The 121,896-nt window shown below is 38.0% G+C and overlaps 5 protein-coding genes across 12 annotated transcripts in view; 3 read left to right on the top strand and 2 right to left on the bottom strand.

The window, feature by feature from the left end:
* The first annotated feature begins 246 nt into the window (after nt 1–246).
* Nucleotides 247–16,538, top strand: svopa (SV2 related protein a). 2 transcript variants are annotated; one of them, XM_065250737.2, is made up of 16 exons: nt 247–496; nt 3,236–3,396; nt 6,051–6,136; nt 6,668–6,766; nt 6,879–6,950; nt 7,065–7,189; nt 7,334–7,397; nt 7,568–7,693; nt 7,790–7,918; nt 8,631–8,704; nt 9,693–9,769; nt 11,375–11,479; nt 11,608–11,719; nt 11,890–11,971; nt 13,298–13,387; nt 14,877–16,538. In XM_065250737.2, exons 1-16 carry the CDS (start codon nt 462–464, stop codon nt 15,087–15,089), a joined length of 1,650 nt encoding a protein of 549 aa, XP_065106809.2. In that variant the 5' UTR covers nt 247–461; the 3' UTR covers nt 15,090–16,538. The 2 variants fall into 2 exon arrangements, with proteins under 2 accessions (XP_065106809.2, XP_073670829.1); XM_073814728.1 differs by lacking the exon at nt 247–496 and adding an exon at nt 1,450–2,362.
* Nucleotides 16,539–17,754: 1,216 nt separating this feature from the next.
* Nucleotides 17,755–23,907, bottom strand: LOC135732560 (D-amino-acid oxidase-like). The gene is made up of 11 exons (XM_065250739.2): nt 23,732–23,907; nt 23,122–23,317; nt 21,568–21,682; nt 21,191–21,267; nt 21,016–21,081; nt 20,829–20,883; nt 20,647–20,751; nt 19,656–19,738; nt 19,215–19,332; nt 18,215–18,313; nt 17,755–18,096 (listed from the first exon to the last, which is right to left on the bottom strand). Exons 2-11 carry the CDS (start codon nt 23,313–23,315, stop codon nt 17,965–17,967), a joined length of 1,044 nt encoding a protein of 347 aa, XP_065106811.2. The 5' UTR covers nt 23,316–23,317; nt 23,732–23,907; the 3' UTR covers nt 17,755–17,964.
* A 621-nt stretch (nt 23,908–24,528) lies between these two features.
* On the bottom strand, nt 24,529–29,247 carry LOC135732556 (D-amino-acid oxidase-like). Its single transcript, XM_065250735.2, has 11 exons — nt 28,750–29,247; nt 28,356–28,551; nt 28,099–28,213; nt 27,799–27,875; nt 27,456–27,521; nt 27,266–27,320; nt 26,953–27,057; nt 26,805–26,884; nt 26,563–26,680; nt 24,963–25,061; nt 24,529–24,849 (listed from the first exon to the last, which is right to left on the bottom strand). The coding sequence occupies exons 2-11, from the start codon at nt 28,547–28,549 to the stop codon at nt 24,718–24,720; spliced, it is 1,041 nt and encodes a 346-aa protein (XP_065106807.2). The 5' UTR covers nt 28,550–28,551; nt 28,750–29,247; the 3' UTR covers nt 24,529–24,717.
* A 1,049-nt stretch (nt 29,248–30,296) lies between these two features.
* Nucleotides 30,297–79,347, top strand: ssh1a (slingshot protein phosphatase 1a). 5 transcript variants are annotated; one of them, XM_065250732.2, is made up of 15 exons: nt 30,297–30,631; nt 35,131–35,168; nt 60,596–60,696; nt 66,794–66,858; nt 70,151–70,272; nt 70,841–70,909; nt 71,146–71,211; nt 73,386–73,580; nt 73,884–73,977; nt 74,058–74,186; nt 74,430–74,476; nt 75,913–76,059; nt 76,138–76,338; nt 76,623–77,247; nt 77,386–79,347. In XM_065250732.2, exons 1-15 carry the CDS (start codon nt 30,551–30,553, stop codon nt 78,376–78,378), a joined length of 2,973 nt encoding a protein of 990 aa, XP_065106804.2. In that variant the 5' UTR covers nt 30,297–30,550; the 3' UTR covers nt 78,379–79,347. The 5 variants fall into 5 exon arrangements, with proteins under 5 accessions (XP_065106804.2, XP_065106802.2, XP_073670827.1 ...); XM_065250730.2 differs by having other exon boundaries at nt 77,380–79,346; XM_073814726.1 differs by lacking the exons at nt 30,297–30,631; nt 35,131–35,168 and adding an exon at nt 40,140–40,257 and having other exon boundaries at nt 77,380–79,344.
* A 20,517-nt stretch (nt 79,348–99,864) lies between these two features.
* Nucleotides 99,865–121,896, top strand: part of coro1ca (coronin, actin binding protein, 1Ca) — a 54,249-nt gene continuing 32,217 nt past the window's right edge. Inside the window, exon 1 of one of the 3 annotated variants that reach the window (XM_065250723.2) lies at nt 99,865–102,484. In XM_065250723.2, coding sequence (XP_065106795.2) covers nt 99,871–102,484 — 2,614 coding nt within the window. In that variant the 5' untranslated portion in view covers nt 99,865–99,870. Of the gene's footprint in view, nt 102,485–103,147; nt 103,288–105,987; nt 106,124–121,896 lie in introns of those variants that run through there. The other 2 variants (XM_065250725.2, XM_065250724.2) reach the window with 2 other exon arrangements.

The raw sequence follows: 121,896 nt of genomic DNA, 5'->3' as shown, positions 1-121,896 counted from the left end.
ATGACTTTAGGCAAAGTCACCTTAAAAATGTATTTAAAAAACAACAATAACTCTGTACTACTAATAATTATTTCAATAAAACTGTAGCATACGTAGCACATATTGTATTTATTGATTTTCATTACGTATGAATAAAATAAGTCAAAAACAGAAAATAGAAAAAGAGACAAAAAGATAAAGAAATGTCATGGTTCTATATCTTAAAAATCACCATATCCTATCACAATTCCCTCTCGACGTTTAAGTATTTCATGTGCGTTTCAGTCTTGCAGTGATCCATCACAACCGACCGACGCCACCACCGTCCAGACAGCATCAGAAATCATGGCAGCACAACACCGCCCCTATCTGAGCTAAACTCTCCGCTGTCCTTACGACCGTAGTGCTGAAATCTGCAAGACGCGACAGCAATGTAACGGCAATGAAACAAAGACACGGGGAGTCCGACCAACAGAGCGATAATGGACGATGATTTGTTTCAGTTAAGACAGCTCCCGTGAGTCTGCATTCATCCTTTTTATTTAGCCGAGCCATCGCGCAAACACTCGTCGCCTTTTCATTTATTGCTATAGTCTATCGATCCACAGACCCGTATATGGATTAAACTGTTTCTCAGACATTATGACATTGATATTAAGGCAATTTATGTTTAAAATGCCCGAGGGCTTTGTTTGAGGTAAAATAAAGAGATGCGCGTGCATGCTTTATGGATTGGGATAGATGCTGTGTTTGGTAAACAGTAACAGCTTCCGTGAAGACACTTACGTAGAGTAATGTTAAATAGAAATCAAATATTGTAATATTATAATACATTCACTAATTGTAAAGCATGGCAGATGACGCCATCTATTGAATAACACAGCTGTGTTTATTTTTCTACGTGTTTTATGTTTCTGAGATCAATCTTTTCCATTCATATATTGTTACATAACTCATCTGGTCATCACATATGGTAAATTCAGATGCGTGGCTTAGTTGGGACTGTTTAACCAGGGTTATTTGACCATATTTCACAGTGTTTATACTTTGTCCTTAGCTTTGGCATTGCTATTCAGACCCTATAGCTTTAAAGCTTTGGTTAACATAGGGTTAAAATATGAATGTTTAATTTTCCATGAACAGCAAAACATTTTGGTCTCGAGAACTGGAAATTCAGTTTATTTGTAGCATGCATGAGAGCAAGTCTCAAAAAATATAAAATCACAGTCTGACTGTCTTTATATTTTATTGTATTTTACATTTAGTAATGGATTGCATTAGCAATACAAATGGTTGTGCTTTCGATTCCCAGTAAACACAAATATTAAAATGTAAGTTGCTTTAGAAAAAAGCATCTGGCAAATGCGCATAATACTCAAGATGCTTATATAGAGGTCAATTATTGGATTCAAACCTGTAACCTTGGCATCACACTCACATTGCTGTGCTAAAAGCTCCGAGTTTTAAATAATAAAAAGCCCTGCTTATTTTATGTACAGCTGAAACTTGGCATCCGGCCCAATTGCCATCTGATGGCGTGCAGAAATCGTAATGGCAGTGCTCATGTCCTGTTGATATACTGTGGCGTGTGCATCTGGCGTAGGTCTTTTTCATGCTCAATAGAGAGACAACAGAGTATAAAGTGTTACAAACACCCTTCATTCCTGTGGTGTTTAACTACTTTTTGTCATTTTTACCAGTGGTGCTTTCCGAAGATCTGTGTTTGTGTTGTATGACTGCTCTAAGAGAAACATGCTTGAGTCATTTGTGAACTGAAGGAGGTCAACTAAAGCCCAATGTTTAATTACACTGCATGTCTGCACATGAAGGCTTTATCGCCCCCATAGTGATGCCATGAGCACGGTAATTACAGTAATTTATCCCATGGGATATCTATGTGCTCCTCTTATTTACTCCTCCCATCGTGAAATGCTATGTCGTCTTTAAGTGGTGGTTTTCATTCATTAAAAAATCCACGTCATTTAGTTGTCACATAAATTCTCTTGCAGGTTGTTGGGTGTGAGTCACAGTTTCGAACATAACTCTCCTGTCTCTTTGCAGATTGTATTAATTTGCAGGACAGCGTTTTCCCTCACACGGGTACTGTCTTTACAGAATGCCAGAACAGGGGGTGCACGGATAGGAAACGCTGTCATCACCTTGGCAACAGTCTCCTATGTGCATCACTCAGTCATGCACATTGCAGCTGTAGTCCTTGTACAGATGCATTGTTTTGTGATATTTCCCTGCTTTCTTGTTGCCCTCCCCTCTTTTAAATTGCAGATGCAGTGGTCAATATGAAGGGGGCTGTATTTTGTACTGATATCAATGGCATGATTGTTGTACAGTAATTTCCCAAATCAGGGGTATACATACTCTGAGGGTACTTGTACATACTTGATTTGTTAAACCTAAAAAACAGAAATTATACCATAAAATAATAATATTAGAGATAATAATCGATGAGCAGATTTAAAAAATTTGATCTTGTCTGTGAGAAAACAGCAAGTAATTCTTTTGTGATTTGTTTTGTACATAAAAGCATTCAACATAAGGTAAAGAAAATTTTGTGAAAACAGAACCTTGATATATGTAATATTATTTAATGAAATTAAAGTGAAACAAACCAATGATTGAAATCAAACTTTGATGCTCCTCCTAATCTCATTAATTTATGAGACTATGGGGTGGTTTCCCGGACAGGTTAAGATTTATGACTATGCTGGTGTGCATCTTGTAACAAACAATGGCAGTGATATATGATAAAATATGTCAGTACAAGGTGTTTTGAAATTAAAGTAGCTCAAACACACTATGATAAACCCTTTCCGGGAAACCGGCCACTTTGAGGCATTATTTATGGTGTAGTTTTCTTTCACGCCACTAGAGGGCGCATATGGTATTTAAAATATGTTGTCGAACAGACGTAGTAGTAATGAAGGAGGTCAAACAAACTTTTTGACCGTCGTATAAACTTTTGAGTATTGAGAACTGAGTAAAAAGGACACAGTAAATGGATTGGAATATCCAACTATATATTTTAAATTACGGACATTGTGTTTTTTGCCAATCTATTTAAGTACGCGTCAGAACTAAGCTCGTAAAATGTACAATTGTGTATCTACAAGACTTTATCTTGCATTTCACATAATTTTTTTTTAAATAACATAGTTTGTATTTCTTAAACATCTTCAGTTGCAGAGAATTTGAAAGAATCTGTATTAGAAGTTCATGTGAGATGTTGTTCCTTTGGCAGAGTGGTGAAATTTCGGCGTACAGGTGAAAGCACTCGTTCAGATGATGACTTTGGTGGCAGGGATGAGTTTCTGCACGTGGAGGGAGGGAGGTCGGATATGGAGTCAGTTTCCCTGGCTGATGTTGCTCCAGTTCCTCGAGAATTCGCTAATCCTACCGATGGTATGATTGAATGCAATTTTTATGTCTTATAGAAAATATCAGTTTCCTTTCTTTTATTAAAACACAGAAATGCTTTTATTTTGAGAAAATATTCAAATCATGGTGGGATAACGTGGATCAAATTCTTATAATACATTTTCAACAAAACCTCTAGACCTAAAGTCTCACGGGTATTTGATCATTCGAAAGGCCTTATCAGTCTAATATCACTGCGGGTTTGAGTCTTTTTTAATATGCATTTGAAAAAACATCAGTAGTCACACATAATCGTTATAAATATTCTTTATTACCATGAAAATACCTGTACATGTTTGAAGAACAGTGATATAAATACACTCACCTAAAGGATTATAAGGAACACCTGTTCAATTTCTCATTAATGCAATTTTCTAATCAACCAATCACATGGCAGTTGCTTCAAAGCATTTAGGGGTGTGGTCCCGGTCAAGACAATAGGCTTGTTTGAGATGAGCAAAATCTGCAAAGAATCGATCACCGGTGATCAGCGCGAGATGCATGCCGGTAAGAATTCTGTCCGAGGGCGGATGTGTCGGATTCTGCAGTCGAGCGCAGTTGCTCTCCACCGACTGCGTTGATGAAAAGCATGATGGAAAAAGACTTGCTGACGACACAGCTTAATGCTCATTGGCCCAGGAATGTCAGCGGATGACTTTTTAATTCTAAAAACTCAACTTCCTATAGTAGTTTTTTATTTTTTTCAGTTTGTTCTTGACTTATGACATTTATATTTTTAATGAATTCCTTTAAACTTTTGTATTGGTGTTGAATTATTTGTTCTGTGAGCTGTTTATATTTCACACAGAAACAAATTTGTATTACTTTACTAGACTTAGATTACATCCCAACATTTAGTAAGTAGCTTTTTCCAGTAATGAACAGTTCACCGTTGTTGATTCTCCTGATAAACATCTTAATGTAAATGCATTTGTTGGTATTTCAGTTGCATCTATTTAATCCGCGATCAAATACGCAAACGCGATCTCTTCCATTGCTGATGTTTGCGGTCCACAACACAGAGAGATTTAGGAAGTGTCCGGCTTGCCTGCACTTCTTTCACTCCTCCCCTCACTGCATCCGTCTGCTCTCATCTAAATTCCAGGCAAGGCAAGCTGCATCTCAAATAAGCCTATTCTCCTGAACTCCAAACTGAATGTCAGAATGGGAAAGAAAGGTGATTTAAGCAATTTTGAGTGAGGCATGGTTGTTGGTGCCAGACGGACCGCTGTGAGTATTTCACAATCTGCTCAGTTCCTGGGATTTTCATCCACAACGATTTCTAGGGTTTACAAAGAATGGTGTGAAAAGGGAAAAACATCCAGTATGCGGCAGTCCTGTGGGCGAAAATGCCTTGTTGATGCTAGAGGTCAGAGGAGAATGGACCGACTGTTTTAAGCTGATAGAAGGGCAACTTGGACTGAAATAACCACTCGTTACAACCGAGGTATGCAGCAAAGCATTTGTGAAGCCACAACACGCAAAACCTTGAGACGGATGGGCTACAACAGCAGAAGACCACACCGGGTACCACTCATCTCTGCACGAGCTTACCAAAATTGGACCGTTGAAGACTGGGAAAATGTTGCCTGGTCTGATGAGTCTCAATTTCTGTTGAGACATTCAGATGGCAGAGTCATAATTTGGTGTAAACAGAATGAGAACATGGATCCATCATGCCTTGTTACCACGGTGTAATGGTGTGGGGGATGTTTTCTTGGCACACTTTAGCCCCCTTTGTGCCAATTGGGCATTGTTTAAATGCCACGGCCTACCTGAGCATTGTTTCTGACCATGTCCATCCCTACCATGTACCCATCCTCTGATGGCTACTTCCAGCAGGATAGTGCACCATGTCACAAAGCTCGAATCATTTCAAATTGGTTTCTTGAACATGACAATGAGTTCACTGTACTTAAATGGCCCCCACAGTCACCAAATCTCAACCCAAAAGAGCATCTTTGGGATGTGGTGGAACGGGAGCTTCGTGCTCTGGATGTGCATCCCACAAATCTCCATCAACTGTAAGAAGCTATCCTATCAAAATGTGCCAACATTTCTAAAAATGCTTTCAGCACCTTGTTCAATCAATACCACGTAGAATTAAGGCAGTTCTGAAGGCAAAAGGGGGTCAAACACAGTATTAGTATGGTGTTCCTAATAATCCTTTAGGTGAGTGTATATGCTTAAGCCATTTCCTGGAGATGACTGTGTAATGGTTCTTCTTTTGCAGTGCATATTTAGTTTCTGCACGAGAGCGCCCTCTGGCTTTTGAGTGTAGCGACATTTTACCGTAATTCATTGAGAAGCATAGCAAGCATCTTCGGTGCACCCCTAATCTCAGCCAAACGTATCACCTATCCTAACAAGCCATACATCAACAGAAGCCTTATTTATTCAGCTTTCAGATGATGTATACATTTCAATTTCAAAAGAATTGACCCCTTTGACTCAAAGGGTGATTGTTATGTGCATAAAACTTTTGCATTTAATCAGAAAGAAACAGATTTTTTTTATCACCAGCTGCAACAGATCTTTTATTCCCTATGTATTAGTACAGTATAGTACATCTTTATTATTTGCATGATTATCTTTTTAAAATCGTACCATTTGTACTGTATTTGGCTGTTTTTCCACAGATACATTTATGGTTGAGGATGCAGTGGAAGCCATTGGCTTTGGGAAATTCCAGTTGAAGTTGTCCATCCTGACTGGACTTTCATGGGTAAAAACAAATAATGCTGAAGTTTAAAGCTCTGTGTGTTTTTGGAGTACTCTTAAAAAAAAATTAGGGCAAGTTCATACTTGACATGTTTGGTTTGTTTAAAACGATTTTTGGTGCGATTGCTCGGTTGGTGCGGTTATTTGAGGAAATGTGACTGGTGAAGGTTCGCTGATGAAATGCCAGTATGCATGCTAAGCAAACCAAGACTTAATACATTTTTATTTTTTGGTTTGGACCAAAATAACTAAAGGAACCGAACTACAAGTATGAACACGCCCTTATTTTCAACCCAGTGTTAGGTCAAAAAGGAACAAACCCAACCCACTAGGTCGTAATTTTACCTATGCTGGGTTGTTTTAACCCTAAATGCTGTTGTTTTAACCCATTGTGGTTTTAAATATACCAATTTTCTCTGTTCATTTCTTTTTGACCCAACACTGGGTTATAGTCTGTTTAGTCCGATACACTATGTTGTTTTTGAGTAATTCTGTGCTATAAGTGTCTCTACAATGTTGTGATGTCTGCGTGCAGATGGCAGATGCCATGGAGATGATGATTCTCAGTATACTTGCCCCTCAACTACACTGTGAGTGGGCACTGCCCAGCTTGGAGGTGGCACTGCTTACCTCGGTACTTCATACTACCATGATAGTCAATAATAACTCCTCCTCTTACTATTTGTGATGCAATAGGATGAAAGTTGGGTGGTATTTATTTTATTCTTTATATCTTTTTCATACAGGCAGTATTTATTGGAATGATGATCAGTTCTTCATTATGGGGAAACATATCTGATAAATACGGCAGAAAAACGGTAAGTATGATCAAAGCTGCATATATATTCACCAACCATATAGCCGCAGGTAAATTATTTACAATACCAGTGTGAAGCACAAGAAAATAATGAATTTGTGTGTGTGTATGGTAGGGTTTAAAGATGAGCGTATTCTGGACCCTGTTTTATGGCATTCTCAGTGCATTTGCCCCCATATATGGATGGATTTTGTTCCTCAGAGCTTTGGTGGGCTTCGGTATCGGAGGGGCTCCGCAATCGTAAGTGTGACAATGATCAAGATACTATAAACGCAACCAAAAACCTCTAAACTTTTTTCAAAATATAGGTAGTCTTTTGGGGATGGTTGGTAACTGTATTACTGTATATTAAGAAGCTTACAGAAACCTTTGGTCTCTACTTAGAGTTACATTGTATGCTGAGTTTCTCCCAATGCGGTCCAGGGCTACTTGCATTTTATTGATAGAGGTAACAAAATCTCACTATCTTATCCTATTCTATTTAGGTACAGACATTTTGATGGCACTGTATTAATTTTAGTTTTATTCATTCTAGATTTTAATATTAAATTATAGTTTTATTAATTTTAGCTTATCTTTTAGATAATAATAATGTAGCATGTTTATGCTCTCTTGTAGGTATTCTGGGCTCTGGGAACAGTATTTGAAGTTATGCTTGCCATTTTGGTGATGCCAACATTGGGCTGGCGCTGGCTGCTGGCCCTCTCCACAATTCCACTTTTCATTTTTGGTATTCTTTGCTTTGTAAGTATGAATTTGCAAACACTGCTTTGCTAGGGTTACCTATCAACAGAGCAAATCAGCATGTTTAGTCTGTTTAACAATATCTTCGTACAACAGTGGTTGCCAGAAAGCGCGCGATACGACGTCCTGACAGGAAATCAGGAGAAGGCTTTGAACACACTTAAACGTATCGCTGCAGAGAACAAGGTCCCAATGCCACTGGGAAAACTCATTGTGGCCAGACAGGTAAAGTAGTGCAAATATATAATTGTGTATATTGTTTAAAGGGACACTCCACTTTTTTTGAAAATATGCTCATTTTCCAGCTTCCCTAGAGTTAAACATTTGATTTTTACCATTTTGGAATCCATTCAGCTGATCTCCGGGAAATGATATTACGCAGCAGCCAAAAATAATCGCTTTGGTTACTTTGAATAGCAGGGGACTATTTTTAGTCGCTGCGTAATATCATTGCGTCTTCTGTAGTTATGTTACAGCAGTGAAGTCCTTGATTATTACGCCAGAATGAGAGTATAGTTCCTAGCCATATCTGCCTAGAAAGCCGTAACTTTTCATTTTCTGTCTGTCTTAGTACACGATGTAACTACAGAAGAGTCAAGTTTTAAATAGGAAAAATATCAAAGCTCTTTGGTTATTTTTGAGCGCGATGCCTATGGTCTAATCAGATTCAATGAATTATGCTATGCTAAGCTATGCTAAAAGTGCTAGCGCCAGACCCAAACAGATCGGCTGAATGGATTCCAAAATGGTAAAAATCTAATATTTAACTAGGGGAGCTGGAAAATGAGCCTTTTTTCAAAAAGTGGCCTGCATGTTTTATTCTGCATTTTGCGTCTTATGTACAAAACTTGTTATCCTCTTACTCTGTCCCTTATTTTAATTGTAAATAGTGTGATTAATATTTCTTCTCGGTCATTATTTTGTTTTCTGTATATAGGAGGACAGGGGGAAGATTCAGGATCTTTTTTCGCCACAATTCCGCTGGACCACTGTTCTGCTCTGGTTCATATGGTAAGAAGGTCCAATATATTACCGTGTCAGTGCACATTTGAATGTGACAGATCGAATGTCTGTTTACTTTCTTAAAATTGATATTTGTTCCTTAAAGGGATAGTTCGGCCAAAAACGATATTAAACCCATGATTTACTCACCTCCAAGCTGTCCGAGTTGCATATGTCCATCGTTTTTCAGACAAACACATTTTCAGATATTTTAGAAAATATTTTAGATCTTTCAGTTGATTAAATGTAATGTTACGGGGTCCACCCATAGTCCACGACCTTCAAGTCCAAAAAAAGTGCATCCATCCTTCACAAATTAAATCCAAACGGCTCCAGGATGATAAACAAAGTTCTTCTGAGGGTAATCCGTGCGGTGTTGTGTAGAAATATCCATATTTAAAATTTTATTAACGTAATTAATTACCTTCGGGTAGCGCCGCCATCTTAGTCTCATCCGCATTCAGGATGAGAGCTTACGCAGCGTATGGAGGTTTCTCTGTTGCTGCTCTGTGCCCCCGCCCTCCGAATTTGTCATACGTCACTAAGAAAAGTGCTTACACTACGCTAATACTCTCTCCTGAGTCTAAGATGGCGTCGCTACCAGAAGGTAGTTAATTGCGTTAATAAAATTTTAAATATGGATATTTCTACAACAACACCGCACGGATTACCCTCAGAAGACCTTTGTTTATTATCCTGGAGCCGTTTGGATTTAATTTGGGAAGGATGGACGCACTTGTTTTGGACTTGAAGGTCGTGGACCCCGTAACATTACATTTAATCAACTGAAAGATCTAAAATATTTTCTAAAATATCCGAAAATGTGTTTGTCTGAAAAACGATGGACAAATGCAACTTGGACAGCTTGGGGGTGAGTAAATCATGGGTTTAATATCATCACTATCCCTTTAATGCTTTGTTTTCCAGTGTTATATGACACAATTATCTGGTTGTGATGCTTACACTCATTTTTGCCACTTTTATGTTTTTGTTGTAGGTTCTCTAATGCATTCTCTTATTATGGTGTGGTTTTGCTGACCACTGAGCTTTTCCAGGAGGGCGGAGCATGTGGTCGTGAGTGACAGCGTCTATTTGTTAAAATAAAGATGGTGTCATGGAAGAGAACTTCATGCAGTAACATCATCACTCCTGACTACTCTCCCTTTCACTTAAACTTCCGTCAATATTACTGCACCCGAGGTCGAAGTGCTGCAAACTAACACCATACAATATAGTTCTCATTTTTTATCTGCTTTAAAAGTCTTTAAATAGGTAAAACATGGAAGTGTTTGGTGGCTTCTAAATGAATCCCTGTTTGGATTTTAAGGAATGAATGGGGCTAGGCTAAATGCTAACACATTCACAACTCGTTGTACAAAGATTAAGTGCACGCATTGAATAAAGATAGTTATATATAAATTTGTCTAAGTTGAGGTAAGAACATAGTAAAATATTGAAAACTGTGGTGTTTTCCTTTAATCAAATGCAGTCAAACATCACAGCATTCTATAAACTTCATATTGTATAGATACATAATGTTGCAGAAATAGTATGGTTGTGGCTAGAAGGGATACAGCAATGGCCAAAATCTCATTAAAGGGGACATATCATGAAAATCTGACTTTTTGTTTGACATCTGACATGTTTAAGTGCTATAATTCGGTCCCCAGTGCTTCTATTAACCTAGAAAATGTTAAAAAGATCAACCCAGTAACTTAGTTTTGGTAAACGTTTCTCTAGAAATTTGGCTCCCCCTGTGATGTCAGAAGGGGATAATACCACCCCTTAATCTGCACTATCCAACCACGACACTGCCATTTAGTGCAGAGATCAACTCATTTGCATTTTTAAGGACATACCCAAAACGACACATTTTTGCTCACCCCTACAAAGTGGCAATTTTAACATGTTATAATAAATTATCTATATTGTATTTTGGGCTAAAACTTCACATACGTTCTCTGGAGACACCAAAGATTTATTTAAAAAAGTCTTGAGAAATGTCCGCTTTAAATCTCGCGGCTCGCCAGATGAGCACTTTTTTTATCCTAATTTTAAAGGAATAGTCTACCCTTTTGCCATATTAAACTATTTTATTACCTCAACTTAGACGAATTAATACATATCTATCTTTTTTCAATGCGTGCACTGTACAGTGCGTCGTGAATGTGTTAGCATTTAGCCTAGCCCTATTCATTCCTATGGTACCAAACAGGGAAGCCACCAAACATTTCCGTGTTTTCCCTATTTAAAGACTGTTACATGAGGAGTTATTCCAGTAAGTATGGTGCCACAAAAGAAATTTTTTTTTTTGGTACCATAGGAATGAATGGGGCTAGGCTAAATGCTAACACATTCACAACGCGCTGTACAGTGCATGCCTTGAAAAAAGATATGTATTAATTCGTCTAGGTTGAGGTAATAACATAGTTTAATATGGCAAAAGGATAGACTATTCCTTTAACCCCAAACCTAACTCTAAACCCAACCTTTCATTGGATTTACACCATAGTCATATCCAATCAAGCCAGAACCTGTGTTTTTATCCTAATTCTACTCCAATCCTAGACCCAACATCTTGCGAAATATAGGTCGTAGCTTGTAATCCATCTTGCATGCTGTTTCTAGAATGGCTGAGGTTTTCTAAAGTATGTGAATTTGATTTGTGTCGCCCCCTAGAGTCGAACGGCAGTAGAATGGATCCAGGTTGTAGTTTGGAATGCAAATATCTAAATTCAGATGATTACAAAGATCTTCTCTGGACAACACTGGCTGAGTTTCCAGGTACACACTTGAACTGTAACTAACAATTTATTTGTAAAGTACATTAAAGGCAGGGGAAAAAAGAGGTGTGTAACGAACAAGTGTTTGTGAATTATGATAGATTTAACGTATCGATTGATGCTTTGCAGGTCTGCTTGTCACCCTGTGGGCTATTGATCGGTTGGGCAGGAGGAAGACTATGGCACTGTGTTTCTTCATCTTTTCCCTCTGCATTGTGCCACTCTACGGATGTGTGGGAAGGTCAGAAAGCATATTCAATTCAAATGTGTTTTGATAGGACACTGTGATGTGTGAATATCGTAAATATAATACCTGAAAGGTCAAACAATAATGCTTTTTTCAAACAAACTGTTTTCTAATATCTTTAAAGATGCATGATGTTTTATAGCTTTATTTTGCTTGGATTGCAGAACTGCTTTGACAGTACTCATATTCATTGCAAGAGCTTTTATTGCCGGAGGTTTCCAGGCTGCATACGTGTACACACCTGAGGTGAGAATTAACTTTTCTACCTTGAAACTAAGAGAAGTTGAACAGTTGTATAATTATAAAACAGCTATGCAGGCCCTGTGAGATAACAAAGGGAAACAGTGGCTAGGATGAACAAAAATAAAAAAAAGCAATTTTTAGAGAAATCAAGGCTCAGAGGAAAATAAATGTCCAATTTAAGGGATTTAGTATATAAAAAATGGGCACATTAGAGCAAGGTAAAGAAAAATATGCCAATATCAAAATAGACCTTTTAAGCAGATAAACTGTTAGGACGGTCTTGTAAAATCTGTGGTGGAAAGGGAATTTAACCTTGGGAACAATCCAGCTCTTGGCTCACTTCCACCCCGTAGCATCTATTTCGGCAACTCACCTGCAATAACACAGGTCAATGTCATCCTGCTTGTTTCTTTATAAACTCTGACTGGAGTTCATCTGAAGGGTAATAAAGTTAAATATTACACAGTGTCTACTGTACATGTCAGTGTCATTGAGGTTGTTTTTTGCCTACACTCTCTCAAAAAAAAAAAAAATTCACAATGCCATAATAGACCCATTTTTGGCTAAATGGTTCTTTAAGAAACCTTTAACATCCAAAGAACCTTTATTTAAAAAAAAAAAAAAGTTCTTTATAGTATAAAATGGTGTGAAAGAAATGGTTCTTCTAAGAAGAACGGTTATCTGAGGAACCAAAAATGGCATCGCTGTGAAAAGCCTTTGAAGCACCTTGATTAAGAGTGTAGTGACTTAAAGGGGACAGAGAATGAAAAACTATTTTTACCTTGTCTTTGTTGAATAATGGTAGTCTACCCACATTCACAAAAACACAAAAAGTGCTAGACATGCTAAACATCTCACTCTCATAGAAATTTCTCTTTTAGAAATGTCAGCCAGAAAACGGCCCAATCTGAAAAACTGATGCTTATGACATCACAAGCATCTCACTGCCCCTCCACTTTAAAATAATTGGCTACATTTTTTGAGTGGCAGCAAAGTCAGCCAATCAGTAATGAGATTGCAAGTTAAGCCAGTAGGGGGAGCCAAATAGGCGCAAAACCACTTGTTTAAAATCCCCCACCCTAATAGAGCTATCTGAGAGAGGTTTTTAGGAAGCTTCTAAGGCATTACAGACCCAAACAAAAACTTTTGTGTCTACATGTCACATCACAGAACAAGGATAAATACCCAGTTCAATCATTCTATGTCACCTTTAAGTGTCGGTTGACTGTGCTATATTTTATTAAACCACTCAAGAGGTTCAAAAATGGTTCAAAGTCCATGTGTGATAAGAATAGACATTGGTAAATGTGACGATTGTGTGTTCTTCAGGTGTATCCTACAGCCACGAGGGCACTGGGTTTAGGAACCAGCAGTGGAATGGCTCGTGTTGGAGCTCTCATCACTCCATTTGTTGCACAGGTGGGGACACATTAGAAAATACAAAAGAACAAATCACGCATCCAGATACACAATATGCAAGACCAGTATCTAGTATTTTTTGTTGAGTTTTTTTAGGCACATGAATAATAAATACAGACAAGGATTACAAAGGGATGCCACAGGGATGACATATTTTTGTGGACCATCCCAGGAAGTTAGCGGGACACTGGTTTCCTTGCTAAGAAGCACATTCATTTATCCCACAGACTTTTGAATTATCACAAAAAATAAGCTCTGTGTTTAACTCTTTCGCCGCCATTGACAAGATATCTCGTCAATCAAGAGAAAACGCTTCCCTGCCAATGACGAGTATTTCCGGCTTTCTGCAATACCGCAACTTTTTAAACCCGGAAGTATTGCCCTATGGCAAGCGGCTGCATGTCCGTGTCTGTTTTAAAGATCGCTCTGAATATGATCTCTATGAAAAGTCCGTCACAAAAATGGAATTATCTCTGCTTTTTGCTCAAAATTGGGTGTTTTTTGCAGAAACCTACCCATATTCAAGAGCTGATTAATAAAGAACCACTGAAGGTAGGATGAAAATTTTTTTTTCTTAAAGCAGAGGGTCTGTTCTTTCATTTGGTATATTGTATGTTTATATATTTAAAGAAGAACATTTGGTGACAAGATCGACAATTACTCCCGCTTCAGACTCACAGCCTGTAAGTTAACTGCTGTTAGCATTGCATTGTGACCGAATCTTTCAAACATGGTAAGGAGCGTCACATTTCCGGCTGACGTCGGAGGTATTCAGGCCAATCACAACGTACTGGATTAGCTGGACAAATCCATGAGTTTTGTACAAAATCTGTGCATTTCAAGAAGAAAGTGAAATCTAAAGCTACAAAAATGTACAGAATGTGGAAAATAATGTGTTATTTGAACCATAATCCACGTGAACACATTGTATTATACCAAATACACAAAATACTGTTGTTTTTTAGCAATGACATTGGTACACTTTAAACACAGGGCTTATTTTTGCAATAATCCAAAAGTCTATGGGAAAAATGTATGGGCTTTTTAGCAGGGGAACCAGTGTCCTGCCGACTTACAAAATTATGTCCCGAGGTCGAAGTGCTGCAAACTAAGTGCTCTTCCGCCATACAATATAGTTCTCATTTTTATCCGCTTTAAAAAAGGCCATGTTTTTTTTTGTTCCACCAAACTTATTTGTGCATGTAAGTCTTTAAATAGGGAAAACATGGAAGTGTTTGGTGGCTTCTAAATTCATCCCTGTTTGGATCCCAAGGAATGAATGGGGCTAGGCTAAATGCTAACACATTCACGATGCGCTGTACAAAGATTAAGTGCAAGCATTGAAAAAGATAGGTATGTAGAAATTTGTCTAAGATGAGTTAAGGACATAGTAAAAATATTGAAAAAGGGTGTTGTTTTCCTTTAAAGGGTACTGCACCAGTGACAGCTTTGGACCATTTTTGACCATTTTCTCTCTTTTTTCCACCAGGTGATGCTTGAATCATCCGTGTACTTGACTTTGTCGGTCTACTGTTGCTGCTGTTTGCTGGCTGCTGTTGCGTCCTGTGCCCTTCCTATAGAAACCACCGGCCGGGGCCTTCAGGAGTCCAGCCACAGGGAGTGGGGTCAGGAGATGATGGGACGGGCATCAGACCACAGCCCTGGTGGGATTCCACATTCCAGCTCTGGATCACAAGACTAAGGGACACAATTGGGTCTTGGATGGATATAGAGAATCTACTTTGTAAAAACATTGTGTGTCCTAAAAGACACACATGTTTTAATAAATTAGGAGTTGGTCTGCATTTAATTTTTTTAATAACTCGAATATAGACAGCTTGCTCTATTACAGGTGAGAGGTTTCTTTCAAAGACTCCTCATCCTCTGAGAAATGCAGGGGGATTTTCCATCACATAATACTGCATCATGCAACACTCCTAGGAGGTTCAAGAAGAAATGTTTTGAATTCTGGATCTGAAACAATGATGGCTATGGGGTCTGCAATATGCCATATTAAACATAAAATAATTTACTTTCATATGTGACGCAGTCTGTGAACACCCAGCTAAAGTTACTTTTTGTGATCTACTGTTTTCTACATAAAATCCTATCAAACTAAATAATGTAAAGAACATCCTGTGAAATATAACCTTGATATCTTTAATATTGACTGAGTAAGGCCATCATACATTTTGATAGTTTAACGTGGATTTCACAGACAGGGTCACAAAAGATCAAAGGTTTCTAATGGGCATTTTAAAGGAGAATAGACTTTAAAGATTTGAATCTACCTGAAATCTTCTAGATAAAAGAGCACAAGAACGAGAGTTTGTTTGTTGGTTACAATAGCAGTGAGTAGAAAGTGTAGAATTTTGAATTTATTGTTATTTATATATTTTTTTCATAATGTTGGCATGACAATTTTCACTAATTTATTGAAGCAAAAACTGGATGCTGCTACCAAAAACCAGCGCACAATGCACAAATTTATGGTTAATTTTGTAGTGCTTTTGTTGAAGAAACATTAGTATAACGGTATATAGGCTAGTTAGCCATTCATATCCTCGCTTTCACAGACAAGGCTTAGGGCTAGTCTTAGACCAAAACACATTTGAGCTGCCTCTACTGAAAAAATAACTTGCACCTACAGATACTAAAATATATTGGTGCCATTTGTAGGGCTATCTCAATACTCATACACACTATTAAAGGGACACACCACTTAAAAAAAGGCTTATTTTCCAGCTCCCATAGAGTTAAACATTTGATTCTTACCGTATTGGAATCCATTCAGCTGATCTCCGATCTGGCTGTACAACTTTTAGCATAGCTTAGCATAATCCATTGAATCTGATTAGACCATTAGCATCGCGCTCAAAAATGCAGGTTGACGCAATGATATTACGCAGCACCTGAAAATAGTCCCCTGCTATTGAAAGATACTAAGGGAACTATTTTTGGGCAGTGCATAATATCATTGGGCCTCCTGCAGCCATGTTACGTCAGCAAAGTCCTTGATTATTACGCCAGAATAAGAGTATAGTTCCTAGCCATATCTGCCTAGAATGTTGCAACTTTTAATTTTCCGTCGGTCTTAGTACACAATGTTACTACAGAAGAGTCAAGTTTTAAATAGGAAAAATATTGAAACTCTTTGGTTATTTTTTTAGCGAGATGCTAATGGTCTAATCAGATTCAATGGATTATGCTAAGCTATGCTAAAAGTGGTAGCGCCAAACCCGGAGATCAGCTGAATGAATTCCAAAATGGTAAAAATCAAATGTTTAACTCTAGGGGAGCTGGAAAATGAGCCTATTTTCAAAAAAGTGGAGTGTCCCTTTAACATCTTTAAGACATGTTTATAAAATATGCTTAAACGTCTTAATTTAACTAAGCCCTTGTCCCTGTATAAGCTAAACCTTGTCTGTGAAACCAGGCCATAGTTTCTTTGGCCTTTACTTGCATCATTCCCTTATAATCAGGCACATCAAAGGTTTCTAGAATATTTATAATCTTGAATGTATAGATTATATCGAAGACCAGCCAAGAGATTATAAAACAGTAAAGGTCATACAGGTTTAAAAACATTAAGGGGAAGTAAATAATTACAGAATTAGCATTTTAAAGTCTGTGTAAAGTCTGATATTAAATGTGTCTGCAGTTTGTGATACCACAGAAAAATGTAATATTAACCACCCAGACAAATGTAAATAATCAAAAGGCATCAAATAAAATAATAAAACTAAAACGGGCAGGATTCTTCTCTCAAACACTGGGGTGCGTCCCCTGTCTGTGCTGAAACCACGGCCATTTGCGCCCAAGCTTCCATGTCTTTTAACTTTATTCCCGCTACAACCTGAATGGATGCTCGGGATCGTGTTGGGGCGGGGCCATCACAAACTGATTATTTGGTTGCGTGTAAACATAGCTATTTATAATGTGTTTATAGAAACAATTCTCTAAAATGACTTTACATGGACTTTAAGTGAACTTTTTTAAATAAAAGCAAGATAACAATTAAACTAAGTTGCTTCCATCACAACAGGTCTGTGACAAGTCAAGAACACTTGCCAGTCTAGATTTGTCTAACACAAAACATTCAGCAAAAATATTTTTTTTCAACTTTACCACTCACTGCTATATTGGGTTATTTGTATTTTTGCCTATTCAACAGTCAAGTGGATTTGTTTCTGATAAGGATTGGCAGGCCAGGTTGTGAAGTATGCAGTTGTTTTTGTGTGTCCAGAGCGTCTTACGCCTGCCTTTGCGATTTAGTGCTGCATTTTCTGTCTATGTGCACAGATTTCCTGCCACTGCACCGGATGTACACGTGTATGATACAGTAACAATAAATTGTGAGTCAAAGCAAGAATGTGAAAATGTATTTATTAGAAATTTCAACTCTATTATGATGTAGCGTTTGTCTTGGTCCGTAGAAATCTCTGCATCCTTGTTTCGTGTAATACAAATTGAACATTAACGTCAAATTTCACAATTCACAGTTCAATAAATTGATGGTCTGTTTGAATCAGAGTAGCAATGACTATACGGTTAGGGAGAAAACTTTAAATGATCTATCAAAGACGTGATTTCGAGTGTGTAAGCAAGCCTTTCTGTTTCAAGATCTCTCCGAAGAGCCGAGCAGCTTCTTCAGCACATCCGCGATGGATGGTCACTCCGAAACCTCCATGACCGTAGTTATGGATGACCTGAGAGAAATAAAAACTATGTGGTGAGTGAACCGATCTGTTTGAGATGGGCCCAAATTTAAGTATCTTTAGTAAATAATGATATTTCATTAACAGACCAAAGTCATAGTGAGCTCACCTCAAATGAGTTTGGTGTGGATTGTATGGTTTCTCTTTCCAGTCTAACTTTGCTACGTGAGGGCCTAAGACCAGTCCAGTCTTCTACTATCCGTGCATGCTAAAGAGAAATAAAAGAAAATTAAGATACAGATGAAGCAAAATGTGGAAATCTGGAAAACAGCTTAACTAAAATAATAAAGATTTATTTGACACCTGTAGGCCTGGTTTCACAGACAAGGCTTAGGTAAAGGCAAAACTAGAGACCTATTAACCGATTCAAAATTTTACACATCCTTTGGTGTGTAAGAGTGTATTAGTACATGTTAATGGTATGCAAATGTACAAATCCCATAGTAAACGATGATGCGAGTTATCATCTCCAACTTAAATCTCTTTTCTTGGACTACAACAAACACACGGATTGTAGGCAACAGTTTAAATCCTTGGCAGGTTTAGGTATACTCTCAAACTGGCGTAATAATGCAAGGACTTTGCTGATGTAACATGGCGGCAGCAGGCGTAGTGATATTACGCAGTGCCTGAAAATAGTCCCCTTGGTTACTTTCAATAGCAGGGGACTATTTTCGGGCACTGCGTAATATCAGTACGCCTGCTGCCGCCATGTTACATCAGCAAAGTCCTTGATTATTACGCAAGTTTGAGAGTATAGTTCCTAGCCATATCTGCTTAGAAAATCACAACTTTTAATTTTCCGTCTGTCTTATTACACGATGTAACTACAGAAGAGTCAAGTTTTAAATAGGAAAAATATCAAAACTGTTTGGTTATTTTTAGTGCAATGCTAATGGTCTTATCAGATTCAATGGATTATGCTAAGCTATGCTAAAAGTGTTAGCGCCAAACCCGGAGATCAGCTGAATGGATTCCAAAACGGTAAGAATCAAATGTTTAACTCTAGGGGAGCTGAAAAATTTGCATATTTTCAAAAAAAGGGGAATGTCCCTTTAAGCCTTGTCTGTGAAACTGGGGGTTAGTAAAACAACTGATTTAGCTCCTACCTGTAGGCTGGGCTCAAATTTGCAGGCTGCTTCCCAAATGTCTTTATGATCGACAGAACTGTTCTGCTGATTCCAATTTCCTATTTGGAAAACTCCACCGACAGTGACTAAACGACTCCTGCAGACACACAAGATCAGATGTCATTTTTTCTTGCAGAGAAATGTGATTTTTTTGTACTTTTAGATACGCATCCTGTAGCTCAGTGGATACAGAATTGTGTTTGCAAAACAACATCATGGCTTTGATCCTCAGGGAACACACATATTGTACTGCTTAAAAACACAAAGTTGCTTTGTATAAAAGCATGTGCCGAATCAATAAATGTAGTGTAATGTAAATGTTTTTTGTAACCAGCACAAGACCAGTCGAAAAAAAGCCTTTGTTTATTTCTGATTGCCTATTTGCAAACATGTAAATGAGGTGAATATACTGGAACATACCCAGGTATAATGTATGGTGAATTATAGACACCTGCTGAGAAATCATGCGTGATGATCCAGTGTTTCAACCAGGGAGCATCTACCTGTTAGCATAGATAATACAGCACATGAGATTAAAATATTCAGACTAAGTAAATCCTTGTATGGATGCACCAAAGGAAAATTCTGAATACCGAACAATTTTATTACAATTTTTGCGAAATTTTCTCACCATTGCACAATTTTCATAATCCTTTTTACTATATATATTTCAAATTTTAAAACAATGATTTTTTTAACATTCCAGCAGTCATTATAGGGCCTTTTACACCTGGTCACTTCTCTGATCAGATAGCTATAGATAAGACTTGTTAATACTGTTCAATTTACATTTGACCACATGCCTTAAGAAAACTTGCAACGGCGGCAAGATCGACAGGAGATGACAGGAAAAAGCACTCAACAAAGCAGTCTAACAAAAAATAATCTTATTGTTAATAAACACAATAAACTATTTATTTCTCGTTTAATTTAATATCAGAGTGTTTGTCATTGTAGGACTTAACTGGTTTTAGGAAGTTTTTATTACATACTGCTGCCGCTCTTTGTCGTTCTATCATGAAGAGCTAAAGTCTCTCGTTCTTCGTGCTTGTGCATACAGCAGACAAATACCCAGGATCGACGTTGTGTTTCTCTCATACGCTGCATGGTGTTCAGGATGTCTTAATTTTAAATGATAAACGAAACTTGTAGTTCTGTATGTTTTCACATCTTCCTCATACACTTTAAAATGCTTTCACCAACATGTTTGCTGCATTTGTGCGTCTCTCACTTTGGCCTGGTTACTATTTTATCGCGTCATCAAAGACGTCATTGTTCTGTCAAATTTATTCAGCCTTTTCACTTGTTCAGGCAAACCATGAGTTTTTTGATATTTCGGCCAAATCATTTTGTTTGCTGAACATTCGGTGCATCCCTTATCCTCATTTAGCTTGTATCCATTAAACCTCACCTTTATGATTTGACCTCTGCCTGGCTTGAGCTCAGGATCAGGCTGCAGCTCTCCTGATCGGACACCGGAGCAATTGATGATGACATCAGCACCACTGTCTGCCAACTAGAGACGATTTAAAGGCAATTACAATTATTGAAATCATTTACAAAAGCTGTAATATAATTCAAAAATCACCAAACCTCTTTAAATGAACCAATCTTCCTATGATAAAACTTGACATTTCTTTGTCTTAACCTGTGGAAAACACAGACACGTGCCAAAGACCGTGTGCAAAGATACATAGTACCTATACAAAACCATAATACATGCATGAGTACTGTGTATCCCATTCTTATTTTTGCTGTTTGTGAAAAAAGAATCTTTCACCAGTCCATAAGCCAGGGTATGTATGTCTTTCCTTCAATTATAAGAGCCGTGTTGAACCAGCCATAGCTGGAAAAAGAAAAGGGAATGATGACACAACTTACATACGAACACTATGGTAACTGATCTATTTTACCATTTATTAAGTATTACATTCATTTTTAGATGTGTAATGTACCTATATCCAGGGAACATCTGTAGCTCACGTTCAGTCAGCTGACGAAAACCCAGCACCGTGTCTTTAAATGAAGGGTCCTGTTTTAAAGGAGAACAGTGATTGAACTTGTTTTCACATTTATTTCAAGTGAGCGGTTATTGCATCAGAAAGAAATGTGACCATGCGAAAACCCACCTAAAGTGATTTACTGTATTCTATATAAAATCATCCTTGATATCTTTAATATTTTTACTAAGTAGTAAGGTCATTTCAAAGATTGAAATTAACGTAAAATCAATGACTAAAAACTCTAACTCTGATGATCCTAATCTCATAATTAGATTAAGAGACTTTAGCCTAAATTTCACAGACAGGGTCACAAATGACAATGTTCTCACCGGTTTACGTTCAGTACACAGGTTGTATCCAGATTCAAGAAAGATTCCCATTTTAACTGATTCTGGAGAGCTGAGAAAGCTTAGCAGATAGTCGAACGTCTCTTTGTTCCATTTACTAAAAAAATAAAGACAATATCAATTTGATCTGTTTTTTATCACAGCATCGTAGTTCATTCTCTTTTTTTATTATAGCCTTTTATCTTTTATTATAGCCAATAGGATAAATTATCAATTTTAAACTGCATTGAAACTGTAAACTGTTGGGGTCCAAAAAAGTTTATTAAATTGAGAAAAATTCTGGAATGAATGCTTAATTTCGTCTTGACTAAACAAAAAAAGACATATACAACTTGGATAACATGGGGGTGAATAAATAATTGTTTATAAAAGTGGAATATTTCTTTAAAATGGCCTTGGTTTTCATCGTCACAAACATGTAACCAATCATATCAACACAGTTGACGCCTGGATCAGTAGTTCAAGTTATAGATAAAGGGGCGGTTTCCCGGACAGATATTAGACTAGTCCTAGACTTAAACACTTTTAAGAGCTCTCCAAACTGAAAACAACTTGCACTGACATATCTTAAAATACATCAGTAAGTTACCCTTTGTTTTACCTCAAAATGCACACAGGTAATGTTTTTAGTAAGGCATGTTTGTTAAAACTAGTTATATTTCCTAATTAAACTAAGACTTAGTCCTGGATTAAACTAATCCTTGTCCGGGAAACCGCCCCATTATGTCTGGATGCTGTGCATAGACTAGCTGGCACTGAATCGACTGCTGCTGTGCTGCTCACACATGCAGGGTGAGTGCTGTAACCTGTTAATTTCCACGCTTAAATATTAGTGCTGCAAACGTGCAGTTCACATATGCATTGTGTGAAACAGAACTTAGCAGTTATGTGGCTAAAACCATAGATATGTATAAAGGCTAGCTGTGTTAGGGCGGAGTCTCTAACGTCATCACCTGGCGGCCATCTTACCACAGGCAGCTCGCTCACTCGTAGCATTGAGTTTTAATAGTGCAGGTACTTTTAAATGACCATAACTTGCTCAATTTTCTACCCATTTTCAAACGGTTTGGTTTTGTTACAAACGTTATTAATGTGGCTATAATTCTGGATGCTTTAACATGTTTTATGAATTTTATTTTTAGTATAATGCAGTGTCATATGTACATGTTTGACGTTTATAACAAACCAAACCGTTTGAAAATCCGTAGAAAATTAAGCAAGTTATGGTCATTTAAAAGTACCTGCACCATTAAAACACAATGCTGCGAGTGAGCGAGCTGCCTGTGGTAAGATGGCCGCCAAATGCGGACGTTCCACTCAATTGGCCAGCAGCGCGGGCGAGACATCTAGCCTTTATACATATCTGTGGCTAAAACTGCAGAATGTTGCATCTATTTAGATATATATCTATGGTCCGAATTACAATTCTTGTGATAATTCTTGACTACAGGAAGACTCCACAATACCTACATGCACATCAAGCAGAAAGATTTCTTTGACATGATGATAAACAATTTGCATAAATTAAACCCTAACGTTTCTTGCACGTTCCCCTTGTCATAAAGATACGGCTGCCAGAGTCCAGCTGCCCCGTCGCTGGTGGTGAGTGGAGTGAAGACATCTGCATACACCTCAATGGTGAGGGGGGTGACCCTGTCATGGAAGTGTTGGTAGATGCTCTGAGCAGTGGACAGACCGATGACCCCCGCTCCAATGATGCACACCTTCATGTCTGCAGACAGTGCATATTGCTATCAATATTTTGTAAATAGAGCATACCATCACCAATGACCAGCTTGTTTTAAATTCTTTGAAAAAAACCTTGGAAGTGTAAAATTATTATTACTATACAAATCAGTTTTCTGTTGGTAGGATATTATTTACAATAAACCACCAATAAATCCTATTGAAATTATTTGTATAGGAGAGGACAGTATGGGAGATTGTATTTCAGCAGGGTGACAGTGCTGCCATATGTCTACAATAAATTACTCTTTCACCAATATACTTAAGTCATATGTCAATGAAATCCTCTAAATGAATACAATAACGTAACAGGCATTAGTTAATCTTATCTTCGTATTCGAGTTTTTATGACTTAATATTTAATGCATAATCATACTTCATAAAGCACAGCTTCACTCACCGATGTTTGCTTTTTGCTGCCTCAAAAATAAGCTGTAGACCGATGTTGTCCTTTAAACAGAAGTCCAATAAACTCTTGAGTTGTCTTCACTAATGGACCGCTTCAGTAAACCGATGACATGGGGAGGTTTGGTTTGCCGAAGCGGTCGCAAAAAGTTACAAATGAACTTTGCCCACATTACGTAACTCCAACTGTGTGTGTTTATTCAATAGGGGGCGCTATAGTGCGTGTTAGAGGCATGCAAGCCCCTGTTAGGATCTCTTTGATTTCTGTTTTTAAGCTAATAAAACAGTGTGTTTTAATGTAACTTTATACAAAATATTTATAAAAGCATCTATTGGCAAACAATGGTTTGATTACTCTGTTGAAAAAAATAACAGAACAGAAACTATTAAAACATTCTAATGGGCTTAATGGTTACAATGGGAATTGTATTGGTTTTAATGGAAACTATAAAGCTCTCTTCGCGTCTCTACTGGTAATCTGTTGGGTTTTATTGGTGGGATGTTATCTGGTGGATGGTAACCAATAACACACAATTAAATCCTACTGGAATAAGGCCCAAGACAGACTACATAAAGAGATATTTTAATGGTTAATGGTAAACAGCTATTGGTTCATAACAGTATTTGTCATGGAAACCATAAAAATTTGCATTTTTTTTTTTTTTAGTTGAGATGTTCAAGTATTATCTTATTGCCACAAAGCATTAAATAAACAAACCATGCTAGCATATGACTCTTTATTGTACATTGAAGAAATAAAGTATTGGCAATTCAGTAATGATTTGTCATCTTTCATTTACAAATTTACAAATGTTCTGTCCACAGAATAATAAAAATTAGGTGCAATAATTTAAACATAACACTAGTTTAGGGATACATTCATGGAATCTGTTATCACTTGGAATTATATGGCAATGATTATCAGATTGTCAGGAAGAAAGCTGTTTTTGTCTGAAGAGATTTTGCAGACGTCCAGATCTGTCAAAGGCGTGACCTAGGGTGTGTAAGCAAGCCTTTTTGTTCCAAGATCTCTCCGAACAGCCGAGCAGCTTCTTCAGCACATCCCCGATGGATGGTCATGCCGAAGCCACCGTGTCCGTAATTATGGATGACCTGTGATAAATGAAAACCACTTAGTGCATAATAGGTTTTCTGCTATTTATAGAGACCTCTATTTAGTGGAGGATAGCATCACATATTCAGTGTAATGATCATTATGAGCTCACCTCGAATGAGTTTGGTCTGGATTGTATGGTTTCTCTTTCCAGCCTAACTTTGCTACGTGCAGGCCTAAGACCAGTCCAGTCTTCTACTATCCGTGCATGCTAGAGAGAATGAAAAGACGATCTGATAAACTCAAATTTGCACTTATTTAACAATTCTCTGAAAATCTGCAAAACAAAAAGTTTTGGATCATTTCTTTGATAGCTTAAAGGGAACATTTCACAAGACTTTTTCTAGGTGTAAAATAAATCTTTGGTGTCCTCAGAGTACATATGTGAAGTTTTAGCTCAAAATACCATATATTTATTATAGCATGTGTAAATTGCTACTTTGTAGTTGTGAGCAAAATGTGCAGTTTTTGGGTGTGTCCCTTTAAAATGCAAATGAGCTGATCTCTGCACTAAATGGCAGTGCGGTGGTTGGAAAGTGCAGATTCAGGGCCGGTATTATCCCCTTCTGACATCACAAGGGGAGCCAGATTTCAATTACCTATTTTTTCACATGCTGGTGGAGAAGGGTTTAACTAAGTTACTGGGTTGATCTTTTTCACATTTTCTAGGTTGATAGAAGCACTGGGGACACAATTATAGCACTTAAAGGAATATTCCATTTTCTTAAAAGAAAACTCCAGATAATTTACTCACCACCATGTCATCCAAAATGTTGATGTCTTTCTTTGTTCAGTCGAGAAGAAATTACGTTTTTTGAGGAAAACATAGCAGGATTTTTCTCATTTTAATGGACTTTAATAGAGCCCAACATTTAATACTTAACTCAACACTTAACAGTTTTTTTCAACGGAGTTTCATAGGTCTATAAACGATCCCAAACGAGGCATAAGGGTCTTATCTAGCAAAACGATTGTCATTTTTGACAATAAAAACAAGAAATATACACTTTTAAAGCACAACTTCTCGTCTAAAATCCGGTCCAGCGCGACCTAACTGACACAAAGACATTAATTAGTATCAGTTGACATACAACAACGTAGGAACGGTCCTCGTTCTCAACACTTGTAAACACTGGGGCGGAGTTTCGCATTCGTCCTCTGTGACCTCTTGACGTCATGACGTATTGCGTGGGGTCACGTTGGCGCATCACGATCGGATTTAATGAAAAGTTGGGCTTTAAAAGTGTATATTTGTTATTTTTATTGTCAAAAATGACAATAGTTTTGCTAGATAAGACCCTTATGCCTCGTTTGGGATCATTTAGAGTCCTTTGAAACTCCGTTGAAAAAAACTGTTAAGTGTTGAGTTAAGAATTAAATGTTGGGCTCTATTAAAGTCCATTAAAATGAGAAAAATCCTGCAATGTTTTCCTCAAAAAACATAATTTCTTCTCGACTGAATTAAATGTTGGGCTCTATTAAAGTCCATTAAAATGAGAAAAATCCTGCTATGTTTTCCTCAAAAAACATAATTTCTTCTCGACTGAACAAAGAAAGACATCAACATTTTGGATTACATTTTGGTGGTGAGTAAATTATCTGGATTTTTTTTTTAAGAAAATTGACTAATCATTTAAACATGGAAAAAGTCTAATTTTCATGACATGTCCCCTTTTCATTGAAAGTCATCATGACACCGGTTAAGCTCCTACTTGTAAACTAGGTTCAAGCTTGCAGGCTGTTTCCCAAATTTCTTTATGATCGGCAGAACTGTTCATCCTATTCCAGTTTCCTACTTGGAAAACTCCACCAACAGTGACTAATCGACTCCTGCAGACACACACATATATGAAGTGAAGTTTGCAATAATTTCATTAGCAATATATTATGTTTGATTCTCAATGCATGTCCATATTTACAAACATTCATTGACTGTAAGCACAGGGAAGCTTACCCAGGTATGATGTACGGAGAAATACCACTAGATGAAAAATGATTTGTGTTTATCCAGTGTTTTAACCAGGGAGCGTCTACCTGTTATGTAGAGCACCTAAGATGAAACGGGATTTAATCTTAAATAGCTTTTATCCATTAAACCTTACCTTAATGATTTGACCTCTGGCTGGCTGGAGATCAGGATCAGGCTGCAGTTCTCCTGATCGGACACCGGAGCAATTGATGATGACATCAGCACCACTGTCTGCCAACTGGAGACAAACATGCATAAGATAGATAAGGAGTTAAGTTAAATTAGGATTGCTAGACATTACAGTACAGTAAGGGCCATATCTTGGCAAACATTGGCCACACATTATGATCAGAAATGACTACTCTTAGTTTTATGTGGCCTGATACTAAGACTAAATAATGGTTTTATATGTAAATATTGTTTTGAAAATGAAACAAAGTGCAAACCTCTCTAAATGAATCAATTTTTCTCTGATGAAATGTGACACTTCTTTGTTTCAACCTATAGAAAGCACCAAAAGTGAATATAAAAATATATTTGCTGTGTTAATCAATGTTAGACATAAAAAAGTTACCTATACAGTATGCAATTTCTTTACAGTTTTTAGTTACTGATTAGATAACAGTGATCTCTCACCAGTCCATAAGCCAGGGCAGGTATGTCTTTCCTTCAATCATGAGAGTAGTGTTAAACCACCCATAGCTGACAGGGATGTGCAGAAAATGACAGTGGATAATATGTTACTGTGGTCAATTGCATTTTAATGTGTTCAATTTCACGTTGAAACTAAAATCCTTAAACATCACTTAAAAATAAATGTCTGCGCTATATGCAAGGGTGAAAGGGATTAAAGGGGGTAAGGAAATAATACAAATGTGCAATCAAATGAAATTATTGAGCCTTTTATTATATATAAAAACTTCAATTATTATTGCAAATATTAATTAATTAATATAAAAAAAAAACTGATGATAAGAACCTGTATCCAGGGAACATCGCAAGTTCACGTTTGGTCAGCTCCCGATGGCCCAACACAATGTCCTTAAATGATGGGTGCTGTTTAGGAAGACAAAAGTGATTTAATTAATTTAGCTCATTTACAAAATATTAAGCATGATGATTTGGCATTTTTTCCTGGCCATGTCAAACATGCACTGGATGACACTACTTTACATATAGTCAACATGTGAAGTCTTTTGAACAAAACCCATTCTTGACAACTTTGATCAACTTTTTTGATCCACTTCAAATGTTGACAGTAAAATTAGGATGCTCTTACCGGTACAGTTTCAGTGCAGAGGTCATAACCAGACTGGAGAAAGATTCCCATTTTAACCGATTCGGGAGATCTGAGACAGCTTAGTATATAATCAAATGTCTCTTTGTTCCATTTACTGAGAAAAATTAAAGCAGAGCTGATCAAATAAGCATACATCACAGGATATATAATAAAATTTTGAGATATCTATATCTGATCATCTTTTATGTGTAAACTTCAGGATATCTGGAGAAACTCAAGAACATTTGGACATTTACGTTTCTTGCACGTTCCCCTTGTCATAGAGATACGGCTGCCAGAGTCCAGCTGCCCCGTCGCTGGTGGTGAGTGGAGTGAAGACATCTGCATACACCTCAATGGTGAGGGGGGTGACCCTGTCATGGAAGTGTTGGTAGATGCTCTGAGCAGTGGACAGACCGATGACCCCCGCTCCAATGATGCACACCTTCATGTCTGCAGAAAGTGTAATATGAAAATGTTGTGTCATGATCGTCATGTATATGGATAAACAAAGCTGACATTTATAATTGACAAGGTTAACAATGGTCTTCTTAGTGCCAGCTTTTCATATAGTTTGTAGGAGGTAATAACTTGCATACGGTAACAAGCTGGAAATAATCCATAGATTATTCAAAACAGAACTTCACTCACCAAAGTTTAATCCTTTTGTTTGTTCCAAAGAAAAGTATTTTAAGGTCTTCCTGGCTCACTCGTTTGTGGACTGCCTGAAGCAATGCAACGAAAGATCAATTTAAGCCTAAGCACTTACAAATTAACTTTCTCCACATTGTGCAACATCTATGACGTATTTAATTCAAGAGATGGCGCTATTCTCGCGTTGCCATTGCTGAAAGTTTGTCTGTTGGGTAAAGTCCATTTTGGGTCATGGGAATGTTAACGTGAATGAATACCTACCCATTTTTACTTACCCTTGCATTATTTAATTTACGCATAAGGAAAATTTAGAACTGGTGAATATCAAAAGCAAAGTTAACTTGTGGATGACACAAAGTGTAACAATTCATTATTGATGTAGAGATTATTTAATTCAGTTGAAGTGCTTTTTACAATTTTACACTGTAAACATATTAGTAAAGACAGTAGAGGCATAAGCAACAAAGAAGAATACATGATAGTACTTCAAATGTGCTTTTTATAAGCCGTACATTAGTGATGATGTAAAATATCGTTGTAATCGTGTTGTAATCGATATATTTATAGTAGTATTAAGCAAGTGTATAAAGTTTTTTTATAAGATATATATTAGCAGTATAAAACTGCACCACAATTTTGAGATTAAATCATAATTTGAATAATTGTAAATGGTATTAAAAATAGATAGATCACCTAATTTAAATTCAACATTATTTAGAGGCGTATAAGGCCTACTTGTTTTTGTTATATAAACACCAAGGTGTGTTAATTTACAAAATAAACATTTATAAAGGAAATACTTAAGTAATCTCTAATTTTGCTGCTCTTTCATCATCTCTTTATCCAAACATAAAACTGCAGGTTACTTATTTTACGTCAATGACGTCAAAACATTTACAATTTACCACCAAGCAATTTACCGCCCTATTGAAAAATCCAGTAAAGACCAGCATAAGCTGCCAAGCTGATTTTAGCTAGTTAAAGGTGGCAGCTGGTCTAAGCTGGTCCTCTTTAAGCAAGTCCAGCTATACCAGCTTAAAAAGTGACCAAAACACAGTTAGACCAGCTTGCTTCACCAGCAATACCAGCTAAAACCAAGCTGGGAGACCAGATAAAACCAGCTCACCAGTTTATGCTGGTCTTAGCTGGATTTTTCAGTAGGGTGCGAAATCGTACCTGCCAACTTAAACTACAAAGACATTTTTATAGACTTCAACAGCTACTTTTTGTTTATATTTGACCACAAAAATTGACAATTATGAGCCTGCCCGAATAAAAAAAATATAATATTTACTAAAACTGTGTGGCAAATAGTACATTGTAGCATACTTTGTTCATGTATACTATATTTACTAATATGATAAAGTTTAACATTATCTAGGAGCTTAAATACAGTTTACTATTGTAACATCTATACACTAGTATATGTGTGACACAACATGCAAAACAGTTGCTCTCCAATAACCTAACATGTAAAATATATGCTTCCATGAAAATTTGTTTTTCTCCACCACGCCACCAGGAGGTTTGACTGTGTCGTCATCCAAAGGCAGCAGATTCATACATGAGGTAGTGAGTGAGTTCACCAAAACACCACCACTATCATCATCCAGCTCATGTCAAAGCGGAATCACTACCACAATGTCCTGTTAACAGCGGTCCCGTCGAGCACTCGGAGTCGCCGCTTGGAAACAGCAATTACCGTTTGTCTGGTGTTGCTGGCGGAAAATCCGCTAGTGGGTTTACTGTAGCCAGTGACTGAATAGACCGGCTGTTGTACTGTGTGAGATTTTCACTCATGGCTCTGGTGACCCTGCAGCGCTCGCCCACTCCCAGCGCCGCGTCCACTTCCAGCACCGCCACCACCAACGCGGGCGAGGTAAGGTGAAATCCACGACAAAGAGATGAATGGCAAACATAACATTACAAATGTAAACACGTGACTCGTGTAGGCCCGATGCTAATGTAGGGCTAACTAGCGGGATGCCTTTGGGATTGATGGAGAAAAGCAAACGATGTAAACACAGCTAAACGCGACTTTATAAACTACTGCAGTGTAAACAAGCGGGGTGTTATTAATATATACACAATTAACAATGGGCTTACTACAGTAACCATAGTGTAACTGTAGTATTTGTAGTGAAACCATAGTAACCAAGAATTTACCATTGCCCCATTACATAAAGCAGGGCTTATATAATTATGATTTTTGTAAATAAAAATCAATCTGCCAAACTAAGCATTGGTACTACACTTTTACTATAATAAACCATGGTAAATGGTTGATCAACTACAGAGTTTGTTTGCAGTGTAAACTAGAGGAATGTCATTAATATCCTTAGAAATCAACCATGGTTTTACTACAGTAGTCGTAGTGTATTTGTAGCTTAACCATAGCAACCACGCATTAACCATTGTCTCACTATATTTGTAGTAAAACTATGGTAATACAAATAGTAATAAATCTACCAAATACATGGTTACTGTACTTTTACTATAATAAAATAATGGTAAATTTTTCTAAGTGTTGATCAACTACAGTAAGCTTGTTTGCGGTGTAAACAAGAGAAATGTTATAATATTCCTTGAAATTTACAATGGTTTACTAGAGACCACATTGTATTTGTAGTTTAACCATAGGAACCACAAATGTCATCTAGTATTCACATTTGTGGTTCCTATGGTTAAACTACAAATACAATGTGGTTACTGTATTAGTCATCTATTCAAGTATTTACAAAATATAGCCAGTTTTCTCCTAATGACTAAAAGTGCACTTCATGTTTTATTTTTTAATATTTTAAAGATAGGTTATCTAAACCCCGTTTTCATTGTACACTATATTCAGATGCAACTGTCAACAACTCCCAACAAGAGAAATATTTAACAGTGCCTTTCCTATGTAGTTCCTATTAGCTATTATACAGTAGTTGTTTCCACATTACTTCTGTAATTGTTGCATCTGCAAGCTGTCAATTTTGGACCTTTAGTAGCCCGTAATGAACGGCAGAGGTCTTTGTGTGAGAGTTAAAGGTTTGCGCCCCTAAGGCCTGCATTTATGCTTCACAGAAACTGAAATCTAAGCCATTATGTCCTGGCACAGCTAAGCTTCTCTCATGCAATGAAAGGCCTCCTGTTTTAACCATTTCAATAAGAGCGAGCCCTTTAAACCAGACTTACTCGGAGAGCATTACTGTTCATTGTTAGTGTCAGGTGGTCTTTCTGAAAATATGTCAGAGAAGGCTGCATTTTCACATTTCCTTTGGGGTTTAAATTGCATTTCATCCATGAAAGCAAAGCACTCCACCTTCATAATAGTTCCTCTGACATCATAGTTCTCATAGAAATACATTTAGCAGATTACAGCCAATAGGGGGCACTATTTGTGCACATTTGAATAGGACGGCACAGAGACATTATGGGATAGAGACAGAATTGTAATAGTAACTACAGTAGGGGAGAGCGGGGCACAACCTAACGCTTTTTGGTTTTGGCTCAATAATTTAAAAAATAAATGAGTTTGATTAATTATATTTTTACACAAGCAACACACACATCTCTGCTACAAATGAACATTTGAAGTTTGTTTCTAGTACTTACCATTCGTGGACAATTACACTAAACGTGACAGAAGTGCAAACGTTACAACTTACCCCATAGGTGGGGTTCATTGTAACAGGCAGGGGGTTAGTTGTAACACTTGTTAAAAATTAAGGTTGCAGGTAAATATTTCAATATTATTTTGTCTATTTTCTTGAAGTGGATATTGTTTATATATCTGTCTATAATAGACCGGTATCCACACTGTATTCATTCATCCAGACCTTTTCTAACAATAGTTCAATTATAAATGGATACAAATGTTTAAATATGTGAGAAAAAGCAGCACAATTATGACAAAACATTTTTTTATATGTGACTCAGTCTGTAAAAACCATACTAAAGTTTCAAAATTAAATTCTGAGATAATGAGCATCAAAGTCTGATTTTAGCCATTAATTTCATTATGATTTCAATCTTTGACGTGACCTAATTCAATCAATATTAAAGATATGAACAAAAATACATTTGACACACGATTTTTGATAAGACAGGCACATTTATTTTGTTGGCAGCCAGCAATCATTCGTGTGTAGCTTATTTAAAACAACAGCAAGAATTACACAAATGTTAGCTGTTTTCATTTTAAAAGTGCTGAGGGGTTAGTTGTAACACAGCGTTAGATTAACCCCGCTGGGTGAAAATATTTTGAAGCCCACCAAAAAAGTTGCTAAGAGCTGCAGACATATTTCAAAACGATGCTATGTTTTAGTCAACAAGACACTGATTAATATGACATAGCATTGGATTTGGTATCTTAAACACTCAACTTAGAAACTAAAAAAAAACATATAATGAAAAAATTTACTTACGTGCTTGTTCATTAATAACTCTCTGAAAAAACATTATACATTTCCAATAATTTGCAGGAGATCGTCTCTCGAAAAAATACCGGAAAAATAAAACACTCAACCTTGTGCAACAATGTAAACAGTCCGTGTTACAACTTACCACGGGTTAGTTTTTGCCCCGCACACCCCTACTGTGCAAAGTCTAGGCCACCATTTCACAATTAAATTTATGTAGGATATGGTATAGTGACCACCATATATAATTAATAATTTAAGCCTATTAGAAAATACAGGACATTTTTATTTAGTACTAAAAGTAAAATAACTAAAATTTTAAGTATTTAGGGTGAGCTCTCCTAAAACTTGAATAATAGCAGGCACCTGCAGGCTCTCTAAATAAAATGAAACCATAATTTCTACAGTAATTCTAATCTAATGATGACTTTAGTCTCCTAAAAAGTTCAAGATGCGCTTAGTGCCAATAGAGATCACACTTAATCCTGACTTTTGCCTAAAATGTAATTTTGTTCTAAAAAAATTTGTGTTTTACACTTCTGTGCACACATTTCGTCTATTTTCTGCTAATATCTTAACTCTTTCCTTGCCAGCATTTTTTTTTAAAGTTGCCAGCCAGCGCCAGCATGATTTTCAGAAAAGTTTAATGCCTTCCAGAAATTTTTCTTCTTAAAATGTATAAACATACAATATATCAAATGAAAGAACATACCCTATGCTTTTAAACAAAATAAACGTTTCATCCTACCTTCATTAGTTCTCTTTTATCACCTTTCAAATATGGATAGGTTTCTTCAAAAACACCAAATTTTGAGCAAAAAGCTAAGATCATTAAATTTTTGTGAAGGACTTTTGATAGAGATCAGATTTAGAGCGATCCTCAAAACTTACACGGACATACAGCTGTTTGCCCTAGGGCAATACTTTTGGGTTTTATATCTACCTGGTGGATAATTGCCGAAATCCTGAAATACTCGTCATTGGTAGGGAAGTGTTTTCTCGTAATTGACGAGTTACCGTCAACGGCGGGGAAAGAGTTAATAAATAGTAAAGATATAGGTGGTCATTAAAACTTTGCTTACCAAACAAAGCCGGTGGTGCAAAGTTGTATGTTGACTTCTTCACCATTATTGATTTCGACTAATTTTCTCCATGTTTTATGTCACATTCTGTTCATGCACTAAGAAGAATGTTATACATCCCAAAAAGATTCACACCCTCAGAACTTATGTTTCTTATTAAAAACCTTATTGTGTCCACACCTTATTTTCCTGAAAAGCCAACCCCGCATATAAAGTCTAATAAGTCCCACTTTTGCACATAGAGACATATTTAGTTACATGATAGAAACCCTGGCACGACCAATTCTTAATTCAGACACGGTTTCTCCCCCTTCAGGCATCCTTCACATCTGACCGCAGCGCACTCGCCTTCCTCTATTCAGTGTTACACATCACTATCTGGAACCTAGTAACCAAGACTGTCGTATTCCCATACAACAAGGAACTATTTTAAAAACACTTTTTGTTACGATGAAACCTTATCTTCAAAAGAGCTCCTGCGTCTTTACATCGTACTGTTAGAAGAGATCATTTCTTTTTTGTCATACAACACTTCTGTGAATGGTAAAATTGGAACATTTAGGACGTACCAATCTTGTACAATGCGTAAAGGGTGCAAATTTGGAGCAGATTGTATTAGCCAAGAGATCTTGCTAAGATCAAGAGGAAAGTAATGTATCGCACTTAAATCGAATGAGGTTGTGAAAGTTTTGAGACCTGAGGATTTTCTGGCGTCGGAGCTGTTTATTTCAGATTCCAAACGTCTGTTTGCTAAACGTGTAGGAAAACTTAAAATGTTGTGTAGATGGACGTTTACAATGGTGCAACCATATTTTATTTTAGATATGTCTCAGTGCTCTTTGTGGTGTAGACAACTAACCTCTGTTTGTCTTTGATTTTTGTTTTTCCAGGACTTTGGAAGTGACGATGAGCGACGGCTAAATCAGAGGTAATTTCAGACTGTATATTGTATATATTTTTCTCGGTTCAAGTGCGTGTGTAAGAAATGGAAACAGTGAATGGACGTTTATGTCTCTTCACAAGCATCAATCTGTCAGAAGGAGATGATAAAGAGGTTGCCAGTTGTATGATAGGTGGAGTTCTCATCGCACCCTGCAGTTAAGATGCATTTGAGAGACGGTTCAGCTGTAACACATATAATCAAGGTTATCTGAGCCCGGGCGTCACAGCAGATCTATCACCAAAGTGGGTTTTATTACATTTGTACATACTCATTGACAAATATACGCTAGTTGCTAAGTGAAGTCAAGTGGGTTTAATGTGAAGAAAACATCTTGGTGCCGTTCCACTATCAGGCACTTGTGTGTTATTTGTAATAAATACCTGTCTGTCAGTTATCTTGTGCTTTGGAATTTAACTTGAACCGAAGACGTTGTATTTATATAGGCTCTGTATCATCAGCTTGCTTGCAATATGATTTAAAGCCAACATGTCATAACTCAAAACATTGTTATGCATCACGATATCACATTTAAATTTGTTATCGAAACCACGTGTGAAAAGCATTTACATTGCTTTTGTCCAAAAGGACATCCCATAGATTCTCAATCTATATATGAAGAGTCTGGTTCCAAAACGCGATTAACGCAATAATAAAAAAAGAGTTACCACCAAAATCAGTATTGTATTAGGTCAGTATTAAAAAGTAAATTCTTAATTTTACGCAAAATCCGATATCCGTCGCGTGTTTCTTTCATATTTTCTCCCTTTTTTCCCAAAACATGATAAATGCCAGTCCTCCCTCTCTGCTGAATGCAATAAATCCGCTCAACAAATCCTAGCGCACCATTCCACGCACTGTAAACAACAATGAGGGCGCTTTGAATACACACAGAATCCTAGTTTTCCTCATTTACTTTGTACTTCGTGATCAACAAACAAACAAAAAAAGATTACTTTTAATGGCATTGATAAACCTGTGGTGGTTTTCTGTGGAGAAACGTAAGCCAGCAAAATCAAATAATTTACGTGAGAGGAACTCGGGTGAAGGAAAAATGCCGGCTGTTGCTTGTTCTCCCGACAGCATCAAGCTTCTAGCCTGACTACGTCAGACTTTGTACTTCCGCTAAATGTCATTATGCTTCTGTACTCAGTCTGAGATACCTCCCATTCAAACCGTTTTCCTCCGGCCTCGAGACGGCCGTCCAATCAACGAACAGAGGGCAGGCTGAGAGCTGTGACGTAGACGCTAAGCAGCAGTGCCAAATGTACCTTTGTAGTTTATAGTGGACATGGAGGCACAGAAAGCTATTCGCTTTGCTGTGAAGAACCGGCACTTGCCAACTTAAGCCCGAACAAGAGTGTTTGTTAAACATTTTGAATGGAGATTATGTTGTTGCCCCACTCCCGACAGGTTTTGGGAAAAGTTTAATCCAGGGTTTCCCGCAGCACTTTTCAGTTCGGGCGGCCCACCTAAGCTGGGATGCCCTACCACCTTAACTAGGTCGTCCAAAAGAAAAATTCCACCAAATGCCACATGGCCGAAATGAGAGGAAGACATGGTCCGTCACTGTCTGAAGGATAACTAGCCTGTTGATAAAACATTTAATTCATTAATAATGTAGTATGTGTTCATTTTCTGTCATAGTTTCTTCAAAATTTAGTTTTATTTGAGTGTTTTAAATAAAAATATTTTATCATGACACATACGCCCCGCCCCCTTTGATTGCCACGCCCCCGGCCCGCCCACCTGCACAACCCTACGACCTTAACTAACAAATTTTCTGCGGGAAACCCTGTTATTTATCAACTATTATCGATCGTCAGCGAGAAACTGTGTGCAGCACAGCTTGGCGTGCACAATGATCGAGAAATCATGGAAGGGAATTTCATTGTTCACAGTTAATGGTGGAGGACGCGTGGGCAAACATTCTTTGGTGACGTTCCTGATTACTTGCAGATAAATTCAAATAAGACTGAAACGGTGATCTTTGCTCCTGAAAATAAGATCCCACAGATCAAACAGCACCTTGGCTCACTGGGCCCCTCTGTCAAATCCAGCCTCGGAAACCTGGGGGTTGTGTTTGACCAGGCCATGTCCTTTGAGCCACACTCAAAACAGCTAGTAAGAAACTGCTTTTATCATCTTAGAAACATTTCTAAAATTCGCAAAATGTTGTCAAAGAAAGATTTGGAAACGATAATTCACACTTTTATATCTACAAGACTCGACTATTGCAATTCTGTTTTTACCTGTCTAAACAAATCTGCTCTAATCAAACTGCAAATTGTTCAAAATTCTGCTGCTAGACTTTTAACAGGTGCCCCTCGAAGGTCTCAAATTACCCCAGTCTTGTCATATTCCTCTTGTCGCAACCTTCTTAGACTCCTCTGTATTCAGGAGAGAGTATTAGCGTAGTGTACGCACTTTTCTTAGTGACGTATGACAAATTCGGAGGGTGGGGGCACAGAGCAGCAGCAGAGTAGCCTCCGTAGGCTGCGTAAGCTCTCATCCTGAATGCGGACGCGACTAAGATGGCGGCGCTACCGGAAGGTAGTTATTTTAGTTTATAAAGTTTTAAATATGGATATTTCTACAACAACACCGCATGGATTACCCTCAGAAGACCTTTGTTTATCATCCTGGAGCCGTTTGGATTTATTTTGTGAAGGATGGACGCACTTGAAGGTCGTGGACCCCGTAACATTACATTTAATCAACTGAAAGATCTAAAACATTTTCTAAAATATCCGAAAATGTGTTTGTCTGAAAAACAATGGACATATGCAACTCGGACAGCTTGGGCGTGAGTAAATCATGGGTTTAATATCATTTTTGGCCGAACTATCCCTTTAATGTTTTTTATCAGTGTATAACACTAGTCAACTAAATTAATATAACATGGCAAAATATATTTATATATTGATTCAATAGATTTATAGCATTTAAAAAAATGTTACATTTTGCAGAAATTTTTTTTTGAAAGTCAATTTTTTTATGTTATTATAACCCAAAGTTGCTATGTGAAAGGTTGAAACAGAAAATAGTGGTTTTCATCTTGTCACTTTCTTTTACCAAAACACGTTTTTACCAAAATTAGTCCAAATGGATTTATTGCGTTTTGGAACCAAACTCTTCATATTATTCTAAATTAGGACTTGCATCCTTTGGGAACAGACTAATGTCCCAGTCTTTTCAGACTCACAATCTAGGTCATCAATATGGGTAGAAGTTTTAATGAGACAAGTTGTTCGACTTGCTGATGTAGCTTTTGAGTATATTGTGATGAAGCCCCTCCATCTTTATATCACTGCTGCTATCTAAGTAAGGTCAAGAAGGGTCAAATAACTACCAAAAAACCGACCAGGAAAGTCAGGGGGCTTGTGAAGGAAGAGGATGTATGCATAGAAAGATTACTCATCCTTATAGGTCACATGACATCCTCAAAGGTCACATTGCTTGGGAAATAGCTGTTGTGTTAGTTGTAATCTTAACGTAAGTTAAAAGGAGGTTTCTTTTCTTTTTTTCTATATTCTACAGTAAATTACAGTAAAGTGAATATTGCTTTTTTTAATTGCTTTTGACAAAGTTTTTGTATGAATTGCTTGCAGTATTAATACTGAAATAGATCCCTCAGTTATGGTATAATGTGTACCGTGTTAAAAATTGGAAGGAAATAGATGGTGTTTTAATTTAGTTTAAAAAAATCTAAAAAAGGAGCTACTGTACCGTTACCGATTGTGACTAATGTCAGTCTATATCTAAATGTGGTCATCCGAAAAGCGAATTGAATAGTTGTTCTCTCAGCACACTTAAAGTGCATTAAAGATTCAGTCCCTCTCTTTTTGTCACTTTGCCTGTCCTCTGATCTGGACAGAATGCAGCGCTTTACTGTTTCTGTAAAAACAGGATATGAGAAAAAAAGTCTGGGATTTCAGCTTTAGCGATTGCCAACACAATGGAGGCTGTGTCTGATTTTCGAATCTTCCTGTGACTCACAGATAAAACCTCTATTCCCTGAGCACCACTTTGCTCAACAAAGTTTCCTTTAAATTAGAAATTAAAAAAACATACTGTGACCTGGAAATATATATTTGGACGCTTGAGACATACTTAAACGTGTTCAATGAACTTACATTTTATTTGAACGAGAGTGCATTTATTAAGTAATGAAAAAAAAAGCATATAGTATTCAGAATTAGAAAGAAACTATTTTGATACCTTTTTTGCCTATAGTGATCAGAAATTGTCCCAAGTTGTCACCGAGGCAGTATCCTTAAAAAGGTCCTACCATTTACAGATTATGTATACATTTAATGCCTAACTTGCAGTATTTAAGTGTGACTTAATGGCAAAATATTTGGGGGGCCACGGCATCTGTCATGCTACATTAATAGCATTTCCAGTTTAATTTATACAGTATATGTAACCTTTATTCTTAATCCCTGTACATTATACGTCTGTCCAGATTATTGCAAGCAAGCAGAAAGATTGTGTGTTGTGGGAACAGGATGTCCTAGAGGCTCATGTAAGACAAATCCACCTTTAATGAGGAAAAACAAGGTTTAGGATAAGGTCACTAGTGAAACTGATGTATGAAGCTGAACAAAAATAACATAAAAAGGAAACATCAGCGAAACAGATCATTGTCATCATGCACAAAAGAATTACATTGCGAATGCAGCAAGTCATTTTGCAGGAGGTCACTTCAAATTCAGGTACAGCTAGTTTGTTTACATAAGAGCTCCTTATATGAGAATTTCAGGTTAAAATGATCTTGTTCTGCACGTACTTGACATATCAATGATGGGCAAGTGATGTACTGTAGTTTGTTTATTGACACGTTAAGACCTGCACTCCCGCATGAGATCATTGAATACACCCTATGTTACACAATGTATCGCTAGTTGGAAAGAGTTTAGATTCCTTTTCGCTTACCTAAGGCCCACCTGTCTTATATTCTGTTGAAATGCAGTGAAAATATGAAGATGTGTCATGGCAGTTGACACGTGCTGTTTCACATAGGGATTCTTTTGGAGCAGCTGATGGATGCAGTTTCACATGAAAATGTATAATGGTAACGTAAATACTGTATGTTTTGTTTGTGCTACCATTGTGTGCAAAACTGGTATCGTTAAATTTGAAACTTTCTTATAATAATAATTAAAGTTTGTATCATTAAAGCAAGGTTATTAGGAAAAGTTCACTCGGATATGAAATTCTCTTTTTACTTACTACTTATGCCTTTTTCAATGTATATGATTTTTTTCCTTTCTTCATTTAAACACAATTTTATATTCTAAAATTATAAGAAGCAGATGCTTTATTCAAAGCAACTTGCAGTCAGTTCAAATTTTATCTGCATAGGGCTTTACACTAGAGGTGTGAATCTTAGTTCCTCGATTCGATTGCGATTATTATGTCCATGATTCAATTCGATTCAATATCACGATGCATCCTGTTTTTAGAATTACTGCATATTGCTACATTTATATCAATGAATGCAAGAAGTCAGATAACACTGTCTTTATTGTATAAATATAATTTTTTTAGAGCTACAGAATTGATTTTCTCTATGTCTTGGGTTTGATTAACATTATGACACAGACTTAAGTAGGTTATTTAAATTTTTTTGATTTTCATTATCAAAAATTATCATTACCGCAACATGATATTACATTAAATATTTGCATTTATAAACTAATGTTTCGGTAATGAGAACTAAAAAGTTGTCTAGGTACTATGACAAAAAAAATGTAAACTTTTATCTGGAGAGAAAAAATAAGAACTGCTTACCTGGTAGCCATCTTGAGTGTCACAATTATGTCCCTTAACCCAACATTTTTTTTTTAAATGTTAGTTCCTTGAGGACTTAAAGGAATAGTCTACTCATTTTCAATATTAAAATTTGTTATAACCTTAACTAAGAAGAGTTGATACATCCCTTTATCATCTTAGTGCGTGCACGTAAGCGCTGGAGCGCGCTGCTACACTTCGATAGCATTTAGCTTAGCCCCATTCATTCAATGGTACCACTCAGAGATAAAGTTAGAAGTGACCAAACACATCAACGTTTTTCCTATTTAAGACGAGTAGCTATACGAGCAAGTTTGGTGGTACAAAATAAAACGTAGCGCTTTTCTAAGCGGATTTAAAAGAGGAACTATATTGTATGGCGGAACAGCACTTTTTGGAGTTATGAGAGGGAGAAGGGGAGCGGATTTTTCAGGCAAGTTGAAGTACTCCCAAAAGTGCTATTACGCCATACAATATAGTTCCTCTTTTAAATCCGCTTAGAAAAGCGCTACGTTGACCTAGTAACATTGCCGTTACATTCACGGAAAGCATTCCGTGCAAATAAGAGGCAGAAACAATGCCGTAAGGGGCGTGCCGTATTAAGGAAGTGTGTGTCATCGCAACAAGAAGTTATGGTTCAGCTCTTTCACGATGAGAAATGTCGGCAAACTGGACTGAAGCAGAGATCAGGGAGCTTGTCACTATCTGCTCTGAAGCTGAGATCATTCACCAGCATGACAGAAAAGCGCACTCATTATGATCTTTCATAACCTATAATGCGCATGCGCCGTTTCTCGAAAGAGAAATCACAGATAATTAGTAAACTTCAGACGCTGTGGAATAAGCCTACCAAATGCAGGACTTTAAATTCTTTAAATTCGTCACGATCTTTACGGTATGTGTGTACATTCACACACAGATTCCAGAAAATCATTGGCAGTGTGGATGAACCAAAAATCGGACAAATCCCGTACAGATTTTCCGTGCTTTTTCCATAATCTCTGTGTGAAAAGGGCTTATGTGTGATCCCTCAACTTGGGATTCAAACTCATGACTTTTGTTCTGATAACACAATGCTCTTCCAATTGAGCGAGAAGAACTTACTGATACTGTATGTTTACTCGTATGAAGAATTTTCACTTCAAAAATCAAAGCTGCGTCTTAACTCTATGTAAATACAACCCTTCATGCTTTCCTCTTATCTTAGACAGAACTCCTCTTATACATTTATCTGTAACCCTAATCTTGTATTTAGGAACGCTGAACCGTCCTGAAGTCTTTCCCTGTGAAATCAAACATGTGGCCCAGCAGTGAGCCAGCTGGTGATTTCACCAAACAGATATAGTGGCAGGAGCAGCCAAGCACAGCGATCTGTGTTTATGTTTGGCTGTTCTTCTCTTACATATCAGGTTCGAGTGCTGGTATGCGTTTGTGTATGTGAATGGCTCTGATGTGTGGAAAACACTGAAGTTAAAATATTGCATAGTTCGGGAAAAACATGACTTTTACTGCATGACATAGTGCTCCAATTTTAAATATACACTTTTAAACCACAACTTTTTGTCTAGGTCCGGTCCAGCGTGACCTAACGTAAATGCGTAGTGACGTAGGGAGGTCACGTGTTACATATATAAAACGCACATTTGCGGACCATTTTAAACAATAAACTGCCACAAAGACATTAATTAGTATCAGTTGACATACAACAACGTAGGAACGGTCCTCTTTCTCCACACTTGTAAACTATAGTTTTGCATACATCATGCGTGACCTTTCGGTGTGATTACGTTATACACAAGGTCATGCTGGCGCGTCATATGGCTAGCGTAAAATGAAAAGTTCTGGTTTAAAAGTACATAGTTATTTTTTGGCGAAAACGACAATCGTTTGGCTAGATAAGACCCTTATGCTTCCGTTGGGAGGCCTTTAAAGCTGCATTGAAACTGCATTAAAACTGTAAACTGTTGAGGTCCAATAAAGTCCATATATATGAAGAAAAATCATGGAATTTCCTCAAAAAACTTAATTTCTTCTTGACTGATCATGGAAAGACAAACATCTTAGACATGTTTCGCGTTCGTCCTCTGTGACCTCTTGACGTCATGACGTATTGCGTGAGGTCACGCTGACGTATCACGACCGGATCTACATGACGAGAAGTTATGGTTTAAAAGTGGATATTTGTTATTTTTATTGTCAAAAATGACAATCGTTTTGCAAGATAAGACTCTTATGTCTCGTTTGGGATCGTTTAGAGTCCTTTGAAACTCCGTTGAAAAAAAACTTTTAAGTGTTGAGTTAAGTATTAAATGTTGGGCTCTATTAAAGTCCATTAAAATTAGAAAAATCCTGCAATGTTTTCCTCAAAAAACATAATTTCTTCTGGACTGAACAAAGAAAGACATCAACATTTTGGATGACATGGTGGTGAGTAAATTATCTGGATTTTTCTTTTAAGAAAATGGACTAATCCTTTAATGCACAAAGATGTGTAAATCCTTTCTAAGAGTGTACTTGAGCATTCACATTGCACATGCATGCAACGGGCGTGCTCGCATCACAGAAGTAGAGCTAAAGCACTGCCGTGATCGATTTAGCGTCAAGTCTATCTGACATCCATAAATATCTATGATTTGAACTACTGATGTTTGTGATGTAGGAAACCGCAGTTGACTTCAGAAAACTCAAATTTTATGCAAAAACAATACTGTGCAATTGTGTTGAATGATGAAGTTGTGCATGGTTGTCTTAAAGCATAGGCATATAAACAACAATTAAAACTTGATTTCACCACAGGGGCACTTAACTAGTGATGTAGTGTGGTTATCAGGGTTTTTTTTACTAAAACATGATAGTTAAAATAATGCTGAATAGAAGATGAATTGCCTAATAAAGTCTGTCAGCCAGAAACTACTGCAGGAGGATTTGACCTACCTGCTTGAGCAAGCAGTCAACCTATTGTACATGGCAGATTCAATTCAATGACATGACATTTTAATAGCCGTTTCCTTCACCACGGTCCCATAGTATGATATTTTACTTCAATCACCCTACTTTACTTTTAAACAAACTTGCGTGTTTTCTGTAGTATGACACGGATTACATGGAAACAAATTGTTTGAGGACTGATGCCAGTTCATGCTCCAGTTGATATGATTAATAGGGAGGCGGAGCAAATACAGGCATATGGCCAATAGATTGGAGAATTCTGATGTCATATGCAATCCATCATTTTCATAATGACACCTGGGAAAAGATTATTACCTTGTCCTCCCCTTTCTTTCAGCCCTTATTTTTTCTGGAGCGCCCTGTGCAGATAAAATGTCAATGTTACATTACATCTGCTCCAAGAGAAGAAGCTTTAATCTTTTTGCGCCCATGTGTGCAGAAAAGCAACTGTGGCAAGTGTGTTTATTAGCGCAGTCTCAGCAAAGTAGAGTAGTAATCCAGACAAGGCACCTTACGATGCACACCTGATCTGCTTAAAGGCGTCCTGATAGTGTTGCCATAGTTCTGCCGAATCACATGGGACATCTGTGACTAAACACGTCAAAGCTGGAGCAAGTGAGGCTAATCGTTCTCTAGTCTAGAATATATCGGTGTGGCTATTATAAACTCACACACCTGCAGTTAGCAGTGTATAGCACGAGCTGTATTCAGGTCAGAGATAGGGTGTGCTTACCTGCCACTGGGAATTGTCCACAAATGTTCACTTACATTGAACTAGCAGTTCCAACTTAAAGGGGCCATGTCACAAGACTTTTTTTAGATGTCAAATAAATCTTTGGTGTCCCCAGAGCACATATGTGAAGTTTTAGCTCAAAATACCATATAGATAATTTATTATAGCATGTTAAAATTGGCAATTTGTAGGTGTATGTAAAAATGTGGCGTTTTGGGTGTGTCCTTTAACATGCAAATGAGCTGATGAAATTCAAACACTGATCACAATGATGGTGGTTTGTTGCAATCGAAACTCAAATGTGCTGTGAATTATTTTCTCTCTCTCTTTTTCTCTGCACTAAATGGCAGTGCTGTGGTTGGATAGTGCAGATTAAGGGGTGGTATTATTATAGTAAGAGCTCCTTATGACATCATAAGGAGAGCCAAATTTCAACAACCTATTTTTTCATGCGCTTGTAGAGAATGGTTTACCAAAACTAAATTACTGGGTTGATCTTTTTTACATTTTTTAGGTTGATAGAAGCACTGGGGACCCAATCATAGCACTTAAACATGGAAACAGTCAGATTTTCATGCCATGGGCGCTTTAAACACAAACTGAATAGTAGTCAGTGTTGCATTTGCATTAATGCATTTGGCAGACACTTTTATCCAAAGCAACTTACAGTGCATTCAAATATAGATTTCATTATGTGTGTTATCTGGGGTTCTCTGTTGATTTACAGTGTGTGCCCCTAAATTTTCTGGTTGCGCCCCTAAAATTTTCAGTTGGGGGCCACTGTGCTCCTAGTGGAAAAAGTTAGTCTGGAGCCCTCGGAAGACGCGCTCATCTTTTGACGCAAGGGCTCATGGGATGCAGGAAACTTGTGGATATGTGCTTTATAAAATTATTTAAGTCCTATATAAGCGAGAAGTTGAGCTTTTCGGACATTCTGGTTAGGGCTGGGGCGGTTTGGATTTTTTCTTACCGCGGTCGGTAATCAACAAATTCCCGCGGTTTTGCGGTTTATTGGCAAGACAACCAGTTAAATAACATGCATGATTTATTTATCTTCAATACAAAACATGTGCAAATTACTTAAGGAACATGTAAAGTGAATATTATTTCCTTCCACATTTCTTCAATTTCAACATTCAACAACATGAACAATTAATATTATCAGTTAAAAAAAAATGTTAACGCATTGCACGTGTCTAAACGTGCCTACAGACATTTCGCCACTTTTCTATTCCTTAATTTATGAATGGCATGTAAATGACGCAAATTATTGCTGCCCTGACGGTCTGGTAAAGTAACCATTTGTATGAGAAATCATTTGTACTGCATATGTATCCGTGCCTGAGTATACCTTTGAAGCTGCACGGAGACGCGTGTGTGTGCGCAAGATGACGCGGTCCGTCTCTGTCTTGCGCGCGCCCGGGCAGTCCGCGTCTGTCTCGCGCGCGCCCGGGCAGTCCGCGTCTGTCTCGCGCGCGCCCGGGCAGTCCGCGTCTGTCTCGCGCGCGCCCGGGAAGTCCGCGTCTGTCCTACCATAAACATCTGTCTTTTTTCCACAAACGGAGAAAGAAGACGCAAAAGCAAAACTTTTTGAAATGTGTCCTGCTTTAGAAATGGCCACTGTGGTAGGCTAGATGAAAAAGAGACAATCTAACCTCTTTGGATATCAATCCTCGGACTGATCGCGTGCTCTATGTTGCGTGACAATTTAATCATGTATGAAACCTGATTCTGTTGTTGATCTGTTGCGGCTGAATGACAAATTAATATTAAAAATCATATCAGGTTAATGTTCAGTTAACAAGCTGCGGTTGTTAACAAGCTGCGTGTATAACTTCCCCACACATACACACAAGTGCAAGCCAATGTTTCAAGTGTATTTTTTTTTTTTTTTTGCGGTTATGACGGTAAGGAGCTCAGACCCGCGGCATGGGTCACATGACCGCGGTATGGCGGTAATTCGGTTACCGCCCCAGGCCTAATTCTGGTATGCATCGCCTAATAGATTCCTATTGGGCGTGCATCTCCTTTTCACTCTTTACTTTTTTAAAGTTTTTTGTAATAATCAAAAGCATGCCACAGATGCTATCAATAGAGCTCAACCCTATATTGAACTCGGGACATTCCTTTGAAACCTAGCAGCATTTTGTTTGTTTGTGGACGAATCAGCGACTGAGTTGTTTCAAAAAGTGACAAATTTTAGACGTCCATCTTGATCCTTCCTTCCTTCCTAAATATCTTCCCCCTGTTATTGTATATGTCCTGCTCTGGCTATTTCTGTTTCTTGCTGAGCGAAGAAAGACTACGCTTCCCAGTCAGCCTGCAGTATTGACAGGCAGATAGTCAAGCAGAGACATTCGGCCTGACCAGAGAGATAGCCTGCACTTATTGTAATGCAGTCTACTTGGAGCACACATACAAACAGGGAGGGGGGAACTCATCCTCTACCTCATTTCCTAATCTGATTTCCAAGAGTCTTCACTGAAGTAGCAGGTGCAGAGCCAACGCTGTCCATGCTTATCCCATGTGAGGATTCTGGGACAGATCATTATGGGGCGTGAGTGACAGGCATTGAATAGCCCCCACTAAGAAGATCAACTTTTTTTAGTTTTTCCCTCGTAGCTGGGAACACAACAAATACGCTTCTTATTGTCATCGTTAGGAACAAGAACAAGCTCCTTATTTAACTGCTGGGCACATGCTCTCCAGTACACAGAGATCCTTCCTTTTCCTTTGTTTTCTACTTGTTTTTCCCCCAATCTCTCCGCGTCCCTCTATCATCTCATAAAGCTTTTCCAGTTAGACACCAGGATCTATGTAGCCTGCCGGATTTTTGGCACTGTTGGAGTTGTTGGGAGTGATCTTATTTCAGAGAGATCACAGATACACACAGACTCAGCCATTCTTAGAACTGCAAGTAGTAGGGAACAGGTTTTTCTTCCTCTCTATTTACTGACAAAGCACACGAGAGAGCGAGCGAGAGAGAGAGAGAGAGAGAGAGAGAGGGAGTGCTTCAGTGCGTGTGGTGATTTAGCCACAGGAAAGCACAGCAGGAACTTGCTCACACTCGAGATACAGACTGCAGACACGCTCCTTCTCTCACATGCGTGCTGTTATCCGTCTTTCGTCATTGACTGGAGATCTGACCGTTGCCTGCCGCTGCGGATCCAGCCGAGGAAGAACCACTGCAGCCGGCAAGGATGCATCTGGTCGTGGACTCCTGTCAGGACGTTGTGCTGAAGATGCTGCCGTACTTTGTGGATAATGCATTCGTCACACAGAGCCAGATTTGTCACATGTGAGTGAATCAGATTGCAGTGCTTTGATTTATTGTGATGCAAGTTAATTTTAGCCGTAATGCGCATGGTTACGTTTGACACTGTTTTTAGCTGACTGTTTAGTATAGGGAGTTTTCATGCTGACAGTGTAATTGTATACTTTGTTTGTCTTTGGTATGAAAAATTGCCCCTTTCAGATGAGTGTCGATCCAGGACTGGGGTTCAAAAGTCTGAGATCACACTTAAAATATGAGATTCAACAATTATCCTGAAAGTTAGGCTTTTTTAAAAAAAATTGATCATGTAAACTGTGCATGTTTAGGGTTCTGCAGGTTTCTAAGTCACTAATCATGTAAGTAAGTAGGCAAATGTATGACATAAACTGTTAACCATTTTATACAAAAAGACAGATGAACTTGCTTGAAATTCATATCATGTCAGGTGGGAAGAACATCAAAAATGAGTTTGCGCAAACTTGTAAAATCCATGCCAGCTGAAATGCGTGCTGTTATTTAAGCAAAAGAAAGACATATCAATTACTACAATATTCGTTTTTAACATGTGCATTTTATATGTTATATTTTTAGTATTTCACTTGTGTTAATAAAATAAATAATAAATAAAAGCATTCATTTTTGACCCCACTTAACTGTAGTATACTGGTTTGTTTGTTCTTTATATTGGTTATAGTCTATACATTCACTTTGACCCATCAAATCTGTCTCGGCCACGTCGGACAACCTGAAAGTTTATTTGCCCTTATGTAATAGAGATTGTGTGTGTTACCTGAGAGGTAGATGTTTGCATATCTGAAAGAAAGGCATGTGGTTGTCTAATTATGTGAGTTGTATTTGCCCTGGTTTCTGTTGGAGGCACAGACTGCCTGTGTTATATAAGATACAGATGGTCATTTCCCAAATATTGTCTACTGTATGTTGGTCAGAATAACTCAAGTTGATAGTCATATAGAGTTATTAGGCTGGTCGTGTATTAAACACAACAGTGTGTGATACTGTATTGTAGTTTTGGATTATGTATTTGAGAGAGTTGAGATCCCTTAAAAGGATAGTTCACCCAAAAATGAAAATTCTGTCATCATTTACTCACCCTATTTAAAAAAAAGTAACTGTATGAGTTTCTTTTAGTTGGTTGAACACAAAAAATGTACTTTGATAAATAATTGTAAGCAGTTGAGGGTGCACATTTATGCCGCGTTTTAGGCAACCTGTAACCCGTAAATCACGACTTCAAAACCACGACGTACGACTCTGAACTGGGAGTACATGGACCTAGTACGAGTTCACGGGTGTAAAGTCACGAGTTTGACTGCCGTTGCAGTGCACTTTCACGTGTAGAAGGTTGGAAAAACATGGGTTACAGGCTGCCTGGAACGCGTACTCCCAGTTGAAAGTCGTAAGTCGTGGTTTTGAAGTCGTGATTCACACACAGGCTCAAAAACCTGCCTGGAACGCAGCATTACTTCCATAGTATTTGTTTTGTTGTTGGTGTGTGGTTTATAACAACATAGTTTATCAAAATATCTTCTTTTGTGTTCAACTGAAGAAAAAACTCATACAGGTCAGGGCTCCAGACTAACTTTTTTCACTAGGAGCACAGTGAAACTGAAAATGTTAGGGGCGCAACCAAAAAATTTAGGGGCACATCCCGAAATCAACATGCTAATCAAATAATGACATTTCTACAAATTTTCACTGTATTACTAATAAATACTTTGATGATAAATGCAGAAAGTACAATGTGCTGTTTTAAATTCAGTGTCACATCACAAAAAAAGGTCAAATTTACTGGATGTAAAATTCAGTGGCACACTCCCAAATTTTGGTGGCAGTCTGGAGCCCTGCAGGTATAGGACAACATGATGGTGAGTAAATGATTTGAAGTTTGGGGTGAACTATCCTAGTAAAATTCTTCTTATTCTTATATGTAGGGCTTATTAAGGACTTCATTGTGTTTTTAGTATTTTATCAGTAATTTTTAGTGTAAAATAAAATATGTTTGTTTGTGTCTCTCACCTCAGACAATGTTTTATATTTCGGTTTTTACTGAGCTTATCAAAATGCATCATGGCATGCCTTTTTTAAAATATAAATTTGGCTAAAATAAAATGCTGCAGGGATGACATATTTTTGTAGGCCAACTCGGTTAACCAATAAGCTTCGTGTTTAACAAAAGTTTATGACACAACTTGATAAACACAACTTTTATGTGTTTGCTAGAAAAAAGAAGCTACACCATGGTCACTCGTATTCAACGTCATCACCACCAAGTTTCTGACAATTCTTTCAAACTTAAAAACATTATTTGTTTTTGAGATCTTTATGCGTGATGATGTTTAAAGTGCACCTATTTCATTGCTTAAAAACAATGTTATTTTGTGTATATAATTCAAGGGGCTCTATTTTAACGATCTGAAACGCAAGTGCGAAGCGCAACGCGCAAGTGAGTTTGTGGGCGGATCTTGGGCGCTGTTGCTATTTTCCCGGCGTGAGAAATAACTCTTGCGCCAGGCGCAAATCAATAAGGGGTTGGTCTGAAGTAGGTTCATTATTCATAGGTGTGGTTTGGGCGTAACGTCAAATAAACCAATCAGAACGCTAGCCAACATTCCCTTTAAACGCAAGGGCGCAAGTTCCATGGCGGGTTGCTATTATTATGACGGATTTACCAGGCGCACGCCAGGAGCGGTTCACAGCCGAGGAGACCGACGTCCTTGTACGGGGGAATCCCACGCTTGCCAGCATAAATCGGGCACGCCGTGTAACGGGAGGTGGATCTGCCTCAGGACTTGACGCCAGCAGAGGACATCGCTGCGTCCACCCTCACCGCTGAAAGGGTTTGGGGGCTTTGAAATCGGACCCAAGAAACGCAAGCAAGGTCCAACCCCAAAGTACACTTACAAATCAAGTTCATATACATTAAAGAGGCCCTTCCACATAAAACCGTTTTTACTTGTATTTTTTGATATGTGTTAGGTTCATATGTGTTTGTGTTGTGTCGTGAATGTGAAAATTAACTTCCACCTCCTCTGTCAGCTCTAGCCACTGAAAAGAAATAAGCGGAGAAATCAGGTCAGTTTAAAAAGCTTATCAGTGTGACGTGGAACTGATCGAGGTCATTAATATTCATGAGCTCTTCAACTTGAGACCGCGCCCACATATTACGTGTAGTTGAGTTAGTTTTCATAACAAGTTACTGCAAGGATGGCTAAACGTCAACCGTACCGTATTCCGTATTCGGGCCATTGTTTATGTTGAGAGACTTCATTCATATTAAACGAGGGAATCATAACAGTTGCTACATGTTTGGATGTTCAGAAGAACGCTGGATTTGAAGAGAGACTGCAATTAAAAAGCAATGCTCCTCTATCAATATTGGATCCGGACGTAATGGTGGCGCAGCTTATGTGAGTAAAACGCTTTAGTACTATGTGTCACTGTGGTGGCCAGTGTTTTCTCTTCCGAGGGACGCGAATTCATGCTGCACACTCTTTGAAAGGGTTTATGATAAAAGACACGCGTGTTTGTGTGAGTAAAACACTTTAGTACTATGTGTTAGGGATGGGCATGATTAATCGACGATCGATAATTGATCGTTAAGAATTTAGTCGATGACGTTAATTTGTTATTGATTAATCAAATACTTTTTTTATCTAATGCAGGTTGCGTTGCCTAGCGTAGCGTGTGTCTTGAAGCAATTAAATGAATTTCACTGTGTGGCAGCAATTCAACATTTTACCACCAGGGTGCAATATTTGACACCATACTCCGTTATCTGTGACCTTCCGTGTTTTGATTTCAAAAAAATAATCATGAAGAGGTCATGATTTTTGGAACAAATGAGGTCTCTGTTTAAGAATGTGACTCGCAGCTGCAGGTTCCGCTGCTTTAGAGCACCGCATATTCAAGCGCATATATGTTCCGTTTACACTCTAAAAAAACAAACGGTGCTATATAGCACCAAAACAATTGCTTTGGATCGTAACGATAGAAGAACCATTTTAGTGCCATATAGCACCGGTGAAGAACCAGTGAAGAACCAGTGAAGCACCAGTGAAGCACCAGTGTAGAACCATATAGGGGCCATATAGCACCACATATGGTTCTACATAGCACTATATGGTTCTACACAGGTGCTTCACTGGTGCTTCACTGGTGCTTCACTGGTTCTTCACCGGTGCTATATGGCCCCTATATGGTTCTACACAGGTGCTTCACTGGTGCTTCACTGGTGCTTCACTGGTTCTTCACCGGTGCTATATGGCACTAAAAATGGTTCTTCTATCGTTACGATCCAAAGCAACTGTTTTGGTGCTATATAGCACCGTTTGTTTTTTAGAGTGCTAGGCCTGTCACGATAACAAATTTTGCTAGGCGATAAATTGCCTCGGAATTTATCGCGATAGGCGATAACATTGATGCTCCGGGACCATTATAATAATGCAGATACACCTTTTCAAAGATCTATAAACTTTTATTTCTAAACAATAAGTAATACTGGAACTGGAAGACATTTTAAATATCCACAAGAAATGAACAAAATAACAGGATGATTGCGTTTTAGGTGCATATGCATGTTTGTCGTGTTGCCACTTTTAGTGCTACGTTATTACCACAAATGCGACATAACGGCTCGTTCAGGTTTAGTGGTTCGTTCAGGTTTAGTGGTTCACCTCGGTCATTAGGTTTAAATCCAAAGTACTCCCACACTGCAGCTGTAGCGTTTGGTTTTGAAACTTGGCTGTTTACACTTGGTATCAAGATGTGTTTTTGATCAGATCACAAGTGGACGAGAGAGACATATCACATTTACACCTGGTATTTAAATCCGTCTCTTTTGTCCACTTTCGACCGCTTCTGTGCTGAATACTGTGAGGGGACGGTCCGTGAGACGGTGGGCGAGTCTCTCCGCTGTCATTTGAACGCCAGCGGGAGTAATTATGAGTTTATATGGACGCAAACTAATATTATGTCGGAGTCCGCTGCTTGTTTAGCAAGTATACATGCTGCACAGTGTTTTGTACGTTTATATGTTAGAGCTTTCTCTGAATTTTCAGCGCAATTGATGAAATAAGATCGCGCAACTTTCACACGCTTGCAAAATGAAACTGCGGAGATCACCCGCTTTAGTTTATCAATGAAAGGCTAAAATAGCACTGTTCACCTTGTGTCAGAAAAGACGTAAAACATTGTAATCCGATCGATAAAAACGCATGTTAATGACAAGTGTAAACAGCCTCTAGTAAATCCATCTTTTTCTCCAACTCTCGTCTTAACTAGTGTTTTCTCCTGCTACACTTCTCACGCGGCGCTCATCCTCCTCAGTACTCCTACTGTGATAGGCTACGCCAGGAGTCCCCCCTCCCCACACAGATCATGCGACTGACAAATGACTGACGAGGGTTCACTCCTTGTCACTCGTTGCACGGAGCGGTCATCCAGTCTCTTTGGTAGAGAGAGAGAGAGACAAGGAAAACAAACAAGCATGCAAATGTGAATTATCGCGGCCTAAAAAAATGATCGAGCTCATTTTATTTACCGTGCGATTAATCGATTTATCGTTTATCGCGACAGGCCTAAAATGTAGTTTAACTATCTGCCACAAGTTGATCTTGTAATAAAGGTCTCATGGAGGAAAACACGCTGTATTTTTGTATTCAACATTTTTGAATGATAAAAATTCAAATAATTATTTTTTATTATAAAAATATTAATGATTAATCGATAGTCGATCGTTAATTCTCCCGACAATCGACTAAAAAAATTTAATCGAATGCCCATCCCTACTATGTGTCACTGTGGCGGCCGGTGTTTTCTCTTCCGAGGGACGCGAATTCATGCTGCACACTCTTTGAAAGGGTTTATAATAAAAGACACGCGTGTTTGTGTGAGTAAAACACTTTAGTACTATGTGTCACTGTGGTGGCCGGTGTTTTCTCTTCCGAGGGACGCGAATTCATGCTGCACACTCTTTGAAAGGGTTTATAATAAAAGACACGCGTGTTTGTGTGAGTAAAACACTTTAGTACTATGTGTCACTGTGGTGGCCGGTGTTTTCTCTTCCGAGGGACGCGAATTCATGCTGCACACTCTTTGAAAGGGTTTATAATAAAAGACACGCGTGTTTGTGTGAGTAAAACACTTTAGTACTATGTGTCACTGTGGTGGCCGGTGTTTTCTCTTCCGAGGGACGCGAATTCATGCTGCACACTCTTTGAAAGGGTTTATGATAAAAGACACGCGTGTTTGTGGGAGTAAAACACTTTAGTACTATGTGTCACTGTGGTGGCCGGTGTTTTCTCTTCCGAGGGACGCGAATTCATGCTGCACACTCTTTGAAAGGGTTTATGATAAAAGACACGCGTGTTTGTGGGAGTAAAACACTTTAGTACTATGTGTCACTGTGGTGGCCGGTGTTTTCTCTTCCGAGGGACGCGAATTCATGCTGCACACTCTTTGAAAGGGTTTATGATAAAAGACACGCGTGTTTGTGGGAGTAAAACACTTTAGTACTATGTGTCACTGTGGCGGCCGGTGTTTTCTCTTCCGAGGGACGCGAATTCATGCTGCACACTCTTTGAAAGGGTTTATGATAAAAGACACTCGTGTTTGTGTGAGTTATTAAATGTGATAAAAAAAACACATGTGTGTGTTTGTGCATTCGTTACACACGCGTCGAAGGGTTTATGTAAAAGGGTTTGTGTGTGTGTGTGTGCTGCTACACGCATAACGAAAGGGTTTACGATAAAAGACACGTGTACGTTTGTGTTTGTGTGTGTGTGTTTTTGTGCGTGGGTTTACGATAAAAGACAGGCGTGTGTGTGTCAAAAGGGTTTATGATAAAATATGCGTGTGTAAGAAAGACACTGTGTCTTAAGACACTCACTTAACATTAAACTGATTACACATTAGATTAAATTGAAAGTTAGTTTGAACGAAAAACTGTTATCCAATCATAGCAGTGGGCGTTTACTTCCAAGTCGTCAATGCAGCCCGCCCATTAAAACGGATCACTTCTCTAACCAGCCTCAAAATCAGGGTACAAAATAGCCTATTACTTATTGCTTTTGATGTTTTTGGATGTAAAAACCATGCAAACGTCATGAGTAGACCTCAGACAACAGTCTAAAACAATAAAAACGCCAGAGGAAGGGCACCTTTAAGGTTTCTTATGAAAACATTTTAATTATTATTTACATAAAATAAACGTAATACAGCCACACAACAAAGTTATGAAAATATTTTAATCGTTATTTGCATGAGAATAAATAAAAACTATCACCACAATGCTCACCACTATGATTCCCCTTATCTCGTGTATTAATATTTTTAAGTGTAACAATTTATGATTTGCAAAAATAACTGTTGCATCTGTGTAGATTAGATAAGCAAAGTGTATGCGCGTTGTGCACGCTATACATTATGGTCAAGCATGCGCCCTTAAAATAGCATAATGAACCACGCGCAACGCGCCACTGACTTTAGACTAGTTTTTTTTGGTTAGTAGCGCAATTGTTTTTTGAAACTGCAAAATAGCATAAGAGATGGTTTGCGCCGCAACACGCCTCCTTTTTGCGCTGAACCGCCCAGGGAGCGCAAGTTCATTCTCTAGTTTGCTGACGTGCATCTGTGGAGGGAAAAACCCCGCTGTGCGCCGGCGCAAAATACGAATGATACATGCGTCACTGACAAAGTCAATTGCGCTGGGTGCAAGATAGGGCCCAAGGTGTTTGCGTGGTTTATGGTTAAAAAATCTAATCTGTACGTTGTGATAGGTCTGAATACCTCTGATGTCAGCTGGAAATGTGACGCTCCGTACCATGTTTGAAAGATTTGTGCACAATGCAGTGCTAACAGGAGTTAACTTACAGGCTGTGAGTCTTGAATCGGTAGGAATTATGATAATTTTGGTCTTTACTACACTCTATAAATATATATTTCATAAAATACCTTTTGCAAATCGTTAACATGTGCTAATACACACATACACATACAATTACCCAATAGGCAGACATTTTATCCAAAGTGCCTTGCATTCAATGCATTCTAGCTATGTATGTGTGTTTCCGGGGAATCAAACACATGACCCTTGCATTGTTAACACAATGCTCTACCAAATGAGCTAGAGAAATGCTTTGTGCATGCGCTAAGTACCCAAGTTAAAGTTTCAATGGTGTTAAACTGCATGAGGACGCCAGGCCTGTGCTAAAAACATTTTTTTGTGATATTTAAAAACTTTGCATTCGTGTTAAAGTTACATTTAAATCTTTCATTGGAGGCCCGTTCAGGTCACATCTGGTATTGCGCATCCATTTAAAGGGATAGGTCACCCAAAAATGAAAATTTACTGATCCTAATGTTGTTTTAGACCTATATGAATTTCTTTTTTCTAATGAACACAAAATAAGTTATTTTGATAAATGATGGTAATACACAGCTGGTGGAAACCATTGATTTTCATAGTAGGATAAACAAATCCGTTAGTATTCAATGGGAATCATCAACTCTGCGCTTACCTTATTTTATCAAAATATTTTCATCATCATTATCACAATACTTCAATATGTTTTTTTTTTTTGGAAGTCAATGGTTTTCATCAGCTGTGTGCTTATCATCATTTATTAAAATTTCATCTTTTGTGTATATCAGAAAAAGAAATTCATATAGACCATTTTGCAAGACATAAACAACACTGGTCCAGAAACACTTCCTGTTTCAGTTTGTAACTGTTTTTTTATTTCACATATAAAAAACATCTTAAAGATGTCTGTTTTACTTTTTTATTTAGTTCTATATGTTCGGTGGGTCGCATTTTATCCCAACATTTATGTAGTGTTAAACAACTGAAACAGGAAGTGCGTCTGGACCAGTGTTGTTTACGTCTTGCAAATTGGTCTATAGGTCTAAAACAACATTAGAGTGAGAGTAAATTATGACAGATTTTTCATTTTTGTATGAACTGTCCCTTTAAGGGCTGAATTTATAACACAAAGATGTTTTATAGCATTTTCTCCTCACAATTTTCATAATTGCACCCTTTGCGATGAGTAAGTCCCGTTTGTGCATTGTCATTTTCAGCTGTCTGTTTCACTTTTGTGACTCAATCCATCAAGTTACAGTGCTGAGCTGCCTTCAGCCTTCGCATAAATCGCTCAGAGGGGCGGACAGAGGGAAAAAACTGCAGGGAGGGGAAAAACAAAAGAGAAAAGGATGGAAACAAAAGGCTCTGTGATCCGCTGACACCCTTGAGGACTTCGGAGGGAGGGTGAGAAAGTTAAAGAGGGGATGAGAGAATGGAAGGTGAAGGAAGTAGGAGAAAAGAAATGGGGGAGGGGGTGCTGGGGCACAAAGCAAGTTTTGTTGTTGCTTGTTTGTCATGTGATGGGCTGCATCGTTCGTCTGGATGCTAAGACACTGGAAGTCCAGTCAGGAAAATAAAGTGCTGAGTCAGGGGTCACGGCCAGTACAGGGTGAAAAAAAAATGTGACCACAAAATGTTTTGGCTGCCTAACTCACAATGATTTAAAGATGACGTTCCAAAATAGACACAAAAAAAATCTGTATAAAAGGAATTTTCGTTTTAAAGATATAGCAAACCCAAAATAAATTTCAGTTTGATTTTAATCTTTGACATGACCTTTCTCAGTCAATATTAAAGATAAGAAGGTTATATTTTCATTATATGGGAACATTTTATGTAGAAAACAATAAATCACATAAGATTTGTATTCTCTGGGACTCACCTTAGAGTTTCTTTTTTCTTTCACTATCTCATTTTTCTTTGTTTTTAGTATGCATACCATACATGCACATCCAAGGGCAGGTGGAGGTCATGCATTCATATACACAAACACTCAGGATTCATTCAGCTGTCAACCTTTAACAACATCACTTACAGTATGATAAGGTCAAGAGTTTTTTTCATGACAGCTCAGTGTGATGCTTTTGTGCTGTTTGTTCGGTTTTTCCAACATCTTGTTTCAGGTAGACTTACTTGTGCCACAGTGCATTTGAATAATAGTGTGCCTCAGGCGGTTCACATTTCAATGAGCGTGTTTAATAACATGTCAGGCTAATTGTTGCCCCACCTAGGATCACATACCTACAGCACCTGTCGTGAGCTTATGGGTCAGTGTTGGTGAGGTGGGTTGTACAACATGCAAATTACAACCTCAGAGGTATAAAAATGTCTGCAGTCAAAATCATTCAGAAGCAAGGCCGGAGGTTAGCAGTGATGTTAAATCCATTTCTACATGTAGGTCATGATATGATAATAGTTAGTATATTTCACTTTTAAAAAAATCCTGATAATTTACTCACCCCCATGTCATTCAAGATGTTTATGTCTTTCTTTGTTTAGTTTTTTTTTTTTAGGAAAAAATTCTATGATTTTTCTCCATATAATAGATTTTATTGGACCTCAACAGTTTACAGTTTCAACACAGTTTAAAATTACAGTTTAATTGCAGCTTCAACGGGATCTCTGAAGCACTTTAAAGTGCTTTTAAAGTACACCTATTTCATTGGTATAAAACAACATTATTTTGTGTATTTTGGTATAATACAATGTGTTTGCGTGGTTTATGGTTATTATTTTTGTAGCTCCATATATATATATATATATATATTTAAAATTGTGAATCGGACCATAGTTGCTCTTTAAATCACAACTTCTCGTCTTGCAGTAGCCGTGTGACGTGCCAGTGCGACCTTACGTATTAACCTTACGTATTAAGCCCGATTTATAGTCGTACGTAAGTTCCACGCCGTAGCTACGCCGCAGGCTATCTCTAGCCTGTGCGTAGCTCTGCGTAGCCTGCCGTGCACCTCGCAAAATTTTTAACAGCGCGTCAGTTCTACGCGGACCACAGGCACTGTGATTGGTCCACCAGAACCCCTCTTGTCAGGTAAAAAAAAGCTGCGTCATAGGTATTTCCATTTGCGATGGTGAAAACAAAGAATGGCCAAGTTGAGGAGTGATTTAACTCAAACTGCAACAAAAGTCACTGTTTATTTACTTCCATCATTGCTGGTCTTCTCCAATCATACACAACTAGTTGCTGTTTCTTCTTCGTTTGTGGGTTAACTTGCCAAGCTTCTTCTGATTTGACGGTCGCGCTGCTACTGTGGATACACTCGTGGATACTGCCTACCAGCGGTCTGCGCGGGTGTTTACACATCGACGCGGACAACGACGCAAAAGTATAAATGAAAACCGACGCGGATCCTATGTGGTCTCGGCTACGCCGTAGGACCTACGCACAACTATAACGAGTCCTTTACGCAATCACGTCCAAAGGTCACACGTTACATATGTAAAGCGCACACTTGCAGACCATTTTAAACAATAAACTGACACAAACACATCAATTAGTATCATTCCACATACAACAACGTTGGAACGGTCCTCTTTCTCCACACTTGTAAACTATAGTTTTGCATACATCATGCGTGACCTTTCGGTGTGATTACGTTATACACAAGGTCATGCTGGCGCGTCATATGGCTAGCGTAAAATGAAAAGTTCTGGTTTAAAAGTACATAGTTATTTTTTGGCGAAAACGACAATCGTTTGGCTAGATAAGACCCTTATGCTTCCGTTGGGAGGCCTTTAAAGCTGCATTGAAACTGCATTAAAACTGTAAACTGTTGAGGTCCAATAAAGTCCATTTATATGAAGAAAAATCATGGAATTTCCTCAAAAAACTTAATTTCTTCTTGACTGATCATGGAAAGACAAACATCTTAGATGTCGTGGGGGTAGAGCCCTGCAAGCCCGTTAGGGCCCGACGGGGCCCGACAGGCTAAGCCCATTTGGGCCGGGCTCGGGCTGTTTTTTTGTTTTTTACAGACCGGGTTCGGGTCGGGCTTATTTTGGCGTCTCTCCTCATTGTGTGTGTGTGTTTGCGTGTGTAGCAGAGACAGCGCGCATCTGATAGCGCGGATCCGAGAGAGAGAACACGCATCAAAGAGCAAGCATGTCAGAGAGAGCTTAAAAGTATTGATATGGGTTTCGGATCAGGTCGGGTTCGGGCTGAAAAAAATGCAGGCATTGTCGGGCTGGGGTCGGGTTGGGCTTGAACACTACAGCCCAACCCAGGTCCGGGTTAGGGCTGGAGTTTTTGGCCCGTGCAGGGCTCTACGTGGGGGTGAGGGGATGATCATAATTTTTTATGAATAGAGTAGAGTAGAGTATTCCTTTAATAATGTAGTGTAGTGTTTATTTATACTTAGTGCTGATAATAAAACAGATTTAGGGTTTGATGGATTAATCAGAAACCGCACACAGGAGACTAATCTTCAGAAACAGGCAAGAATTTGTGGATGTAAACCTATACTGTATATTGCTCTTTCTTAAAAGCCAAATCGACTTTTTCAGTATATAGGTGATAAGAGTTTTTATTTTTTGCATTTACCGAATGACTAAATCTACTCCTGAATAGCTCAGTGGTACCGCATTGCATTAGCAGGCAGGGCAAAATGTCATGTGTTCGAACCCGAATAAAATGTATACCTGAAATCCTCTGTAAGTTGCTTTGGATAAAAGTGTCCGCCAAATGCATAAATATAAATGTAAATCAATCTTCTCATTGTTTCTCACATTTTCCTTTTCTCTGCCCTTTGTGTCTTTTCATGTCACAGTCTAAGCGAGAGTTTCTTCATGGTGAAAGGGGCAGCTCTGTTTCTGCAGCAGGGTAGTTGTCCGCAAGGTCCGAGAGGTCAACCGCATCACAAACATGCAGGTAAGTCCACGCCTAAAAAGGGTTTCAAAATCCATCTTTTCACATCACACCCAGTGATGGTTTAGGAATCTGATGCTATAACGTCCTGATTTAACAAAAAAAAAAAGTCATTTACTAAACCTCATGTCTTTTTGGGGAATGCAAAACGTGTAACACATTCATATTATGGCTACATACCTTATAGTTTCGGTGAGATTTAACCTTAGTGAATTTATGGTTCCCATAGTACATTTTATAAGGGTTACTGCCTGGACTGCTGAGAGAGGCATTCATAAATTTGCAGTAGATGCTGTGGAGCCGATGGACAGACCTCAATGCTTGATAAGCACTTAGAACGTGTGTGCGTGAGGATTAGCTAGATTAGCAGTTTAGCTTAGCACATTGGTACTGTGAGAACAGTCCTGTTCACTGGAGACATTGAGTTTAGAGTAAAGTCCTCTGTTTAATACAATATGTTTTTTGATGCTGTAGGCCACTTATGTTGCCACTTAAAGGTCCATCGTGTAACTTTTAAAAGGATCAATTGACAGAAATGCAATATAATATACATAACTATATGATCAGTGGTATATAAAGACCTTACAAAATGAACTGTATTGTTTTTATTACCTTATAATGAGCCGTTTTTATCTACATACTCCGCGGGTCCCCTTACCTGAAAGTCGCCATTCGGCACGCCATGTTTCTACAGTAGCCTTTATTTGGACAAACTGTTCTATAGAGCATGTTTTGTCACTGATGTCTCAGACAATTACATTTTTGTCCTGTGGCGATACTGTAGCTTCTCTATGCATTTTGAAAGAGAGGGGTAAGCTGTGGACCGAGCCGTTGGTTGCAATTCACAATTTCATCGCTAAATGCCGCTAAAAATCTACACACTGGACCTTTAACAGTGGTCTACATGGCCTGAAGCCGAAGTTATACTAGGGCCGCCCGTGTACGCGCGCCGCCGTCTGCATTAAGTTATTTTCGCGTGAACCGTCCCCGTGCTGCCGAGACGGGACACTACGCTACAAACAATTACACAAACAATTTCCAAGAACAGAAAGCTGTGGAGCATTTTTGTCATCATAATATTTGATTCTGTTCTTTGTTTTCTGGTTGCTTGTTCTAAACTTTGCTTGCAGTGGTGGATTTGCTACTTAGATACTTGGAAAGCTATGCGGACGCTTGCGTATGCGAGCCAGACGTGGACACGGAAAAAAGGGAAACCCCGGCCCTTGATTGTGAAGGCAACTGTACAAATCAAGCATGCCGCACAAGCCCTGAAAAGTGAAGCCAAAACGTCTCGTTAGACCCCTAGTGACTGGTCCTAGTATAGGTCATAAACCCCGCCCCCATGTTATTCAATGGGAATTGAGACCAATTAAACAATTTAATTACACTTCAAATATTTTTTTCCGAAGCTAGTTTCTGTCATTTACTGTAGTTTTTATCACGCTGATGTAAATTCAAGTGTTTGTTTTAAAAATAAGTTTGTTTTAGTTAGTTATTTAATGCTATAAAAACGGTGGTGTGACGTCATGATTGACAGCTGTGATATGCGCATTCTGCAAGGGCAGGGCCTTGATTTCACGCATTTTTTCTTTCTTTCTCTCTCCTCTCTATCTCAGCACAAAATGTCATGGGTTCAAGACCTGGGAACACACATACTGATAAAAAAATACATTTGTAATGCACTGTAGATCACTTTAAAATATAGCCCAGCTATGTGACAACTAGCCCCGTTGTTCATGTGCCATAAAAGCATCAGAATCAGAGAGTGTAACTGATTTTCTGCCTTTAATCCAATGCATTTACTCAACCTCCAAAGCAAAGATGCAAACACATACATGAGATTTCAAATGTCTTAGTTGCCATTTGTCCAACAACTTCTATAAAGTGCGACACGCTAATTTTGTAGGACATGTTTACTGTTAAACAGAGAGTGAACATTGCTTTGGGTATTTTATGACCGAAACTATCACCGTGCAGACACAACAAGCCCTTCAGGTATATGGATTCATGATCTCTCGTCACGCCTTCAGACAGTTTGTTGTCTGATAGATAGCAGGGTTTTTTTGCATGTTGTTGTTGTGGTTATAAACTATTCAAATCATCTGATGTTTTCACGCATCTGTTTTGTCAGTCGGTTATTATTATGCTGTCATCTGGTTTATGGTTGGGATATAGGGTTACATTTTTGACGTGCCCGGTTTGAACGCATTGGCAGCAGTAATCGAAAGCGAGTTAGCGCAGGTTTGACGAGTAACTTTGTTTTTTACATCGAGTCTGGCCAGAGGGCATATAGGGTTTTAACCTCACTGGATTCTTGTAAGTAAAAAGTTAAAATAAGACCTAGACTGCCCATCAGTCACAAGGAAGTAGACAAAGGCTAAACAGGGACTTCTGCAAACCACAGTGTGTGTCAGAGGATATCTGTCTGGAGGATCTTGAATTAGATTTAAACAATTATTGGAATAAATAATTGCGTCACAGCCATAAAAGTTGGAGAAGTCAGCTGTCTCAATTGAGAAACAGCTGATGACTTTCTCAGAATAGATGTTATAGGGTTCATCTACATCAGTGTAACAGTCTAGGAACAAACTGTTCTCAAAATGTTTCTTTTTTTTATTATTTCATTAAACAGTCTTACAATGTTGACGTCAATTCATTAAGAAAATCCTCTGTGCTCATTCTGAAAACAAATTAACCTCTTAAATACGGTATCTGCTCTCTGTGCTGATGTTTTTATATGTCCTCGATTTTCGTGATATATACATTCTGGTTATTTTTTATTAGTTTGACATCATCAGTCACCTCATGTGACTCATTTGCATCCTCATGCCGCCAGAAAGACTAAAAGTCTGTCTGTGTTGATAAATTAAACACCCTCCAAACTCCAACAGCCAGATGCATCAAAAGAAAAATGTGTAAATGAGTTTGCAATATCTTTGCATCAAAGTTTAAAATATAAACAGTTCTGTGGAGTAGATATGACACTATATAAAATACTATAAGAGCCAGATTTACTAAACATGGCAAATTAGCCTAAGATCATAATTCTAAAAAAGTGCTAGTGGGAGTGGATATTTCTGCTGGTGATTTACTGACAAGGTGTACATTAAAGAGTAACTAAACCCAAAACCAACTTTTTTAAGTTAATGATCTGTAAGATTGGGGCTTTAGTAGTGCTGTTCATTGATTTTAGTAAGTTTTTTGACATTTGGATATAAAGTGTTTCAATACTACAATATATGGTGTAAAAACGTCTGAGTGCTGCCCTCTTCAGGTGGAACGGTTGCTACTGCAGTTGAATTTTCCTATTGGATGTTGGGTCCAAAAAATGACTCGTGACGTAAGCAGGTTCAAGATCACCACGCCCTTTTCATTTCCAACATTTCAACATTTCATTTCCATTACACCATATGCAATTTAAGACATGCTTTTTAGGTGTTAAATTATGGTGCAAATACCAGTAAATTGACGAACACAAACCTTAAGGTTGACGTATAGTTCCATTTTTACATGTACATGAAGGTCAACTTTTTGTAAACGTGCATAGACGCGAATGACATCGGGTGCTTCTTCACTCTCAACGCTCCTTCAAAAGCGCGAGCTGCGGCAAAAACCGCAAGGCGCTCGGCGCGCATAAACAGCGTGCAAACGCTCCATGCCCATAGAATATCATTCAAAAAAGGCGCCTGCAACTGCCATAAACTCTTTTGGTGTGATCAGCCCCTTATAGTGATCATAATATAATAGTTTCTCAGACTCTTTAATAGAATACATCCAGAAAATACAGGAAATATGTATATAGTATTTAAAACTGTATAAAATGTAAACTTATGTGTCAAGTTTTTAGGGTAAACTCCCCTTCCACTTGATCAATTGCAGGATCTCTTAAACCTAAATAAAACTAAATCCTAATTTCTAATTTTAAAGACATTTGTCTTTTTAACTCATTCTGCTCAAGATGTGTTTAGTGCAAAGAGAGGTCACACTAAACACTGACGATGCTTAAAGAAGACATTTAGTCCTGAAAATTAAAATTTATATTTTTTGTACATATTTCCTGCATTTTCTGCATCTTAATAAAATAGACTAAAAATAAATATGGATGACATTAAAACTTCTAAAACAACAAGTCTGGTGGGGGTGGCCTAAGATTTTTGCACAGTACTGTTTGTCCATGCTTTTTCAGAAAGTTTTTTGACTATCTGTCCCAATGGCGGCCGGTGACTTCTTTTTCGAGGGTGCACGATGCGAAGCTCGTAAAAACATGTATTTAGCCGGTCATGTGTGTGGCTTTTCATGTCAAAATATGTGCCTGCTGCAGACGCATTTATGATAAAAGAGACGTTCAGGTTTGCCAGATACTTGCTTAATCTCATGTGTAACCAGAGTTTAGTGTTAAGTGAGTGTCTTTTTCCAATAAGCCACTCTTAAAGGGGACATTTCACAATACTTTTTAAGATGTCAAGTAAATCTTTGGTGTCCCCGATATATCTGCACTAAATGGTAGTGCTGTGGTTGGATAATGCAGATTAAGGACAGTATTATCCCCTTCTGACATCACAAGGGGAGCCAAATTTCAATGACCTATTTTTTCACATGCTTGCGAAGAATGGTTTACCCAAACCAAGTTACTGGGTTGATCTTTTTCACTTTTTTTAGGTTGATAGAAGCACTGGGGACCCAATTGTAGCACTTAAACATGGAAAAAGTCAGATTTTTATGATATGTCCCCTTTAATGTTATGATGTTTTTTGCAAAGTTTTTACATTTGTGTAGTGATAAGGAATGATAATAATAATATTTATTCTTATCTCTTCTCATTACCTCAGCATAATGTAAAATTGCGTACATAAATTATGCTCTGAAAGTTTTCATAGTACACATAAAGTCTTAATTTTGTAAAAGAAAAATGTATTTCTCATGACTACACCTGTTTGAATTATGTTTGTGTTTAAGAGTATTTCCTTGTACATTGCATTACTATTCCAGTCATAGGGAGTGACTTACAATGACAAAACCCCATGACGATAAATTATAAATGCCAAAACAAGATTGTAGAAAAACGAATAATTTACAATAATTGCATAAGTAATTTTTTCATATATCTGCTTGTTGTCTTCATCGCAAACAAATTTTTACTATTTGCATTATGTAAATTCATCTCATTGAGATACACTAGAAGACCACAAGGCACGTTTTGGTATATAAAGAAAACAACTCTCTTTTTATATACTGTATGTCGCAAATGCAAATCAATAAGCAAACTATAAAAGAGACATCATCTGTTTTGATAAAAGTGTACGTCGGGCTATGAGGTTGATTTCCGTGTGTCGGCTTTTGTTTATAACCTCCTTGTGTACTTGACTTCCCACATGAGTTACATCAGAGCTTCATGGGTTCTGCCAAAATGTACAAGAACAAGAGGGGGTTTGTTTGTGTACGAACGCAACATCAAAGGTCAAGGAGGTTCGTTTGTCCGTGTGAAGATGAATGAAATTAAAATCATATGTTTACTAGACTCAAACAGGAGGGGCTAGAATAAGAAAACCGACAGGTTGTTAGATTTATAATTATTGAGCATTATTTGCACAAAAGGTGAAAAATTTTTTCCAGCCAAAAGTACGAACACATTAACTAGCTGTTTTTTCCTCAGTGTAGTAATGTGTGTAGTAACTATAGTAACTAGTAAACTCGTTTATAGGAATGTTTTAGACATGTATGTGCACACAAAAACACTTTCTACCTTTTATTTCTGACAGCACATTCCCTTCACATTACATCTGTGTGTGTTGGACACTTTGTACTTTGTAGAATTGTAAAATCAACAGAACTATAAGAACATTAATAAAATCCACATTGCTCTTTTCACACCCAACATGTAAAGACTAATTCGTAATGCTGAGATTTTTGGCATGCCTGCTCTTGATAAACCCGAGATCTCATCTCAGCAGGTCATTCATTCATTCCTGAGCATAGCTGTGTTATGTCATCTTTGGTAGAGTGATTTAATTTTATAGTTGTTATTAGACAAAAGGTTTAGGATTGTCAGCGTGAATAGTATTGTGTTGACACTGATTTGTCGGATTGCTTTTCTTAACAGGTGACTTACCTCAGCATCTGCAGGTGATGATCAACATTCTTCGCTCAGAGGATCGTATCAAACTGGTGAGAACACACACACACAAACAATGTATTGGCTGATTCATGTACCTTTTATAAGTGCCGAACCCTGTGACTTGTGAGCAATTTAGCCAAACTATATTATAGTATGGAAGTGTTGCCAAACCTCTATGCACACACACACACACACACACACACACACACACACACACACACACACACACACACACACACACACACACACAGTAACTCTTAGGCAGTGAGTCAGCCTGAATGCATTTTATTGTCCACAGGTTGCCCAAAGACCTGTTTTCATTCATTGTGTTTATTAAACCCTAAAACTCATTTATATGTGTTACTAGCTGTTTCTGAGAGTTTCCTTGGTGAAATATAAACCAATAGCAGTGCCATTCAAATACAATGTGTTGATTATTGTGCATTTGGAACACAAATTAAGATATTTTTGATATATTCGCATAAGAAACGAGTGAAGGAAATGCCAAATTTCAAATAAAAATCCCTTAATTCACAAAAAGTTTTTACGTTCGCCTGAGGTGGTTTTTGTCTTATGTGAAAAAGAGTTAATGCAAATAATAGGAGATGGAAACGCATTTGCCGAATAAATTCTGAAGTAGCGTGACTGACCGTCAAGCTGTATCAGTTTACATTGTTGTCTTTACCATATACTGTATGGGGCTTGACATCATCGCTTCAGTTACAAGCTGCACTGCTAGTAAAATTTATAACTTGTACATATAGCTTTGTTTATAACAATCGTAACTAAATGCAGTCCTGTCTCTATTTTCTAAGCATGCCCTGTTCGGTCCCTCCAGAAAAACGCAGTTATGCGATCTCACGATTCAATGCATAATCAGCCAAAGTCCGCATATTTATGCGGGGGCCGCATTTTTTAAATATGCCGCACTTTCGCCACATAAATTGCTGATTTTTGCTCGCAAAATATGCAAGGCTTGAATGATTTCATAATTCGTGAAAAAAATTCATAATTTCGTAGCAAAAAGTCATATATATCTTGAAAAAAAGTTGAAAAATGTTGCATTTACTTGACACATGCGCAGCCATGTCCCCTGTTGTCATGGGAATGTTAGGAAGTGATGTAATTACGTGACGAGAACATCAATGAAAAGCTGCAGACAGTTTTTGCAAGTTAACGCAGTTTTTGCAAGTTCCCACAATTTCTTTGCATAAAATTGCATAAATATCCCAAATATTCCATAGCATCTTTTTAAGAAAACGTGCCGCAAGATCAAGGATTTTTGCCCGCAACCATCACAAAAAAACTAAGCGTTTTTCTGAAAGGACTGCTTGTTTTATTTACTGTTGGTGGTTACCAATACCACCGTCATTCACTCTTAATAAATTGATGGAAACGAACCTAATTCACATTTGTTTGTTTTTCATTTTTTGCGAATTTTGAAAAGATTCACTTCACGTTTTAATGGAAACCCCACTATTGTTAAAATAGTTCATGTGACATTTTCCATGTGAAGTTTCAATCCTTATTATAAAGAGACGAGAATAATTTGGTGCTCATGAAGTCATCTCATATTCATGAAAGCAGCTAACGCATGTGTTTTAATTGGCAGCCATAGATGTATACATGCCAACATGCATAAATGCCTCATTGATGGCTCCCATCTGTGGAGGGATCAAATGAGACATCTGTATATATGTCTATGGCCGACGCACAACTCTGGTATTTAACGCATGCATGTGCTACTATTGCGAATAAGTGTCGGACCCTGACTTTATGAGCACTAAAAGTGTTCCCGTCGCTTCATAAAATGAAGATTGAGTAACTGTAGACTTATTGACTATTTTAACAATGTCTTTACTACCTTTTGGAGCCTTTCTGAGCATCTATGTATACATATATCTATGGCTGACACACTACGCTGGTGTTTGATGCCGCTTTCACATAGGATGCAGTGTGTGCTGCGCTCGCCGCTGTGTTCAGCGCAGGCTAGCGATTTGTGCTCTGATGGCCAGACCAAAGTAGGCGGGGTTTTCAGTAAATTACTACAGTGTTTATATTTGCGTTAAATAGTCGATGAGGAATACTCAGACTGATGTTGCCCGTATCCATTTCACGTAACTTTAAGCTGCCTACCTACAACAAGCTACTTGACTTAAAACACACCTGACATGACAACTTGAATTGCTACGTGTTTCCATGCAAGGGTTTTCCTTCCGATGTCTCTGTAGGAGTATAAACTTGTATTATAAAGCTCCGGGAATTCTGAGTATAAGCTTTTTATCAATTTTGCTTGTTTGGATGCCCCGTTTCTATTGGCTGCGTGGGTAATCGTCACAGAGCGCAGCGCAAAAGTTACATTATGTTAAACTTTGACCACGGCGTTCATGCAAGCTGCGCTCCGCTGGATTTGCGCTTTGCTCGACGCAACAAAAAACCGCCCTCGCGTGGTGCAAGCCATTGAAATGAATGGGTATCATAGCGCAGCGCACACCGTGTCCTATGTGAAAGCCGCATTATGCGTGTGCTACGTTCCTGAATACGTGTCGGAGACTGACTTTATGAGCACCAAAAGTTTTCTCTTCGCTTCATGAAATGAAGATTGAGCCATTGTAGTCACGTGGACTATTTTAACAATGTCTTTACTACATTTCTGAGCATCTATGTATACATATATCTACAGTATGGCTAACGCACTTCACTGGTGTTTATGCGGTTGCTGCTTTCCTGAATACGTGTCGGAAACTGACTTTATGAACAGCAAAAGTTTTCTATTCGCTTCATGAAATGAAGATTGAGCCACTGTAGTCACATGGACTATTTTAACAATGTCTTTACTACCTTTTGGAGCATCTATGTATACATATATCTATGGCTGACGCACTACGCTGGTGTTTGACGCATGTGTGTGCTGCTTTCCTGAATATGTGTCGGAGACTGACACCAAAAGTTTTCTCTTCGCTTCATGAAATGAAGATTGAGCTACTGCAGTCACATATATGATTTTACAATGTTTTTACTATCTTTCTGAGCATCTATGTATACATATATCTATGCACGCACTACGCTGGTGTTTAACGCATGTGTGTGCTGCTTTCCTGAATATGAGACTTTCTGAAAACTGAAAATATGTTCAACGCTTCATGAAATATAGATTGAGCCACTGTAGTCACATGGACTATTTTAACAATGTCTTTACTGCCTTTCTGAGCAACTTTCACAAGTTGTGAGTTGCATCTTACAGGTGTGGAATAAGTAATTAATAACAAAATTTTCATTCTGGAGTAAACTTATAGTGATTTTTTTATTTTATTTACATGGTTGTTCATTTGTAATCCACAGGCGGTACGGTTAGAGAGCGCATGGTTAGATCGTGTGCGGTACATGGTGGTGGTCTATACAAATGGTCGGCAGGACACAGAAGAACACATACTGCTGGGCATGGACTTCAGCAACAAAGACAGGTGACATAAAAGTCAAATGCCATTTGATATCAGCAAGGATATTTAAATGTAAAAAGATGTGTCACTGTCAAAAAAATTGTATGTTACAGTTTCAAAATGACAATACAGAGAACACAGCAAAGTTCTCTGTATTGTCATCTTGAAACTGTAACACAACAAATTTTGACAATGACACTTTAACTTCTCTTATTCAAAAATAGGCAAATATGTTTGCTGTAGGCTAATCCAGTAACTATAAAGCTACATATGAAAGAATAACAATTTTGACTTCATTGAAAGAACAATTTCCTCCTTGCTTATGGAAGCGTTCTCTCTCTCTCTCTCTGTGATCTCTCTCTCCACCGTCCTCTCTCCGTATTTGCACCGACAATTATCACACATAAGGATATTTTAATGTAAGAGATTGAGGATTCACATTTTATATTTGTCTATCAATGTTTTTCTGAGGTGAAATCATTGCGAATTTCAGAGAAAAGCATATGGACAAGTAACTATTCTCACCTTCTTACTTCTGACGTCGTCTTTGTAATTTTTAACTGTACATTTGTTTGTTTTTTGTCATTCACAGTAAGAACTGCTCTATAGGGATGGTGCTGCCCCTGTGGAGTGATACCAAGATTCATTTAGATGGCGATGGGTGAGTGCTGCCCCCTCTGGACACTAAGAGAAAATGCAGGCTGTTGGTCATTTGACCCCTCAACATTTGGTGCACAGATCTATGTTTATGTAAATTATAAACAAATCTTTACAACACAGGCATTGACAAAAATCTAAAGTATTCCTTTTATTTAAATTGTTACATATAGAGGCTTTAGTGTTACTTAATTGATGAAGTATGATGGCCTTGATTAACCTCTTGTGTTATATCTCCAGGGGCTTCAGTGTGACTACAGCAGGACGTATGCACATCTTCAAGCCTGTGTCAGTCCAGGCCATGTGGTGAGTAATTAATCCAATAACTAATTGTTAGTTTAGTTGCAGATCTTAACATTCTTTGTGTTTGCATATAGGTTTGGATTTTATTTCACGTATTTGCTAGAAAGCCTCAGATTATAATATCAGCAGATAAGTCAGCTATTTTTAGCATATTATTTCTTAGTGTATAAAATATATTGTAAAAGGCTGGATGAATTCACATAGCTGTTTGTGAGGTAGACATCTGTTTTGTTTTTGGGGGGGGGGTTACATTAGGGTGGTCCTAAAAAACCCACCCCCTAAATGTGTAAGGATATCAATAAAAACACACTCTGCAAAATTTTTTATTGTTCCTACAATATCTAGAGGTTGCTCGAAGCCTTTGAATATTTCCAAAATCACATATTTTGGCAAAAACTGTACCATTTAATAACATACAATACAACACACATAAAACTTGGAGGGTAACTTTGTTCCAGTTATTTCAGTCTCTTCTGATCTGAGTAACCATAAAGCGGACTTGCTTCGTGTTGCTTCAGCCATTGTCTCAGTGTATATTGTCTATTGTGCTTCATTCACATTGAAGCTTTCTTGCTTTGAAAGACATTTAGTGTAGGACAAATAAAAGTTTTAATTGCAAGGAGCATGCTCAAATAAGTCCATTGATGCCATAAGTATATATTTTTAAACAACTATACATGCTAGCACATAATATGCGAATATGTTACATTTCAAAGGTCTTGAGCAACCTCTAAATATGAATTATTGAAAAACTTTGCCCAATTTTTGATTTATTTATTCAAACATATTGGTGGGGTGAGAGCATGAACTTTTAAAAGCTGAAAAATACATGTTCACAGGTGCTTTAGGAGTTTGGTGTCTATTAAAAAATTGTGCTCCACACTGCCATCTGGTGACTGTTAGAAAATACTATGGCAGTGCCTGATCATAAGTGTAAAGTTTTATTTGTGGCTCCGTCTATAAAATCCAGGCTGAAGGCTTAAAATATAATTATGACCTTACTTAAAGTGATCAATCTTAGATTTTCACAGAATCTTCTTTATATTATGTTGGATGATTTTATGTAGAAAACTGTAAATCACAAAAAATGACACGCAAGGTCACAATTGTCACATAAGCATTCAAAGTATGAAAATGATAATAATATATACAATTATTTTAAATGATAAACATATTCTATACATGTTTATATACAGTATGTGAAGCAGATATACCATTATGGCAGTGGTTCTCAAACTTTTTTAGCATGCAGCCCCCCTTGTGTACGGCACATTGCTTCGCGCCCCCCCCCCCCCCCCCAAAGAAAATTTGTGACAAAAAACTGTTCTAAAACTCAACTTTTAATTAAACAAAACATATTAAATGATACAAAGTATTGCTGTTGGTTGGTAGCCTTATTTTTGTAGGTTTAATTGCACAGAAAATGTCAAAACTGGGGCCCCCCTGGCACCATCTGCGGCCCCCCTGGGGGCCCCGGACCCCAGTTTGAGAATGACTGCATTATGGTATATCAATGGTTTGTCTAAAAATGCATGGTGCCACTTTTTTTAAATCCTGGGTTTTATGCTTGTGGAGAACTAATTCAGCTGACTAATAAAGTATAATACACTGTCTAAGACAGTACCATTTTAATAACTAAAATTAATCGACCAAACTATTCGTACCTATTTTACGAGGTGGCTAATTCATATGAATTCATACGACCAAATTGTATGTTTTTGTGTGATTTGCTTTCAGCTCTGTGACGTTAGAGGCGGATCACACAAATAGCGTTTATTGCAGTGCTATTTTCTATGGGCAGTGAGTGTTATGCGTGCCGTTTATCCGCACCGAACGCGTTTTGGCCTCCTCCCGCGCCACCCGTTTTTAGAGCAAACGTCCTGTTTTGAAAGTTTCTACTTATATGAGAGCAAAAGAGCGTTCATGCTTCAATATTTAATACATGCGTTCAAAGTGTAGTAATCATACGTTTTTTGTTGTAATCACTTTGTCTGACTTTTTGTGAATTAGCCAACTCGTAAAATACATACAGTACAAATTCCCATGAGATCAGGTTGGTGACATCTGTTGATTAGGGGTTCTTATTGTTTATTAAATAGATTTTTCTCTGAATTAGCTACATGATAACACATGATCTGCAATAACCATAGCTCACATTTCCCTTGCATTTCCTTCAGGTCAGCATTACAGATCCTACACAAAGTGTGCGAGGTATCACGCAGGTATAACTATTTTCCCGGTGGCATGGCCCTCACGTGGATGGGTTACTATGAGAGCTGTATCAGCTCCGATCAAAGCTGCATCAACGAATGGAACGCCATGCAGGACCTGGAAACATTACGACCGGATTCTCCCGCAGCCTTCGTAGACAAGTAAGTGCAAACCAGGAATAAAGGCCGGCGCTTTTTGGCACCGCTCAATCCCGGCAGACGATTCGAATTAACATTTGTTTTTGGAAGTGCCTTATTCTTGCATTTCTCTTTTGCGACCGACCGAGACCGCAAGCAACAACCGGACGTGTTTGTTACGGGTTGTCATGGTGTAATCTCATAGACGTTTGATCTGTGTGATACATAAGATCGTATGCAGGAAGTGAGGTGGTGCGCTAATAAGACCTTCTTTGATGCTTTTTATTGAACTTCTACACTAAATGGTGTTTACTTTCTGTTTTGCAGGCCAACAGAGAGAGAAAGAACCGAATGTCTAATCAAAACCAAACTCAGGAGCATCATGATGTGCCAGGACCTGGAAAACGTCACGTCCAAAGAGGTCAGCAGGAAATCGAGTTGATGCATGCTCTATAATAACTTTACGCAGATGACAAAGTATGACTTATGGGTCTTTCTCAGATTCGCATCGTGCTGGAGCAACAAATGAACCGTAATCTGAAGGAGTACAAAGAGTTCATAGACAACGAGATGCTGCTTATCCTCGGCCAGATGGACAAAGCCACTGTCATCTTTGACCATCTTTATCTGGTTAGTGCTGCATAAATCTGGCCTGTCCACTTTCATCTATTTTCCTTTTTAGACGTTGATGTTTGCCAGTCGTACTAGAATGTGCATGTCAGTTTGAAAGTTTGGGATTTGTCATGGTAGCAACATGAAAGCCTTTGAGGCCAGGAGACGTTCCTCATAGTTTACTTGGTTTTTATATTAAAGTTTATTTCTAAATATTAAGCATTTTAGTTTAACCACTTATTTTCCGCCGTCTTTTTTTAGGGCTCTGAATGGAACGCGTCAAACCTAGAGGAACTTCAGGAAACTGGGTGAGTTTTATACGGGTGTGCCTCATATATCTTGAAAAGTGAAGCTCTTTGATCGCCCCCTGGTGGCTGGCTGCAGTACAAGTCAGAAACCCCGCCCTCTCCATGCAATCAAACGTGACTCGGGTCAAAATAAAAAAATTAATTACACTTCCCAAAAAATTTTCCGAAATATGTTTTTCATCCTTTTAGGTAGTTGTTATCAAGCTGATATATGTTCAATTGTTAATTTTTGTAATAAGTTTCTTTTCAGCTAGGTATTTGATGTTAAAGAAACGGGGTGTGTCGTTATGATTGACATTTATGATTGACAGCTTCTCTGAGCGGACTCTCTGAGCTAACTAACTATTCATTTTCGTTTTTTGTGTTATTTCACATCGACCGAATGTGTATATAATAACTTTGCAACTAAGCAAGCCAGTCAAATGAGAAGTTTAAGGGGCGTAGTTGAATTAGGCGTGCTAACGGTTGGGCGTAAGTTTAAAGGGGACAGAGAATGAAAAACCATTTTTACCTTGTCTTTGTTGAATAATGGTAGTCTACCCGCATTCACAAACGTACAAAAACTGCTAAACATGCTAAACATCTCAGTCTCATAGAAATTCCTCTTTTAGAAATGTCAGCCAGAAAACGGCCCAATCTGAAAAACTGATGCTTATGACATCACGGGCATCTCACTGCCCCTCCACTTTAAAATAATTGGCTACATTTTTTGAGTGGCAGCAAAGTCAGCCAATCAGTAATGAGATTGCAAGTTAAGCCAGTAGGGGGAGCCAAATAGGTGCAAAACCACTTGTTTAAAATCCCCCACCCTAATAGAGCTATCTGAGAGAGGTTTTTAGGAAGCTTCTAAAGCATTACAGACCCCCCAAAAATTTTTTGTCTACATGTCACATCACAGAACAAGGATAAATACCCCGTTCAATCATTCTATGTCACCTTTAATAACGCGGCTTCATCTTCGGGCTCCACAGACGATTCCTTCTAGGCTAGCGGCTTTAAGTCAAGACCCATTTACACAAGACACAATGCACAGACATGCATTTGGTTTGATCATTTGTTAATAAAATCTCATATATGTTATTAATTTATATTTGTAAGACTGTTCCAGTCAAGGCCGTGTTGTTAGTTTCAGGCTGTTATTATCTTGGAATAACAAATTTCAGAATGTCGCCTCTGGCCAATCAGAATTAAGGATTCCATAGATAGATAGATGATAGATGGATGGATAGAATGGATATGTAGGTAGTTAAGTAGATAGATACTGTAGATAGATAGATATATACGTTTGGTGCAAAGGTGTTTCTTTAAAGGGAAGAAACAGCTCCAGTGGGTTTATTTTTGTCTCTGCTGACGGAAATAAGAATAAACCTGCATGCTTTTGGTTTTCCATTGTTGTCCGTGTGTAACGTTTTGGGATCTGTTCATTGCTATTTTAGGGTGGGCTACATCCTGAACGTTACGAGGGAAATAGACAATTTCTTCCCGGGAACTTTCTGCTACCACAATGTCCGAGTGTACGACGATGAGGCTACTGATTTACTGGCACACTGGAACGAAACGTACAACTTCATTGTCAAAGCAAAGTAAGATTTGTGATTCATTTGTTTATGAATGAATTGTGAGATATTACACTTCATGCCATTTTTCTCTCTGCCCTGCAGAAGAAATCGGTCCAAATGTTTGGTTCACTGTAAAATGGGTGTAAGCCGGTCTGCCTCCACAGTTATAGCCTATGCCATGAAAGAATACGGCTGGTCTTTGGAGAAGGCCTATAACTTTGTCAAGGAGAAACGTAGTATCGCCCGCCCCAATGCCAGCTTCATGAGACAGCTGGCGGAGTATGAGGGCATACTGGATGCCAGGTATGACAGACGTTTCAGTATAATGTATAGATATATCTACAGTACTGTATGTGTTATTTCTTAAAGGCTGTATACACTGGGTTCTCACAGGTCCTTGAAAGTTTGTGAATCTGGGGGAAAAAATTAAAAGTTTAGTATTTTATTCATTTTTCACCATACACCTCAGAATTTAGTGGTTTAAAATAATATATTGTCCCCCAGACATGATTTTTGGCCACTTATTTATAAATATGAATACAATCACTGTTTTATGACTATATTCTGTTTCTTCGTTTTCCTTTAAGTAAGCAACGTCATAACCGCCTATGGCATCCTGATTCTGAATGTGATCACCCTGACTGCCAGCAGCTCGCGGGCCCTTGTTGTTTAAATGCAGAGACTGTCACCAACAACCCCACAACTCCTGGGGTGACGATATGCTGTGAGCCTGCGGCCCACTCCTCTCCTATCAGCCTGGATCTGGACCCCGGCCACCCACAAAACTTCCATTACTACTTCCGCCGTCTGTCCGACTCCGCCCTCGACAGTGAACCATCCACGCCCCTTCAGGCGCCACCTTTGGTGGATGTAGGTCGCCTCTACATTGAGGTTGCAGATGTGGAGCAAGACGCGCTTCTCGATGAAAGTCTTCCAATACCCCACATCGCCGGTCCCGGGGAAGGTACGGCCGCTCAGACTTGTTCTCGAGGGGCGGAGCCCCTGGAGGAACTACGTCTGCGGTTGGAGTTCAGCACGGTGGAGGAGGAGGATGAGGAGGAGGCTCAGAAAGAGCAAGAAGAGATGGAGGCGTTAGCAGAAGGAGCAAAGATAGTAGAAAATGAGGAGGGGGTCGATCTGGCGAGCCTGAATCATCTGTGCAATGAGAATTCCAACAACAACAATCACATCAGAACGCAACACCATCTCGCTGTGAGTGCACAATTTTTTCCCTTAAAGGGATAGTCGACCAAAATTAAAAACGTAAGACGAGGGGAATGTATATTCTGCTATTATTTGACTCAACATGCATTAATGTGTCTTTTTATTTATTTTTATGTTAAGCTGCAGGCTAAGGAAAGACTTGGTCCTGGCTCACTGATCATTTCCAAGCCCACCCAGAGTGCTCTGTTAGAGGCTAACAGACGAGGCCTCACCCCTTTACCCCTTCACAGCGTGCCCAGTATCTCCATTCAGATACCAGCCTGTGCCAACTCTGTATGTGGCCAGCATGCATCCAATCCGTGCCTTGATGCCAATGCAATTCCTTTGAGGCATAATAACGAGCCAGAAAGCAAATCCATCGATGATCCCAACCAGGATAATGGGACACCACAGCAGGAGAACAAGGCAGATGGAGATTTAAAGCAAAAAGGGATTGGTATACAGGGTTTACCTGGGAATGAGAGAGACATTAAAAGTTCAGATGTCACTTGCTCACCACAGCAACTAGAAACTCTAACGCAATTGCAAAGATCCGGGCTTGTTCGCCGCCGCACGGAACGCTTGGAAAAACTCTCCGGACTTTTCCAAGAGCGTGCACGTGCGAACGAGCATCGTTGTGCTGAGGATGCAACAAACAATTCGATTGACTCGTGTCGGACACGGACAGATTTTTCTACTGAAGCTGCGGTCCCACTGACCAACGAGACCTTGCTGGCCGCTCTAGGTTCAGGCGGACTGACGCCTGTCTCGTCCCCGCACGGTTCCACTCTCACTCGTAGCTCCAGTAGCGACAGCCTCCGCAGCGTCCGCGGAAAACCGGGACTCGTGCGCCAGCGCGCACAAGAAATCGAGGCTCGATTGCGTCTGGCGGGACTTACCGTACCGTCTCACCTCAAACGTTCCAACTCTCTCGCCAAACTGGGTAGCCTCACGTTTTCCTCTGAGGATTTGTGTTCGGCTTGCTCCGATGCAGAAACCCTTCTCATGCTCTCGCTGTCTCCGGAACCCGAGCGATCCATAAGCCCAGACTGGGCCAGGCCCTGGCAGTCTTCCGCTCCCTCAACATCCACCAACATGGGTAGCACCTACCAAGCAAAAGCCGGGGAGTCTGGGAGCTGACGTCAAAAATGGGATATTTTAAAAGTAACACGATTTTTGGTTTAGTTATGCAACCATTGGGGAGATATTTATACATTTCAGTCACTTTTGTGAAGTTTTTAAAGTGAGAAAACCGGTTGAGCATTCCTTTGAATTAGTTATAAGTTATCCCAAATTTTCCTTGCATGGACTCCAAATGTTGCACTTTGCCGCACTCTCACCAGTCCTGTTGTTTTGAAAGCAAAACAAGCCATCCAATTCCAAAGGCTGTTACAGAAAGAGTCAAAATAGACCATTGTGTAATGTTTCCATCAGTCCGCCTATTTACCCTGCTACAAATCACTTATCTCTGACCCCGAATGAGTCACGAATTCCTTCAGACATGGTCACAAATGTAAAAAGCTTTTTTAAAGCCGTTCTCCCTACTGAGCTTACACTTCCTGACTGTACGGTAAAAGGAAAAGAAGTCTTGTTTAGGAAATTTCTTTGCGTGCTGACAGACATGAATGTGCACGAGAAACCTCAGTTCTTCCACATACTTCTCTTTTATCATATGCAGAACACTGATCATTTATACACAAATCTTCAAATCAATACCTCATTACAGTACAGTAATGTTTGTAGGCCAGGGACTCGGGACAAGATATTGATGCAGGCCCATGCAGATAGCAAAACATGGCGACTGGTGACTTTAGTGTTCACAGTGCATTGTGTGTGTGAAGGGTCACTAGGATCACCAAGTGGAGATTTGTTTTTAAAATCTTCATCTTATTCTCGATGAGGGTGTTATGAAAGACAATCATTCAGAAGTGAAGGGAAGTCGAGTACCTCATTTCACTAAAACGCTTGTAGATGCAGTTGTTGTTTCTCTGAAGAATGCAACTGTGTAAAATTTATTTAGGATTGCTTGTTTCCAGTATTTTTATAGAGCAGTGGGATTTATCGGAAATCATGCATTGCAAAAAATGATTTTCAAGAAAAAAAATTCTTAGTATTTTTGTCTTGTTTTCAGTAAAAATTTCAAAAAATTCTTAAATTAAGATGCAAAACGACCCAAGAAAATAAGTCTAGTTTTTAGACCAAAAATATCAAATTTAATTGATTTTGTGCATAAAACAAGCAAATAAATCTGCCAATGGGGTAAGCAAAAAAAAAATCTTGAAAATTTTTCTTAAACCCTAAATTCAAGAAAAAATTTCTTACCCGATTGGCAGATTTTTTTTGCTTGTTTTATGCACAAAATCAATTAAATTTGATATTTTTGATCTAAAAACTAGACTTATTTTCTTGGGTCATTTTGCTCATCAAGAAAAAGCATGTAATTTAAGAATTTTTTTGATATTTTTACTGAAAACAAGACAAAAATACTAAGAATTTATTTTCTTGAAAAACATTTTTTGCAGTGTGGGGTCACACTGCAAAAAATTACTTTCTTACTTAGTATTTTTGTCTTGTTTTCGGTAGAAATATCAAAAAATTCTTAAATTAAGATGTATTTGCTTGATGATCAAAACGACCCAAGAAAATAAGTCTAGTTTTTAGACAAAAAAATATAAAATTTAAGTAAATTTGTGCTTAAAACAAGCAAAAATATCTTCCAATACGGTGAGAAACTTTTGCTTGAATTTAACGTTTAAGAGAAAAGAAAACTTATTTCAAGATTTTTTTTCTCGCCACATTTGCAGATGTTTTTGCTTTTTATTTTTTTTGTCTAAAACTAGACTTATATTCTTTCTCATTTTCTCATTTCTATTTTCTCATTTTGCCCATCATCATCTTGATTTAATTTTTTTTTTAGATATTTCTACTGAAAACAAGACAAAAATACTAAGCAAGAAAGTCCTTTTTTGCAGTGCACTTACCTAAATTACTTCAATGTACCTAAATATACAGTACTGTCAGTGTGCATATACTGATTTAACACGGGTTGGGTCAAAAAGGGATGACCCCAGCCCCTTGTGTTGTAATTTAACCTATGCTGGGTTGTTTTAACCCATTACTGGGTCAAATATAAACATTTTCTGGGCTAATTTAAACCAAAAGGATGGCCTTGACCCTTTTTGACCCAATGCTGGGTTGAAAATAACCCTGAATTTTTTTAGACTGTATGAAATTGAGACCACCTTGTTTTTAGTATCATAAGAGATAGAGGAACTTTATCTTTCCAATTGCAGTTACTTGTACAGGTAAAGAGAGACTTTTGTTTTTAAGTCATGACGTAAGGAAAACTGTTTTTCGGGTCCAAGCCTCCACTCATTTCAATACAGGATATTATTTAAAAAGCCGTTTATGATCACTATTAATTCATATCACACATTTAAAGGCGGGATGCACGATCTTAAACAATCATGCCCCTACCCCAATAGAATCTGAACCTTCTTTTCATAGATCCCCCCACATATGCAACAATGTCGGGTAGGAGACATTTCCCCTTACAGCTGATAGGCTACAAGTGTGTTTTGTTACTTGGCCCGACTCTCTTTTCCAAAGCGTTTCTCAAACATCGTGCACCCCGCCTTTAATCGAACATTTGATAAACTCACAGTGTACACTGCAGTCTCCAGGCTCACAGACTCACGACAGCGATATATTAATCATTTGTAAAAACTCCAAAAGCGTTGGGTAAAGAAGGGACGAATTTAACCTATGCTGCTTTGTTTTAACCCATTGTTGGGTCAAATGCAAAAAAAATGTGGGTTGATTAAACCCAACGGCTTGGTTAGTCTATTTTTGACCCAGTGCTAAAGTTTTTAGCTGTACTTTTAGCAGTAGTTACAGTCGGTCTTCCATAATAATATATTATGTACGCTGAAAAGAAAGTATCCAAATCTTTACACTCTAAAAAAGCCTGGGTTAAAAAGTTACAAGCCCAGCTTTTGGGTTAAATTAAATGTGAAAATCTTTATATTTGACCCAACAATGGGTTAACCCCTAAAATTCCAGGGTACTGTGGAAGGGACTTAATAATATAAAAAACTTAAGTTAATCAAATACAACAACTCAAAAAGCTAAACATGTCACTTATCTTTGGAAAGCTGAAATTCTTGTGATTTTAAGATACAATCAACACAGCAGGTACAATTTGTGTAATTTTTAGGAATTTTTTTGCCTTTTTCAGAAATTCTAGGATAAAAACAACCCAGATTTTTGGGTTGAAACCGGTTAATTTACGACCAAAAGGCCTGGGCTTGTCCCTTTTTGACCCAACACTGGTTTGAAAAAAACACAGCTGTTCTTAAAATGTACAGAAATAGAAAATGACACTGTAATGCTGAACTGAGATCAGACATGATCAGACTCACAGACGATTTTCGCTAGACATGTCTATCACATTTCACAACAAAATAAGAAAGTTCCCCTTTTGCATTTAAAAGTCTTTTGCAATACCCATTAATTCGATTTGCATTTTTGTTGTATAGTAAATTTCTACTGTATTATAGTACAAATGCTGTACTTTAATGAGCAATGGTTTATATTTAAATCAGCATAAACTGAAAATTTGCAAATGTCCCAATGCAAATAATACAAATGGTCCAGACAACAGGGTTTATTTACTGTACTTCAAGCAAAATATAATTGCTAGTATCTTTTGACTTTTAGGACCCCACTGTATGTGTCTGAAGACACCTGCCATACCTCCTAATAACTAATGTAATCACAAGAGCTTTGAAAACAAACACACACCCCCTTAATGCATTAAATCAAATGTTATCTGTGTTTTTACATTCTGGTGTAAAAACATCACCTGGCTACCTACCTACATAAGTTGCATTGGAATACTTGAGGCGAGGTTTATTGCGCAGTATAGTATCTTTTTATTATTTTATTTTTTTTACTGATTTTGTACGCTTATCTATGCTATCATGTTTGAGGAACTGAAATGTGGATGTGGCTACACCATAACTGTGAACTATTTATGAAAATGAAACCTTTCTGAGTGTTAGTGTGTGTGCGCTTTAATGTTAAACACATGAGCAGGCTCATAATACACATCTTCACCTCTACACACAGCAATACACTGTATGTAAATACTTTACTGTATGTCGGTCATATAACAGGGTTGCTGATGTTCATGGTACTTAATAGTCAGTTCTTAACCTAAAACATTTCTCCGCACAAGGCTGCCTGCGAGTTTGCATGGATGATTTTGGATTGAATGCTGTTATTTTAAAGACATTTTCCCTATGGGGCTAAAACTGATATGAAACCCAATGAATTGTAAAATATACTGCTACTATGTCCTTCTTGGAAGGAAATGCACACGGTGACAAAGGTTTTGCATCGGATGCAATGTTTAAATCGGAGATTAGAGATGAAATGTTGGTTGCCTGCATTGTCTTATATCATCAACATCAAGTGCCTTACGCAGAATCGCTACAGGCATTGTTCTGTGCTGATTTCCACTTGATACATGGGCACATTACATAGCTGGCAGCATTTTTTGTATTGTTTGATTAGCACATATACATACTGTAGATCAGGGTAAGCAACGTCAGTTCTGGATGTCCTGCAGATTTGAGCTCCAACCCTAATAAAACCTGACCTACCTGTAGTTTTTTGGAGACCGAAGTTGCCTATCCTTGCTGTAGATCATTGGTGTTTGGCATATTTGCTTTGCCTTTTAAAGCACTACAAACTCGAAGAGATGTTGGATTTGCCATGACTGTTTAGGTTTTCCTTTCCAAAGGAGTAAAGAAGGATTTTATGCTATTCAAGTATATATTGATGACCAAAGTTGTGTGTTAATGATCAATATTACATACCATGTGCTGTTTCTTTACGTACAGCCGTAGATTCAAGTTTTGTCAGCTATTTACCCGGGAGATATTTTCATGATGTCACACTGGATGTTTGTTGTAAATCATCCATCGATAGACTTGTCGAGTTGTAATAGAGCCTCATTTTGGTGAATAAGCAATGCTGTTTAACTGCAGTGATCACAAAGCAGTGGTCCCTCTCTCTCCATCTTTTGTCACCTTTGTAATCGCTTTTAAAAGTATGCAGTATAATTTGTTCGATGTACTGCAGATTTGCTGTAGTTTCAATGCATATTGCACTTTGTACATTCTGTTGAAATGATGTACTGTATGTGTTTATTATGAAAATAAACTTTTACATATGAATTTAGTGTTTTTTGGTATTTTATATGATGAAATACTTTCAATTGTTGCTTACCAGATTCTTAGAAACCACAATTAAACAACCGGTAAAAAATAGTATATGCATCGTTTGAAAAAAAAAATGGTTAAGCAACAGTACCTAGCTGCAAGGTTCCCACGGGTCCTTGAAATCCTTAAAAGTTTGTGAATCTGGGGGAAAAAATTCAAGGCCCTGGGAAGTTTTGACAATATGCATAAATAGATACATTTTAGATCTATTTTATGCAATAAGTTTTCTGGAAAAAAAACATTATTCCCTGTGTAGTGTAGGATAATATCATAAAAATTCTAGAATTTTTAAGCCCACGTGCTAAACTGTTCACTTTAAATGCTTGTATCTTCTGTATGCGAATACTGATTTATACCAAAATGCTTTTTTGCATAGTTGTTTGACACATGAAAACGTCTCGGGTTACGTATGTAACTGTTGTTCCCTGAGAAGGGAACGAGACGCTGTGTCTCCCTTGCCATACTTCCTGCGTCCCTGTAATGCCGTCTTTGGCAATATTTCAGATAGCGATATACTTTCTGGCTCCCGCGTCACCCTGTCTTTGTCGTTAAGCCTCACCATTGGTTGAATTTGATATACACATTCAGACGCACTTACCCCTGGAGGCGTATCCAAAGTGTCACCGCAGTGACGCAGCGCAAGTTCCCTCGAAAGGGAACTGTAACAATGTATCTTAAAAGGTAATACTATGTAATCTTGCTCTCACTTGAAATGTGTCCACATTTAGTCCTTGAATTTGAGGGTATTGGACCTGGAAAGTCCTTGAATTTGAAGTTAACTAAGTGTGGGAACCCTGCTAGCGGTCACTTGGGCAGCAGTGCCCTTTAAAGGTCATAATATGTACCATTTAGGCACAGATATGTAAACATTTGGTACAAATATGTATCTTTGATGTACTAATATGAACTCATTGGGTGCAAATGTGTACTTTTTGAAGCCCCAGTGATAGGGACCATTTTTTTCTGACAGTGTGCCGTGATTGAGTAACTGGGTTATGCCATCAGAGGTCGCCATCTGTGCAGTCTGCTGTTAGCTTATGCAACTGGCTGCGTGACATCACAGACATGACTGCAAGATTTGATGCTGTAGACAACTTGATAAATGAGCATTTAACACAAGGCATGCAGTGGATTTTTACTAAAGAGTTAATTTCCTTATTAATTCATGTTTGGGGCAGTTGACTCCGTGGATAGGGACAGGCTTATTTTAATTTTTTGCTCTAGCAAGCAATAGTAATTACAATTTGTCAAGTTATACTGTACATTACACCTATTTGGAACTAAAACACATGGATGTTATTGATGATCTTAATACCAAAGCACTAAACCAACTGGCATATTAAAATCAAATCATGCCAGAGTTTGTTTCAGAATATTTTTCATCAGAGAGCATCCAAAAATGTGACCCAGTCTGTGAAATCTAATGAAGTTTTATAATCTAATGAGATAGATTGGGAGAATAAAAATTGTATTTCCTTCATATATTTTTACATTAAGAGTGTGGTGGCTTAATACCTTTAGAGGTAACTTTAGCTGTAATCTGACACGTAAGATTATTAAAGGGACATTTCACAAGACTTTTTAAAGATGTAAAATAAGTCCTTAGTGTCCCCAAAGTACATATGTAAAGTTTTAGCTCTAAATACCATATAGATAATTTAATATAACATGTTAAAATTACCATTTTGTAGGTGTGAGCAAAAATTTGCCATTTTTGGGTGTGTCCTTTTAAATGCAAATGACGTGATCTCTGCACTAAATGGCAGTGTTGTGGTTTGATAGTGCAGATTAAGGGGTGATGTTATCCCCTTCTGACATCATAAGGGGAGCCACATTTCAATAACCTATTTTTTCACTTGCTTGCAGAGAATGGTTTACCAAAACTAAGTTACTGGGTTGATCTTTTTCACATTTTCTAGGTTGATAGAGGCACTGGGGACCAAATTATAGCACTTAAACATGAAAAAAGTCAGATTTTTGTGCTAAGATCTATAACATGAATATGTCTCACACCCTCTTAAGATAAACGGTGACCTTGGGTTTTCTCGACAGCAGCCTGTGATTCTTCTTTCGTCTGTCCTGTTTTCTTTCATTAAACTGCAGAATGTTGCCTGTTGAACTGTGCGCTGAAGTCATTTCTCCTGTATTATTATCTGAGAGAGAATGAGAGCATCCTGTTATGATGGTTTCCATGACAGCCATGCACAAAACAGAGAGATTTGAATGGCTTTGTTCACTTGCTTTTGCAGTCTCTTATTGGGCAAACTGCACTCAGTATTTGTTCGGGAGAATCTTAATACCTTCAGAAAACTTTCACAAAACTTAGGCATTGAGGAGTTTGTGTTTAAAGAGCACCTATTTCATAGCTTAAAAATGATGTTATTTTGAGTATTTGATATAATACAATGTGCTTGCGTGGTTTATGGTTTAAAAAACACATTATTTTCCGCATACCGTACATTTTTGTAGCTCCAGATTTCACTTTCTACCTGAAACGCACGGATTTGAAAAGCTCTGTGTCCCTGATTGGCCAGCTAATCTGTACGTTGATTGGCCTGAATACCTTTGACGTCAGCCAGAAATGTGACGCTCCTTACCATGTTTGAAAGATTTGGTTGCTAACAGGAGTTAACTTACAGGCTGTAAGTCCAAAGCGGGAGGAATTATGATAATGTCGGTCTTGTCTACATCACCAATCCCAGGAAGTAAACTGTTGCCTACAATCCGTGTGTTTGTTGTAGTCCAAGAAAGGACTCATTGTTAACCTTAGGGTTTGTACCTTTTGCATAATGTTAACATGTAGGCCTACTAATACACACTTACACAACAAAGGAAATTTTAAAACTTGAATCGGACAATAGGTCCTCTTTAATAGGGTTAGGGACAGGGATGGTAGCCTACCCTTTGAAGTCCCAATGACATCAAAACTGACAATTTTTTTTTAATATGTAATATTGCAGTGTTCACTATAAACAATGTATCCATGTCGGTCAATGTTATTTTTTTTTATTCATGTTCCCTCATAAACTTTAATCAAAATCTGAAAATGTACTTCTGCCCTCTTGTGGCAAACATTCTCTGATGACGTTAGCTAGACGGTTTGGGCGGAAGCATCCGTTAACTCCGCCCCTCCAACTCCGTCTGACATTTCATTTCTGCATGAAATGCCTACGTTTCTATATCCAATCAAATCACAGTGGAAAACACAAGCCATGCCCACTATTTTCCAACTGTGATATTCCGTTTCACTCGGAAATACTTCACAACATAAAGTCGTTTAATACTTCTAGTTCATGGAGACTTTAAAGAGGCCTTACCATTGAGGTACAGACATGTATACATTTAGTACCATTATGTACCTTTGAGGTACTTATATAAGCTCTTTAAGTACAAATGTTTACTTTTTGATAGGGACCGTCCCCTTGACAGCTTTTGTAACTTTTTCTGAGAGTGTACACTGTCAGAAAAAAAGTACAAAACTTTACCTTTTTTGTCGCTGGGGTGGTACCCCATGGTACCGTTTTGTACCCTTTACAGGTATATAAACATAATACATTGCTGTACCTTTTGAGGTACATTACTGTTCCTTAAGGATCTATTGTGTACCTTTTAAAGGTACAGTTAACTGTTTTGTACCCCTGATCTTTTTCCTTACCCCCCAAAATTCGTAACTATGCCAACATCTTATTTTATTACTATTTCAAATTGTAAAGGTTTTCATTGTTGCTTCTACTTTTATGGAAAGCAGAATGCCCCAGGAGAAATTTCACTTTTACTTTGTTTCATTACACCCTTGATGGAATGTGTTTTGGTTTTGATCAAAGCAGGCGCAATTTGTTTACTCATAACAAGTCCAAGAATGATTTCAATGAAATACTATGTTGACAGGCTATAAAGATTGTGTTATAGTTTATAAACTGTACTGATAGAGCCCCAATAAGCCACATTGTCAGAAAAAATGGTCTCTAGCTGTCACTGGGGTGGTACCGTTTCAAAAAGTGCACATTTGCACATAAAGAATTTATGTTAGTACCTCAAAGGTACATATTGGTTAGGGTGAACATACGTGCCATTATTCCCGGACGCATCCCGTCCAGGATTTTGGTGCGTCTTCCGGAAGTCGTATTTGTTGACCGCATATGCCATTCAGTTAAAAACATAAGATATACAATCGTAGTTTCATTCTTACCTTAAAATGTAACAGTTGCTTTTCTGTAATAATAATAATAATCCTCTATGACGTATGCGGTCGAAAAATACGACTTCCGGAAGACGAACACAAAATCCTGGATGGGATGCATCCGGGAAGAATGGCACGTATGTTCACCCTAATATTGGTACCGAATATATACATATCTGTATCTAAATTGTACATATTAAGACCTTTTAAAGGGTACTACTAACCTATTCTGACAGTGTGTAGTTGTGGACTTACTGTAAAGAAGAGTTTGGTAATGTCCTGTCTTTGTTCTTGTTTTGTAAAACAATGTGTAGGCATTAAGCCTGTGTCAGATCTAATATTGAAGCAAACAGTTTATCTGAGAATTAAAATTTTGTCTTTATTTTACCAACATGAAACACAAAAGGAGCTTTTTATAGCAAAATGTCTGCGCATTTTATTTACACACTGCAAAAAAAATGATTTTCAAGAAAAAAATTCTTGATGAGCAAAACGACCCAAGAAAATAAGTCTAGTTTTAAGACCAAAAATATCAAATTTAAGTGATTTTGTGCATAAAACAAGCAAAAAAATCTGCCAATGGGGTAAGCAATTTTTTCTTTAATTTAGTGTTTAAGAAAAATTTTCAAGATTTTTTTGCTTACCCCATTGGCACTTAAATTTCATATTTTTGGTTGAAAAACTAGACTTACTTTTTTTATTTGCTCATCAAGAAAAAGCATCTTAATTTAAGAATTTTTAAATATTTTTACTAAAAACATAAAAAAACATAAAAAACACAAAAATACTAATATTTTTTTTTTCTTGAAAATCATTTTTTGCAGTGCACTGCAAACAATGACTTTCTTACTTAGTATTTTTGTCTTGTTTTCAGTACAAATATCTGAAAATTCTTAAATCAAGATGAATTTTCTAGATGAGCAAAATTACCAAAGAAAATAAGTCTAGTTTTTAGATACAAAATATAAAATATAAGTGAATTTGTGCTTAAAACAAGCAAAAATATCTGTTAATGGGATGAGAATATTTTCTTGAATTAAGCTTTTAAGAAAAACTTAACTTCTTTTTTGGCAGATATTTTTGCTTGTTTTAAGCACAAATTCACTTAAATTTGATATATTTTGTCTAAAAACAAGACTTAATTTCTTAGGTCATTTTGCTCATCAAGAAAATCTTAATTTAAGAATTTTTAGATATTTGTACTGAAAACAAGATAAAAATGCTTGCAGTGTAGGATACAATGACAGTAGGCAGGGAATGATTAACCATATAACTGCTAAATTTCAACCTGTTCCTAACCCAAATATATAAAATCCCTTTAAAAGAAATAGCTTGTGAGTTCATTGCATATGGTAGAAAGTCATTTAGATTTGATGAAGGTAAGTGACTTTATATAATTTGTTGTAGTGTTCTTGTTGCTCAGTTAACATATTTCATTAGAAGTGCTAAAGGCTGTACATTTGATTCCCAGGGATCACACATACAAGTTAATTAAAATGTATGTATATGCTTAATGCATAAATGTAATTTACACTATCCCCTTTAATATCTAGCTCCTAAACATGATGGTTGATGTGATGAGAGGACTAACTTACTGCATGAGGCAAATGTGACTGTGACATCACACGAAAAGTAATAAAAGCCCATTTGCCAGCAGAAGTCGTCCAAAACATCCATCTATCCAACAAAGAGTGGTCTTGTCCCTGGAGTTACGGGTGCAGTCGTAGGAGTATCGGTAAGTAAACACTTCAGATGTAACCTTTTAATGAGTTGCCTTCCATTGAGTGAGGCCAATACGATTGCTCGGCTTTGATTTGAACACTTGATTGAGAAAATAAACTTGCTGAGACAGATGAGACACGTTTCACAGTGTTGTCTGTTCATGTTCGATTCTGTATACGTGGGAGAGGCGGTGAGCCACAAGGAAATCAAGTGACTTGCCTTAAGTGTCTGGATGACGGATGCAACACAATGAGGCAGTTGTGAATAGTTTGGATGGGATGGATTTAGACTGGAAGTTAAATGAGAGAAGTTTGATAAATGAATATTGCTGTTAGACAATATGCTCTCCTTGACAAGGACTGTGTGACATACCAACAATCTTGGAAAAGTTATTATATGAAATCTGTGGCTTTAACATCCCCAACAAATATGTGCCTAAAGTTGTCAGTTTGTCTATTCTTCGTCCTGGGACAGAACCGAAAACATGTTGAATTCTGTCATATGACGTGGATGCCGGCAGCTCTGTGTGCAAGTTCGCGTAAATGTGTTTGCAATCTGTCATGAAGTAGAGAGTGAACAGGAAGCATATTTTGACTGTAGAGACTCATCCATTGTGTATTTATCTTCTGCACCAGTGTTGGGCAGTAACTAGTTGGATGATTCTCACGAAAACTTGGTTTTAAAAATGTCAAGCATGAAAATGTAAAAATTGCTTAAATTTACTTTTTGTCCCACCAGAGATTGAAAAACAAAGTCTGGAGTAAATGGGAACATTAATTTAAACACTTTTACTTTTCATTTAACACTTTTTGTAACATAATTAAAAAAAAATTGTCCTAAAAAATCTCATTACCGCAACAGTCAGAAAACATCAACACTGACATATTTTCAAAATGACATGACAAACCTGAAAGAACATATTTTGGAGATTCTGCACATGCATTTAAAATCAAAGTATTATGCTTCTATTAATTAAATTAACATTTAATAAGCATCTGTTGCGGTAATGATAATCAAAATGTCGTGTAAGCATTCTGACAAGACAATATTTCAAATTAACTGTAAAAAAATGATCTTGCCTGGTAGCCATCTTGAAGTAACTGGTCCATGTGCTTGGTCACTCAAAATCAAACTTTATTAAAATTCTGTATGTGTGCTTAAACTGTTCTCAAAAAGTGTTGCGGAGGATGAGAACATCACACTGTAAAAAGAATACTGTGAAAAATACAGTAACTTGCTGGCAGCAATTAGCTAGTAAGTTGCTGTATTTCATTTCACAGTATTCTTACTGTAAATGTAACTGCAGTAAAATTAAAATTACTGTGAACTCTTTTACAGTAATAATCACAGTACTGTATTTCATAACTACTACTGTAATAGGGATTACTGCATTTATTTTGTGTACTGTAAAATGAAGACACTGTTTGTCACAAAAATGCCATTTATTTTCTCACTTTAAATTACAAAAATTCATAAATTAAAAATAGCATAGCATACATTTTTTTCAACATGTTAAATTTTTTCTGTGAACATCTCAAAACTATTTTGAACACATACATTTTTTTTAATATGTTAACATTTTTCTGTGAATATTTCATTTAATTTCAACACTTCATACAAAAACACTTATCTGAACACACAAAACAATCAATATGTATTAAAATGTTTCTGGTAAATTACAAATGCATAAAAATTAAATGATTTACATTTACAGCAGGATTTCAAACCTGAATATTGTTTTTCTCCAAGACGTTTTTTTTTTCAGAACTATTATTCTTTTAAAACTGGACCTGAACTAGTTGACTTCCTGGGCTGGACTCTACCCTGTAGTGAAAGAAATTTACTATTAATGTAAAAGTTTATAAGCAAGACAGATGGGTTGATGACATATACATAAAAGTTTACTTCACAGTGTTTTAAAGGTGCGGTGTGTAATTTCAAGAAGGATCTCTTGACAGAAATGCAAAATAATATACAAAACTTAATTATCAGGGGTGTATAAAGACCTTTCATAATGAACCGTTATGTGTTTATTGCCTTAGAATGAGACGTTTTAACTACATACACAGAGGGTCCCCTTACATGGAAGCCGCCATTTTGTGCAGCCATGTTTCTACAGAAGCCCTTAATGGACAAACTTTTTTACTAAGTTGTCTCCAACTATGACATGTTTGTCCGGTGGCAGCTACCGTAGCTTCTCTATGTGTTTCAAAAGCAAGAGGTGAGCAGTGGACTGAGCAGTTGGTTGCAATTCACAACTTCACCACTAGATGCCGCTAAAATTTACACACTGCACCTTTAAATAAACAATTTTTATTTTTTTATATGCTCTGTTGGTGGTTTGTGGAGTAAAATCTAATATTTATTATTTAATAACTGTCTACATTAAAGGCGGAGTGCATAATGTTTGAAAAACGCTTTGGAAAAGGAGACGGGCCGACTACCAAAACACACTTAAAGCCAATCAGCAGTAAGGAGCGTGTCTACTAACCGACATCCTTGCTGGGTTGCGTATGTGTGAGGCGGGTCTTTTAAAAGAAGGTCCAGATTCTATTGGGGTAGGGGCGTGTTTGTTTAGGTGATTTCAAATATCAACAATGGCTTTCAAACATTGTGCACTCCGCCTTTAATACTATTATAAAATTATACATAAATATCCCACATTTCTGCCACAATACCATGTTTACAGTTAGTGATACAACAGTGAAATTTATGGTAAATATTTGTTGATTTGTGAATGGAAAAGTATTGTTTCACTCGACGCGCCAAACACATATTTTGAAATGACGAACCACACACATGACGGGCTACATACATGTTGTGACAAACTTTGCATCGTGCGCCTTCGAAAAAAGAAGTCACCGGCCGCCACTGCATTAGACTAGCTGTGCTGCTTTTCTACCATTTGCATGGTGAGTTAAATTAAACGTTTGATGTTTAACAATAGCACAACAGTTGATAAACAAAAATAAACACTTTAAAAAGTATTTTACTTATCGGGTAGTTGGTTAAAGAATGAGTACTCAAATATTTGTTCCCATTCCTAGTCAAAACTATATAAAAAACAAATAAGTGCTTACCTCTGGATAAATTCCAATGTAGTGGCTGCATCATACATGGCTAGAGCAGAAGTGAAATCACAACGGTCACTCAATTGGAGGAGAACTCTGCCCTCGATGGAAAGCATCCATTTTTTGCCCCCAGAATGGACTCTCCTAAAAAATATTAAATAAAAGTTGCCATTGCACAGTATTCAATCTGATATGGTTTACTATTTTACATAAGCAAAATTTATTGAAAACACTAGCCCTACATAACTACCTATTAGATCAATAACCACTAGAGATTTTTGGAATGTATGTGCAAGATGACATAAAACTTTGTTCACACCACACAGTGACTCGATACAAATATGCTTTATAGATGAAGTAACCCTTAAAATTGACATCTATTGTGTATGTCGAGTGCTGGGATCTTACCGAGCATGATGAGCCTTGGAGTGCTTGGCAGGGAAATCTGGGCCTCAGCATCTGTTTAGGTGGAAGTTTCCTGTAACACAAAATAAACAAACAAATAAAAACGATTAGAAATCACAAGTACAATATTCATAAGAGAAAAAGTGTGTCAATACTGTACAAAAATAACTTGCATCAACCAAGAGAAAAACAGCTTCTTCCTGTTGCATGGTTTCTGTGCACTTTAACATGTTTGATATATTAATATATATATAAATCATAGAATAAACAACATTGCTTGCATTTGAAAATCATCATGCATGCCAGTTCATGTAACTTATGTACCTGGAACGATGGTCGATGGCTCTTGTCTGCAGTCTGAAAGGAAAAAAAAGAGGTGAATAAAAGAACGAGTAAGATCTCGAAATATCTTAATACAGTGCGAGAATATTATAATAGTATAATATATATACACAATTTCAAACTATTTTGAATTCAGCAATGCTAACGTTAGGTACTCTTTAATCAAATAAAAGACGTTATAAATGTAATGTCGCCAGATAAGACAAATATTTATACAATATGCTCCCCAAAGTCGGGTATAACACCTCAAAATTAGGCTATTAATAATCTAACGTTATAGTTTCTGCAGTTTGACCTCCAATGAAGTTCAGAAAAATCGTGAAATTATGAAAAATGTGTGTTACTGTGTTTTCTTTCGAATCGGCCCGCTTAACTTTATGTCCGTTTCCTCAGGCAGCAACGTAAGCGAGCAAGAGAAAAAAACGAGAGATTTAAACGAATATCGCGCCAATAAATACAAAAATACACACTTTTAAATTAATTTTGGTTCACAATGCTAACGCTATAACTAAATTAAAGACGTTATAAATGTAATTTTGCCGGATAAGTCTTACCTCATATCTCCTCAGCTGCGTTTTCTTTCAGCTCGAGAGACTGGTTTCAGCCTGCGGAGGTCGTCGCACTCGCATATGCAGGGTCCATACGTCATCAACCCTGGGTTATTTAAGTTAACTGACAATTAGATTCGCAAGTCATAAGCATATTAAACAATTTACTATTAACTTAGAATAACAGTCAACTTTATAATTGTTAATATTCTGAAACAAGACAGTTTTGATGACGTATGCAGCCGAGAAATGCGACCTCCGGAGGCTGCAGCCTTCGCATTGAGACACGGCCAATTACTATTATTATTAAATTATTATCCTTCTCTAAACTAATGACGTTATAAAATGTTGCCAGACTAGAAAATATATCGAAATCATGCAGAAATATATATTTGTGGTAATAAAATTGCAAAATGCACACACGAGACGGGTTTACTAGGAAGTGTGCCGCTCATTACTCCTCTCTCTCAGTGCACTCTTAAAGTTGAACAAACAGGTGACTTTACAAGAGTAAACTTTGGAATTAAATTAGCAAATTTACCTTTCTGAAGTAAAAATTCTGATGAAAGTGTGGAATTTCGTAGCTTTCCTTGGCTGAAGAAAAAAATCCTCTAGAAATTGCTGTATTGTGATTCACAGAAAAAATATTTTTACTGTAGAATTTACCCGCCGTTGAAAAAAGACCATGATGCTTTGCAGATCTACAGCAACTTGCTGTATACAAGTTCTACAGTAAGCATTTGCTCATTTTACAGTAATAATGCTGTGAAAACTACAGAAATTTGTTACAGTGCAGGCATGGACACATCATTTTCCTAATTTTTCTTCATTATTATTATACATGAATATTCAGTAAATATTTTTTCTGTCATCTAAAGTAGTCTAGCAAAACATCAATTTATTTTTTTTTCTAAATATTTTTGTGTACAACATACATACAAATTACAACATAACGCATGTTCAAACACAGCCGGACACATTGCGGTAATGAGAATTTCAGCCCAAAATGAGATGAAATTGACAAATTATAAATTCTTATGTTGAAATCACACATTGTGCAAGGTAGAACACAGTATTGTGTTAATTCTGATGCTTTTTAATATTACTATATTACACATTTTATAGCTAAAATCATTAGTGCCGTGGTGTTTCAATGGTTTCGTGAGAATCACCCAGTTACTAGTAACTAGAATAGACAAACTTACAAGCTTTAGGCAAAGTTGGGGACATTTTTGTCCATTAAATCCAAGATTGTTGGTGTGCATGTCACACAGTCATTGTCAAAACAAAAATGATGTAATTACCTTTTTTGGAGGTGTAATGGAAAGTAATGTAACTAATTACTGTTGGCTGGGTGTAATAAGTAAATTAATAATATTACTTATGAATGGACCTCAGTGCATCTCAAGAGTTAATATTAGTACCTCTGTACATATTAGTATCAAATGTAAACATATCTGTGCCTAAATTGTATATATTAGGACCTTTTTAAAACTGTAAAATGCTTTTTGTGCTTAACCCTGATATGCTGTATTTGCCCTCCTTGACTTCGCTTACTAGAAGCCATATTATTCAATATAAAATGGCCATGAATAACCTATAATGTTGTAATGCTGACATGGAAATAAAAAAATAAAGCATGTTATGGATCAAACTGTTGTCAGGCAGAAATGAGGTATTAAAGACAGATGAGGAGAGGCATCCAATATTTTTGGGCAGAGCAAAAGGGGAAACAGAGAGGAAGTATAGATTTCATCAGCCTGCTTTCATGAGCCCATGGCGTGACAAAGGGCAGGATTACAAGCAATGTTCCCATTTTCGTCAGCATCACTGTCAGCAGCAAAAAACTTTTAGATCCTTTAAAACTCTAAAAGAAAACATTGTTACGAACAATTAAAGGAAAAAACTTTCATGTGTGTTTTTGAATTTGGGATATTGATCAGTCTTGTTAGCTGTCACACACATGAGTAATATAGTTGATGGCAAAACATTTCTCTTAAAGTTTCTTTTACCGCAGAGCACGCCTACAAAATCTTGTGATTCTAATTCCTTGTTTTCTTGCTGACGTTACCGTTCATGTAATAGGCGAGCATGAACAATCAATGGCTGCTCAGAGAGGCTGTAGTCACAAGACAGAGGAATAAAAACACACTTTCCACCAGAGCCAAATACATTACTGCTGTATTATTCATTCTAAGATATTAGTTTTGCATTAATAATGCACCACTAAGAAAGAAAAACAGAAATGAGATCTTTTTCACATCTCATTTACTTCATTAATCCCAAAATGAAAAAAGGTCAATAGTAACCCACATTTTAGTCACTCTCAAGCAATAATGGGTTTTGACGCCAATCCAACGTTGGGTTTTGAGGTCAGACTGATGTTGGGTTTTGACCTCAGATGGATGTTGGGTTTTGACCTCAGAGAGATGTTGGCTTTTGACCTCAGACAGACTTTGGGATTTGACGCCAAATGGGCATTGGGTTTTGACATCAGATGTACATTTGGTTTTGACGTGAGAAGGACGTTGGGTTTTGACGTCAGACGGACGTTGGGTTTTGACGTTAGACAGACATTGGGTTTGACGTCAATCCAACATTGGGTTTTGACATCAATCTGGCATTGGATTTTGATGTCAGACGGATGTTGGGTTTTGTCTTCAGACAAACGTTGGGTTTTGACGTCAGACGGACGTTGGGTTTTGACGTCAGACGGACGTTGGGTTTTGACGTCAGACGGACGTTGGGTTTTCATGTCAGACGGACGTTGGGTTTTCACGTCAGACGGACGTTGGGTTTTCACATCAGACGGACGTTGGGGTTTTGAAGTCAGACGGACGTTGGGGTTTGGCGTCAGACGGACGTTGGGTTTTGACGTCAGAAGGAGGCTGGGTTTTGATATCAATCTGACATTGGGTTTTGACTAGGGATGTCCCGATCCGATCACGTGATCGGAAATCGGCCCCGATCACGTGGTTTCAGACTCGATCGGAATCGGACGTTACCTCCCGATCATGACTCGGATACATATGCAGGGTTTAAAATCCATTAAGTTCTCGCGCTGCTCCGCGCCAGTGTACGCGCTGCGCTGCCCTTACGAAAATTAACCATGGTTTTACTACAGTTAAAACCAAAAAACCATGGTTACTGTAGTAAAACCATAGTAACTACAAAATAACCATGGTTTTGACAATCATGGTTTTCAAAAACCATAGTTAAACCATAGTTAATGTAGTAAAACCATGGTTTTGCTGATAGTAATCAATACACCAAAAAACCATGGTTACTACACTTTTACCACAATAAAACCATGGTTAATTTTCGTAAGGGTGGTGCGTGTGAACTGAAGAGAATAGGCTTGTTCGACTTCATCCGGCTGCCGGTTCTTGTGGTGCTGCATGACGTCAAAGTTCCGCGAGAACGATTTAAAAGCAAACTCCTCCGTATGATTTCGCGGATCACTCTCGCGGTAGTTTGACGTCACCCGGCTGTCGATTGTTGCGGCGCCGCATGAAGTCGAACAAGCCTATTGATGTGCTTTCATTCATAGGCTTCACACTCGTGCGTGCAAGGAACCCACGACAAAACCGCGTTTTTACCGCTCATTTAAACGACGCGTTGATCGTTATTGTCAACATGTGCTCAGACGCAGTTCCGCGTCTCACTCAGAACCTCAAGAACGCGCATTCGCGCAGGATCATTTGACATTACTGTAGAGATGAGAGAGAGAGAGAGAGAGAGAGAGAGAGAGAGAGAGAGAGGGAGAGAAAGAGAGGTAAGAATGGTGCCCATGTCGAAAAAACTTAATAGAAGTCTAGAAACAAAGTATTAAAGTATGTAGCCATGTCACTCATCTCATTACAAAATGTTAACTTAAAGGCAGGATAGGCAGGAATTATCTAAAAAAAACTTTTTTACAAATTTGTTTAAACTGTCTTTATATACCAATACATAAGTAAAATGTAATTACTCTGAAAAAGAGAGTATAAAAATCGAGTGTCTGTAAAGCTCTCACCACAGCTCATTTTTCCATTCACTCCACCCCCTCCCTTCCGGGTTTCTTCTAAAGCCACGCCCCCAAAACACATGAACGCGCTACGCTGACCGGCTCTGCTGGGAGCGCAGTGCATGTAGTAACATCATGTCACAATCACATGTAATAATACACCTAACTTTATCACTATGAATATAAATAAATACGATGGCTTTTAGTACTCACTATTAAGCCAGTGTTTTGCATGGAAGAGTTTCCGTGATGAAAGCAGTGTTGACTCTTATGAGGACTACACTCCGGAGACAATACCACTACCGCATCCTCGACTCGAGGAAAAGCCACGCGATATTTACTCTCGTTTGATTGCTTCGTTTATTCGTTTGTTTGCCTTTGCTGACTGCAAATGCAAGTTCTTTGAGTTCTGAATGCTCTTTCTCTGCCATACTTTCGCTCTTCCTAGAGTGCCTCGTGCACGTTCAAATCAATCGGGTGTGCGCATGTGTGGGCAGATTCCATAGCAACAGGGGTGGTGCCATGGTCGCATGAGAGAGTGATAGTCACGCAAGCCAATCATTTGTTTCGTCCCGAATGGAAAAATGAGTTGTGTTTAAAACGGTCGTGAGAGGTCTAAAGACACTCGAGTTTTATACTCTCTTTTTCAGAGTACTTACATTTTAATTATGTATTGGTATATAAAGACAGTTTAAACAAATTTGTAAAAAAGTTTTTTAGATAATTCCTGCCTATCCTGCCTTTAACTAGATAACTGGATACAACTGATTGTATAGTTTAATAAAATAATGTATTTTGATTATACAAATGAATCACAACCTAACTATAGGTATTTTATAACTAACTGCTGACCAGCTTAGGGAATCTATGGCTAATTTATAAGACATATTGCTGAATCAGTATGTTGTTTTTCTTGTTAATTGAGTCTTTTTGGGTAGTCTATCTTATGCCTAGAATGAGTCACGGAGGTTAAGTCTTATAACTTCATTCAAAGTTTGATCAATTGTGCATAATGACATGTGCACCAAATGCATATAGGGTGTCAGACTCATAGATTTGCATTATTTAAAGTTCAGGTTTTAAAGTTTGGGTCAACATGTGGCACAGCTTTAAAACTGAAACTTATAAAATCCTATCAGAGATACAAAATGTCATTGAAACACACCCAGTGGCTTTGCTGTCATCAGGATTAAACATGTTACCCCTCGAACCCTCCCTCCAAACAGAGCCTTCCCACAAAACAAACCCCAATTTAACCCCTGAACATATATAGTATATATTCATTATTTTTTAACATATCTGTAGTTATGCGCTGGCACAGAGTTAGACTCTTTTGACTCCACACAGAAACAGCAATGCGTGCGGCATGACATAAGGAACATCCTGGACTGGTTCTGTTTTTTCGCTCTTCTTTATTCTTTTTTTTTATGTATTATAGAAGTATCGGATCGGGACTCGGTATCGGCAGATACTCAAAATCAAATGACTTGGACTCGGACTCGAGGGCAAAAAAACCTGATCGGGACATCCCTAGTTTTGACGTCAATTTGACATTAGGTTTTGACGTCAATTTAACGTTGGGTTTTGACGTCAGAGAGACGTTGGGTTTTTACGTCAGGATGACATTGGGTTTTGACGTCAAAACCCAACATCAATCAGACGTCAAATCCCATCATCCGTCTAATCCCAGGATATCTGCCAGTCTGCCAGCCCACCCTTCTATACCCCGCAAGAACTGGCCTTGTATATAAAACTAAATCAAAATGAAATGAAACTATCAAATCTATGAATATTTCACCTACAAGCCTCTTTGGAGTTAAAAAGTCCTTTTTGCAGCTAAAACGTCATGCAACTACAGAAATGAACTTGTGCCAACTGACAAAAGTGGAAACAGAAATATAAAAAAGACAGTTAGCGAAAGTAAGTCAAATCTAAACAATGCACTGGGGAGTGAAGGATATTTGAGATAAACACTGGCACAACCTTCATGCCAGAGCAATGGCATCATCAACATCTTGTGCTCCACCACAATACACTGCCAATAACACCTTTTCTTTTTCCATAGAATGCAATGGGACAAAACCAGGGAAAGGAGGGGGAGCCAGGGCAGGACAACAGCACGGCAGGACCAGAGGAAAAGGGACCAAACCCAGACCCTGGGGGAGCAACGGAGGAAGGAAATCCAACCATTGAGACTCGTAATGTCGTGGCAGAGAAAGCAGCCAGTGGAAGCTTGGATGGAGGCCCAGGCAGGGAGTCAACATCACCTACGCTGGAGCCGGGTTTGGAATCTCATGATAAGGTGTGCGCTCCCACGGATGGGGGGTTGGTGGAGGGAGGCGATGGAGAAAAAGAGGGAGGTAGAAAGAGTTGTGAGCAAGGCAGGGCCGAACCACTGGCTCCACAGCAGATGAATGAAATCAGGCGGTCGGAAAGCACGCAAGCCATATGGGAGGCCAGATCTAGTGAACCTGTTTACGAGAGAGAGGATATGGAAAAAGGAGAAGTTGGCGAACTAGTAGACTCGGAGTATATGCTAAAAGACCATCTACAACAAAATCAGCATCAGGGGAACCTTAGTTGTTACCCTGCTGGCAAAGACGAAAGTGAATGGCCTCATGAAGAAGAAAACGGGAGTGAAAAGGAAACACGTGAATCAGACGTAAAGGACAAAATGGAATCTGTCTATGGAATTGAAAACAAGCTTGTGTGCCAAGAAGGAAACGGAAAACTAGAAGCTGGAGCTACAGATCTCCTAAATATAAATACAAGCAGGATTGTGAAAGGTGCCCATGATTTTGGTTTAACAAATACAGGGCCTGCTGATGTGACCTCTGAGGTTCTGGAGCAGGAGAACCATTCAAAACCACTGGAGGCTGATGGACAGATGGAAGGTGAAGATCATAACACAGGTACATCACCTGCCAAAACAAAAGTTCACTTATTTGTTTCCATAACAAACAATGAAAATGTTACGTTAAAGAACAGCCCAGATGAATCACACAACAAAAGGCCGATAAATGTGCCCAGAACATCAAACCCGGGGATGAACTCGCCAACTGAGACTTCAGAGGACATTAATGAGGCAATTCAGCAAGTCAAAAAAGAAATTGAGAACCCATCAGAGGATCCAGATAAGGATGTAGTGGAAAACCCAAACACTAAACGCTCCCCAATGAACGCTGAAATCCAGGGATGTACAATGAAAAGTGTCTGCGGAGGTAAAGTAAATGTTGCAGGGTTTGGGCCAGCGGATGATGTCATTGATACTGTGAGCCAAAAGGAGTTCAGCTCCTTAGAAGTGGCATCCAAATCCCCCCTGGGTCAAACTGAGAGCCATCAGCAAATAACTGCAGGCGAACTTGCACAGGATGAGCAACAGATAGGAAGACAATTTAATGTGTCAGACTTGGAGAGCTTTGAGACAAAGGAACGTTCACTGGAGAGATCACCTGCTGGAGGTCAAAAAAATAAAGATGGCATAAGGGAGGCTGAAGAAATAAAAAATCTGGAGCGTGCTTCAAAGGGCCTGCTTTTTTCCCATGCAATAAAAAATGAGATTAAAGATCTTTCTCTGCATGGAACAGAATCGGAGGAGGGTTATTTTGTGACATCTAACGTAAGTACGCCGACTGAAAACAAACCCGTTCAACACAGCTATGAAGATGAGAGATGTGCTACATCCTTTGAAGACATTACAGATTCTCACCCCCCTTCTGATTCCGACGTTCAAGTTTCTCCAAAAGACGAAATTGAGGATTCCCCTCTTTCACAGAAGGCCAAAGTATACAAAGAGGAGAGTCTAGAAGGTCCAAAGCTAGATATACTAACCCTGCCTTTGACATTAAATGATGCTACACATAATCGTACCTCTTCGCGTAATGCAGTGGTTGATGCTACTGACCAGCAAGAATTAAACCTCAACAAAAGCTCAAATAATGTAATGTCATCATGGATAGACAAAGACGGACAGTCGAATCCAAATATCAAAAAACATAAGGAAACATCTGCAACCGGTTCCTCTGAGCTTGTAGCTGGTCCTGAGACAGATCCAGATCACAAAGACAGGCCAAAGATCACACCACCTCTTCCAAGTATGGACAAGAAGACTAAACTTGCTATGTCTGGTTCCCCTCAACATTACAAAAAAGATTTTACAAAGACTTTAACAAATGAGGCAACCCATTCCACAGTAAGCCCGACAGATGAATCCGATCAAGTCCACGATGGATGTGCTACAGGACACGCATTATCAGGCAGCGCAACGAACACATCTGCCGCACAAGACGTGCAACATTCCTCCATCATGTGCAACCTAATAAGTACGCAAGATAATGTGCAGCGCAAGCACACTTTGCATGTGCTCGCCTCCAATACGGAGGAGAAACCTTCAAGTCTGCTTGACGATAAGCATGTGACTCAAAGCAACCCAAACGCAGATGCTGCTTCCACAGTTATGGAGTTAACACAAGGTGTCCACAAAAGCAGACATGTTTCTGATATGATAAAGGAAACCATTGAGTTGCAGAAGAAGATGAAGGAGTGGACCAAGCCTACAGAGACCCGGGTCGACCTGACCTTGGATCCAACACAGTCTGTGAAAGTAGCACAGATGAAAGCAGCATTTGATTCACCAAAAAAATCACCCGACAAAGTGCCAGAGAGGAAAGCTTCAGTGAAAAAAGGTAAGACAGTTGGTCTGAAAAGGAAAGTGCTTTTGCAATGCAAAACGTTTTTAAAGGGTGGAAACCTTAAGGGTTTCTTTCAATGCTTGACTGAGAGTGCTTGATAATAAATGAAACTGTAGTGAATATCTGTCACATTTTTAAATTAATCAATATGATGTATAAGATTTTTATAACATTGCATGTATTTCTCCTCATGAAATGGATTATTTTGGCATAATGGTGCCATCTTGTGGCAGTGCATTTATATCAGCATGCCATTAAAGTGAGACATACATTAAATAAGAGTAGGAAAATATCTAAAAACTTCAATTTTTTTACATAACTCATTCCATCAGTTTGCATATTCTTTATTATGTTTACAGCTCACTGTTTTTTTTTTCGTTGGTAAACTATCAACTTACTAATCAATATAATCAAATTTATATTTAAAATTTATGTTTAACTGATTTTAATGTATTTATGACGTCAGCAAAAATAAACCGGTTCTGCCTGTAAATGCAGTCACGTCGTCCACACAACTTCATACCTGTTTACTCGTCGAATAGGCGGGGTAACCAATCTTTTGTTCCGTGATTGGTCATCTTTGACGCCACTCGTTCTATATTCATCCAATCGTGTTTTGGCAAGGCGGGGAAAGATAAAGTAGGGCGTGGCTTCCGGCGCCTCTCAGACAAGTTGCGTGAGGTAGAGTCACAGGGAACCTTCGCGCGATCAGGGACTGCGACTGGGAAATTACAGCCGACTATATCACAAACATACAGTCGGACAGGGATATATATTTTTCATCGACAGCTGAGAAGGTAAGGATGAGAAAATACTTCATCTCGTGCAATGTTTGTAACGTGAGGCGAAGATTTGAGTTGGTATGCGTAAGTGCAACTTTGCTGGATTTGAAAATCTGCCCATGCGAATGGATAATGGCAGCGTGGATCAGGCCGGATCTTCAATGCTCAAAACTGTGGATTTCTTAAACAAATGCGGCATTTGAGTCATGCTTTATATCGTGTTTGGAATTTTAATGCATTTATCTAATGCACTGAAAGCTATTCAATTCTTCTTGAACGCCGCTGATGTTTTAAAACAAAAGTTGATCTTGTTTTGTTTGAATGGTGAACTCTTTATCATTTTAAATCTTTCCTGAACATTTGACATACGGGAATATCGTGACTTAATATCTGATCATGTCAATTGTTTTAGATTGATTAATTTTTTAAGTTTAACGAAGGTTTTTACATGTAGGAATTTTTGTTAGTAGATACGTTAAGGTGGAGATATTTGGTGGACACTAAACAAGGAAAGCTAAATTTTAACCACTTTTATTTACCAACCCAGTCATTGTGAACACACGCCACACATGTTGCCTATGAATTTATTGCTTGGTTTGCTCGCGCGAGTTGTAGAGCTGTCAGTTCAAAAACTGCTGCACTGGTTTGACCCGTGGAGCAAAATAAAAGTTATTTATTTTGTTAGGATTTAATAAAAGGAACTTTAAACAATATCCAGTCGAACTGTATGATCATCAGAAACTAAACACGCAGTCATGTTTCAAACGTAGATGTAAGATAAGCTTGCACGACACGTTTAGTAATTTGCTCCAACTTCCTGTAGGTGTGGATTATCCAAACATATCCAAGATTGTGTAACTGTATTTGAATCGATTATGATTTCTGTCTAGAGGGCTTTTTCGTGAGAAGTATTTTATTTTTATTTTTTTGCAATTTCGTTTCACTCCCCATGAAATGTTCAGCTTTTAGTATAATTTACTATTAATAATTTATCCTTAAGGTTGTCTGTAAATTAGTGTGCTCTTAAACATTCACAATTCACATTAAGAAGATTTAAGCATTTAAAACTTACAATCGCTAACTTCCTCCAATATGGATCAATGATATTTATGACGTCATTCTGTACTCGTCAAATTCCAAGAAGTGAACGAACTAAACGCTACGGGCTATTTTAAGCGGGAGGGGGGCACTCAGTATGTCCCACCCTAACTTTATGTTTTGGTGGAAATTACGTCAATTCATTAAACTTAGCTACACATTTCAAGTGTTTTTTATGTCAGGTGGGCTTTTAATATTGTAATGTTTGCTCTAAATAGTGTAGGTAACGGGTTTAAATGCAATAAGGGGCTATCAATTTTCTTTAAAATTGTCTTATTCAGGAAGAGCATGTGTAATGCATTGAAAAATGTAGTCAATTACTTTACTTGTAGGAGTTTTTAATGTTTAAGGTGCTTGAATGAATAGTATTTCTCCTTTGTTCACAGAAGAAATAAAGTCAAACAGGTTTGGAGTGAAGTGAGGTTGAGATAAATGACACATTTTTAATTTTTTAGTGAACTACCTTCAACCTCGTGTTGCTCCAGGCGGCTGCCCTGTAATTACTTCACTGTCAGTCACTTAGCTTAAAAAAATGACTGAATGGTAGTTTTCACATTCAATTTACAGTTTTGCTTCAGATCTACCCTGAAAGAATTGTAGTTTCATTTCCTATGTTTTTTAGGTCTTGTGTTTGGGCTGTGTTTTGAACACCCGGTTAGTGTTAGTGAATATTAGGTATTTAGTGTGCAGGGTTTTCTGTGGTTACCCACGTGCTGACCACACTGTAATATTGTCTGGCTTGTTTTGGTTTGAATCACTAACTTGCCAGGCAGTAGAAACCAATAAGAAGTAATGAAACCTCAAATGGTGTGATGTATTTTACAGAATATTTGCCAGTCTAAGACATTTTATTTTAGATTCTGCTTTCTTTATTAACATTTTTCAGTATTTATAGATTAATATTGTGGTTTTGGGGCGGTTTCCCGAACAGAGTTAGACAATTCCTACACTAAAATAAATGTAAGAAGAACTGTCCAAACTGAAAACAACTTGCACTGATATATCATTAAATACATCAGTGCCTTTTGTTTTGCCTCAAAGTAATGTTTCTAATAAGGCATGTTTGTTAAAAATAGTTACATTTCCTTATTAAACTAAGGCCTGGTCCTGGTTTAAGATAATCCCTGTCCGGGAAACCACCCTTTGATGTTGCAATTAGATTTCTCTATTGCACACAGTTCACATCAAAATTAGTGCCAAAAGGATACGTACTCATTGAACTCATTATCCTTCAGTGCACTCAGAATATTTTTTTATAATAATTTTTTAAGAGGAGTCTTTGTTCCTGTTGTCTTTTATGGGTGCATCATTTTGCCTAAGGCCATGCTGAAATTCCCAACGGGTAATGTTTGGGCTGGATGTCACAACGCATCAGCCCATGTGTTGGTTTGTGCTTGTGTACATCATCATATCATCTCCTGCCGGCGTCTCTGCTCAATTCCTTGTGTTCTTTGGGTCAGGATGCTTGATAAAATAAGTCAAGAGATGCAGGAAGTGGCCATAAAGCTGTGGGGAGGAAGCAGCTTCGGAGACAGAGAGCGTGTGTGCGCGTGCGTGTGTGTTTGAGGGAGAAAGAGAAACAGTGGACATATATAGGCAAGGAGAGACTTTTAAAGGAAGTCTTGTTTCCTTAAAACAACTGACACATTTGAGATTGCATGATGACCAGATAGTGTTTTTGTTAGTTGAACACCCTATAGGGCTGCATTCTTCAGAACACAGAGCTTTTCGATGGATTCCTCCCCCTCTAAAGGTACGCAGCGGGTATTAAATGTAACCCTATTCGAAACCTGGTTCTGTCTCTGTATAGCATTTTATTCATAAATGGCACAAGATCATCTCAATAATAATATTGCTTGTTCAATCAAATGATTTACGGTGGTTTAAGTTGGAGCAGAGTCTCTGTTACATATTTTGTGTATTATTAAAAATTTGCTTTAAATTAAGTGTTGGAGTATTAAACCTGATTTACAGCACAATGACATTCATATTGTGTCATACGTATTTAGAAACTTTATGATGCTTACATTGTAAAGCTTTTTAAAATAGCGATGTACAGATTGCATTTTTCTATTACCTTATACAATTGAATGTAGATTGTAGAAGCGATACTAAAACACTAATATATGTCTTGAGTTTATGATCATATACATTTTTAAATAAACTGAAACAAAACAATTGGGTCTGGTCTGGATAAATGAAAAGACAGAATAAATTTAACCGGAAAAAAAACGTTTTTTTTTTAGAGTAAGAAGCGTGCATGCTTTATAAATGGAGCAAACATATCAGCAGTGTGAAAGCATTTTAAGTGTCCAAGATGGATGTTTTTTTTTTGCTATTTTTATCTGGCTAGTTTTGTTTGCTGAATATTCGGTGGTGCATCACTACAAACAACATTTAGTGGTCCCTCTGTGAAAGACCCCTGTTAAAGCAGGTTTATGTGACATGGCCTATGCACTACAGGGCAGTTTTCCGGACAGGGTTTAGAAGATTAATCCAGGACAAGGCCTTAGTACTACAAACATACTTTACAAAAACATTTCTGATGTGCATATTAAGACCAAACAATGGCATTGATATATGTTAAGAAATGTCAGTGCAAGATTGCTCAAACTAGTGGTGCAACGGATCGCAGTTGATCCGTGATCCGTACGGATCACGACCCACGGTTCGGCTCGCATGTGATTCGCGGATTAATACGCAAATTTAAATAGGGAAAGTTTATAATTTGTAAGTGTTATAAAGGTTTGCAAATGTTAACATTCAAGTGATTTTAAACAGTTTAACTGCAAAACGGCGCTAAAGTGATCAGTTTACTTTGCGCACAAACGCACGCGTGCGGTTGAATGCGTCCGGTCCAGCTCGAGTAAAAGCTCTGGCTGCCCATACAACGACGCTTAGAAAAGTTGTAGTGGACGCTCTGACGCTCGAATGCATTCTCTGAACTCCTCTCAGGCGGAGGTTTCCGCCTTCCGATTGGTTGCCGGTGAACATTTCCGCCTTCCGATTGGTTCGCCGCCGAACCGCGTCATATCTCATTACCATAAAGTTGATCTGATTTCAACTCTCCTCGACGCTCACGCTGTACATGACGCGCCGCGCCGCTGCTCGCCGGAGCTCGCTGCCGGCTCTCATTGAAAATGAATGACTTCCGGACACTTTGACGCTCTCGCCGGTGGCGGTCTGAATGCACAGTAAGACGTAATCATCCTTCAAAGATCAGAACTCTTGATGTTTAAATTTCAGAGAGTTGCGCTACTCTCTCTCATACTGTAGTGTATTAAAATACATTTGGCTAATAGAGCAATGAAAAACAACGTAACGTTTTTATGTGGGACGACTGTAATGCTGCGCCGTCTGTAATTCACCCTTTGTCTGTGTCTGTGCGCTCGTTTAAGGGGACTCGGTAGTGCACAAACAGAGAGATGCAGTCTGTGCACATTTGGTCTTAAAGAGACAGTAAGCTCAATTGACCTACTTAAGTCTGTGTCATTAATGTTAATCAAACAACCCAAGACAAAGAGAAAATCACTTCTGAAGCTTTAAAAAAATAATAATTACATTTAATTAATACAATAAATGCAGTGTTATTATTCATTTGATTTCTGTAACTAATGATTTTAGACCTTACTTAATGTGCAACCTTGTTCTTTTTATAAATGTTTGTAATTTCTTGATTTGTTATTAGAATTTTCCCATACTTTTTTTTTTGCTGATCCGAAAAATGATCCGATCCGTGCCTCAAAATCCGTAATATGATCCGAACCGTGAGTTTTGTGACCCGTTGCACCCCTAGCTCAAACCTGCGTTTAAGCTTGGTACTAGGATAAGCCTTGCACGGGAAACACCCCTTCGTCTTTTATGCTTATAGTGAGCTTATTTTTTTTAACTATTTAGAAACGTTGCCACAAAGATTTTGATGTCCCAACCTTTGTTTGATTTGGTTTTGCGCGTTGTTTACCCAAATGGAATTTAGCAAGCTGTGAAAGCACGTTCAAAGGTGAACATGTTAACAAAAGGGTTGTCTTTTTGATCAGATTATAGATCATCCACGTTAGTTAAACAATCCATCCAGCTATTGCGCTAGCACTATACATTACCATTCATTTAGCGTTAAGTTTTTTTGTATTTAAATTGATGATGTGTTGAGGTTCAAAAGACGACCAAGTTTATAAATTTAAGCAATTTGTTTAGTTTGCATTCAAACCAAATGGTGAAGAATAACGACTAGTTGGTCTGTATCAGAGTTTATCTTAAGATGTTAAAAAAAAGTTTTAATTCTTTTTTACATTAACATTTTTTATAATGCAAAAAGTGTTGGGCGATGTGCCCCATTGTGAGATTGTCCTATCATCAGCCTGTAAGATTGGCGATAGACGATCGTATTGGGGGCAGGGCAGTGGTTTAATCATTTATTTGTTCATTTTTTACTCATTTATGACAAGTCACTTGATTGGTGCACAAAAAAGAAGCAACACTGTCATGACCGCAACCTTCTTAAAACTGATGTCATTAATCCGAGTGCATCATTACTGTGGGTTCACACCAGCCGCATTTGAGGAGTCAAATTCGCGTCTACTGCGTCTAGTTTGCCGCTTGAACATTTTGAGTTTACTCGCTTCATTCGCGCATGAAATTCTAGTCATCAAGACATTCACACGGAAATTCACGTAATGGGAGGGGCTTCTGCAACTCCGCTCGCTTTCTGTAATCACATCACTACTAGAGCAAGCTCCTGATTGGTTAATGCGGTGTGAACAGGCAAATAGCAGCCAGAGCATCACCTTCGCAAATATTTACACAACCTTATCAAAACATTGAAAAAGTGCTTTTACGAAGCAAAAAAAGACTACAAATTTTTATTAATAGAAAATTTTTTCACCTCGTGCATTTCTCGTTGCAACGCCTAACTCGCGCCATTTGCACGAACGAGGCAGAATCGCGTCTCGTCAAACGGTACAACCCTAAATGCAAATGCTTTTATCCAAAGCGATTTGCAAAAAAGGTGACTTATTTGCTGAATATCTCTTAAGTTTTCCTTTTTTTTTTTTTAGCTGTACTTGTCATTTTATTATCCATCAGCATATACATGCAAAATTGCAAAACTGCTCTTTGTTTTGTAACAATCTCATCTTACCTCAAAAAGATCTCTGATCTTACAGAGTCATTTGCTTTAAGCAAAGCTCTTTTGTTTTTAAGCAGTGCAGCTTATGACAGCGATGGGGATTGTCCTGCACCCACCAGAAACACGCGCCCTTATCTTATTGTTACAAGTGACTGCAGTATCTTAGCTGGCATGCTGTCTCATTTGCTCTTTGGCCCTGAGGCAGGATGAGGATTTAGGTGGCATCACCCTCCCTTCTGTATCCAAATGACAAAGGCGGACTCATTAAGATTGCCCGTTTCATTTGAACGTATAAAAAATGGCAAACAATGCATGCATTATGTAACTGTTCAAAAGTGCATCTTACCAGACATTTCTCTGTTAGTTAAATGTAGCTATTTTTTATGCTTCGTAAAAGCACTTTTTCAAAGTTTTGATAAGGCTGTATAAATATTTGCGTAGGTGATGCGCTGGCTACTGTTTGCCTGTTCAAACAACAGATTGGCTAATACCTATATGTGCATTATATGAATTAAATGTGTGGTGAACAGGTGTTAAATTTATGTCTTTCCAGGCATACCATGACATGCTAAGCAAACAGCCACTAAAATGCTTGTGCCTCAGGGGACAGAAACTGAATGTCACTGGTAAAACTGTAGCACGGACCACACCCAATCTGACGAGGAAGGAAGCAGTATTATCTATTAACAAAAGATGTTTAGCACAAACCAATAAACCTCTATAAGTCAGTTAAATTGCTTTGAAGCAGAGATTAAGAGTTTTACATTAAAGCAAATGAAATGCCAGCAGTTTAGTCACCGGTGTGAAACGATTGTGAAGAGGAAACTTGTGTACCTGTGCCCTAACAGGTTAGAATGTCATGAATTTTTCCTTAGTATGCATGGATCGGTCACATCACACTTTGCACTCTTGTTCCCCTATTTATATTATTCTAAAACAAGGCGATACTTTATTTTGAAAGAAGAACAACATGTGTTTTCTCAGATCAGATTTGGTTAAGGCCTATCTAACCCTCAGTCTTTCTGTTCCCCATGAACCCTGTAGACCAGTGATGCGACTGGGCTCCGTGACAAGGCTTTCTTTGTGCGCTGCTGAATTCAGGAAGTGAAGGAATCGCCTCAGATGGTTGTGGAGGCGGTTTCGCTCGCTCTGATTCATTGGCCGGAACTCAATGTGAAGTGAAAGTTGGCCTTTATTGAAAAAGCAGACGAGTTTTTGTCTTGATCGTTGAATCATGCTTTGATCAGCAGCATCATTTTAAGGTCACTCGGATGATACCTAGTTCTTTTTTTTTTTTTTTGACGGAAACCTACTTCCCTCTTGAATTGTACAAGTGACAGCAATTTAGTTTTTTGGCTATTCAGTTATCCATTTTCAAAGAAACAATCATTGGAGTCAGTGCTTGCATAAATCGTGACTAGTTGTTAACATAAAATGTTAAAAAGGATGGGAAAGAGAGGGAGGTGCTTATACAAGTGGTTTACCTTGTAAACAAAGCAGCAATGTGCGCTTATAAACAGTGTTTTATCAGGCATTATACTGAGATAAAACAAAAATAAATGTCTTGTTTGCACTTTCTCAGTTCTCTTCAGAGGCGCCTTCATAAATAACAGCTTTGTGTGCATAATACTAATCAGCAAAAATTAAACACAGAATCGTCCCGTTGCCGTCAGGAGCAAAAATCGTCCGGTTCAGATTTATCGCCGGTTAATCGGTGCATCCCTAGTTAAAACTTCTACCAAGGATTCTACTCAAGTACGGACAGATGAATTTGTTAATCTGTGCTGTCAGATAGCGTTTCTCTACCTTTATTCTTGTCAAGCTCAATGCCCTAGATCTGTTTTACTAGTGCACACGTGTCAAAAATCTTACATGCCGATATCATGTAATTTTTCTTTTCTAGGTCAGGCAGGCTTGTTTGGCTCTCATCATGTCTGGATGACAAATCTAAAAAAATAAGTTTAAACCAACTTAAGCAGATTTACCGGTCTTGGCTGATATCCCAGCCTGCACTGTAAAAATTATTTTAAATCAACATATTTTTTGTTACTTTAACTTAACAAATTAAGTTAAACAATTTTAAATTGTTTTTATAAGTTATGTCAACTTATCACAAGTCAAAATTTAAAATAGTAGATTGAATGATTTAGAGCATCTGGATTAGCAGTTTAAACCATCTTAGACTTGCTTGGCCAGCTAAGACCAGCAAGCCAGATTAGAAAAGTTTTTTAGTGGGGCGACTTTTATACTTTACTTCCTTAAAAACCTTGTGCCTTGATGTAGGTCAGTAGGCAACCTATACTTCATAAGCATGTGTCCAGCTTAGAGCAAGTTTGAAATATTAGGTGGACCCTTGTTGTCCTGACACACTATGTGGACCAACAAACTTGTTTTTTTTCCACAGCTTGTTTTGAAAGACAACATTTTGTACCATCTGCAAACACTTTCGTATAGGCAGTCTACTAACATGTCTGGTGCAAATTTCAACTTCTTTTTTTGTGGTATAATTTGTGCAGTTTTTAATGGGTAAAGAATGTGAAAGCAAGCCTCCCTGCCTCATTGTTCTCATTGCACCATTTCTTGGAAAACTGTCTGACTGCTTTCTGGACATTGTCTGGAATTTGATGCATTGATGCTTATTTTAACTTGGAAATGTTAACCTATCTAACCCTCTCTAGAAAAATTACGTAGTAAAAGTACGTTTTTCTTACACCAGTAATAATTTTAGATGATGTGAGTTTTGTGTTTATGCTTTAAACCTCTGACAGAATTGCTCTGTTGCTCTCTAGTCAAACTTTTGCATTCCCATGCTCGTGTTGATGCACGTAAGTTCACACTTACACACTATGGATGAAAAGCATTGCTGGATGTTTGGAATGCATTCTCACACAATGATCAGTGTTCGTTCAGGAGTTTTTGGCAGTAGTTTGCCTTGCAGTTCTGTTTAAGTTGATTAAAGCCAGATAAGAATGGGTGTAAGTTGGCTTAACACGTCACTTTATTTTTGTCATTATATTTTTAGTTGCGTATTGTGTGTTCCACAGGCAAGTATGGCAGACAGCATCTTTCACTCTCTCTGCAGATTATGTTCTGTTTCTTATCATTAACTAAACTGACTCCAGTGCTGTAGATAGAGGGTAACACGATAAAGATTGTTCGGCCAGAGCTGTTCAACTGCGTGTCAGGGCAAGACTGCGAAATAAAAAAACATTACTAAAAACAGGACGCTATAGCGAAGATGGTTTATCAAAGCTGAATTGAACAAATTAAACAAAATAATTGATGAATTCCACTACATTTTGAAAATGAGTGAAGTTGCCTTAAAGGTGTGGTGCGTGCTTTTTGGAAAAAAGGCTGTCTACCAAAACACACTTGTAGCCAATCAGCAGTAAGGGGTGTGTCTACTAACTAACATTGTTGCCTGGGTTGCGTATGTGTGGGGCGGGTCTATTAAAAGAAGGTCCAGATTCTATTGGGGTAGGGGCGTGTTTGTTTGGAAGATTTCAAATCTCAACATTGGCTTTTAGAGATCATGGACTGTGCCGTGTATACCTTTTTCCGGGTCCGGCTTGCATGCGCTCGTGTTCGCGCAGCTTTCCAAGTATACTCCCTGCAGCTACATGCTAATGGCTGCGTTCGACACTTACGCAAACAAATTATTTTTTATTCAAATTATTACTCTACCAAGCAGTCAGGGCAGCACTGATTCGCGACATTTACAGTACATTAAAAAAAATTAGGATATATGAAGAAAAATAGGGGATCCACCACTGCAAACAAAGTTTAGAACAAACAAGAAGAACAACAGGAATAAAACATTATGGTGACAAAAATGCTTCACAGCTTTCTGTTCTTGGAAGAAGTTAAAATAAAAGAAGAAAAAACTATAGTGTGTGTGCAAACGCTGTCTACTGCCTTTGTGTAATTGTTTTTAGTGTAGTGTCCTGTCTCAACATTTTTTGTTGATGGACGCGGACTGTCCTGATGACGAAAATAACGTCATGCGGATATTCCGAGTATACCTTTGGCTTTACTCTCTTAATCTCTACTCCTCAAAATAAAGTTTTCTAAAATGCTTTTGATCCGGCTTTTTGGTTCCATAAAGAACCTTTTATATTAGGGCTGCACGATGTGAGGAAAAGTTGCGATGTGCGGTGACATTGTTTAATGTTGCGATGACGATGTGAGTTGCGATAAATGTTTTATATTTTTTCATGTTTTAGGGGCCATCACAGGTTATTGTCACATGACCTGCACGCTGTGCTTGTGTCATTCTGAAAAGTTAAAATGTTTTTGAAAAGCCTGGAAAAAACGAGCGCGTCGCACGCGTGCGAGTCGCGAACGCGACTCTTCCAGAGCGCACATACTGCGCGCCTACATTTGAAATGATGAACTTGAGCGCGCAATAGACGCAATATGTGAATCACCGCTTCCCCAGTACCTGTGTTTGCGGCGTCATCTCTCCTAAATCCAAAATAATTCCATGATATAACTGAATTGCTGTTCCTTTTCACTTACTCTTCTCTCCTTCCTCCGCCATAGTTTTTGAGTTTAATATAGCTTTATTTAGGTGTGAGACAAAAGGTTCTCTGGGGAACCAAAAATAGTTTGCTCTAAAGAACCCTTTTGTATAGTTTTTATTTGAAGAGTGTTGAACTATCCTCAACCTGTCACTGAGTTTTTTGGTAGCTGCAAAAAATTTAGGACAGATATAGAAATTATACGTGTAATTTTTAACTTCGTTCCTCCCCACAAATGAGTCAAACAGGATTGGCCGCAGGTCAGATAATCGGAGATCTGTTTTTGGACTAATTCTTTCATTTCTCACACAGTCTTTTGTTCTGAATATCATTCTGTCTTGCTGCTATAAATTGATATTCTGTTGCCTGGCAGTAATTATGCTTTCTCATGAGAAGTCCATTGTACTCCTTTTAGGCGTTTTCAATCCAGTCGTCATCTTGCTGAGTAAGGTTCCTTGACATAAGCACTGACAACAATATTAAGCCTTTCAGCCAGTGATTATGTGATGTAATGACATTGTGGACTTGATTTGTATAAATGGATGCTTATGGAGTTATGTAATTGACTGTTGGATGGTCTATGTGGCCGCCTTATGAGTCATGAAAGTGTCAATGTGGACTTTTGTATACTTGAATGATGCAGCGTGTCATGGGATTGTCTGCATTTAAAAGTCATTGCCTTTATTTGAATCCATGTTGATATCATTTGCTTGAGGTCTTGGAGCTAGTGGTAGATATAAGCAAACCCAAAATGTTCAAAAATAAGTAGGCCTATCCAGGATATTTTCATGTACACCTAGAGCAGTGACTTTTTTTTAGGGCTTTGAGTAATTGCGATAGACCAGTCTGTGAAAACAGAGCATAGTTTACATATTCCCACAACTCCTTTTTTGGTTGAAAAATAATCTTTCTGTAATTCGGTAATGCATCAGACCGCTGCTACGTTTTGTACTTAAAAGGCCAATTTTTCTCGTACCTTTTCTCATTCTTTCCTACAGTGGTATTTTGCCAGTGTTGCTAGGCATCTCGTGAGTGTTGGTAAATACAGGCTGGATTTCGCCATGTGTTATTTGGCAGCAAGTTTCTGTTCCGTGTCTGAAATCTGACTACGGAAAAGCCCTGCCTTTAAACAAGCAACCGCTGTGAGGTTTGACTCTGTTAACCTGTGGATTCAAATTTTCTTCAGGATAATAAACCAAGAACCACACCTCTCCCGTTCACTCTCTCGCTATCTCTTATGCTTTATCTGGCCTGAAACATGACCGACTTAGTACTTAAACAAGAGTATTCCTGTATGCCTTCGAGGAAGAGTTGCCATGTGACGTTCCAGTGTGCCAATGTGATGTTGAGACTAAATACCAGCTGCAGGATTTTTGTAAGCAGAGTGAACACAAGGTCAACACATTTTGTCTGGATTCATGGCCACATGCCACATCAATTTCTTTCAAGAACAGTGCCTTTGTCAAGTAAACTGCAATTTGGTTTATCATGCTCATTTAAAAGGTGCGAGGCAGATAAAAGTAGCAAGAAACATCAGTGCACTTGTATCATTTTCTTATGTGTTCGAGACATTGCTATAGTAAGTAAGGTTCTGGTTTAGTACTTACGTTTGTTATTTTCATGATATTAGCCTACATTCAGTGTTGTTGCATAATCGAGTGCCTTACCCGCCAAATCAGCCCCAAGACGGCATTAAGCCACGCTGCTTAATGCTGTTGAACTACAATCATCCTAAAATAAACATGAAGTCATGGGCTGGGCGGTATATAGTTTTAGTAATATATCAGTATTTCTTCCCAGTGGGATACAGAATAAGATAATCCCATCCATATCTATATTGTCTGACATGACCCTCCTTCATTGCAATTGAAGCACTGCCAGAAGCTTTCCAACCAGTTTTGCATCTTGTGCAGCTGCATACGTTCAAACAGGGAGTAAAACCCTGGATTTAAATTTTATTTTCATTATACGCTTTTTTGATAATGGTGATTGTGACATCTCACTTGAGGCTTTGACTTGTATGTAAACATTTATTCCACTTTGTAGAAAATACAGAGACAGTTATGGTATATCGCCAATCCAAAATTACCACGATATGAATTTTGCTTAATATCCCCCAGCCAACATCACAAATACTTCTTATCCTCTCAAGCCACTTGGCTCTATTTTGGTATCCACCTTTTCTCCATCCAATCAGTTTTCAGATGAATACAATGTCCCGCCTACTTTTGCTTCTACATTCTTTAGCTTAAGTGTTGACTGGAGTAATAAATCTGCCCATAGAAGCAAAAAAATTTATGTTGGCATTTCATGTTGACTTTAATGGTAAAACATATTTGTGTGAGAAATTGGCTCGTTTTTTTTCACACCAGTGTTCTAAGTCTTGGCACCAACTGAGAGCTAATAGTGTTGAACATTGTCTGTTTGGGTCTCCTTATATAGCCCATGGGCGTTGTTGGAATTTCAGTGCACTTTACAAAGGTTCACAAAGAGTTCAACACAATCGTTAGATTCGTTACAGTCTTTTATTGTTTAAGATCATCCTTTTGAACGAGTCCTTTTTTGGAGCTGTCATTCTAGCATACTAGTATGGTCACGGTACCAAAATGTCAGTGGTCGGTACTAATAAAAAAGGCGATTTTTCAATTAATCTTTTTTTACATGGTCGAATCAATTCGCAAAGGGCAGAATCGTTTTTTTTTTCGGCAAACATTGAACGTTAGATTAACGTTAATCTAATTACTAGTCTTCTTCACTAGATGTCACCCTCTTTTTTGCCTTGATGTTACCAAGGAGCGAGAGGCGAGCCTGTCATTCATCCATTCAGTGCTTAAAATGGCAGTTTCAGGTGCTTCATCGACGTTGATGCCACCTTTACATAAAAAGTCAGATGTATATGGAAGCATTTTCGATTTCGCAAGCAAGACAATGACGATAGTGTTGTGGCTTTTCATTTCTTTTTATTAATTACCCACTTGTAAACTGCTGTTCATTGTTGTTTTGTATTAATATTAGGGCTGCATAACGATTAATCGTGATTAATCATTTGCAGAATAAAAGTTTTTGTTTACATCATATATGTGTGTGTACTGTGTATAATAATTATGTATAAATAAATATACACACATGCATGTATAATTTTAAGAAAAAAATATTTATAGATTAAATATTTATATATAAATAAATTATTTATAAATATAAACATTTATATACACAAGTAAATACGCCTTAAATATCTACATGTATGTGTATTTATTTATGCATAATTATTATACACAGTACACACACATATATGATGTAAACAAAAACTTTTATTCTGCAAACGATTAATCGTGATTAATCGTTATGCAGCCCTAATTAATATAGCCTAGTATTTGTATTAAATCTATATTCATTGAGTTGAATCGAGAATCGCAAATAAAAATCGATCCGAGAACCAGAATCAAAAATTGAATTGAAATCAAATCGATCTGGAACATCTGAATCGATACCCAGCCCTAACTAATACCAGTAAAAAAATTACGGTTCTCTGTACCTATTACGGTACCAAGCAAAATGCAAAAACATGCTTATTAAACACTATTTTATTTTTTATTATTTAACATTTTTTTACAATTATTTTATTAAGTTAATATAAAATGATAATATAAAAGCATTGCCATTCTGTATTTACTTTACATTTATTCATCAAGTATAAAATGTATTTCTTGCTGAAAGGTTTCATCCTCTGATGCTTTAAAAGAGAAATACAATAAATTTCAGTAAGACAACTGATTGAACATGGGTGCATATAAAACATTAGATGGCTGCTGCTGGCACTAAATAACTGGTTTTAAATAACAAAACTGAGCCATTATATTACAATTACAAAAGTCTACATGGACTTAAGTACCTGCATGCATATAAACTCTTTCCCCGCCATTGATGAGTTAACTCGTCAATTAAGAGAAAACGCTTCCCTGCCAATTGAAGAGTATTTCCGGCTTTCTGAAATACCGCTAGGATCTACCAAGTTCCGCAACTTATAAAACCCATAAGTATTGCCCTAGGGCAAACAGCTGTATGTCCGTGTAAGTTTTGAGGATCAGGGTTTCCCGCAGAAAATTTGTTAGTTAAGGTGGTAGGGTTGTGCAGGTGGGCGGGCCGGGGGCGTGGCAATCAAAGGGGCGGGGTACGTGTCATGATGAAAATATTTTTATTTAAAACACTCAAATAAAACTCAATTTTGGAGAAACTATGACAGAAAATGAACGCATACTAGATTATTAATGAATTAAATGTTTTATCAACAGGCTAGTTATCCTCCAGACAGTGACGGACCATGTCTTTCTCTCATTTCGGCCATGTGAAGTGCGTCCACGCTATTCTCTGAGATGAACTTGACAGCCTTTTGTGCAGCAAATTTTTTTTGGATGAGGTGGTAGGGTATCCCAGCTTAGGTGGGCCGCCCGAACTGAAAAGTGCTGCTGGAAACCCTGAGGATCGCTCTGCATCTGATCTCTATCAAAAGTCCTTTACAAAAATTGTGCTGGCGCTGGCTGGCAACTTTTTTTTAAAAACACTGGCTGAGAAAGAGTTAAGGGTACGCTAAGCATTGCAAATCATTTGATCTTAAAGATGCAATTTGTATAATCCGCGCTGCTAGATGGCGCCAGATCAAATCAATAACAACGACGTAGATTAATGATGCTCTGAAGCAGCGTGGACTGATGGGATTTGTTGTCTTTAACTCAAACGCTGATGGCCATCAATCAGACGGGAACGAGAAATCATGTTACACATGAGGTAAAGTCATCAAGTTTTATAAACGTTGTGTTTGATGACATCGTTTTTTTTCATTATGTAAGGTTTCATGTAATGTTCAAAATGCAATTGTTAGTCATAGATGTTACAGTAATAGTCCAATACGATGGTTTGTTAACACAGCACAGAATTAAGTGTTCAGATGAACAAACTTACCATAAAAAAGCGAGTGGCCCGACAGACGGTATTACTTCCGCATTTGTCCACGACACTGTTGTCATGTGGTTTTTACGTCAGTAAAGGCGGTAACAAAGGGTAACATAGATATTAACGTCATTTACAGGCGACTGCACTGCCCCGTGTCACTGTTTAGGGCAGCAATTTTCTCATAATTTACAAGTAGTTAAAAAACATTAAAGATATTGTTAGTAATCAGCTGAACAAAATATATAACACCAGACTAGTGGTTTTTGGATATTTTACTGCAAATATCTTACAATTTGTTAGCCTGGTAGAACCATCCTCTGCTATTTTGCTTCGCTTCATAGACAGAGTCTGGCTGGGCATAATTGACAATCGTTTTCCTTCTCGTGGGAGGGGCTTGTCTGAAGTTTAAAATCATTGGTCTAAACGTAAGCCAATCACATAACGTTTGGATATGATGTGCGTTATGCGCCAGCTCAGCTGCATCAAATTTCTGCTGTAAAACACACGCATGATGTGAAAACAAACCCATCGAGCGAAATACCGAAGTTAACATGGCTATGAACGACTTCTGCAGATTATGTAAAGTAAATCGGGCCAGAGCTAGTTGAACACTATCCTTACGGTGTCTTTCCACTCACGTCTAAGTGGAGGAACGCCCCTCTCTCCTCACAAACTCTTCCACCAGACGGCCATAACCATATGTAAATTAAATCTTCCTACCTTTTTTCTGGTTAATCAGGAACGTCACCAAAGAATGTTTGCCCACGCGTCCTCCACCATTAACTGTGAACAATGAAATTTCCTTCCATGATATCTCGATTGTTGTGCACGTCAAGCTGTGCTGCACACAGTTTCTTGCTGACGATCGATAATAGTTGATAAATTAAACTTTTCCCAAAACCTGTCGGGAGTAGGGCAACAACATAATCTCCATTCAAAATGTTTAACAAACACTTTTCTTGTTCGGGATTAAGTTGGCAAGTACCGGTTCTCCACAACAGAGAAAATAGCTTTCTGTGCCTCCATGTCCACTACAAACTACAACCGTACATTCGGCGCTTAGCGTCTACGTCACGGCTCTCAGCCCGCCCTCTGTTCATTGATTCGCCGGTTGTTTTGAGACCTGAGGAAAACTGTTTGAATGGGAGGTATCTCAGACTGAGTACAGAAGCGTAATGAAATTTAGCGGAAGTACAAAGTCTGACGTAGTCAGGCTAACAATTTGTACCTTTAACCAAAATAAGTAACTTGCAATTTTATGTTTCAAATGGAGATGGCGATATAGAGAGAGAATTGCAGACTGCGGCTTTATATTATACACATTTCTCTCTTGCGTTGATTGTAATGGTGCGATTTTGTGATGTCACGACACTTCAGTGGCTTCTGATGCAGGGTGGGTATAAAATTGTGATTCACCTTAATGTGAGATCTGTTTTCATTTCGGTTTAAGTGTGAGGAGTGATAAATTTCACAAGACCGAGGTATTACTTGACACATGCTCTGAATTATATCCCAATACTTGGAATTTATATTCTGGAGCTGTTTTATATCAAGCGATTGATTTAAACAGGAAGAAGTATGTAAGCAATGCATCTGTATTCTCCTACAAGCAGTCGAAAGTGAATGATGGATGGAGGATTTTCGCTTTGCTCAGTTTGTGTTGGCTTGAGTAAGCCAGGTGAGGAATACGCTGTGCATTTTTTGTTATATATATTTCATGCACAAATACCCTGTCCTTATATGACTGCAACCTCCGTGACCCGTTTACCCCCGTAGATTGCAAAAAATTTTACCGTCAGTATCGGGCATATCTAGATTTGTCAGAAATCTAGCGAGAGTTGTATGTGATATTTGTACGATGTAAATATTTAAAGTCCTGGAGTAACCCTACACATTTTGCAGTCTCTTTACTGTCCTCCATCCTATTTGGACACCTCATTGATTCCCCTATCTTTTCATTGTGTTTTTTATTAAAAGTTGACTGAAATACTCCAGTATCGTTAAATAAATAACCATTGAATGCCTCATGTAGCTATAAGTAAGGCGTGAAATGAATGGTTCCCTTCTGTAGCCTCTGGCTGATATTATTAGCTGCATGAGTCAACTAAAAAGTAACTATAAAGTCATATTACTATTTATATGTACAGTACAAAAGTATGTTGAACCCAAAGCTGCTAAAGTAATTGTGAGGAGCTTTCGCTAGCACTGAAACAGCCTTTCGGTTCCTCCTAGAGTTCTTCCACTGGTTCTTCTTAAGACATTGCTCTCTTTCTGAGTTTGACACGTTACTTACAGGCAGTCCATCGTTCACCTCAGCAGCCTATGAGAAATGAAGCAATGAAATGGGAAAGAATGAGGAAATCACAGCAGGTTGGTTTATTTGAAGTGTGTGGTATTTGGAGTCGTTCAGCTGAAGGAAGTTGTTACAGTAGCGCCCTGTTCAAAGGCCTCTGTGGATGTGAAGGAAGTGTGGGATGTTGCATTCTCTGCCCAGACTGCATTTTCAGAGTACATTACCCACAGTTCTCAGCTGGGCTTAGGTTTGCATGAAGACAATATTGTTTATTTAGGGGCGGTTTCCTGGACTTAAGCCTAATCCCAGACTAAAAGGCATTTTGAGCTGTTTTTTTATAGGGCTGTGACGATAAATCGTGCAGATGTGCCTTTTCTCAATGAATACATTTTAATAAATAGCGGTGAAATCCCGGCACATCCAAAAACCAGAGGGCGCTCTTGTTCAGAAACTCCATTTGTGACACTGAAGAACTACCACTAGCCTTCCAGAAAATGTCTATAAGAAAATTATATCGCTGTTTTTCACATTGTTTCAGGTATTTTTATGACAATAAAGAATATTTTGAATGATTTTGTTTAACGAGTGTTGTTTTATTAAATGCACGTTATAAACAATGCAGACTCATAATGATTTTA

This window comes from Paramisgurnus dabryanus, chromosome 5, assembly GCF_030506205.2.
Source record: "Paramisgurnus dabryanus chromosome 5, PD_genome_1.1, whole genome shotgun sequence".
Lineage (NCBI taxonomy): Eukaryota > Metazoa > Chordata > Actinopteri > Cypriniformes > Cobitidae > Paramisgurnus > Paramisgurnus dabryanus.
The sequence above is the reverse complement of the archived record's forward strand: the minus strand, read 5'-3'. Positions and strand labels throughout refer to the sequence as shown.

What these genes read in the sequence shown, in the direction of transcription:
- svopa (XM_065250737.2), top strand. Translation starts at nt 462, where the DNA reads ATGGACGATGATTTGTTTCAGTTAAGACAGCTCCC. An exon ending in ATCGGAGGGGCTCCGCAATC is followed by an intron (nt 7,190 to 7,333) that starts GTAAGTGTGACA and finishes GTCTCTACTTAG; the next exon opens with AGTTACATTGTATGCTGAGT. An exon ending in AACACTGGCTGAGTTTCCAG is followed by an intron (nt 11,480 to 11,607) that starts GTACACACTTGA and finishes GATGCTTTGCAG; the next exon opens with GTCTGCTTGTCACCCTGTGG.
- LOC135732560 (XM_065250739.2), bottom strand. Translation starts at nt 23,315, where the DNA reads ATGAAGGTGTGCATCATTGGAGCGGGGGTCATCGGTCTGTCCACTGCT. An exon ending in ATACCCTGGCTTATGGACTG is followed by an intron (nt 20,884 to 21,015) that starts GTGAAAGATTCT and finishes TGTTTTCCACAG; the next exon opens with GTTAAGACAAAGAAATGTCA. An exon ending in CCACACCAAACTCATTTGAG is followed by an intron (nt 18,097 to 18,214) that starts GTGAGCTCACTA and finishes TATTTCTCTCAG; the next exon opens with GTCATCCATAACTACGGTCA.
- LOC135732556 (XM_065250735.2), bottom strand. Translation starts at nt 28,549, where the DNA reads ATGAAGGTGTGCATCATTGGAGCGGGGGTCATCGGTCTGTCCACTGCT. An exon ending in TCTGCACTGAAACTGTACCG is followed by an intron (nt 27,876 to 28,098) that starts GTAAGAGCATCC and finishes CTTCCTAAACAG; the next exon opens with CACCCATCATTTAAGGACAT. An exon ending in TCTCCGTACATCATACCTGG is followed by an intron (nt 26,681 to 26,804) that starts GTAAGCTTCCCT and finishes GTGTGTCTGCAG; the next exon opens with GAGTCGATTAGTCACTGTTG.
- ssh1a (XM_065250730.2), top strand. Translation starts at nt 30,551, where the DNA reads ATGGCTCTGGTGACCCTGCAGCGCTCGCCCACTCCCAGCGCCGCGTCC. An exon ending in GTGTCAGTCCAGGCCATGTG is followed by an intron (nt 71,212 to 73,385) that starts GTGAGTAATTAA and finishes CATTTCCTTCAG; the next exon opens with GTCAGCATTACAGATCCTAC. An exon ending in AACTTCATTGTCAAAGCAAA is followed by an intron (nt 76,060 to 76,137) that starts GTAAGATTTGTG and finishes TCTGCCCTGCAG; the next exon opens with AAGAAATCGGTCCAAATGTT.